At 43.7% G+C, this 144,179-nt stretch overlaps 7 protein-coding genes across 7 annotated transcripts in view; 2 read left to right on the forward strand and 5 right to left on the reverse strand.

Moving 5' to 3' along the window:
- pik3c2b (phosphatidylinositol-4-phosphate 3-kinase, catalytic subunit type 2 beta) overlaps positions 1-2,493 on the forward strand; it is a gene marked incomplete at its 5' end in the record, with an annotated part of 21,216 nt that extends 18,723 nt beyond the window's left edge. The window contains 2 exons of the mRNA XM_079218442.1: positions 200-328; positions 1,293-2,493. Of these exons, the coding sequence (XP_079074568.1) occupies positions 200-328; positions 1,293-1,484 (321 nt within the window). The 3' untranslated portion in view covers positions 1,485-2,493. The remainder of the gene's footprint in view (positions 1-199; positions 329-1,292) is intronic.
- Positions 2,494-23,022: 20,529 nt separating this feature from the next.
- On the reverse strand, positions 23,023-25,167 carry LOC306736429 (nuclear factor 7, ovary-like; the record flags this gene model as incomplete). The annotated part of the gene is made up of 1 exon (XM_079218064.1): positions 23,023-25,167. One exon carries the CDS (start codon positions 25,165-25,167, stop codon positions 24,004-24,006), a length of 1,164 nt encoding a protein of 387 aa, XP_079074190.1. The 3' UTR covers positions 23,023-24,003.
- Positions 25,168-30,470: 5,303 nt separating this feature from the next.
- LOC306736545 (E3 ubiquitin-protein ligase TRIM35-like) lies at positions 30,471-31,772 on the reverse strand (the record flags this gene model as incomplete). The annotated part of the gene is made up of 1 exon (XM_079218191.1): positions 30,471-31,772. One exon carries the CDS (start codon positions 31,770-31,772, stop codon positions 31,077-31,079), a length of 696 nt encoding a protein of 231 aa, XP_079074317.1. The 3' UTR covers positions 30,471-31,076.
- A 1,304-nt stretch (positions 31,773-33,076) lies between these two features.
- On the reverse strand, positions 33,077-43,303 carry ddx27 (DEAD (Asp-Glu-Ala-Asp) box polypeptide 27). Its single transcript, XM_079218325.1, has 21 exons — positions 43,209-43,303; positions 42,138-42,287; positions 41,976-42,035; positions 41,671-41,893; positions 41,513-41,565; positions 41,337-41,423; positions 40,283-40,388; positions 40,012-40,185; positions 39,432-39,582; positions 39,238-39,337; positions 37,780-37,921; positions 37,523-37,676; positions 37,130-37,211; positions 36,815-36,992; positions 36,604-36,710; positions 35,339-35,435; positions 35,163-35,254; positions 34,526-34,646; positions 34,268-34,358; positions 33,417-33,476; positions 33,077-33,213 (listed from the first exon to the last, which is right to left on the reverse strand). Exons 1-21 carry the CDS (start codon positions 43,290-43,292, stop codon positions 33,195-33,197), a joined length of 2,331 nt encoding a protein of 776 aa, XP_079074451.1. The 5' UTR covers positions 43,293-43,303; the 3' UTR covers positions 33,077-33,194.
- Positions 43,304-50,500: 7,197 nt separating this feature from the next.
- pltp (phospholipid transfer protein) lies at positions 50,501-57,652 on the forward strand (the record flags this gene model as incomplete). Its single annotated transcript, XM_079218192.1, has 14 exons — positions 50,501-50,624; positions 51,085-51,184; positions 51,268-51,396; positions 52,405-52,560; positions 52,802-52,865; positions 52,975-53,130; positions 53,211-53,387; positions 53,493-53,552; positions 54,834-54,998; positions 55,101-55,168; positions 57,047-57,089; positions 57,172-57,235; positions 57,370-57,446; positions 57,566-57,652. 14 exons carry the CDS (start codon positions 50,501-50,503, stop codon positions 57,650-57,652), a joined length of 1,470 nt encoding a protein of 489 aa, XP_079074318.1.
- A 1,473-nt stretch (positions 57,653-59,125) lies between these two features.
- On the reverse strand, positions 59,126-68,447 carry khk (ketohexokinase; the record flags this gene model as incomplete). The annotated part of the gene is made up of 9 exons (XM_079218333.1): positions 59,126-59,569; positions 60,224-60,381; positions 60,707-60,795; positions 60,884-61,030; positions 62,111-62,183; positions 65,029-65,163; positions 65,375-65,509; positions 66,543-66,659; positions 68,347-68,447. 9 exons carry the CDS (start codon positions 68,445-68,447, stop codon positions 59,469-59,471), a joined length of 1,056 nt encoding a protein of 351 aa, XP_079074459.1. The 3' UTR covers positions 59,126-59,468.
- Positions 68,448-71,966: 3,519 nt separating this feature from the next.
- On the reverse strand, positions 71,967-88,463 carry LOC306736547 (gamma-glutamyl hydrolase; the record flags this gene model as incomplete). Its single annotated transcript, XM_079218193.1, has 9 exons — positions 71,967-72,478; positions 73,193-73,330; positions 73,590-73,680; positions 83,804-83,910; positions 84,619-84,757; positions 85,024-85,108; positions 85,431-85,481; positions 86,895-87,009; positions 88,370-88,463. The coding sequence occupies 9 exons, from the start codon at positions 88,461-88,463 to the stop codon at positions 72,357-72,359; spliced, it is 942 nt and encodes a 313-aa protein (XP_079074319.1). The 3' UTR covers positions 71,967-72,356.
- Between the last annotated feature and the right edge of the window lie 55,716 nt (positions 88,464-144,179).

A 144,179-nucleotide genomic window follows, 5' to 3' on the forward strand; every position in this document is an offset into this window, starting at 1 on the left:
GTGTGTACTCAGACGTGTTGCTAGGTAACCGTTCTGTGACATGTCACACAGTTAAGACTCAATGGTTTTTAGCAATTAACTATTTTTTTTATTTGCCTTAAAGTGATGTTTTCTTACTCTTTTGTGTGTGTGTGTGTGTGTGTGTGTGTGTGTGTGTGTGTGTGTGTGTGTGTGTGTGTGTGTGTGTGTGTGTGCGCAGCAGCCCCTGCAGGACGGCACGGACCCCGACCCCTACGTGAAGCTCTACCTCCTCCCAGACCCGCAGAAGACCAGCAAGAGGAAGACCAAGGCGGCGCGGCGCACCTGTAACCCGACCTACAACGAGATGGTGACTACAGAGAACTAATACCACGCTGTAAAAAACGTGGGATAGAAGTCGTGTGTTTGTGTGTTTGTGTGAGGTACTTCTACATCGTCAGTGTGCTAACAGACGGGAGTATTTTACACGCCAGTTTAATCAGGGTTCTTACGGTCATGGAAAACCTGGAAAAGTCACGGAATTTTAAAATGGTTATTTCCAGGCCTGGAAATTGGTTTAAAGTCATGGAAATTTGGTAAAAAATAAAAAGTCATGGAAATTTGGTAAAAATAAAAAGTCATGGAAATTTGGTAAAAATAAAAAGTCATGGAAATTTGGTAAAAATAAAAAGTCATGGAAATTTGGTAAAAAATAAAAAGTCATGGAAATTTGGTAAAAATAAAAAGTCATGGAAATTTGGTAAAAAGTAAATGAAATTTGGTAAAAAATAAAAAGTAAATGAAATTTGGTTAAAAGTCATGGAAATTTGGTAAAAAATAAAAAGTCATGGAAATTTGGTAAAAATAAAAAGTCATGGAAATTTGGTAAAAAATAAAAAGTCATGGAAATTTGGTAAAAATAAAAAGTCATGGAAATTTGGTAAAAAGTAAATGAAATTTGGTAAAAAATAAAAAGTAAATGAAATTTGGTTAAAAGTCATGGAAATTTGGTAAAAAATAAAAAGTCATGGAAATTTGGTAAAAAATAAAACGTCATGAAATTTTTGTGAAAATAAAAAGTAAATGAAATTTGGTTGAGTCATGGAAATTTGGTAAAAATAAAAAGTCATGGAAATTTGGTAAAAATAAAAAGTCATGGAAATTTGGTAAAAATAAAAAGTAAATGAAATTTGGTAAAAATAAAAAGTAAATGAAATTTGGTAAAAAATAAAAAGTAAATGAAATTTGGTAAAAAACAAAAGTCATAGAAAGGTCATGGAAGCCCATTGGTCAGAATGTGTATGAACCCTGTGTTTTTATCCTGCGGCCCTCAGCTGGTGTACGAGCGGATCCCGCAGGGGGATCTGGACCAGAGGGTGATCCACCTGCGGGTGCTGGGCGACGGGGCGTTCTGGGAGAACACCCTGCTGGGAGAGACCTTCATCCCTCTGAAGAGGCTGGTCCCGGGTCAGCACTGGGTGGACTGGCACCAGCTGGGCGCCGCCGGCTCCGACTCCGCCCACTGAGCGGCGACGCGGAGGCGGTGGATTTAAAAAAAGGGAGAGAAGAAGAGAAGCGGTTCTCCACAGGAGGATGGAAGAAGAAGAAGAAGAAGAAAAAAGGAAAGTCCTTTCAAAGTAAAAGCCGTGTGGCTGATCCTCCCTCCGTGTGTGAGGGAGTTTAACTTCACTGACGTCGTCAGTTTAGTAAGTTTGGACTTTCTCTGAAAGTAACGATTTCATTTATTTTCGCAATCGGGTCCTTTTTAAAAACGTTGAAAATGTCTGCTGGTGTGATTCTTAAACAAAGTGCACAATGGAAGTGACTTAAAAGTTAAACTAACTCACTAGTTCTGATGCCACAAGCTTTCCGATTTAGCAGAAACGCGCCAAACCCGTTTTAACCGCCGGCGGACATCTATTGGTTTCAAAGCGGACGCCACCGGACTCTGGTGCCGCGTGCAAAAAACAAAACGCCGCACACGAGTTTCACGGCAAAATCTGACATGTTCTGTCCCGGGAAAATCGTTTTTTGAGGTTCAACTGGAGCTGCAGTCAAAACGAGGAGGAACGACCACGAACAGTCACCGTCTGAATTAATCTGGTTTGCGAGAGCTGATTTTGCCGTGATTTCAATAAAGGGATGGAAATGGAATGTCGAAACATCGTGATGCCAATCCGTAAAAAAAAAAAGTCTGGTTTCTGGTTTTTAGAAATATATGTTGCTCAGGCGGGAAAGGATGAGGAAGATTAATATAATGCAGATTACATGAAAAGATTTAGTTTCTCATTGTGTGTCAGTCCACACACACACACACACACACACACAGAGGTGCATGTTGGGAAATTGAGACGTTTATCAGCAAAAGTTACTTTAACGCCGTTTTTTGATTTGAAGCGATGATGAAATACTTGAATCATCGGCGGCCATTTTTCTCTTCCGGGACGTTTCGAGCTGCACGATTTTGGTTTGTTTTGTTTCGCAGCTTTTATCGTCCTTAAAAATTTCAACGACAATAAAGCGCACCAGGAGCTCCCGCTGGGCTTCAGCCGTAGAGAAGTGTAAACGTCGTGTCTGTACATGCAGAGCTTTAGCCTCAATGTTGCTAACAGGATATTTTTATAGTGAGGATGGTTTGGTTTTTCTATCTGAGAGATGTGTTCGCCTTCCGGCTCTTCGGTTCCACATTCCTTCATTTTTTAATCCTGTCATGTTGTACTTTCCTGAGAGAAGCAACGCTTGTTTTTCCCTTCAGATCCTCGAGGTGAATTAAGATCTTCTGTGATCTTAAGCCCCAAAACTGTCAAGTAAAACTTCCACTGGATATCTCCGATCATATTGCACACCGTTTATTTGACCTCTTTCCTTTTGAGGACACCGATCACTCGCTTTTGTTGCATCAACTTCCCGATGGAAACACGATCAGTGATGATTAAATCCCGTGAGGTCTCCCGGTAACACTCGTCCTTCTCTTTCTATGTTTGACCCTCATGCTCTCCTGTAGTTTCAAAACGGATCCAATCGGCAACGTGCTTCCAATATTGATCACGTCAAACGGCGTCTGATCCTCTGATCAAGTGGACGGCAGAATAAAATGCAGATTTCGCTTCTCAAATGTAAAGATTTTAATTTTTTTAATCATACAAAACATTTTCAAGACATTCCCTTGGAGAAACTGTGGACATTTTTCACAATTTTATCAATAACCTGCAGATTAATTATGAATGTTACAATAAATTGTCGGTGCCCTCGAAAACATTATGATTTTCATGTTTATTTTGATTGTTTTTACAAAAAAATAATGTTTAAACTCAGTTCAAGGGAAGTGGATTCAGTGTGAAGTGACTTTAATCATCTGCTCTCTCTCTCTCTTTTGGAAAAAGAGGCAGTTTTAAATATTAATATTAAAGGAGTTCAGTAAATCTGTTCTGACTGACGCGATGCGGAGAGTGATGAAGATGAAGATGAGGGTGAAGGTGCGACACTGAGAAACAGGAGCAGAATGTAAGTTCACAGTGAACTGGATCTTTAAGACTGAATGAAAATGTGACGAGGTTTTTCCACTGCAGCGTTTAGAAGCTCTTAATATTAATGTGTATTAATTTTATTCTGAACATGTTTTGTATTATTTGCACTACAAAATAAACTTGAATTGAAAAAAAAAAAAAACTGGTTTATTCTTTATTTTATTTTCAAATCTGTTACCTCATTCTCTCCCTCTCCTGCACCCTTCCTTCCTTCCTCCCCTCTACCTCCTCCAGTCTCCTTTGTCCCTTCTTCCTGCTCTTCCTCCCCTCTTTCCTCTCCTTCTTCCTCCCTTCCACTTCCTCCTCCCCCTTAATCCATTGTCCTGCTCCCTTCTTCCTCCTCCCTACCACCTCCTCCCTTCTTCTTCCTTCCTTCTTCTCGCCTCCTCCCTATCACCTCCTCCCTTCTTCTTCCTTCCTTCTTCTCGCCTCCTCCCTATCACCACCTCCCTTCTTCCACACCTTTTCTCCTTTCGTTTCTTTTATACTAGATTTAAAACACAATAGTTTACTTTCGGTAGATTTTGCTGAGTACTTAGTAGTTATACTTGTACTTGAGTATTTGTACATTGTCGTACTTACTGCTATAATCTTCATGCACTGATGAAGACCAAGAGGTTAAAAGCTCTAGAAAAGAAGAAGAAAAAATATTAAAAGCACAACTGAGATGTTCTAAAGAAAAAGCATGAACAGATTTAAATAAAAAAAATAAAAATGAACGAACAGCAGGTGGAAATGTATAAATATATTTTTCCAACTTTCTGGCTCGGCACTGTTCAAGGGGATGAATGCATGTTGTGTCACCTGCACAGGTAAATGACGAACAAAAATAAACTATATTTTCTTCCAGTTGGTTCGTGTTAAAGTAGCTTCATGGCACTTGGACCGGAGGCCCAGATAAGAGCCTTCTGGTCGGGAGGCTCAGCTGATAACAGCAGAGGACCTTGGACTCATTACGTAACCGACTGCACAAAAAACATGAGAGGTTTCCTTAAATATGAAGTGTTACCCTGCAAAGCATGTGAGAAAGATTTAGATTTAAATTGTACCTTTTGCAAAGTTCAACCTGAAACTGTTCCTTGTCTTTTTTGGCATTGAAAAGTTATGGGAAAATATATTAGCGATGTTTTGTACTAATATTTTGCATTATTTTATTAACATATATTTGGATTATTTAGCCATGCCAGACAATTTGAGGAGCGAGCGTATATCCTACATTTATTGATTACTTTTAGTTTACAAGCTAAAGACCCATTTTGAGTTTGAAATGTAAATAAAAACTCTTAAATGCTGTTCCAACAAAAAGACCACGAGAACAGTAATTAATGCATTAATTACTGTTAATGCATAATGATATGTTTGTAATCACACAATTGTCCCTTTTTATATTTTTATTTAATGCTTTTTATGTCTATTTTTTTTTATTCTGCGGTTGCCCCTGGCTTGTTAGTTTAACTGTATTTAAACGTATTTTATTATTTTAAGAATTTATAAAAAAAATATATATTTTAAAAAGCACGTCCCGCTAACCGCCACCTCAGTAACACCGCGACGCTCCCTGGCTGCGCGCGCAGCTTCTTGCATTAATAGAACGACGACTCGTTCTCGACGATCCCTTAAGTTTCTGATGAAATCTCTCACCGACACACGGAAGCGACACGGCGGTTAAACGAAGAATATCATCATTTTATTCGGGACAACCTGGACATTATTACCACCGGAAGGAGATAAAAAAAACAAAAACAATCTGAAGCCAACAAATTGTGTTTTTTTCGTATCGAATATTTCGAATTTAACGTCTACTCCTGTTGAAGCTACTCACTGAGCAAGTTAGCTTTTCCAGAGCTAGCCGCTAAGCTAGTTAGCTTCTCCCGCTAAGCTAACCCGCTAGCCGCCGTTGGTAGCCCCGTCGCTTTCTTCTAAAAGCAGATTTTAAAACGAACACAGCAAAATGTCTCTTTTATCCTCGACCGTGCTTTTTTCCGTCGCCGTCCTTACTAAGTCCTCCACCAGGAAGAAGTCCAACCACCACTCTGAGAGGGGCGCTAACGCCGCGGAGCGTGGCGGCGTCACGGACGTCATTCCTCGGGTTCACTCCCGCTGCCAGTCGGTGTAAAGAACAATGTTCCACTAAAAAAAAAACACTTGTATTATATATGGATAATAACTTGCTATGTTTGCACTTTAAGTTGAAGGGGGAACCAAAATGTTGAGAAATATGAGCAGCGATGGTTCGTCCTCCCCGGCCGGGCATGGGGTTGCCTCCCCCGGGCTCGACGGTCAGGAAAGCTCGTGGATCGGCCTGCTGTCCAGGCCCGCGATGGCATTTCTGCAACGGTATCTCCCGGGCCGACCGCGAACCCAGATCCGGTCTGATGCCGGAGCCGCGTGGATCCTCGGCGGGGGTTTAAAAACCAGCTTCGTCGACGAGGAAAGAGAGTTTTTAAGGCAGCTGGACGACATGATGCCGCTGCAGCACCCGGCTTCTCACCTGACTCACCTGCGGTGTCAGCACGACGGAGCCGCCGGGCTGCTGGAGCCAAGGGGCGGCGGCGCGTTACCGTGGCTGACCGCCGATTCTCTGCTGGAAATGGGAATTCAGACCTCAGAAGAGCTGGACTTAAATCTCTGCCAGCAAACCCAAATTGGATATCTGTCTTCTGTCAGGACTTTTTTCAGCCATGTTCTGTTGAGCTCTGTGTCATTTCAGGAAATTAAACCCACTGTGGAGCCGGTGGGAGCCGCGAAGAGGACGTGGTGGGGCAGCTTCTGGCCGGACGAGGAGAGCTCGCAGAAAGGGCCGCTGTCGGACGCGTCCTGTCTTTGTCCTCAACAACCGGCGGCAGAAACAAAAGCCCCCGAAACAACCGATCTGTTTGTCCAGAGATGGACGCTGGGAGAAAACGCTGGACCGGCTGACCTCAAAGAGAAGCCGTCCAACAATGGAGGCCTTCAAACAGTCCAGAACGCGGAGGGGTTCACCACAACGGACCGCCGGCTCGCCATCGGTGGATACCTGAGCCGTTCGGGAGCTGCCGCCGCCTGCAGTGAGGTGGCACTTCTGACCCCGGATCAGGACAATGGGTACTCCAGCCTGGAGGAGGAACACTTCCAGGTGAGCCGGCTGAGCGAGCCGAAGGCCCCGAGCGAGGAGCAGGAGGCCGGACCCGCCGTCGAGACGGAGATGGAGACCCCGGCGGAGGGAGAGTCTACAGCAGGAAAGGTAGACGAGGAAGAGGAAGAGGAGGAGGAAGAACGGGAGGCAGAGTCCGTGGAGGCTGCGGCGCTCCCCAACCCCGAGTGCCAAAACAAAGCCATCGCCTTCATCATGGGATGCCCCTGCAGCGACGACGACAGCAGCAGCCAATCAGACGGGGAGTCCAGCGACGACGATGATGATGATGATGATGCTGGCTTCGACAGCGAGGGCTTGTCCGACGAGTCCGACTCGACCGACGACGACGAAGAAGAAGACGACGACGAAGAGGACGATGAAGCCTCGGACAGCGAGGTGGACTCGGAGGCGGAGCGCCTGTGGAGCTCTCTGTGCCGCAGCGTGGACCCGTACAACCCCCGCAACTTCACCGCCCGGCTGCACACCTCCACCTCCGCGCCCCGGAGCATCCCGGCCGCCACGCCGCCGTCCTCTGCCAGCTCCACGCCGGCCTCGTCCCCCGACCTCGCCCCGCTCCCTCTTTCCTCCTCCCCGCAGTCCGGCAGCGACTTCTGGGACGACTCCACCTCGGCCAGCGAGGCGGACGAAGCGGAGAGCCTCCGCCTGCTGAGCTCCTTCAGCTGCTCCGCCGACCCGTACAGCCCCTTTAACTTCCAGGCCACGCTCAGGACTCAATGGCCCGTCGTCGAGGCGACGGGGCCCAAGACCAAAACCAAGAAGGCCTCCCAGACTCCCTCTTACCTACTACGCCCCAAACCGGCGTCTCCACCCGAGTACAGGAGGGAGGAGGCGGAGGAGCGGCTGGACAGCGGCTTCTCTGAACCCGCCGGATCCTCACAGAGGTGCAGCGTGACCAAGAAGGTCAGTTGGGCTTTTTCTTTTTGCGATAATGTTTTAATTCACAATACACATCTTACGGTCATGGAAAACCTGGAAAAGTCATGTAAATGTGTTATATTCATGTGTTCATGACGTTCATTTACGCTGAGTTTGAAATAATGAATATGCTTTTAAAAGAGACTCAAAATATAAGCAGGCATACATACAGACATCTATATAAATGTTTATTCTTTTAATCAAACTATTGTCTCATTCATTTGTGTCATTTAAGGTTTACTGTATGCTTTGTATTCTCATTGTTTGCTTAAATACTACATTTACTCACTTTGTACTGTTTACACCCAGATTTCACTAAATGTTGGTCATGGACATTTGGTTTAAAGTCTTGGAAAAGTCATGAAATCCATTTGTGTGTGTGTGTGTGTGTGTGTCTCTGTCTCATTTTACTGCAGTGACTCATGTGGTCAAACATGTTGACTGGAACTGAATCACAGACCAGTTTAGTCATCAGGACAGAGTCTGTTGATTTAATCATAATCTGATCTGTAATTCAATATTTTAATCTTTTTGCAGTTTTTTTTTTTGTTGTTGTCAGATTGAATCTTTCTAAACCCTGATCTTCTTCTCCTCTTCAGGTCCGTTTCCGTGACGACGTGGAGGAGTTCTTCGCCAGCTGCGGGGAGGAGGAGGACCGGCGGGGCCCCTGGGAGCAGCTGGCCCGGGACCGCTGCCGCTTCCTGCGCCGCTGCCAGGAGGTGGAGCAGAGCATCGCCTTCTGCCTGACGCCGCCGCACCGGCAACGCGTCTACCGCCGCCTCGGCCCCGTCCTCCACGGCCAGGACGCCTGAGGGACGGCCTGAGGGACGGCCTGAGGGACGGCCTGAGGGACGGCCTGAGGGACGGCCTGAGGGACGGCCTGAGGGACGGCCTGAGGATCATCTGTCCCCTACGTCCTGGACACCTGAGGACCACCAGGACACCTGAGGACCATATGTCCCTTATCTCCAGGACGCTTGAGGTCCATTTATCTGTCCTCTACTTCCTGGACGCCTGAGAACCATTTGTCCCCTACGTCCAGGACGCCTGAGGTCCATTTATCTGTCCCTTACGTCCTGGACGCCTAAAGGTGACCGTCTCATATCGAGGAAACGAAAAGCTGCTCTCGTCCACCAGTGAGGCGCGTTGGAGACTCGGAGGACGAGCAGACGGACTGAGAGCTGCTGGACTTCTTCTCCCAGTCTGTTTCTGCCGCTTCGTCTCTGGACTGAAACGTGAAACGGGACTCGAAGCCGCTTCGTGGCCGTCCGCTTCAGTAAACTTTAGTTGGGAAGTGGTCACCGCGTCCCCCAACCCCTTTTTATTTATTTATGGAGACGGAGAGACTTCTAAAAATATCCGCAGCTGTTCTTCGGTTACAGTTTCAGTTTCATGATTTAAATCACCGACAGAAGCAAGCGGCTGTTTTCATCAGAGACACTCGAGGAAAAGTTTCAGCAGATGATTTAACAGATTAAAAGTTATTATGTCAAAAATAATTTAACCTCTTCAGGCCTCAAGAAATCCATCAAATTAATCAAATCATTATTGATTATTTTAAACGCCATATTATTCGATAGATTAATCGATTCGGTGTTTACCGCCAAAACACCAGTGGAAAAATGTCCCCAGAGTCGTATAAACGGGAGATGTCCACCTGAAAGCACGCTGAGGCGTTTGTTAAGTTAGCCATCGTTGTTGTTGTTGTTGTTGTTGATCGAAGCTCCAGCTTCTGTCGTTGTTGACGATCTGGACTCGTTCGTCTTCACAGAACAACCGGATGAAACCCGTTCTTCATGAGGATCGTTCAGCTGTTTGTATTTTACAAGCTTCTAGTTTTATCTTTTAAAGCCAAAGATTTAGTGTGTGTGTGTGTGTGTGTGACACGGGAGGAGCAGCAGCTGAAGTGTTGGAATCCGGTCGATTTTTGCATGAATTGATCTCATTGGTAGAAAACGCTCTCGCACTAATCACTGATAACCAATGCCTAGTGTTCCGCCTCTAATCAGTGTATGAATCAATGGTGTTAAAGTTCCTTTGTGTGTGTGTGTGTGTGTGTGTGTGTGTGTGTTAATGAAATGGCTGCACGACAACTTTAAAACTGGCAAAATGATCCTTTGAGTTCAGAACTAAGACCATGAACGTTCTTAGCAGTATTGGTTTTGATATTATGACTCAAACATTTGTCTTCAATACATTTTTGGGTTTATTTTTAAAGTTCTGCCACTTTGTGGAACGCATCATGTCTTCATGGAGAACCACAACTAACGAGTATTAACGTCTTGATTTAATCATTGTTTGCGCTCTAAATTGGAGGAAAAAAATCACTTAAATAAATAAATATATATTATAATTTCCCAGTTCTCAGAAACCGGAAGCAAAGATGTATTGTTCTCCCCTCCGTGATCGTTTCGTCAACACATTCTGAAGATCAAATCTTCTTTATACTAAAACTAAGAACCGCCAGCCGTTAGAAATACATCTCCAAATATTTACAAGAATCTGAAACCGACCTTAGTAAAAAACAAAAGGTATTTACTGATGTGACGATGCGTTGACACTCAGTTTAAAGTTTACTTCTTTTTTTTTTGGCGCCGGCGGCCTGTTTACTGGTTTTACTGGTGGGGGGAACGTGAGTGTGGGTTACAACACTGCAGGTGTCAGAATACTGGAGGAGAAGCTAGCTGGTTAGCTTCTTTAAATGAGGGGAATACTTTATAAAATAAACGGAGGCTTGAGCACATTGTTTATACATCACCCTGTAGGAGACGAAGCCACGCTCATCAAACAGCGGATACATTAATATCTCTTTCCCCGTTGTTGCGCCGCCTCCTCCAGGAACAGACGCCGACATTTTATTTACATGAAAATCTTTTGAGATTGCCTTTTTTTTTTTAATTTTAAACATGTGACCTGAAACTGAAAGAAACAAATGTCTGTTTCTCGACTCCTTGTGGGTTTTGTCTCCGATGAGAAGCTCCACAGGCGACGTCTCTATCTCAGAGTCAGGAGTGAAATCGTCCTTTAAAGTGTCTGCATGTGAAGTCTCCACACGGGAACTGAGCGTCTGACGGGTATTTGGTGTTTTATCTTCTATTGTTGTGAATAATCAGATTTTAATTTAGTCTAAGAGGTGGATCAACGGGGTGAATCTTTGGTGTTATTTTAGTCAAAAGTAAAGCTTTTTATTTTTCTAATGCTTTGTTTGCTGGGTAACTCATTCTGCTTCATCGTTTCCTCACAACTGAATACGACCGATTGAATATTAAATCAATATTTAATGATCACACACTGGGTCCTTTTTTGTTTTGTTCTGTTGTTGATGCTTTTCCACGTTTTCAACGATGTTCAAGTCTGAAAAAGAGTTTTTTTAAATGTGACATTAACATCTTTAACACGGTTTACACTTAATTTTCCCTGTTTGAGTCGTCGTAGGAACCCCAAATTAATTATTTTTAGAAAGATTAAGACCTAACGCATTGAAATCTGCAACAATAAACACAATCCAGGAAAGCATTGGCATGTTATGAAGCAGATTCAGTCAAAAAAATGTGTTGGCGAAACTGAGCTGCTGAACAGGTTAAATGTGAACAGACGTCATCATGTGGTTTGCCCAGCAGGGGGAGCTGTTCACTCATCCGCCTGGGGGGCGGAGCGCTGACTGAGGACAGGTAAACGCACCGGGTTCATCATTTAACCACATTTTCAGCTTTAAAAAATTAAAACATTTCAATCATTTTGACGGTGTTTTTAATGGTTGTGACAGACATTTTGGTCCCGAGGTGTTTCACCTCCACTCCAATAATTCTATAACAAACGGACAGTCGGAGCCTTAAAGACAGAAATGTCCACATTGAAACCAACAGGTTTGTTCCCACACACCAAACTATTATATCAAGGTTTCTAAATGGGAGTTTTTACTATTTTCCAGCAGATTGGACCATGTTTCCCCTCTGGGGCTAATACATGCTATTCTCCGGGTTTCCACTAGGGGCAGTGCTGCTGTAGTATGGAGCGATTTATAAACATTCTTGAAAAACAAACAAAAGAAATCTCCCTCGCAGAAATGTAACTTAATGTTTTTTCTTTTCATTAAAACAAACATTCATTATGTAAAGAAACTCATTTAAAAGGGTTAACATTAAATTAATGTACATTTACAGTTCTGATCAGGACTGAAGTTGCTCGGTGAAAAATGAAGATAATATGATTTTTATGGCAAAATTCTTGACATTTTCAGAGCAACTTCCTGAATGTGACACACAATGTTATTGCAGAGCAAATTCTGCCGCCATAATTCATAATATCTAACATCAATAACATACACATGCCGCATGTAAATCATAAGTGATGAAAGCTCTGGAAGAAGTGCATAGAAAAAGTAGTAAGTGGCCCTTTTTGTAGATTTAACTCCTTTCGTCTCTCCTCTCCAGTTCAACGGACACTTATCTGACGTGAATAAAAACACATAAATATCTCTAATGCATCTATTATTAATAATATAAAAGCTAACGGTCCTCCTAATGTCCACAGACGGGAGCGTTGAGTTGTCTTCAGGTGTTTCAGTTCAAGTCCAACAGGAAGTTGAAGTCTCAGTCGTCCTCCACGGTCCGGTCCTCCTCCGGCTCCACGAGGCCCTGCAGGTATTTGATGTACCTGATGGCGGCCCTCAGCGTCTCCACCTTGCTGAGGCGCTTGTCGGCGCTCTGGCCCGGCAGCCGGTCCCTCAGCTTGGCGTAGCCCTGGTTCACGCACCGCACCCGCTGCCGCTCGCGCTCGTTGCGCTTCTGGATGAACGCCGGCTCGAAGGGACACTCGTAGACGCTGAAGTGTCCGCGGTGGTGGAAGGGGGCCAGGTAGGGCAGGAGCCCGGGGCCCCGCAGGGGGTCCATGAGGAGGAAGGGGACGGAGTGCTGAGAGACGCCGCAGTCCTCACGGTGACCAGCGGGGGGCGACACACTGAAGCTCAGGTAAGACGGAGAGAAGGCGGAGCTCATCATGTGACCTGTAAACGCACCGCAGACCAGTAAAGACACAGTAAAGACATGCAGACCAGTAAACACACAGTAAAGACACGCAGACCAGTAAACACACAGTAAAGACACGCAGACCAGTAAACACATAGTAAACACACACAGACCAGTAAACACACAGTAAAGACACGCAGACCAGTAAACACACAGTAAACACACACAGACCAGTAAACACACAGTAAAGACACGCAGACCAGTAAACACACAGTAAACACACACAGACCAGTAAACACACAGTAAACACACGCAGACCAGTAAACACAAAGTAAACACACAGTAAACACACACAGACCAGTAAACACACAGGGAAGACACGCAGACCAGAAAACACACACAGACCAGTAAACACACAGTAAACACACACAGACCAGTAAACACACACAGACCAGTAAACACACAGTAAAGACACACAGACCAGTAAACACACAGTAAACACACACAGACCAGTAAACACACAGTAAACACACGCAGACCAGTAAACACACAGTAAACACACGCAGACCAGTAAACACACACAGACCAGTAAACACACGCAGACCAGTAAACACACACAGACCAGTAAACACACAGTAAACACACGCAGACCAGTAAACACACACAGACCAGTAAACACACGCAGACCAGTAAACACACAGTAAACACACGCAGACCAGTAAACACACAGTAAACACACACAGACCAGTAAACACATGCAGACCAGTAAACACACAGTAAACACACGCAGACCAGTAAACACACAGTAAACACACACAGACCAGTAAACACACGCAGACCAGTAAACACACAGTAAACACACGCAGACCAGTAAACACACGCAGACCAGTAAACACACAGTAAAGACACGCAGACCAGTAAACACACAGTAAACACACGCAGACCAGTAAACACACAGTAAACACACGCAGACCAGTAAACACACAGTAAACACACACAGACCAGTAAACACATGCAGACCAGTAAACACACAGTAAACACACGCAGACCAGTAAACACACAGTAAACACACACAGACCAGTAAACACACAGTAAACACACGCAGACCAGTAAACACACAGTAAACACACGCAGACCAGTAAACACACAGTAAACACACACAGACCAGTAAACACATGCAGACCAGTAAACACACAGTAAACACACGCAGACCAGTAAACACACAGTAAACACACGCAGACCAGTAAACACACAGTAAACACACACAGACCAGTAAACACACGCAGACCAGTAAACACACAGTAAACACACGCAGACCAGTAAACACACAGTAAACACACACAGACCAGTAAACACACACAGACCAGTAAACACACAGTAAACACACGCAGACCAGTAAACACACAGTAAAGACACACAGACCAGTAAACACACAGTAAACACACACAGACCAGTAAACACACACAGACCAGTAAACACACAGTAAAGACACACAGACCAGTAAACACACAGTAAACACACACAGACCAGTAAACACACAGTAAACACACACAGACCAGTAAACACACAGTAAACACACACAGACCAGTAAACACACAGTAAACACACACAGACCAGTAAACACACAGTAAACACACACAGACCAGTAAACACACAGTAAACACACGCAGACCAGTAAACACACACAGACCAGTAAACACACACAGACCAGTAAACACACACAGACCAGTAAACACACAGTAAACACACACAGACCAGTAAACACACAGTAAACACACACAGACCAGTAAACACACAGTAAACACATGCAGACCAGTAAACACACAGTAAACACACGCAGACCAGTAAACACACACAGACCAGTAAACACACAGTAAACACACGCAGACCAGTAAACACACAGTAAACACACGCAGACCAGTAAACACACACAGACCAGTAAACACACACAGACCAGTAAACACACAGTAAACACACACAGACCAGTAAACACACAGTAAACACACACAGACCAGTAAACACACAGTAAACACATGCAGACCAGTAAACACACAGTAAACACACGCAGACCAGTAAACACACAGTAAACACATGCAGACCAGTAAACACACAGTAAACACACGCAGACCAGTAAACACACACAGACCAGTAAACACACAGTAAACACACGCAGACCAGTAAACACACAGTAAACACACGCAGACCAGTAAACACACACAGACCAGTAAACACACACAGACCAGTAAACACACAGTAAACACACACAGACCAGTAAACACACAGTAAACACATGCAGACCAGTAAACACACAGTAAACACACGCAGACCAGTAAACACATGCAGACCAGTAAACACACAGTAAACACACACAGACCAGTAAACACACAGTAAACACACGCAGACCAGTAAAAAGCCAGAAAGTGAAGAGCTGAAGTAAACGATCGTGCGTCTGATGCTAGTCTCTAATTCTGCTGCAGCAAACTGCATTTTATTTGTGAGCCCAGTTGCGGCTGCATGCTTGAGGACCGCTCACGGTTGCGGTGACTCACTTTCTCAAAAAAAACTTTTGTCGCCCGTTTTATTCTGACCGCTGACTCCTCACTCACTACTCTTCGTGGCCCCTGGCCGGTTGGGGGTCGGCGGTGCACTCAGCTGTGGCATCGCTAGCGACCCCCAACCCGGCCAGGGGTCATTAACAGTAACAGTGAAACAGTGGGGCAGAAACACGTTGGTCCACTTCCTGTTTTGGACGGTGTGTTTGGCTAACGGCTAACGGCTAACGGAACTACCAGTGCGCATGCTGCTGAGTACGTCGCTGCTACGCCGGCAGACATCTTGAGGTGAGTGGAATTTAGTTTTTTTTTGGCAAGATTGTATAAAATGTCTTCAACGTCAAGCCTGCAAACATCGCAGCTTATTTATGATTTTTAACGAAGTGTGTTTTAGGATCGGCCGTTGAGGATTTGAATGGAGGAAGCTGTCGTAGCTCGTTAGCTAACGTCCAGTTTCATTGAGTATAAACCGGCTTCACGCTGTCGGCAGACAGGAAGACGTCCGACTGGTGTTCTGATGAAGACTGTGAAATGTGGTTGAAAGCTCTGGGAAAAGCTAAGATGTGGACCTTGAGTTTGCATTATTAAAACTTTATTTATTCACAAATGAAAACAGTGGTTTACTTAAAAGTACTTATACCACAATGTAGAAATACTTCATTACAAGTAAAATTCCTGCTTTAAAAAAAAAAATTACTGCAGTAAAAGTCGATCATGCAGAATAATATGTAACAATTGATTTATAATTATTAATGTTGATTACTTTAATGGTCCAGCTGGTAAAAGTGAAGCTCATTTTAATGACTTCATACTACTGGGTATTTTAATAGTACATAATGCATCGTCATTTATTAGTTGATATATTTGTTTGTATTAACACTACAAATGTTCAAAGTAACTGGCAGATAAATACAGTGGAGTAAAAAATAAAGTACAGTATTTCCCTTTAGTGGAGTAGAAGTACAAAGTAGCAGAGAATGGAAATACAGTATACAAGATACAATAAAGTACAAGTATTGATTGTTGAATTAATTAAATATAACATTAATAATTGAGAACAGACATTAAACGGAGATTAACTGTAAACTGAACCTTATAACAAATCGACCTAATACACAAACCAGATCTACAGCTACACACCATATTATATATAAACCACAGCGTGTGTATATATATATATATATGTATATATGTATATATATATGTATGTATGTATGTATGTATGTATAAATATATGTATAAATATGAAGCATGATAAGTGTAATGAGATGCTGTGTTGTCTTTGTCTCACCTTCAGATGCTGCTGCAGTGTTTCCTCCCGTCTGAGGCAGCAGGATGAAACGCAGAAGCTTTACCTGGCTCTCCCTGAAGCCCCGCCCCTCCAGGTGTGTGACGGGACGTCGGGCGGCGGGACAGGACCGAACACGCCGCCGCGTCGTTTCTTCGCGAGGAGGAAACGGTCGATTCTTTGAGTTTGTCGAACGACGGAACATCAGGAAAGAAGAGGAAACGGAGCCCCGCTTCAGTTTATTAGGAAACGACAACACGAGCCCCCCGTTTGCGGTGTTCTGCCGGTGTTCTGTAGGTGTTCTGTAGGTGTTCTGTAGGTGTTCTGCCGGTGTTCTGTAGGTGTTCTGTAGGTGTTCTGTAGGTGTTCTGCCGGTGTTCTGCAGGTGTTCTGCCGGTGTTCTGCAGGTGTTCTGTAGGTGTTCTGTAGGTGTTCTGCCGGTGTTCTGCCGGTGTTCTGCCGGTGTTCTGTAGGTGTTCTGCAGGTGTTCTGTAGGTGTTCTGCAGGTGTTCTGTAGGTGTTCTGTAGGTGTTCTGCCGGTGTTCTGTAGGTGTTCTGTAGGTGTTCTGCCGGTGTTCTGCCGGTGTTCTGTAGGTGTTCTGCCGGTGTTCTGCCGGTGTTCTGTAGGTGTTCTGCAGGTGTTCTGCCGGTGTTCTGCCGGTGTTCTGTAGGTGTTCTGCCGGTGTTCTGCCGGTGTTCTGTAGGTGTTCTGCAGGTGTTCTGCAGGTGTTCTGTAGGTGTTCTGTAGGTGTTCTGCCGGTGTTCTGTAGGTGTTCTGCCGGTGTTCTGCAGGTGTTCTGTAGGTGTTCTGCTGCAGGCTCGAGTGTAGATCTGCTCTCTGGAGTCGTGTTTGTTGCAACAGTCGGTTGAGAAACATCAAAGAGCATCGACGGATAGAAATGAGTGTTTGCAGTTTCCTCTTCCTAAATCCCGTGTTTCCAGATGAAAGACATCAGCGACTCACACACCCTTCCTGTCAGCCTCTCATCACACAACACACACTGATGACTGTTTACACACACACACACACACACACACACACACGTGTAACCTGAGAGTTACCTGTCGTGAACTGAACAGTTCATGCACAACAGTTTCTCCTTGTGTGATTAGAGAAAAGACTTCAATCACAACTTCATACACATTTACTGAAGTTATTCACGCTCTTCTCTTATTAATACTAATATTATGGCTCGGTTCCCCTAGAAGAGCTGGAAGGCGTCGCTCAGCCTGCTGCCGGCTCGGATGAGTGCAGGATATTGAAAGGATGGATGGATGATTATGAAGTCCATAATGTCTTGACCACAATATAAAATACTGAAAAATTAAGTAACTTAAATGTTCTTCCATAGACTGCTAATACCTTCAACATTCTTTTAAAACACATGGACACGCATCAAAACACACAGATTCAGTTCAAATCATGTGAATAATTTTATATGAACATAATATGCAACAAGAAATAAACATAAAATTGGTATTCATCTGTGACTCATTTAAAAATTAGACTATTTCCCATTAATTAACACACACAACCAGGGTGTAGTTATACCCATCTCTTTCTCTCTCTCTCTCTCTCTCTCTCTCTCTCTCTCGTTCTCACACACACACACACACACACACACACACACAGAACATCTCACACACAGAACAACACACACACACAACCACACACACACACACCACACACACACAGAACAACAACACTCAGGAGATGTTGTCAGACTGTCACTCAGTCTTCTAAAGCTGAGACCAGGAAGCGTTCACATGTTCGGTCTGTTTTTAACTTTGAAAGGTGAAGTCGGAGTGACGTCATCAGTCAACACCTGCAGAATGCACACACACACACACACACACACACACACACACACACACACACACACACACACACACACACACACACACACACACACACACACACACACACACACACAAGACTGAATACTACCGTGTCCGTATGTGTGAATGTCTATCGGCCAAACTGTCAAACGAGGCTCAACAAAGTCTGCAATAATATCTGCAAGCTAACAAGCTAACTGGCTAACAAGCGCACACGCTAACTGGCTAACAAGTTAACTAGCTCACAAGCTAACTGGCTAACATGTCTGACTCTGGCACATGAACCAAGCTGTTTCCCCCTCAGTCGTAATCTCTCTGTGTGTGTGTGTGTGTGTGTGTGTGTGTGTGTGTGTGTGTGTGAGAGAGTGTGTGTGTGAGAGATAAGAGCACAGCACATGCATCAGTGTGTTCAGCATGTTTTAATGTAACATCAAAGACTAACCTGAAGCTCAACATGCAGAAACTTAAAGAATCCAACATGTTAACTTCCTGCTTGATTTATCTACTCGACTGTAAACACTAGTAGTTATAACATTCATGTTGTTGTTCCTGAGCTCTGTGTTGGCGGCTTCTGTCGCTTATTTAAATTTCTATTAGTTACAAATATGAGTTAAACATTGCCCCACGACGTGCACGAGCATTAGAGACTACTGGAGCAGAGAGGACAAGCAGGGAAAGCATATATTTGGGGCAGATATCCTATTATTTTTTTTTACGCCTTTTTTTTGTGGGTGGGGCCAAGCCCTGTTGTCCTCTATGGGCCGGCCGCCACTGGCTCCAAGTAAACTATACCAAGGAGTACCATCATACAATATTTATCATTCGATAATGAAATGTTTTTTTGCTATTCATGTTTTTTTCTTCTATTGAATGGTACATTTGACACTGAACTAGTTTGTGTTATCTAGTGTCCAACTGAGCATAAAATATCGCTGGTTTGTAAAAACTACACAGACAACAAAATAGATGTACAATGTTGTTTAAAATCTTATTCCCTTCTGCTCAAAATAAAATAAGTAAACAACTAAAAAGTTGACACTGTCAGGTCCGTTCTCCATCCATTGGATTTGGGAGTGACGCGGATATGAAAGATAGTTTATCTGTCTTTCCTTTACAAGCAGGAAAAGTATTTCTCTCTCGTTATTTGAGAAAAGTTCATATTTGTGTTCAAAACTCTGACATTCTGTCTCTTGTGTTATCATATACTGATTAATGCAAGCAAAACTACAGAGCAAAATCACACTTTCTGATTGAACCAATCTCATCTAACTGTCAGAAACAATGGATATCCGCGACCCCAAAAAAAATGTTTGCGTGCGCACACATGCCATTTTCCTTGGGGCTAAGCCCCCTTTCCTTGAATCCTAGAAACGCCCCCGAACCTGTAAGTATAATCAAGTAGTACAATTTTTGTCAGCTTAATTGTATAAACTGTATATATTGAACGCAATATATCTTTATGATTAAAGCATGGCTGAATATATCCTCTACTAACAATAAACAAATACCAATTCAAAGTTTTACACATTTATTTTTTTAAATAAGATCTCCTCCAATGAATCGCCACCTTAACGTGGTGGAGGAGTTTGAGTGGCTCAGTGATCCTGGGAGCTATGTTGTCTGGGGCATCAGCCCCTGGTAGGGTCTCCCAAGGCAAACAGGTCTCGGGGGAGAGCCCAGACTAAGAGCGGTTCAAAAAAACCCTGATGAATAGCAGCCCACGGTCTAAAGCTACCTCGCCCGGACAAGGGAAACCGGGGCACCCTCCCGGAGCCAGACCCAGGAGGGGAGCTCATCGGCGAGCGTCTGGTGGCCGGGCTTTCGCCCATGGGGCCCGGTCAGGCTCAGCCCGAAGAAACAACATGGAGCCACCCCCGCGGGACCCACCCCCGCGGGGAGAATTATCGGGGTCGGGTGCTATGCAGACCGGGCGGCGGGCCAGGCAGGAGACCTGGGCGAGCCGTTTGCTGGCGGCATAGACTAGCTCTAGGGACGTGGAACGTCACCTCGCTAGCGGGGAAAGAGCCGGAGCTGGTGGAGGAGGTGGAGCGGTACCAGCTAGATTTAGTTGGGCTCACCTCCACGCACAGCATGGGCTCTGGAACCAAGCTCCTGGAGAAGGGTTGGACTTTGTCCTTTTCTGGAGTTGCCCAGGGTGAGAGGCGCCGGGCGGGAGTGGGGATACTCACGAGCCCCCGGCTGAGCGCCGCTATGTTGGAGTTTTCCCCGGAGAACGAGAGGGTCGCCTCCCTGCGCCTACGGGTTGCAGGGAGTAAAGCTCTGACTGTTGTTTGTGCTTATGCACCGAACAGCAGTTCGGAGTATCCGGCCTTCTTGGGGTCGGTGGGAGGGGTCCTGGAAAGGGCGCCGCCTGCCGACTCCATAGTTCTCCTGGGAGACTTCAACGCTCACGTGGGCAATGACAGAGAAACCTGGCGGGGCGTGATTGGGAGGAACGGCTTGCCCGATCTGAACCCGAATGGTGTTTTGTTGTTGGACTTCTGTGCTAGCCACAGTTTGTCCATAACGAACACCATGTTCGAGCATAAGGTGGCTCATAAGTGTACCTGGTACCAGAACACCTTAGGCCGGAGATCAATGATCGACTTTGTAGTCGTATCATCTGATCTGCGGCCGTATGTCTTGGACACTCGGGTGAAGAGAGGAGCAGAGCTGTCAACTGATCACCACCTGGTGGTGAGTTGGATCAGATGGCGGGGGAGTCGGCTAGAAAGACCTGGCAAGCCCAAACGTGTAGTGAGGGTGAACTGGGAACGTCTGGCGGAGGATCCTGTCCCGGAGGTCTTCAACTCCCACCCCCGGAAGAACTTCTCACAAATCCCGAAGGAGGCTGGGGACATGGAACCCGAGTGGACCATGTTCAAAGCCTCTATTGTGGACGCGGCTGCTCGGAGCTGTGGCCGGAAGGTCATCGGTGCCTGTTGAGGCGGCAACCCGGGAACCCGGTGGTGGACACCGGGGGTGAGGGAAGCCGTCAAACTGAAGAAGGAGGCCTTTCGGGCCTGGCTGGCCCAGGGGTCTCCTGAAGCAGCTGACGGGTACCGGCAGGCCAGAAGGGCTGCAGCTGCGATGGTCGCGGATGCTAAAACTCGGGCATGGAGGAGTTCGGGAAGGCCATGGAGAAGGACTTTTGGTTGGCCTCAAGGAAGTTCTGGCAAACCATCCGACGGCTCAGGAAGGGAAAGCAGGGCCTACCCCAGGCTGTTCTCAGCAGGGGGGGAACTGCTGACCCGGACTGGGGACATCGTCGGGCGGTGGAAAGAGCACTTTGAGGAACTCCTAAACCCGGCCAACATGTCCCTCGGAGAGGGGGCAGCGCCGGAAGACTTTGGGGTGGTTTCACCCATATCCCTGGCAGAGGTCGCTAAGGTAGTCAAAAAGCTCCTTGGTGGCAAGGCGCCAGGGGTGGATGAGATCCGCCCTGAGATGCTGAAAGCGCTGGACGCTGTTGGGCTGTCTTGGTTGACACGCCTTTTCAGTGTCGCATGGGGGTCGGGAGCAGTGCCCATGGACTGGCAGACCGGGGTGGTGGTTCCCATCTTCAAGAAGGGGGACCGGAGAGTGTGCTCAAACTATCGTGGCATCACACTGCTCAGCCTCCCGGGAAAAGCTTATGCAAGGGTGCTGGAAGGGAGGCTCCGACCGCTTGTCGAACCTCAGATTCAAGACGAGCAGTGCGGATTCCGTCCCGGTCGTGAAACAGTGGACCAGCTCTTTACCCTTGCAAGACTACTGGAGGGGTCCTGGGAGTTTTTCGTGAACCGATGCGAGGACCCGGGACAGAGGATGTCGTATTTGTACAGATTGTAAAGCCCTCTGAAGATAATTAGTAATTTGTGATTTTGAGGTCGACAAAAGATCTTCACCCTGCTAGCGTGTGTCGCACAAGACGAAAAGAGGAAGACAGAAAAAGAAGACGACAACAAACTACAGAAGACAGAAGTGCTCGATTGCAACATGCAGCTACACAACTGCATTTCGTTGGGCAACCCAGTGTTGTGCAATGACAATGAATAAAACAATGTAAGTGAATCCTTGACGGTGCATACAGGTAGTAACCATGCTCACCACCTTAGTTGTTATGCTCACACATGCTAATTAGAACTAAACACAAAGTGCATCTGAGGCCGATGACGACGTCATTGCTTTTGCAGGCATTTGGGCATCTCATCTCAAAACACACAAGAGCAGTTGTTTCACCTGTAGTTTCTCCGCCAAAGTTCTTCTCTCAAACGGGTCTCCGAGGAGAGATTTGGTCGAGTTCGGGTTGAGTCTTCTTGCAAGAGTAGCGCTCGTGCTGGGATGTTCCATTGTCATGTCGTTAAAATGGTGTTGCAGACGAGAACACAAGAGACGAGAACGAGAGACGGACCGTGGGGCGCCTCCGTGGATGTTTTTTAGGGCGCTGATTGGATAAATTGTACGTCACTCATTTATATCTTTAATCAGTGATGGGCTAAACTGCATATTAGACCCTGCAACAGCGGCAGGATGGCAGTGACGGGCTGAACATCAGTGACAGCTGATTGGCTTTCGCGACTCAGCGCCATGCAAATTTTTCACCAGAGTTTGAAAAAAATTCAAACACGCTATTCGTGGTGCGTCAAACGCGTCATTTGAACCTCGTCGGAGTTGGAAATGCATGCAAGTGTGTGTAGTAAGTGGGGCTAGCTAAAGTTGTTATGCTAACAACATGTATTTCTCTCACTGTTTCAGAGAAAGCTCCTGGATGGATCACAGCTAACAACTCCTTGTCCTTGGTCATAGTCGCCACAGCACTTAAAAGAATAAACTTCATCATTCTCAAAATTCTGACCCTTTGCTTTTTTATTAACAACATTGACTTGTACTTTTACTTTCAATACTTAAGTACAGTAAATATCAGATATTTTAAGACTTTTACTCAAGTAGTATTCAAATAGGTGACTTTCACTTTTACTGGATTCATTTTCCAGTAAAGTATCTTTACTTTTACTCAAGTATGGCTTTTGGGTACTTTATACACCACTGCTAATACCCACTAATAGACAATAACACCCACTAATATACACTCATACCCACTAACAGACAATAATACACAATAATATATACACTATTACCCACTAACAGAGAATAATACACAATAATATACACTAATACCCACTAACAGACAATAATACACAATGATATACACTAGCATACACTAACACACAGTAACGAACACTTTAACACACACTAGCACAGGCTAACACACACACTTATACACACACAGTAACACTTGCTAATACACACTAAACACTCTAATATGCACACAAACACACACAGGGGCCCTTTAACAAGTTATTGATTAGTACATAATACATGTTTCATAATCGTCCGCTGCAGCTCCATTTAAAGATTGTTTTTTATAAACGCAGGACTCTCATTTCCCAGTGTGTACATCCTCCATTCCATTCCTCGCCTCCTTTCCTCACGCCTTGGAGGAGAGTCGGAGCAACCGGCATTAAACAAATGAAATGTCTTTTTCAGGAACGAGGTCAGAACGCTACACAAACGGTAACAAAAAGAACAGTTACATGTAGAGTCCCTTCATGATGAGATCGTTCCTGTTGTGTTTAACGCCTCTTTTCTTTGTTTACGGACGTCAACAAGTCTTCCTCAAAGGAAGGTTTTTACTTGTAGAAAGGTTGACAAAAGAAATGAAAAGCAGGTTGTTGAACTAATTGAAAACCAAAATAAAATAAAACCAAACTAAGCGGAAGTAAATTAAATGAATCTTTTCAGTAATGAGACGAATACAGCTGAACTTTTCTCTTCTTCTCTAACTGTTCTGTTCCACCGACACACAGACCTTCAGTTGTGATATCTTCAGATTCTTAAAAGTGTCAAAAAATGGAAACATCCTCTCAGTGAAAGTGTGTGTGAAGGTGTGTATGTGTGTGTTAGTATCAGGATCAGAGAACGACAGCTTTCCTCTGTTCCAGTCCAGATTCACTCTGATCCTCTGAGGCTTTTTCTGCACGACGAGAGCAGTGGATAGAGTTGATGGTGACCATGATGAGTAATTATCTACAAAGAACTCTATTATCCATAATCCGGACTCTATGTATCCCTTCCTCTGGACAGACTCTGCTAACACACCAAGTAACCAGACTACACTGTCTCCTACCTCGACATCCCAGCTGTGAGTCCCAGAGTTAAATCCCTCAGAGCCCAGAACAGACCGGAAATAGTCAAACCTCTCTGGATTATCAGGAAGCTTCTGTTTCTCTCCTCGTGTCACACTGGTCAGATCTTCAGACAGGATGAGTCTTGGATGAACAGTGTTTGGGTCCAGAACCACAGGAGTGTAGGAGACCAGGTCCTTCATCTTGGTCCAGATGTTGAAGGTCAGGTTGCCCAGGTGTTTGGCCTCGTCTATCAGAGCTCCTGAGAGCAGCTGTGGATCCTCCAGCAGGGGGCGCTGCTGGACTCGTTCCACTGCAGCCTTGTAGTTGTTGAGGAATGAGACGTCTTCAGCTCTCAGCTCGTCCTCTGTGGCTCTGACTGTGTCTGAAAGAGCTGCTATCTCTCTGCTCAGAGCCTCCATCTTCTCCTTCATCATCTGACTCTTCTGCTCCTCTTCCTCCCTCAGTGCAGCCATCCTGGCCTCCTCTTCCTCCTCCAGAAACTGGTGAAGCTTCTTAAACTGATCCTGAATCTGCCTCTCTGTGCGTCGGGCCTGGACCTTCATGTATTTTGCTGTTTGATCAGACTTCACTTTAACTTGTTTAAAGACCTTTAACTTCTCCTTTAAGGACTTCAGAGTTTTCTGAAGCTTCTTCTTGAGTTGTGGAGCAGCTTCATCGATGGGTCTGAATCTGTGGTCAGTGTGTTTCTCTGAGTCTCTGCAGATGTGACACACTGGCTGCTGATGGTCCAGACAGAAGAGTCTCAGTTTCTCAGAGTGCAGACTGCAGAGATCCTCCTCTGATCTGGAAGCCATGTTGTCTCTGAGTGAAGCTGAAACACAGAAAGTACATGAGTCATGGCTCCCTCCTCCTCTATAGCTTCACTGTGTTGAGTCAAACTCACATTCAGGGTGTGGAGTGTCAGCAGGTTGAAGCAGCAGTGTTGTAGTGTTCCTCTTTTCTCTCCTGCAGCTGAACTCACTCAGAGGAAGTTGTTAGTTTGGTCTGAAGGTGAATCTGATCGTCTCTCTTTCAGTCTGTGTGTCTCTTTAGTGAAGAAGAAGCACAAACTGTTTGTCTTAGGTGAGTCAGGTGAGGGGCGGAGCTTTGTGACTCCTCCTCTGCTAAACGCTTCACCTGGAACACAGAGGTGTGTTTCATTCCACAAACACCTCCACAGCTCACCGGTTAACAGGTTTTACCTCATTTCATCTGCAGGAGGAACGTTTTCACCTTCATCTTCACATTGTTATTAATTATTAATTAATTTTTATTTGTTCATTGATCACTTTACCCATTGTAACGTATCTGCTTTACCCCGTGAGTCTCGGGCGGCACAAAGGCAACTCGCTTCGGATTTGCGGGTTCGTAATATCTTTTATTATTATGATCAGCTGTGTGGTCTCGGCTGTCCCGGCTACGTCGCCTCTGCTCACCGCTCTCTCCATTTCCTCAGTCCCTAATCCTGTTTATATCGGGGAGAGACACAAACACAGATTGCCCCAGGCTGAGGTTACACCGAATACCTGTTCCCCTGAACCACACCCTCGCTCAGTTCCCTCTGCAGCTGAGCGCAACCCCGCCCCGCTGCCACATACCTCCACTGCTAGACTTAGGCCAGGGAGCCTTCGGGCCTTTCTTGTTGTTTTTGCCTTACAAACTGCTTTCTGCTGTGATTCGGCAAGGAGAAGGGTGGAGGAATCTGCTTCTACTCCAACAACGGCTGGTGTAACGATGTTACAGTGATTCTACAGCACTGCTTGCCGGACCTGGAATCCCACATCATCCACTGCAAACCCTTCTACTCCCCACGTGAGTTTGCTTCATTCATCCTGGTCAGTGTTTACATGGCGCCGCAGGGCAGGAGGCACCGTGGACACTCGCCGAACAGATACGGTGTGTGGAGCGGACCTACCCGGACTCTTTAGTTATTGTCCTTGGGGACTTTAACAAAGGAGACCTCAGCCATGAACTCCCTAAATACAGGCAGTGTATTAAATGCCCTAGTAGAGAGAAGAGCATTCTGGACTACTGCTACACCACAATCAGTGGGCTTATCACGCCGCCCCTCGTGCTGCACTGGGAAACTCTGACCACGTCATGGTCCATCTGATTCCCTCATACAGGCAGAAACTAAAGCTCTGCAAACCTGTGGTGAGGAAGTTCAAGAAGTGGACCAGTGAAGCTATGGAGGATCTCCGGGCGTGCTTGGACTGTACAGACTGGGATGTCTTCAGGACTGCTACGAACAGTCTGGATGAGTTCACAGAGGCTGTAACTTCCTACATCAGCTTCTGTGAGGACAGCTGTGTTCCAACCAGCTCCAGGGTTACAACAACGACAAACCCTGGTTCACAGCGGAACTCAGAAAGCTACTGCTGCAAAAGGATCAGGCATTTAGGAGTAGGGACAAGGACTTGCACACAAAATATGTTTATAGGTTTAGCAAGGCGGTGAGAGATGCTAAATGACTGTACAGAGTCACTTGCTGGGAAACTGCAACATCAGCTCTCAGCAAGTGACTCTGTTTGGAGAGGTCTCAGACAGATTATCAACTACAAGCCTAAAACCCCCCACTCTATGAATGACATTTAAAGACAATGGAGCAGTCCTGACGCCATCCGCTGCAGCTCCATCAACCAGCCACAGACCATCACCCCCCCTTCCCCCAGCCCATCAGGGCCTCACGCCTCAATGACTACAAGCCCTTTCGCCCTGACCTCTGTGGTCATGAAGTCCTTTGAGCGCCTGGTCCTGTCCAACCTCAAAACCATCACTGACCCTCCCCTGCACCCCCTGCAGTTTGCCTACAGGGCCAACAGGTCTTTAGACGATGCTGTCAACATGGCCCTCCACTACATCCTCCAGCATCTGGACTCCCCAGGAACCTTCCGTATACCAACAGCTGCACCTCCAGTCGCCAGTCCGCCAAGCTCCTGAAGTTCGCGGATGACACCACCCTCAGTGGACTCATCTCTGGTGGGGACGAGTCCGTCTACAGGTGGGAGACTGACCACCTGGAGACCTGGTGCAGCCAGAACAACCTGGAGCTTAACGCTCTGAAGACAGTGGAGATGGTTGTGGACTACAGGAAGAACGTAGCCCCATCCGCCCCTCTCATCCTGTGTGACTCCCCGTTAACGCTGTGGAGTCCTTCCGCTTCCTGGGCTCCATCATTTCCCAGGACTTCAAGTGGGAGCTGAACATCAGCTCCATCACTAAGAATGCCCCGCAGAAGATGTTCTTCCTGAGGCAGCTGAAGAAATTCAACCTGCCAAAGACAATAATGGTGCAATTCATTGTTGAGTCCATTCTCTCCTCCTCCATCTCCGTGTGGTACGCTGCAGCCACTGCCAAGGACAAGGGCAGGCTGCAGCGCATCATGCGCTCTGCTGAGAGGGTGATTGGCTGCAATCTGCCATCCCTCCAGGATTTGTTCACTTCAAGGACTCTGAACCGGGCGAGAAAGATTGTCGCCGACCCCTCTCACCCTGGACACAACTTGTTTGAGTCCCTCCTCTCTGGCAGGAGGTTGAGCTCCATCAGGACCAAGACCTCCCGCCACACAAACAGTTTTTTCTCATCACCAGTTGGGTTCATCAACAGACCCCACTGACTGACTCTGACTCTGTCACCCAGAGACAATTTCCTACCGTTCACTCCCCTGCACATCCCTCCACACCTCATTTTAATACACTTGCCACTTTATTTTACACTTGTCACTTTCACATAATCACTTAATTCCGTGCACTTTATTTTATTTTAACTTCAATTTTTATATTCCGTAGTTCTAATTGTAAATGCTCAGTAGACCCAATTGTAAATATTCCTGCTCCCTTTTATTGCACTCTGTTGTATGTTTATCGTTAAATGTTTATTGTTAAATGTCATGCACCTTCCGCCAGGACAAATTCCTTGTACGTGTAAACATACTTGGCAATTAAATGGTTTCTGATTCTGATTTCTGATACCACAGAGTAATCCAGGCATTAGTATCTTTTTAATGCGGTGCAGCCACTGGAGCGGGGCGTGGTCCGACCATAGAGTGAAAGAGCGTCCCAGGAGGTAGTAGCGCAGGCAGTCGACCGCCCACCGGATGGCCAGGCACTCCTTCTCCACCGTGCTGTGTCTGTCCTCTCGGCTAGCCTACGACTGATGTAGAGGACAGGGCGGTCAACCCCCTTCACCTGCTGGGACAAAACGGCCCCCAGCCCTCTGTTCGAAGCATCAGTCTGCAGAGTGAAGGGATGAGAGAAGTTAGGTGTGTGAAGGAGTGTTTCCCCACAGAGAGTCTGTTTTACCTCCACATACGCCAACTGGCACTGCTCTGTCCACTGGACCGGATCTGAGGCACCTTTCCGGGTCAGGTCAGTCAAGGGCCTGGTCAGATCCGCGAAGCTCGGGATGAACCGCCTGTTATAACCCGTCCCCCTTCAGAGTCCCGTTCCCCTTCAGGGTCCCGTTCCCCTTCAGGGTCCCGGTCCCCTTCAGAGTCCCGTTCCCCTTCAGAGTCCTGGTCCCGTTCCCCGCCAGAGCACGGCTCTGATGGCCGTCCTCCGGCCCGCCCCCCGGACTGCTTCAGCCCGCCCTCTGTCTGCGTCTGCTGGACTCCAGGTCCCTCCTCCGTCTCCCCTCCACCCACCCTAGGGGACTAAGTTAATTCATTTATTTTTTTGGTCGTCTGGAATCCGCCCTTGAGGGGTGTTACTGTAAGACCCTGTTGGTTATTTGTGTATGTGTGTCTCCTGATTGTTTCATTCCCTGCACCTGCCCTCAGCCACTCCTATGTGTGTCCCCTGATTGTTGATGTCCTTCACCTGTGTTTCCCTCTCATATATATACTCCCCCGCTTTCCCTTGTCCCCTGCCAGACAGTCTTTGTTCATGTGTTGTGTCCCATGTTGTACGTCACCTTTATTGAGCCCTGGATACAAGTTCCTAGTTTTGTTTTGACTTATGACTTGAAGTAAAGTAAAGTATGTTTTGGATTTTTCCCCTCGAACGTGCCTCCTGTCATTCTCCTCTGCGCCTGAGTCTCTGCTCACCACACCCGTTCCTGACAATTATTGTGACACTGTCATCTTCATGATATATTATTATATATTACAGCTGTGGGCTGTCAGGGCCTGCTAAGCCTTCTCTGCTGGCCCAAACAGAATCACAAAGTTATAGCTATTTTATAATTTAATCGTTTTTCACAAATACATTATGTATTATAATTATTTTTCCCTATTAGCTTATTTTCTCATTGCACAGCTCCTGTCTTCCTCTGTTTCCAGCCTGCAGCGCTGCTTCCAGTGCAGCTTGTTTTAAGGAGAGCTGTTATCCAATCAGATTTCACCTCCTATTCTATGTCTCTATGGCAGTGTTCAACGTTTTCTACAATAAAAAGTTGTATTTAATGATGAACCAGCCACGCCGCTGTTGCTGCTGCCCGCGTAGGGGGTCGAGCCGGGGCTAGTCCCGCTACCTTCGGTGGTTGTCGGGGAGCTAACCTGCTGCAGCTAACACTGACAACACTTTTTTTATTTTTGTACTGAATTTTCAGTGTTGTTTACTTGAGCTCAAATAGTGCAGGGCAGCAGCAGCGGCTACTCGTGCCACGGCAACTCTCACCCCGCCACGGTGCCACCCCGCTTGGTTCTCCGCCGGAGAGGCTAGCGCTGTAGAGGTGGTGGCAGGGGTTCCCTCGCCGTCAGCCTGTTTTGCATTTCACCTTCTCGGCTGAGCGTGGTAGCGAAATGTACGGTATTCGTTCCTTCTGATCGTGGCTCGTGCTCTTGAGTGTGCAGTGTTTTAGTGCCGTAGTTTTGTTGGATTCTTTTGTCATGTTTTGTTAGAAGTAAATGTGACTGGTTGTTGATGTGGACTACATGCATTGTCCATTAATGACGCAGCATCCCGTCATGCATGTATTTATGTAGACGATAGCAGACGGCACAGAAGGCCCAGGTAGAAAATGCATGGCCCGCCATTGATTGAACGCAATATATCTTCATGATTAAAGCATACCTGAATATATCCTCTACTAACAATATACAAATACCAATTCAAAGTTTTACGTGTTTATTTTTTTAAAGATGTGTACAATTCAAAGACAGACAAAAGAAATATACATACTTCAATAAACAAATGTGTCATCATTTTACACTGTAATATAATGAAGTTTATGTTTCTCTATGAATGACTTAAGTGAAACATGTCTACTCTATCATGTTGTTTACTCTTTTAAGGTTGACAATAGAAATGAAAAGCAAATTGTTGAATTGATTAAAAAAAATTAAAAATAAGTGGAAGTCAATTAAACAGATGTTTTCAGTAATAAAACAGCAGGAGGATGAGTACAGCTGAACAGTTAAATTCAGTGACTTTTCTTTTCTTCTCTAACTGTTCTGTTCCACCGACACACAGACCTTCACTGGTGATATCTTCAGTGGTGAAATCTTCAGATTAAAATCAGTGTCAATGTATGGAAACATCTTCTCAGTGAAAGTGTGTGTGAAGGTGTGTATGTGTGTGTTAGTATCAGGATCAGAGAACGACAGCTTTCCTCTGTTCCAGTCCAGATTCACTCTGATCCTCTGAGGATTCTTCTGCAGGACGAGATAAGTGCGTGGATCTGATAGTGACTCTGTTTCGTTTTCATATTCATAGAACCGTATTTTCCATAATTCAGACTCAAAGTCTCCCTTCCTCTGGACAGACTCTGCTAACACACCCAGTGATCAGTATGCACTGTCTCCTACCTCGACATCCCAGCTGTGAGTCCCAGAGTTAAATCCCTCAGAGCCCAGAGCAGAACAGGAATGATGTAACCTCTCTGGATTATCAGGAAGCTTCTGCCTCTTTCCTCCTCTCACACTGGTCAGGTCTTCAGACAGGATGAGTTCTGGACCAGCAGTGTTTGGGTCCAGAACCACAGGAGTGTAGGAGACCAGGTCCTTCATCTTGTTCCAGATGTTGAAGGTCAGGTTGCCCAGGTGTTTGGCCTCGTCTATCAGAGCTCCTGAGAGCAGCTGTGGATCCTCCAGCAGGGGGCGCTGCTGGACTCGTTCCACTGCAGCCTTGTAGTTGTTGAGGAATGAGACGTCTTCAGCTCTCAGCTCGTCCTCTGTGGCTCTGACTGTGTCTGAAAGAGCTGCTATCTCTCTGCTCAGAGCCTCCATCTTCTCCTTCATCATCTGACTCTTCTGCTCCTCTTCCTCCCTCAGTGCAGCCATCCTGGCCTCCTCTTCCTCCTCTAGAAACTGGTGAAGCTTCTTAAACTGATCCTGAATCTGCCTCTCTGTGCGTCGGGCCTGGACCTTCATGTGTTCTGCTGTTTGATCAGACTTCACTTTAACTTGTTCAAAGACCTTTAACTTCTCCTTTAAGGGCTCCAGAGCTTCCTGAAGCTTCTTCCTGAGTTGTGGAGCAGCCATGTTGTCTCTGCGTGAAGCTGAAACAGAAAGTACATGAGTCATGGCTCCCTCCTCCTCTATAGCTTCACTGTGTTGAGTCAAACTCACATTCAGGGTGTGGAGTGTCAGCAGGTTGAAGCAGCAGTGTTGTAGTGTTCCTCTTTTCTCTCCTGCAGCTGAACTCACTCAGAGGAAGTTGTTAGTTTGGTCTGAAGGTGAATCTGATCGTCTCTCTTTCAGTCTGTGTGTCTCTTTAGTGAAGAAGAAGCACAAACTGTTTGTCTCAGGTGAGTCAGGTGAGGGGCGGAGCTTCGTGACTCCTCCTCTGCTAAACGCTTCACCTGGAACACAGAGGTGTGTTTCATTGCAAAGTCCAAAAGAACACCGACCAAACCTCTAGAGATTACTGATTAACATTTCATCTGAATCAGTACATTTTAATCTTCATGGAGCTCATAAACTATTAAAGTGTTGCAGGAGTTTGAGGTCAAAGATGATTTGGCAATTTGCCTTCAATAAAAAAGGAGTGTAACGCAATAATGTCGAGCAAAGATCACACAAAACCAGATGAGATTAAAGAATTGTTGCACTGGAATCACAGCTGATCAGTTGTCGCTTCAACAGCTGAGGAGTTTGTGTCTGTAAACATGATCCGTGTAACGGAGCTGCTTTCTGGTCCGGACAGTTTTTAGCGAACATTCCAATAAAAATGCACTTCAAATATTGATAAATGATCATATAATGTTCTCACTACTACTTATATTACGACATCACTGTCAGAGTGGAGATGTTTTCTCTGTCGTCTGTTACCCGTTAAACAAACTGCATTTAGTATTGATACACACTGTGTGGTATTTATACACACTGTGTGGTATTTATACTGTGTTCTATGTCTTGCTTCCAGGATGGATTTCTACCGGCTGAATGAGTCTTATTTATTAATTATTTACGTCAGTTAATTTTTTTATTCTTATTGTGACAGCATTGTAAAATAACCCACAATATGATGATGGTTTCTCTTCAACACTTGAATGTTTCAGGTTAAACTTAAATTAAATAACTCATGAAACCGACAGTCAGGAAGGATCCGCCTCACGTGACTGAAAGAACGATGCATGTTGTAAAAAGTGTTTTAACCAGACGGTGAATCAGAAAACAGATGTAATATATAACTTGACTTTAATCTGTGATCGTCTCTGGTATGAAACTCCAGCGATCAGTCCGTGTCAGTGTTGTGCTCGGTGTAGTTTTATAACACTCAATGGCTGAAGGAGGAGAAACTGCTGCTGGATTTACTGACAACTACAGACGAGTTTTCTTTAATACAGATTGATACTTTATTTAAAACTTCTTTAATGAACAAAACTGGAAGAGATTTACACAAAGACGATGTTGAAAATTCATGGGGCAGAAAACTGCTTCTCAAGGCGGCCATCTTGGATCTCACTTCTTCTTCTTGAACCTGACGGACAGAACAGAGAGGAAAACATTTTTAATCTGTTTCCAATCGACATGGGACCGCAGATGAATAATAATATTCCCTCTCGGCCCAGAGGCTCTACATTGAAAACACGGGTTGTTTACAGGTTTTTTAATTAGTAACTCAGTTACACAGACGTCTCTTTTACAGTATTGCTCTGTGAGGGGAAGTTTTCTAAAACTCACCTGGAGCCGCCAGGGCGCTTCCTGTCTAAACCGAGACGCTTCCTGTCTTCGAAGGACGGTCTGCAAGCGGAAAAAGACAGGTGAGACAGGTGTAGAGAGGTGAGACAGGTGTAGAGAGAGGTGGAGACAGGTGTAGAGAGAGGTGGAGACAGGTGGAGAGAGAGGTGTAGAGAGAGGTGAGACAGGTGTAGAGAGAGGTGGAGACAGGTGGAGAGACAGGTGTAGAGAGAGGTGAGACAGGTGCAGAGAGAGGTGGAGACAGGTGTTGAGAGAGGTGGAGACAGGTGGAGAGAGAGGTGGAGACAGGTGTAGAGAGAGGTGGAGACAGGTGTAGAGAGAGGTGGAGACAGGTGTAGAGACAGGTGTAGAGAGAGGTGAGACAGGTGTAGAGAGAGGTGGAGACAGGTGTAGAGACAGGTGTAGAGACAGGTGTAGAGACAGGTGTAGAGACAGGTGAAGAGAGGTGAGACAGGTGTAGAGACAGGTGTAGAGAGGTGTAGAGACAGGTGAAGAGAGGTGAGACAGGTGTAGAGACAGGTGAGACAGGTGTAGACACAGGTGAGACAGGTGTAGAGACAGGTGTAGAGACAGGTGAGACAGTTGTAGAGACAGGTGTAGAGAGGTGAGACAGGTGTAGAGAGGTGAGACAGGTGTAGACACAGGTGTAGAGAGAGGTGAGACAGGTGGAGAGAGGTGAGACAGGTGGACAGACAGGCGGATACGTATCGAGTATGCGTCATCATGAGTGGCGTAACAGAAACCAAAATGGCGACGGCCAATATGACCCATTCCAGGCTTCAAAACAACAGACGGGTGTACAGACAGACGGGTGTACAGACAGACAGACTCACCCAGCTCTGTACTGCTTCAGAGCCTTGCTGCTGGTGTTGGTCAGCTCTTTGTCAAACACAGACTTCTTTCCTTCTCCTTTTTGAACGGCTGCTGCAGAGACAGTTCAGTTTAGTACGTCTGACAGGAAGGAGCTAGTGAGTGAGTGAGTGAGTGAGTGAGTGAGTAAGTGTGTATATATATATATATATATATATGTATTTTAAAGTACTGTCGTAGTACATCTGTGTAATTTATAGTACTGGTGTCGTATATCTGACCTTTAATTGGCATCTCTTCCTCTGCCATCGCCCTCGCCCTCTTGGGGCGCCGCTCTCTCTTCGCCGCTCGCTCAGCGAACATCTGAGCCTTCAAGATCTCAAACTGGGCGCGTTCCTCCGACTAGAGGCAACAGAGACCAGCAACGTAGCAGCAGAGCTCAGTTCAGTGAACACTTTTTAGAATCGACTAATTAACGTGGAAAAAAGGTAACGTCACGTTTCATCATGTGCTGCATTGAGGTGAAATGGGAAAGAATGACACTACCGTCTGTGTATTTATTATAGTATCACACGCCAATATTAACTTCAGTATATAAAGTTTAGAATATATATTGTTACACAGAGGGACATTTTAGAAATGTTCTAAAAAGTTCATGTCCAGAAATTATAAACATAAATTGAGATGCCTCACTTTAAGACAAAGACTTGAAATAAAAAGGGTGAACCGGCCCTTTAAAAAAAGAAAATAAAGACTCAACTCTATTCTGATGGAGCTTCTATAAGCTACATTCCTTTAATGTTGAATAAAACCACTCAAACACTTTCTTTACTTTCTGCTCTCATATAATTATATTACATTTAATTTAGCTAATTAACATCAGTTTCTCAAATGCTATAATATGCGTCGTTAGCTTACCGTTAGCTCTTTCTTCTTGCCGGCGTTCACAAACTTTTCCCTCTTCTTCTTCCCTCTCAGAGCGAGATCGAAGTCCTGCAGAGCCTTGGACACTGAGGGAGACGGTTAAACACGTTAAAGCTGTGGAGGTTCTGCGTCGGGTCGGTCTGCTGCAGAACCTTGTGCATCAGTCTCACCGCGGTTCTGTTTCCTCTCCTGCTGCGTCTGGAACCAGACTCTCTGGGATTGGATGGAGGCGGCGGTTCCCTGGAGGCGCTTCTGAGCCACACTCAACTACAACAAACAAGACGTGAGGATGAGGAAAACGACACAGACGTCATAAAAAGGAGAAATATTTGGTGATAATCACTTATGTTATTATATTTATGTTGTTAAAAACGATTGTTTTACAGCTCATACACACAAATACAGGAGAAACGTTTTAAAGGCCGAGAGTCAAAAAGGAAATTTTAATCCAAATGTGTGAACAAATGTGGCCACAAAAATAAAAACAATATATTATTATAATAATAATTTGGCTGTTTTGTTTTTGGAAAGGTGACAAAAAGACACAACCCCCAAAAGAGACGAGGAGGTACTGAACTTAAGAACATGGACACAACACCACAACAACACCATAACACAACAACAACATAACAACAACAACATAACACAACAACACAACAACACCATAACAACAACACCATAACACAACAACACCATAACACAACAACACAACAACACCATAACACAACAACACCATAACACAACAACACCATAACACAACAACACCATAACACAACAACATCATAACACAACAACACCTGTGTGAAGTGAAAAGAACCAAAAGACAATTACACTTCAACTAAAGTTTCCTGATTGCGACATCCCGAGCAGTGTGCAGGTGTACATGTGTGCAGGTGTGTTGTGTAGGTGTACATGTGTGCAGGTCTACAGGTGTGCATGTGTGCATGTGTGCATGTGTGCATGTGTACAGGTGTGCATGTGTACAGGTGTGCATGTGCGCAATTGTACACGTGTGAAGGTGTGCATGTGTACATGTGTGCAGGTGTGTTGTGTAGGTGTACATGTGTGCAGGTCTACAGGTGTGCATGTGTGCAGGTGTGCATGTGTGCATGTGTACAGGTGTGCATGTGTACAGGTGTGCATGTGCGCAATTGTACATGTGTGAAGGTGTGTAGGTGTACATGTATACACATGTGTACAAGTGTGCAGGTGTACATGTGTGCAGGTGTACGCACAGGTGTACATGTGTGCAGGTGTACATGTGTGCATGTGTACAGGTGTGCATGTGCGCAGGTGTGCATGTGCGCAGGTGTGCATGTGAGCAATTGTACACGTGTGAAGGTGTGCAAGTGTACATGTGTGCAGGTGTACATGTGTGCAGGTGTACATGTGTGCAGGTGTACATGTGTGCAGGTGTACATGTGTGCAGGTGTACCTTGGCCTCAGACGCAGCCATCTCCCTCTCCTCCCTCTCCAGCCTCATCACAGCTTCCACGTCCTTCTCCAGTTTAGTGATCAGATCTCTGAACTTCAGGATGACGTCTGGGCGAGAGACACAGACACACACACAGAGAGAGAGAGTTTCATCACGACTCACCTGGACCCCAAACCCCCGACAGCACCCGTCTCTCTAAAAGGTGCTGTACCTGGCGGCAGGACTCGAGCCTTCACGCTGTTCCTGGCCGACTTCACCACCTCCTTCAGCGTCCTCCTCTCAGACTCCCCGACCAGAGACACCGAGCGGCCCGAGCGGCCGGCTCTCGCCGTGCGGCCGACGCGGTGAACGTAGTGCTTCACCGTGGACGGCATGGTGAAGTTGATCACCTGGGGACAGAAAGGTCGTCGGGTTCAACTCTGACTCCGTTTTCCTTTGGTTCCCAACTTCCCAACGTTTCCATAAAAGTAGAGCGGTGAGTATTTTGGCGTCTTGTCTCCCGTATCGACCTTTAGAAGAGACTCACCGTTTTGACGCCGTCGATGTCCAAACCTCTGGCGGCGACGTCCGTCGCCACCAAGATGTCGATCTGATCGTCTTTGAAGCGCCTGAAGGCAACAAGAGAAGTTTAAATACGTTCATCATGATCAGGTAGTCAGCTTGTATGTGTGTACTCAAGGTTCTCCAGGCTCTGGTTCTCTGTTTAATCAAGGTTCTCAGGTTGGGTTCTGCGAGTGTGTTCAACCATATTTCTCCAGTCTGGTTCTGTGTGACTGTACCTGAGGTTCTCCAGTCTCTGGTTCTGTGTGTACCTGAGGTTCTCCAGTCTCTGGTTCTGTGTGACTGTACCTGAGGTTCTCCAGTCTCTGGTTCTGTGTGTACCTGAGGTTCTCCAGTCTCTGGTTCTGTGTGACTGTACCTGAGGTTCTCCAGTCTCTGGTTCTGGCTCAGTTCTCCGTGCAGTTCTCCGACCTTCAGCCCCATGAGCCCCAGCAGGATGTGCAGCCTGTGCGCTTGTTTCCTCGTCTGCGTGAAACACATCACGTGATCCTGGAACGTCCGCGTGAGCAGCGCTAACGACACAGACAACGGTTAGTACCGCAGTACACGTAGTACTACATTGTTAGTACTAGTACTACGCTAGTGCTAGGAGTACTGCAGCGTTACAGTACCTACCAGAAACCACGGCCTCTCGGTCGCCTTCTCTGTTTTGTCGGATTCTGACAAACTCCTGGCGCAGAAATGGAGCAACGTCAGTGTTGCTGTTCACGAAGATCCTGATTGGCTCCTTCAACGAGACCGCTGCCAGGTCCTTCACCTGGAGACACGTCACATGACACAGTAAAACACCTGGAGACACGTCACATGACACAGTAAAACACCTGGAGACACGTCACATGACAGTAAACCACCTGGAGACACACGTCACATGACACAAACACCTGGAGACCCGTCACATGACACAGTAAACCACCTGGAGAGACACGTCACATGACACAAACACCTGGAGACACGTCACATGACAGTAAACCACCTGGAGACACACGTCACATGACACAGTAAACCACCTGGAGAGACACGTCACATGACACAAACACCTGGAGACACGTCACATGACAGTAAAACACCTGGAGACACGTCACATGACAGTAAAACACCTGGAGACACACGTCACATGACACAGTAAACCACCTGGAGACACACGTCACATGACACAGTAAACCACCTGGAGACACACGTCACATGACACAAACACCTGGAGACACACGTCACATGACACAAACACCTGGAGACACGTCACATGACACTGTAAAACACCTGGAGACACGTCACATGACACTGTAAAACACCTGGAGACACGTCACATGACACAGTAAACCACCTGGAGACACACGTCACATGACACTGTAAAACACGTCACATGACACTGTAAAACACGTCACATGACACTGTAAAACACCTGGAGACACGTCACATGACAAAGACCTGGAGACATGTCACATGACACTGAAACACCTGGAGACACGACACATGACACCGAAAACACCTGGAGACACGTCACATGACACAAAGACCTGGAGACACGTCACATGACACTGAAACACCTGCAGACACGTCACATGACACAAAGACCTGGAGACACGTCACATGACACTGAAACACCTGCAGACACGTCACATGACACAAAGACCTGGAGACACGTCACGAAACTGAAACACCTGGAGACACGTCACATGACACAAAGACATGTCACATGACACATCGAAAACACGTCACATGACAATGAAACACCTGGAGACACGTCACATGACACACAAACACGGAGACACGTCACATGACACACAAACACGGAGACACTAAAACACCTGGAGACACTTCACATGACACTGAAACACCTGGAGCCAGATGTCACATGACACACAAACACGTCACATGACACAATGAAACACATGTCACATGACACAGGTCACATGACACACATGACATACTGAAACACAGGTCACACGTCACATGAACCACAGGTCACATGACACACTGAACCACAGGTCACATGACACATCACACACTGGAACACATGACACACTGAACCACAGGTCACATGACACACTGAACCACAGGTCACATGACACACACCTCCTCGGTCATCGTGGCGGAGAACAACATGGTCTGTCTGTTGTAGGAACACAAGCGGATGACCTCCTTCATCTGCTCCTCAAAGTACTCGTCCAGCATCCTGAGGGGAACACAGACCACACGGAACCAAACAGGTGAGTCTTTGTTTCCCGCCTGCGCTCATTGGGAGGTGCGTGCGGCGCCTCGGCGTTTACCTGTCGGCCTCGTCCAGGATCAGGATCTCGATGTGAGTCAGCTCGAAGCTCGGCGTGTTGTGGAGATGATCGATCAGTCGGCCAGGCGTGGCGATCAGGATGTCTGGGCCCATCCTCAAGGCCGCCTCCTGGGACTTCAGGTCCAGCCCACCTGGACACACGAGACCGGTCACACACACACACACACACACACACACACACACACACACACACACACACACACACACACACACACACACACACACACACACACACACAGACCACTGGGTTCATGACTTTTTACCAAATATCCATGACTTTTAATGAAATATCCATGACTTTCATGATTGTTAAGCAGATTTCCACGACTTTTTACCAAATATCCACGACTTTTTTACGTCATGAACACATGAATATAACACATTTACATGACTATTTTTTTTTTCAAGGACTTTTCCAGGCCTGGAAATAACCATTTTAAAATTCCATGACTTTTCCAGGTTTTCCATGACCCTAAGAACTCTGTGTGGACCGGAGTCAGACTGAGTCCAGCATGTTTTAAGACGTTTTTCACCAAACAAATAAAGTAAACAGTCATTACCGACGGCCAGGCAGGTGGTGATGGAGGTGAACTGGGCGAGCTGACGGGCCACGGAGTGAACCTGGATCCCCAGCTCTCTGGTGGGAACCAGAATCAAGACCCGGGTCACCTGGGACGTCCTGGGCTTATAAACCAAGCGCTCCAGCACCGGCAGCATGAAGGCCGCCGTCTTTCCTGAAGAGAGGAGAGGAGTGATGTCATTAATCCATCGGGCTGCAGTGGTATTTAAGGGTCCCAGTGTGATGCGGTGGTCCCAGTAGATCGGCGGTACCTGTCCCAGTAGCAGCGCAGGCGCACAGGTCTTTTCCCAGCAGGCCGATGGGAACGCAGGCCTTCTGGATGGGAGTCGGCAGCTTGTAGCCCAGAGCTGTGATGGCCTGCAGGGACACAAGAGGACTTCAGGTGGAGCGCAGTGAAGCTACATGCTAACGTAGCATGGAGGACCACCAGAGGAAGGGTAGTGTTCCCCCTACTGACCAGCAGGGGGAGACAGAAAGAGCGAGACGGGGAGAAGAGAGACGGGGAGAGAGACAGACGGAGAGAGAAAGAGGGAGACACAGACAGACAGAGCATGAGAGAGACAGCGATGGAGAGAGAGACGGGGAGAGAGACAGAGAGCGAGAGAGACAGATGGAGAGACAGACAGAGAAAGAGAGACCAAGAGAAAGACAGACAGGGACAAACAGACAGAGACGGAGAGAGAGACAAAGAAGGACAGACAGAGAGAGAGAGCAAGACAGAGAGAAAGAGAGACAGACAGAGAGAGAGAGAGAGACAGAGAGAGAGAGAGAGACAGAAAGAGAGAGACAGACAGAGAGAGAGAGACAGAGAGAGAGAGAGAGAGAGAGAGACAGAAAGAGAGACATACAGAGAGAGACAGAGAGAGAGAGAGAGACAGAGAGAGAGAGAGAGAGAGAGAGAGACAGAGAGACAGAGAGAGCGAGAGAGAGAGAGAGAGAGAGCGAGACAGAGAGAGAGACAGAGACAGAGAGAGAGAGAGACAGAGAGAGAGAGAGAGAGAGACAGAGACAGAGAGAGACAGAGACAGACAGAGAGAGAGAGAGACAGAGAGAGAGAGAGACAGAGAGAGAGAGAGAGAGAGAGAGAGAGAGACAGACAGACAGACAGACAGACAGACAGACAGACAGACAGACAGAGAGAGAGAGAGAGAGAGAGAGATAGACAGACAGACAGACAGAGAGAGAGAGAGAGAGACAGAGAGAGAGAGAGACAGAGAGAGAGAGAGAGAGAGACAGACAGCATCTTTCACAACAACCCCCTGGACGTTAGTAAATATCCAACATGGCTCCCGGCCGCTCCGTTACCTTCAGGATCGGTCGGGACAGGTTCATGTTGTCGAAGGTCAGCTGGTCGTCGTAGTTTGACGCGTCGTCGAAGAACGACTGCGGAGCCTGAGGACACAACACGGCTGTTACCACGGTGACCAAATAATAAAAACACGTCTCATGACCCGCCGACGTCCGCGGCTCCTCTTCCTCACCTCGTCCACCAGGTTCTTCCTCTTGCCCCGGCGCTCTTTGAGTCTCAGGGTGTCTGCGAGGCGACAGGAAGTCAGTCCACAATAAATAACACTTTTACACAAATAAAAGCATCAGCTTCCTGTCAGAATTAAAAAATAAAAGCTTCTGCTGGACTCACCTGATTTGGTCAGAACCTCCTCATCACCCGAATCGAACTCATCTTCCCCCTCCTCATCGTCATCGTCGTCATCATCATCATCATCATCATCACCTCCATCAGCCTCTCCTGGAACAGGCTTAACATCATCCGCACCCTCATCTTCCTCCTCCTCTTCCTTCTCTACCTTCTCCTGGTTCTTCTCTGAAGAACCTTCAGCTGCATCAACCTCAGTCATTTTCTCCTGCAGATGAAAACAAACTCCACCGTAAACACAGGAAGTGGAACCTGACCAGGCAGGAAGTAGAACCATATGGTGGACTCACCTCCGCTTTCCTCTTCTTCCTGATTTTGTCTATTTTCTGGTCCAGAGTGGTTGCGGTTCTCTGCAAATAAAGAACACAATTACAAAACACTGTTGGAGAACACTAGAGGACCTAAACACTGTTGGAGAATGAATAACTATGATCTGTTCTGCTGGGTTCTACCTTGTTCTTGAGCTGCTTCATGACGTCCTCCATGGCCCAGTCCTCTCCCCGTACCGGAGCGTCTCTCTCTGAGAACTCAAAGTCGGCGTTGAAGTCTTTCACACCGCGACTCCCGAGCTTCTTCTTCCGGTTCAGGACGATCGGCTGGTCCTGAAACACACCATGAACACACATGGAGGTTAATCAGGGTTTATACACATTCTTACCAGTGGGTTTCATGACTTTAAACCAAATGTCCATTACAAACATTTAGTGAAATCTGGGTGTAAACAGTAAAAAGTGAGTAAATGTAGTATTTAAACTAACAATGAGAACACAAAGCATACAGTAAACCTTAAATGACTCAAATGAATGAGACAATAGTTTGATTAAAAGAATAAACATTTATATAGATGCCTGTATGTATGCCTGCTTATATTTTGAGTCTTTCTTTTAAAAGCATATTAATGATTTTAACGACATAAACACATGAATATAACACATTTACATGACTTTTACAAAACAATTGGGATTTTATTTTTTTCAAGGACTTTTCCAGAACTGGAAATAACCATTTTAACATTCCATGACCGTAAGAACCCTAAAAATAATACAATATACTGAACTTCAAATAAATGTGTACTTTGTTGTTATTGATCCCCTCAGACTGACACTGATAATTATGTTATTTTATACTTTAGAAAATTATTGATTTAACATTATAAACATCTCAAGTGTATGTTTATGATCCTTTAATTTGATTTAGCTCACGTTCCTAAATGTACAGGTAACATGTCTCAACAGAAGATATATATATATATATATATATATCTATATATATATATATCTATATATATATATATCTATATATATATATATATATATATATATATATATCTATATATATATATATATAGACAGAGACAGAGACAGAACCTGACTGAAGTGTCTCCTGGCTAGTTTAAAACTACATTTACAACATAAGTATATATTAAAAGCCTCCTGGATCAAACGGCGGTTAATCTGCTGTCTTCCAGCCGGACTCTGGTTCCCCCCGAGCCGCCTGGCCGCGTCGCTCCCCGGGACACTCACCTCCGGCTCGGACTCCGTGTCGAGCTCCTCGGGACTCTCGTCCTCGTCCTGCATCGTCCCGATCAGACCCAGCTGCTCCAACATGGCGGACGGTGGGCCGGTTCTTCACGGACTCCGTAGAAGTTCTGTTCTGTTTTTAGTTGCTAAGTTCTCTGTCGTTTTCGCTCCACAAACACAGACACACACACATACACACGTGTGTTGACGGAAGCAGGATATGAGAACGGTGTGTTTCCGGTTCACGGGCGTCATTTTCTTCTTCTACGTTTTAATTGGCGGTTGTCAAACAGCTTGCAGGCGCATTACCGCCACCTACTGACCTGGAGGAGGACCTACACTCTGATATGCTGAGAAAACAACCGCCACAATACAACAAGACATGATCAAATAAAATAAAACAAATAAATACAAAATAGTCTTATTGATTCTAAATACGCTGGAAAGTACTTGCAACACAATCAATGATTAATAAAAAAGGAGCATTTACAGTACGCATTCCAATGGCGTGTCCCTGTTTCTACCCACAATGGGGGTATTTATTTACTATGTATTTATTGTTATATATTGTTTTTTTCTCATACTCCCATGTGTATTTATACTTGTAACCCAGTCTGGTGCAGCTGTCCAGCGTGTTGTGCTTTACGTGTTTGTTTTGTTTCCTCTTGTTTGTTGTACCTTGCACCTTCTCTGCGTAGTCTGAATGTTTGCTTCACTCCCACTGAATGTTGCACTGTCCAATGCAAACATCAGCAATGAGAGGAAAATTACAGAGTTTATTACAGTTTAATCAAACGCTTTCCATAACGAAGCGTTCTTTCACTTGGTCAAGTTTGTAATATGAATTAAAGAGTTTAGCTTTCCACATTGTGAGGCATCCCGCTGCACACAGTTTTTCTGCAATGCGTAAACCGATAAGCCAGTGTGTGTGTGTGTGTGTGGGGGGGAGGGGGGACGTGTGTGTGTGGGCGTGTGTTACTCATGTTGTGGGTACATAAAACCCACATTTTGAGGAGTGTTTAAGGATGTTTCAATAACCAATTTAGTCTGACGGCAAACAGCTGGTTCAAACACACACACACACACACACGCACACACACACACACACGCACACACACACACACACACACACACACACACACGCACACACACACACGTGATTCTGAGGCTGACTCTTAAACACCAGCTTTCCTGGAAAGTGGATTCTCCTTCACAGACACAAAATGAGGTCATCAAACAGGAAGTAAAAAACATCTGAAATGTTTACGGTGATTACAGTTTCATGATAGTTCAAGTTATGAAAACACGGCTCGTTTATTAATCATATATGTGGTTTCTAAAGGCCTGTGACTCCTGATTGAACTTTCCTGGCCATACACTTGTATCTGTAGGCCTCAGAACATACGGAACCTTGTTCTTCTCAGGAACACGATACACAATGTGTTCATCAATCTGTTCCTTCTTTGCAAAGAATAAATGTCACTGTTGAATGATTTTACGACCGGTGTCGAGTACATTTTTCTATCAGTGACCTTCAGATTAATATGGTGACCTCAGTCAAATGTGTAAATAATTAAAGGCTGAACTAAATGTCACCATAAAGGCTGAAAATGTCCCTCTGACACACTTACATGATGCTCTTTGAAACTCAACGACGCTCTGAAATACGCTCTGTCTCCCACAGAGGAGGGGGAGGATGAGGAGGAGGAAGAGGAGGAGTCAGTCCCTTGGGATAAAACTCTGCTCAGAGAGGAAGAGAGCCAGTCCATGTGAACGGAGACAGAAGAACAAGAACCAGAACCAACAAGCTCCTCCTCCATCTGCTGATCCGTGAGTTTCATCATTCAGACATTCAGAGTTCAACTGTTACTGAAACCAGACAGAGAGAGAGAGAGAGAGACAGAGAGAGACAGAGAGAGAGACAGAGAGACAGAGAGAGACAGAGAGAGAGAGAGAGACAGAGAGAGACAGACAGAGAGAGAGAGAGACAGAGACAGAGATAAAGAGACAGACAGACAGAGAGAGACAGACAGAGACAGACAGACAGACATTTAGCCTCTCATCATGGACAGGTGAGCACTAAAGTAAACTAAACGACAGCGTTCCGTTTCTACTGTCAGGATGTTATAATGCTGTTGTGTGTAGATGGTTGTGTGTATGTGGTTGTGTGTAGATGGTTGTGTGTATGTGGTTGTGTGTAGATGGTTGTGTGTAGATGGTTGTGTGTATGTGGTTGTGTGTAGATGGTTGTGTGTAGATGGTTGTGTGTATGTGGTTGTGTGTAGATGGTTGTGTGTAGATGGTTGTGTGTATGTGGTTGTGTGTATATGGTTGTGTGTAGGTGGTTGTGTGTATATGGTTGTGTGTAGGTGGTTGTGTGTATGTGGTTGTGTGTAGATGGTTGTGTGTAAATGGTTGTGTGTAGATGGTTGTGTGTAGGTGGTTGTGTGTATGTGGTTGTGTGTAGATGGTTGTGTGTATGTGGTTGTGTGTATGTGGTTGTGTGTAGATGGTTGTGTGTAGGTGGTTGTGTGTATGTGGTTGTGTGTAGATGGTTGTGTGTAAATGGTTGTGTGTAGATGGTTGTGTGTAGATGGTTGTGTGTAGGTGGTTGTGTGTAGGTGGTTGTGTGTATGTGGTTGTGTGTAGATGGTTGTGTGTAGGTGGTTGTGTGTATGTGGTTGTGTGTAGGTGGTTGTGTGTAGGTGGTTGTGTGTATGTGGTTGTGTGTAGATGGTTGTGTGCAGACCGGCTTACATCCCGTAACCCTCGGCTGCATTTTATCAGCTCAGTGTGGAATTTGACTTTCATCGGGAAAAAAAAATGGAGGAGGTCAAAAATGTGATTGGCGATCTGATGGATGCTGCCGCGGTCACACAAGTTATGTTGTTATTCATTCATTATGGCTGCTTGCTTTGTGCTTTTACTATGCACCGTTTTTATATGTGTAGGTTTAACTGCTGTATATGTTACATGTAGATATTGTGTTATTGTGTGTTGTCAACACATTGTAAATGTTGGATTTAAAGGTGCTATCGATAACACTGACAACATTCAGCCACTAGATGCTGCACTCGTCCTCCCTGTTCGATTGCATTCACACACACACTGTTTATAAGAAGTGGGCGGAGTTGTCATGACATCACCCGTTGGTTTGTGGACTGATGTTTTGAAGCCTCGAGTTTGACGATTTCGCCGTCGCTATGTTGTTCTTTTCGCAAACGATAAACGTAAGTTCCCATATTTTTAATGTGGAGGAGTGACGTGGAGCCGCTGTTTATGTCTATGGTAGAGAGACCTGTCAATCACCTTGTAGCCCCGCCCTAAAGCATATAGACTTTTATACAACCAGAGGAGTCGCCCCATGATGGCCAGGAGAGAGAATGCAGCTTTAACACATGAAGCATAGACTTCTATACAACCAGTGGAGTCGCCCCCTGATGGCCAGGAGAGAGAATGCAGCTTTAACACATGAAGCATATACTTCTATACAACCAGTGGAGTCGCCCCCTGATGGCCAGGAGAGAGAATGCAGCTTTAACACATGAAGCATAGACTTCTACGAGTTCCCAGTCAGAAATTACAACTGGATCAACGCCTCGGAAAATTGGACTTTGTCTTTGCAGATGTATTTTTGAATAGCTCCCCATGAAAATAATGCTGAATTATCTGCCAGCAGCTGCTGTTTGCAGTGTAAACATGGACAGCCAACTATCACCGGATTACTTTGATGCAAGGAAACTTAACACGATGATTCTCAGTCATCTGCAGAGGCTATTTCCAATGATTTCTGAGTGCATATATGGACATTTATTCTGGATATAAAGACATCCTCTGGAGGTCACGCTGAATCACATCAACATAGATGTCAAGTGTGAGTTCAGTCTTTACTGAGTTATGAGTTATGAAGAAGAGAAGAAGAAGTGCGCCCCCCAGTGGAGGCTGCATGTTGAATCAAAGAGTTTTTAATCAGGTTAGTTATGTTGTCATAACAGCTTGAGGGCCTGCCACTTATCTTTAAGTGTTTTCACATTGTGATACTTCATGACCGATTACTGTGTAGGAAGAAGTGCTCAGGTGATTAGCTGAGGTAAAAGTATCACACTGTATAAAGACTGAAGTCTTATATTTAAAATGTCACTGCTGTAAAAGCACACAAGTATTATCTGTCACAACATTACTGTTGTATAGCACCAGTTTACTGTTGTATAGCAGTACTTTACTGTTGTATAGCAGTACTTTACTGTTGTATAGGAGTACTTTACTGTTGTATAGCAGTACTTTACTGTTGTATAGCAGTACTTTACTGTTGTATAGGAGTACTTTACTGTTGTATAGGAGTACTTTACTGTTGTATAGGAGTACTTTACTATTGTATAGCAGTACTTTACTATTGTATAGCAGTACTTTACTGTTGTATAGGAGTACTTTACTGTTGTATAGCAGTACTTTACTGTTGTATAGGAGTACTTTACTATTGTATAGCAGTACTTTACTGTTGTATAGGAGTACTTTACTGTTGTATAGCAGTACTTTACTATTGTATAGCAGTACTTTACTGTTGTATAGGAGTACTTTACTGTTGTATAGCAGTACTTTACTGTTGTATAGGAGTACTTTACTGTTGTATAGCAGTACTTTACTGTTGTATAGGAGTACTTTAGTGTTGTACAACAATAATTGAGTCTACTATAATAGTACTTAATTGTTGTATGGCAGTAATTTAGTTTTGTTTACCAGAGCTTTAGTGTTTTATAACAGGACTTTAGTGTTTTATAACAGTACTTTAGTCTAGTATAATAGTATTTAAGTGTAACATAGCAGTATTTTACTGTTGTATAGCTTTACTATATTGTTGTCTAAGGTGGAGCTGATTTAAAGTACGTCATGAAGTTACTAAGTTGGAGTCACTATTATTTATTATATATTTGCTATTTAAAGTATGAGGTCAGAGGTCAGAGGTCTGTCTTTGAACTGAAGCCTTTTTAATTAAAAGTTAGCTGTTAGCAGTTAGCGGTTGGCCAGATGTCCAGATGTGAATGAGGCAGCAGCTGGATGGTGATTGGCTGTCGGCACTGAGCTGTATTTAAACACACAGATTACAGACTGACTGTGTGTGTGTGGTCCTGTATGTATATATTTGTGAGGACTTTCTGTTCTTCAAAGGCAGTTTGAAGCTTAAGACCAGATAATGAATGTGTGTGTGTGTGTGTGTGTGTGTGTGTGTGTCCCTTTTCAGACACGTCATCTGTAATATTTCCAACTTCATCTTCGTGTCATTCAGACAGACCTTTACTTCACATTAAAGTGTGGCAACACATAGGAAGACACGGCAGTTTTCTCTCTCTAAAAACATACTTTACAGTCGGAGCTTTAATAAAGTTAAATTAATCCATTTAAACAATTTCACATGAGTTTCATTGTTTTTGCTTGTTCCTGTTTTACAACATCCAACACATTAACATCTCACTGACGGCGACCGGAAGCAGCAGCAGGGTTGCAGTAAGATATAAACTAAGATTAAACCAGGCTTAACTTTTGCTGCAACTCTGTCATCCTGCATGACACTAAATCGGCCAATCGGGCGCGTGCACGCTCTCCTTCCTGGTTAATGACTTTGTAACATGAACGCTGCGTTTCTGCTGTTTACATTATGATCGTTGAGATGAAATATTTCCCACTGTGATTACTCTCCAGAGCCTCAGGGTGTTATGCTTTACGGAGCTCTGTGCAGAGCTTTGGTGTCATTTAAACTCATGGTTGTATTACTTAAACCGTACGAACCGGATCTGATTTCATTTCATTCACCTGTTGACATATTGAAATGCTATTTAATGTGAAAACTTCCACACTAACTCCGGGTGTTTTCCGTCATAGACGGCATCGAAGAAGTGGACATAGTCGTTGTGATGTCACCCATCAGTTTGTGGACTGCCTTTTTGAAGCATAGAGTTCGGCAGTTCGGTCGTCGCCATCGTGTTTATTTGAAACCAGGGAACCGAAGTAAATATATTTAAACTGCGACGGAGTGGCGTGGAGAAACCGTACACAGCTCTGGTATTGGTAGCAACCTGTCAATCACAGTAAGCCCCGCCCTAAAGCATCCCCTGCTTTGTGGTCTGTTTGACTCTAAATGACCATAATTTACTAAATGAACATCATGCTGTATTGAAGAAGACTTGAAACTAGAGATTGAGACATAAACTCATAAATCAAGAGAGAAGTAGAGTCATTAATATTGGCTTCTATACAACAAGAGGAGTCACCTCCTGGTGGTCAGGAGAGAGAATGCAGCTTTAACACATGAAGCATAGACTTCTATACAACCAGAGAAGTTTCCCCTGGTGGTCAGGAGAGATAATGCAGCTTTAACACATGAAGCATAGACTTCTATACAACCAGAGAAGTTTCCCCCTGGTGGTCAGGAGAGATAATGCAGCTTTAACACATGAAGCATAGACTTATACAACCAGAGTAGTCGCCCCCTGGTGGTCAGAAGAGATAATGCAGCTTTAACACATGAAGCATATACTTCTAAACAACCAGAGGAGTTTCCCCTGGTGGTCAGGAGAGAGAATGCAGCTTTAACACATGAAGCATATACTTCTAAACAACCAGAGGAGTTGCCCCCTGGTGGTCAGGAGAGATAATGCAGCTTTAACACATGAAGCATAGGCTTCTAAACAACCACAGGAGTCACCCCCTGGTGGTCACGGGAGATTATGCAGCTTTAACACATGAAGCATAGACTTCTGTACAACCAGAGGAGTCGCCAACATTAAAATAAATTAATACAAATTAAAAAACACTATTAAAATCAGAGTGAGAGATGTACGGATGAGTTTAAATAGAAAGTAAACAGAGTTCTCAATCACTGAGCTTCTCTTCCTGTTTGACTGTTTATACTACATCGGTTCAGTTTGTTTTACAGAGAGAGAAAGTGGGTCCGGAGGGTCTGGAGGAGAAAAGAGAAAGAGATGAGGGGGAGGAGTGTTGTGAAACTGAGGTAACTCCAGTTCAAGTTGAGCGGTGTTGATATGGACAGCACAGTCTTAGAATGTGTTCAGCTGTGAGTTGTGGAGCAACAGGAGGAACAAACCCCCTCAGATCTGCTCATTGTGACCTCGGACCTCATTTCACTGTTGCAGCTTCTTTTCGACACTGGAGGACAGTTTGTCTTTGGACATTTTGTTTTTGGACATTTTGTCTGTGGACAGTTTGACCTAGAACCTAGAAACAGAATCCAGCAATGTGATCCATGATTTTAATCTTCTTCTTCTGTGTTTCAGGTTGAGATGTCTCGCCTCACGATGACTTCCTGTCTGTTGTCCCTCCTCCTCCCTTTGGTGTTCTCCATCATGGCCGCCGCCCAACCCGCCGGCTGCAAAATCCGAATCACTGACAAAGGACTCGAAATGCGTAAGGTTTCCTTAGCCTCCATTATTCACCTGCATCCTGTTAATATGTGGACCGTATGCAACATCTGTACTATAGATAACATTTGCACATATTGTCATATGTTCTTTGTTTATATTGTGTTGTTGTATTGTATTTTTATATATATTATATTTGTACTTAGAGTCAAGACCACAGTCCTGCAGGGGGCAACAATTGTAGAAATATGTTGAGTATGTGACAAATAGAAACTTGAAATTGAAAAGATTTAAAACCCATATTTAAACTAGTACAAATATAAAACTGTAATCTGGATTAGAACTATAATTCAGATTCAATTATAATCCAGATATAAATACTGATAAAACAGATTAAACCTGTGGACACATGAAGCGGTTCTTCTCTCGTTCTCTTGTACTTCTGCTGAGTGTAGTACTCAAAGTATGTCTTATGGTTCAAGTACTTTTGTGTTTTGTGTTTTCAGTGAAGTTTGAGACTCAGAAGTTCGTTGAAGAAGAGATCAGTAACATTTCGATGCCAGAGATGCAGGGCAAAGAAGGACGCTTCCAATACACCATCACTAAGTACAGGCATTACGCGGTATTTAAAGAAATACTTTGATTCTGAATACTCGACGCGTAGTGATATCTTCTCTTTCTCTCGTCAGCGTGAAGATAACCGAGTTGAATCTGACTCACGCTGAACTGCAGTTCATCCCTGACGTCGGGTTGTTGTTCGACGTCCAGAACTCATCGATCTCGCTGAGTTTCTACAGACGGATCCTCTACTGGTTCTTGTTAGTCCTGCTCCAGAAACCTGACTCCACACTAACACTTCTGTGACTGCATCCATCCATTCATGCATCCATCCATCCATCTATCCATCCATCCATACATCCATGCATCCGTGCGTCCATGCGTCCATCCATCAATCAATCCATCCATCCATGCATCCATCCATCAATCCGTCCATGCGTCCATCCATCAATCCATCCATCCTTCCTTCCTTCCATCTATCCATCCATTCATTCATCATCCATCCATCCATCACATGCATCCGTCCATCAATCCGTCCATCTGTCCATGCGTCCATCCATCCATCTATTCATCCAGCCATGCATCCATGCCTCCATCCATCAATCCATCCATGCGTCCATGCGTCCATCCATCAATCCATCCATCCATTCTTTCACCCACCCATCCATTCATCCATCCATCCATCCATCCATCCGTCCATCCATCCACCCATGCATCCATGCATCCATCAATCCACCCATCCATCCATTCATCCATCTCCATTCACCTCTAGAACACACTGTCAGTATCACTCTAATGTTTCTTTTACAGCACATATTATCATGTATTGTTGAGTATTTCGTTTCTAATTTATTTGGTACAACCCTCCAACAAATGTGACACTAAAAACCAGTCAATACCTCGAACAACGATGTCATAGGTCAGGGCCTTCACAAGGCCAAATTCTGGAGCTTTTGTGTAAATTTACATGATTTCGCCACAACACATGAAGCTGTTATTGCTTGGCTTTACATATACACTACTCCTATTGAGGTTGGGGGTCATAGCGCCACCTACTGACAACAGGAAGTCAGCCTCATGTGACAAAGACGAGCAGATTTACATGACATTTACATGACATTTACATTCGGTGGTCTCAGCGTGACAGCCTGTAATCAGTGCGTGTTCTTCAGCGCCACATAGTGGAGACAGGAAGTGGTGCACTGCATCAAGGTCATCTCATTGTTTACGTGGTAGTATGATCTCAGTGAAGTGTTTCTGTATGTCAGTTACGACACAGGGAACATCAACGCGGCGGCTGAAGGAGTGAACATCAACACGGCTCTGAATCTGATCAGGGACGATGAAGGACGACTGAAGATCAATAACATCACCTGTGATGCCAAAATCGCCAAAATGAAGGCAAAGTTCACCGGAACGCTCGGGTAAAGCACACTGATCAATAATGATTACTGTTAATACGACTGATGTAGTGATCAATAAGGATTACTGTTGATAAGACTGATCAGTAACCAATAACAATTAGGAATTGCTGATCAATAATCAATTACCAATAATGTCTTATCACGATCAATCATTGCTGATCAATTCTCACTCTTCACCTCGTTGTCATGTGACTACAGAATCGGCCAATCAACGACTGTCTGCCCATTTTTATTCTTTCAGGAAAGTTTACGGCTTCCTGTCCAGCTTTCTGACAACGGGCATGCGCTTCCTCCTGAACCAAAAGGTCTGTCACCTGTCTGTCTCTCACCTGTCTCTCTCTCTGACATGTCTGTCCACCTCTGACCTGTCTCTCTCTCTCTGATCTGTCTGTCTCTGACCTGTCTGTCCCTCAGATCTGTCCCGCTCTGAATCACGCCGCTCTGGTTCACGTGAACTCGTTGTTGGAGACGATCCCCGTGAGGACGGAGGTCGATTACTATATCGGTATTGATTACTCTCTGATCGACGACCCGGTGGTGACGTCCAGGAGCCTCGACATGCACTTCAGGGTGAGACTCTTCCTCTCGGGTTCCTCTCCTCGTCTTCGTGTAACCCGACGGGAACACTAACGTGTGCGTGGTGTGTGTAGGGGATGTTCTACAACCTGGCCGATCCCAACGACACGCTGGTGAACTACGCCGTGGACCCGGTCATCAGAGAGTACGACCGCATGGTGTACCTCGCCTTGTCCGAGTACTTCTTCGACAGCGGGATGTATTCCTACTACAAAGCAGGAGTCTTCCAGATGCACATCGTCAACGAGAAGGTGAAACCCACCACAGGCCTCCAAAACCCCTCAAACGTTCTACTTGTCCCCAAAACCCCAGACCTGAAACCCGAAACCTTCTGTTTGTGTCGTCTCGCCCTTCAGATGTCCCAAGAGATGGAGAGCCTGTTGAGGACCACCTACTTTGGAACCCTCGTGATGATGGTGAGCAGAAACACCCCCGAACCACAGTGGAGGCACAGTAAAGACTCAATAGAGGCACAGTAAAGACTCAATAGAGACACAGTAGAGATAAATTAGAAATGCAGTGGAGACACATTGTAGAAATACAGTAGAAATGCAGAAAAGACACAATAGAGACACAGTTGATACACAGTGGAGAGACATTATAAATGTAGTGGAGACACAGTAAAGACTCAATAGAGACAAAGTAAAGACTCAATAGAGACACCGTAGAGATGCATTAGAAATGCAGTGCAGTAAAGACTCAATAGATACACAATAGAGATAAATTAGAAATGCAATGAAGACACAGTAGAGACTCAATAGATGCACAGTTAAGACTCAATAGAGACACAGTAGAGATGCATTAGAAATGCAGTGGAGACACATTAAAGACACAATATAGACACAATAGAGACACAGTAGAGTTGAATTAGAAAGGCAGTGGAGACACAGTAAAGACTCAATAAAGACCCAGTAAAGACTCAATAGAGACACAGTAGAGATGCATTAGAAATGCAGTGGAGACAACGTAAAGATTCAATAGAGACACAGTAGAGATACATTAGAAATGTAGTAGAGACACATTGTAGAAATGCAGAAAATACACAATAGAGACACAGTGGAGAGACATTAGAAATGTAGTAGAGACATAGGGACTCAATTGAGAGACAGTAGATACACGGTAGAAACAGAATAAACATAGTAAATGCAGAGTAAAAACACAGTAGAAGCAAAGTAGATACACAGTAGATACACAGTAGAAATAGTAGAAACACAGTAGATATATAGTAGAAACAGGAGAGAAACAGGAGAAACACAGTAGAAACACAGTAGAAACACAGTACATACATAGTATAAACAGTAGAGAAACAGTAGAAACACAGCAGATACATAGTAGAAACAAAAGAGAAACACAGTAGAAACAGTAGAAACACATTAGAAATAGAAACATAGTAGATACGCAGTAGATAGTACATAGTAGAAACAGTAGAGACATAGTAGAAACACAGTATATACATATTAGGAACAGTAGAGCCATAGTAGAAACAGTAGAGACATAGTAGAAACACAGTAGAGGTGTGTTAGCAGGAGGAATGTAAATCGACTGGATGCAGATTTGTAATGTGTTCTGTTGACTCGACAGTTCTGTGCAGGTGTTCTCATTATTTTGTCCACACCTGTATTGAGGAATCTACCTGAACCTGTAGACACGTGCAGTTCTGTGTACTTTCCTTCATGTTCTCCCCGTGTTCTCGGTAGAACCCGGCGCTGGTGGACAAGCCGTTCTCGCTGAAGATCGCCGTCAACTCGCCGCCGAAAACCACCATCAAGACGTCCGGGGCGACGGTCGTCATGACAGCCACCGTTTTGGTGATGGTGCTGCCTCCAGGCCAGCCTCCGATCCAGCTCAGCAGCATGACCATGGTACACACACACACACACACACGCACACGCACACACACCTGCTGATCAAAACATCCAACAGCTGTTTCTACTCCACTGTTTCATGTTTCTGTTCTCCTGCAGGAAACAAAGTTTAATGCCAAGTTTTCAATGAAGGGAAAACGTCTGGCCATTCATGCTGACCTCCGCAGGTACACACACACACACACACACACACACACACACACACACACACACACACACACACACACACACACACACACACACACACACACGAAGAAGTGACTAGGAAGGCGTGACTAGGAAGGCGTGTCTAGGAAACCATGGCTAGGAAGAAGTGACTAGGAAAACGTGGCTAAGAAGAAGTGACTAGGAAGGTGTAACTAGGAAGGTGTAACTAGGAAGGCGTGACTAGGAATGAGTGACTAGGAAGGTGTAACTAGGACGACGTGACTAGGAAGGCACGACTAGGAATGAGTGACTAGGAAGGCGTGTCTAGGAAAGCATGGCTAGGAAGAAGTGACTAGGAAAGCATGGCTAGGAAGAAGTGACTAGGAAAACGTGGTTAGGAAGAAGTGACTAGGAAGAAGTGACTAGGAGGCGTGGCTAGGAAGGCGTGACTAGGAAGGTATGACTAGGAATGAGTGACTAGGAAGGCACGACTAGGAATGAGTGACTAGGAAGGTGTAACTAGGAAGGTGTAACTAGGAAGGCGTGACTAGGAAGGCATGACTAGGAAGGTGTAACTAGGAAGAAGTGACTAGGAAGACATGACTAGGAAGGCGTAACTAGGAAGAAGTGACTAGGAGGCGTGGCTAGGAAGGCGTGACTAGGAAGGCATGACTAGGAAGCGTAACCAGGAAGGCGTGACTAAGAATGTGTAACTAGGAAGAAGTCACTAGGAAGGCGTGACTAGGAGGCGTGGCTAGGAATGTGTAACTAGGAAGAAGTGACTAGGAGGCGTGGCTAGGAAGGCGTGGATAGGAAGGCGTGACTAGGAAGGTGTAACTAGGAAGAAGTGACTAGGAAGGCGTGGCTTGAAAGAAGTGACTAGGAAGGTGTAACTAGGAAGAAGTGACTAGGAAGGCGTGGCTAGGAAGGTGTAACTAGGAAGAAGTGACTAGGAAGCGTGGCTAGGAAGGCGTGGATAGGAAGAAGTGACTAGGAAGGAGTGAATAGGAATGTGTAACTAGGAAGAAGTGACTAGGAAGGCGTGACTAGGAGGTGTGGCTAGGAATGTGTAACTAGGAAGAAGTGACTAGGAGGCGTGGCTAGGAATGTGTAACCAGGAAGAAGTGACTAGGAGGCGTGGCTAGGAAGGCGTGACTAGGAAGGCGGAACCAGGAAGAAGTGACTAGGAGGCGTGGCTAGGAAGGCGTGACTAGGAAGGCGTAACCAGGAAGAAGTGACTAGGAGGCGTGGCTAGGAAGGCATGACTAGGAAGGCGTAACCAGGAAGAAGTGACTAAGAGGCGTGGCTAGCAAGGCGTGGCTAGGAATGTGTAAATAGGAAGAAGTGACTAGGAGGCGTGGCTAGGAAGGCGTGACTAGGAAGGCGTAACCAGGAAGAAGTGACTAGGAGGCGTGGCTAGGAAGGCATGACTAGGAAGGCGTAACCAGGAAGAAGTGACTAGGAGGCGTGGCTAGCAAGGCGTGGCTAGGAATGTGTAAATAGGAAGAAGTGACTAGGAGGCGTGACTAGGAAGGCGTAGCCAGGAAGAAGTGACTAGGAGGCGTGGCTAGGAAGGCGTGACTAGGAAGTCGTAACCAGGAAGAAGTGACTAGGCGGCGTGGCTAGGAAGGCGTGGATAGGAAGGCGTGTTTGTCAGGCTTTTCTTCTTCTTTTATGAGCGTCTAAAAACACCCGAAAAAAAACCTCGCCGCAAGAGGAGCTCGTTTACTTTCTCCTCAGTGAGAGAGTTACGGTTGTTGTACAGAATCCCTTAAAATGTTTCCTTAGTTCCGTAAAAACGCTGAAATTGGACCTTTTTGTGCTTTAAAGCCACAGCCTCTCTGTGGTTTCATGACCTCCAAATGACCACAGACTGAAACAGAGTTGTCTTCTTTCAGGTTTAAAATATTCTCCAATCAATCGGCACTGGAATCTCTGGCAGTAAGTTTGTTTATCTGCTACGAGTCACAAGTCACAACTTTAGTGTTGAGTCAGTAAAAAGTAACAGTCGTCTGCCTGTCAGTTGATTCCTCTGCAGGCTCCTCTAAAGACGATGCTGCAGATGTCTGTGGTTCCTTTAATCAACAGTAAGAATCTGATTCATCAAATATGAAACGTTAACAGTAACACACTGTGACACTGACTGTGTGTGTGTGTGTGTGTGTGTGTGTGTGTGTGTGTGTGTGTGTGTGTGTGTGTGTGTGTGTGTGTGTGTGTTCAGACTGGACAAAGAGAGGCGTTCGGATCCCTCTGGCTGACGGGATGGATTTCATAGAGGAAGTAGTTGAATATCACAATGTAAGTCTGTTTGATAAACATCTTTATTGCCTTCGCCCTCTCTTGTACCGTGTTGTCGTTGCATTTCCTCACTCGCTGCTGCCCCCTGGTGTTGACCGCCGTTGTGTTCATCTCTGCAGGGCTTCATCTTGATCGGAGCGAATCTTCACTTCAGCAAAGGACTGAGAGAAATGATCCAAGGGAGCAACCAGACAGAAACCAACTAAACATATACATGTATATATAATAAAGTGGGAATATATGTATAACACAGTGTTTACAGAGAGAGACATTGATGTATATGAGACATGCATATACATATATTTGTATATTATATGCATAATACATATGTATATTATATATATATACATACATATATGTGTATATATGTACAGTATGTAATATATGTATGCATAAAAACATATATAATATACAAATATAAAGATATCTATATACTGCACATATATGTATATTATATATATATATACATATATGTATACACACACACACACACACACACACATTTAAATCAAGCGCCCCTTGTTTGCATCCATGTTTCTTGCTAGCAGTCCTCCTCTGCTTCTTGTGCATTGCTATCTTTAACCACCGGTAGACCAGGGAAACCAGCAGCGGTGGAAGAAGTATTTTGATCCTTTACTGAAGTAAAAGTCCTACAATACCACATTGTGAAAATACTTAATACATGTCAAAGTCCCGCATTTAAAACCTTACTCGTAAAAGTAATAATTGTCAGCAAAATGTACTTAATACTAAAAGTATTCATGGGGTGGTAAAATGTTCCCAGTCTGTGTTTTTCTATTATATATGTTGTTTCTGGATTAACAGTACTGCTGTATTAATGTATACGTGTATTTCTGTAAATGTTTTAAACTCCTTTATACGCTGTTGACTCGTTTAATCTGCAGCAATGCATCATACTCTATAAGATAATATGTTTGTGTCGTCCTTGACCTGTGAGCAAAGGCATAGGTGTACATTGTCTGGGGTTCCTCCCCGAGAACGATCAGACTAATTTCTGAAACAATAAAAGGTGAAAAAAAACTATCAGTACAACATATTGTGGCTCTCAGCTCACAGTTGAAATGCCGCTCTCTATTGTTTGTATTAACAAAGCCAAATAAAAACTTAAAATGTACTAATTATTTACTAAATGAACATCATGCTGTATTGAAGAAGACTTGAAACTAGAGATTGAGACATAAACTCATGTTTACAATGTTTACTGAGGGAATACATCAAGAGAAGTAGAGTCATTTATATAGACTTCTATACAACCAGAGGAGTCACCCCCTGGTGGTCAGGGGAGAGAATGCAGCTTTAACACATGAAGCACATACTTCTATACAACCAGAGGAGTCGCCCCCTGATGCACCTGCTGCATCATACTTAATTAATGGTAACAGTTAATTAACGTTCAACTATTGAACTACTATACTACTATTAGCAGCTTGTTAGGTTTATGTAACATCAGCTGAAGATCAATTATCAAAGAGTAACGTATCATCTCACCCCTTATATTTTCTATTTATAAGATTATTAATATGTTCTATATCAGTTTAGTGTTGGTGCCGCTGTTGCCAAGACTTCTTGGGTGAAACTCTCTCATAAGCAGTAATGCAAGCACATATGTCCAAGGCTTTTATTTTGAAAGGTAAGAACAAAAGGATTGTGGCTGTAATACGTTTCAATTGACAATCCTATTTGTTATTTTATTAGTTTTTACAAGTATGACCACAGGTTAAGCGCCATCCTCTTTCTTTCTGCCGCAAACCCAGCCTTCATAAAAGCGATAATGATAGGGAACAAAGTAAACGCATACGGCGTCATTAATCTATAGCCGTTACATTGTGCAATCAAAATTCACTTCATAATCATAAGTTCGAGCAAAAGACTATTGCCACTTTAATTAGTTAACAAATAGTTAATGATAAATTGTAAACATGCAGCTCCGACACTTGATGCAAAGCTTTCATTTTCAAACTGATAATTAAATAGAATTTATTGCTGTTTTAAACTCTTCAGTCAGTTGCCAAAGTGTTCGGCGATGCCGTCATAACCGTGGAACCCACACTTCCTGCCGGCGACTCTGCAGCCGAAGGTCAGTGCGTCCTTCAAACCTCCACCTATGGGTTGAACATGTATTTATTCATTTAAAGTGAAAGACCTGCAGACAGAATCTGATGTGAGAGCAGTGAAGACTGAAGAAACTACGTCAGCAGGAAATCTGCTGAAAATTTACGAAAACATCGCTAATCTTTCAAAATAAAAGCCATGTTAGTGTCCTTTTTCATCCAGAGACAGATAGGATTTGGTATCTGTTTATAAAAAATAAATATATAAAACTTTTTTTTCTAAACTGATTCTGTGTGCCGTCCTCTGTCTCTCCATCGTTGGACGATTTAATGTCTCACCATTGGACAGTGTCATGTCTCACCATTGGACAATGTCATGTCTCACCATTGGACAGTGTCATGTCTCCCAGTTGGACAGTGTCATGTCTCATAGTATAATGTCTCACTATTGGACAGTGTCATGTCTCATCATTGGACAGTGTCATGTCTCACCGTTGGACAGTGTCATGTCTCATAGTATAATGTCTCACTATTGGACAGTGTCATGTCTCATCATTGGACAATGTCATGTCTCATAGTATAATGTCTCACTATTGGACAGTGTCATGTCTCATCATTGGACAGTGTCATGTCTCACAGTATAATGTCTCATCATTGGACAGTGTCATGTCTCACAGTGTCATGTCTCACAGTGTAACGTCTCACCGTTGGACAGTGTGTAGATGACGGCAGAGTTGAAAGTGTCTCCGGCTCCGAGAGTATCGACCAGAGTTTCAGGAGGAAACGCATCGGAATGAACGACCAAACCGTCTGGACCCAAAGCGTCTGCTCCTTTTTCTGCCCAGGCACAAACCAGGACAGCCCTGAGGGAGAGACAGGCAGGTGAGAGAGAAAGAGAGAGAGAGACAGGTCTAAGAGACTGCCCTGAGAGACAACTGACAAACCAGACAGACTGGATGCAGGAAGAGCGCCAATTCTACATGGTGGTCAACTTGTGTAAGTACAACTTCCAGGTCAGTCACATTACATCATCGTGCACAAAATACTTTTTCCTGTTGCCTTCCACTGGGAAAGAGACCCAGTTACTGATGTCCTAGGAGTTTTAAACAGTGTTTTTGAGGCCCACTTAGCTTTTTAAAGGGCTGTTTGCTGCAAAGCCTGTCCTGTTGATTACTAATGTCCGCTCACCCCGGTTTGACCCGACCGTAGAGTCCTTTCAGAGCGGCTTCGGTCGTCAGGAAGCCGAAGTGCCGGGCCACGTCTTTACTGACAAACACCTGAAATGACAAGAGCACCTGAAGACACTCGAACAGCCGCTCAGGTGGAAGTAACCAGCGCGAGAAGCCTCCTCTTAAAGACCCGCACCACGTCACCGTGAGGAAACAGCTGATACAGCGGTTCTCTGGTCTTCTCCACCTCCACGGAGACGGTGATCCTCTGCGGCGGCGGCAGAGAGCTGTTGTACGTCTCCACCTGCTGGACCATCTTCACCTGCTCCTCAGCATTCCGGCCCTGCAACAGTAAAACACTGGAATGCTGTAATATTCTGTTTGTTCTGTGAAGGAGGGAAGCTACATTTGACCTTGTGTGTCAGGTTTGTGTCAGGTTTGGTGTAGCCCAGTTAGTCTGGTTTAATCAGATTAGTCTGCTTTAGTCATGTTAGTCTGGTTTAGTCAGATTAGGGTGGCTACTCTGGTTTTGTCAGATTATTCTTGCTTAGTCTCGGTTATCCAGTTTATTCAGATTAGATTTGTTTAATCAGATAAGTCTGGTTTAGTTATATTAGTTTGGTTTAGTCAGGCTAGTCTGTCAGTTTCAGTCTCAGACCCGAACTGCTGCTCACCTCCAAGTGGATCCACAGACTCAGATTAAGTCTGGTTTAGTTATATTAGTCTGGTTTAGTTATATTAGTTTGGTTTAGTTATATTAGTCTGGTTTGGTCAGGCTAGTCTGGTTTAGTCATATTAGTCTGGTTAATTATATTAGTCTGGTTTAGTTATATTAGTCTGGTTTAGTATATTAGTCTGGTTTAGTATATTAACCTGGTTTAGTTATATTAGTCAGGGTAGTCTTGTTTACTCAGATTAGTCTGGTTGAGTTTGTTAGTCTGGTTTAGTTATAATAGTCTGGTTTAGTTATATTAGTCAGGTTTAGTCAGGATAGTCTTGTTTACTCAGATGAGTCTGGTTTAGTTTGTTAGTCTGGTTTAGTTTATTAGTCTGGTTTAGTTTATTAGTCAGGTTTAGTCAGGATAGTCTTGTTTACTCAGATTAGTCTGGTTTAGTTTGTTAGTCTGGTTTAGTATGTTAGTCTGGTTTAGTTGTATTAGTCTGGTTTAGTTATATTAGTCTGGTTTAGTATGTTAGTCTGGTTTAGTTGTATTAGTCTGGTTTAGTTATATTAGTCTGGTTTAGTATGTTAGTCTGGTTTAGTTGTATTAGTCTGGTTTAGTTGTATTAGTCTGGTTTAGTATGTTAGTCTGGTTTAGTTGTATTAGTCTGGTTTAGTTGTATTAGTCTGGTTTAGTTGTATTAGTCTGGTTTAGTCAGGCTAGTCTGTCAGTTTCAGTCTCAGACCCGAACTGCTGCTCACCTCCAAGTGGATCCACTTGAATTTACGGAGATCGACTTTGGAGAAATCCTCCGCTGTGACATCAGGAAGGTTCCTGACGGACAACAAGGTCAGAGGTCACGTTCCCCATGAAGATGATCCAGAAACACCTTCATCACTCACAAGTTATAAAGAGTCTCCCAGGCTGATGACATCACTATGACATCATCGGACCAGAGAAGACTTATCAGTAAAATGGTCGATACAAAAATCAATTACATCAATGGAAAGTACTACTGTGTTTTGTGGAGACAAAATATATATAAATAAATCTGTAAAACAATTTCAGCAATTACAACTTTTTAAAGATCTCTGTCAGGACTTTGGGGTGAAGACATTTTACAATTTGGAATGAATTTATTGTGAATTTTGAGTCACGTTTCTGGACGTGAAAATGTTGTTATGATCATCCTACATGATGATAAATGACTCTTCTCTCTAAAGTCCAACAGTCACCATGAAACATGTGATTTTATTTACATTCACAGACTTAACATGTGAAGAGTTCACTTCCAAAGTCATCAAAAGACAAACAAAAATAAAGTCTTCCATTATCTACAGAGTTTTTAATGATTTCTATTTTGCCTTTAATGAAGGCGGTAACTGAAGTTTTTTTTTTGGGTATATTTATTAAATCCGATTTGATTATTTTGGAAGGAAACTCCTCACAGACAGCAGATTAAAAACCTGTTTGATTTCTGAACATATTTCAGGGTGAACAAGGTCGTTCTGAACATCAGAGATATGAAATTAATGAAGTGAATTAAAACACAATTAAAACCTGCAGAGACTCAAACTGACGAGTTTGTAAAGAAGCTCAGTGAGAAGAACGCGGAAACGCACATTTAAAGGAACAGTGGACTGTCAGTGTATATATATATATATATATATATACATACACACACTAAGGCATGAGACCCGACTAAGTTTGAATGTGTATAAGACTGTTAAACTTTCCTTCTGGGTCAGACCTCCTAACCATTTGTGGTGAAAGAGCTCTGCCCATTCAATTGAATTATTCCAAGTATCTGTTTAATGAATGTTTAAAGACATTTAAGTGTTTCACATCACATTAAAAGGTTGATTTTCACCACAGATGGGAAATCTCTTTTATATTTAAGACTTTTCGTTGACTTGCAGCTCCTCCTGTAGCATCCTTGCATCCGCGATTGTATTGTTTTACTAATGTTCAATCAAAGAACAAACAAATGAAACATAAATAAGGTCAGGTGACCTCCGCTCAATTAGGACCTCGACTTCTCGCTCTGCAGTGGGTCATTAGACCAGGACCAGGACCAGGACCAGGACCAGGACCAGGACCAGGACCGGGTGGTCATGCTTCCTTCAGGCGGGTCAACCAGCGTTCACAAATCACCTCAGCGCATGCGGCGGCAGATTGGCGGGGCTTATACCAGGAAGGCGGAGCTTCAGATTATGAGGGGGCGTGTCCTAACCGAGTGACGACCAAAAAGGGCCAGACTCACCTGAATCGCTAATGTCTATGCTTTTAAATCTTCATGTACACGAGGATATTACAAATGTACAACTTAAACAATGAGTAGAAACAAAAAAACTGCACTCACGTAGCTCACAATCACGTGACTAGCATTAAAGTTAGTCACGTGACTAGCATTAAAGTTAGTCACGTGACTAGCATTAAAGTTAGTCACGTGACTAGCATTAAAGTTAGTCACGTGACTAGCATTAAAGTTAGTCACGTGACTAGCATTAAAGTTAGTCACGTGACTAGCATTAAAGTTAGTCACGTGACTAGCATTAAAGTTAGTCACGTGACTAGCATTAAGGTTAGTCACGTGACTGGCATTTAAGTTAGTCACGTGACTAGCATTAAGGTTAGTCACGTGACTAGCATTTAAGTTAGTCACGTGACTAGCATTAAAGTTAGTCACGTGACTAGCATTAAAGTTAGTCACGTGACTAGCATTAAAGTTAGTCACGTGACTAGCATTAAGGTTAGTCACGTGACTGGCATTTAAGTTAGTCACGTGACTAGCATTTAAGTTAGTCACGTGACTAGCATTTAAGTTAGTCACGTGACTAGCATTTAAGTTAGTCACGTGACTAGCATTTAAGTTAGTCACGTGACTGGCATTTAAGTTAGTCACGTGACTAGCATTAAGGTTAGTCACGTGACTAGCATTAAAGTTAGTCACATGACTAGCATTTAAGTTAGTCACGTGACTAGCATTAAAGTTAGTCACGTGACTAGCATTTAAGTTAGTCACGTGACTAGCATTAAAGTTAGTCACGTGACTAGCATTAAGGTTAGTCACGTGACTGGCATTAAGGTTAGTCACGTGACTGGCATTTAAGTTAGACACGTGACTGGCATTTAAGTTAGTCACGTGACTGGCATTAAGGTTAGTCACGTGACTAGCATTTAAGTTAGTCATGTGACTGGCATTTAAGTTAGTCACGTGACTGGCATTTAAGTTAGTCACGTGACTGGCATTTAAGTTAGTCACATGACTGGCATTTAAGTTAGTCACATGACTGGCATTTAAGTTAGTCACGTGACTGGCATTTAAGTTAGTCACGTGACTGGCATTTAAGTTAGTCACGTGACTGGCATTTAAGTTAGTCACGTGACTGGCATTTAAGTTAGTCACGTGACTGGCATTTAAGTTAGTCACGTGACTAGCATTAAGGTTAGTCACGTGACTTAAACTAACCTTATATAGGCTGTAAACCAGCTGCTATGAGTAAACGCTGTAATCTGTTCTCTAAAATGTGTATATTTGTCATTGAGGTGTTGAAGGTAACGATGGACGCTGCTGCTGATCGATTGATTGATTGATTGGTTGATGCAATCCGACTGATCGGAGTGGCGATTGATTGGAGGTATTCAGTGAACGCTGCCGGGCGTCGGGGCGTCTTACGTGTCGTAGAGCACGACGGTTCGAGATCCGCTGGACGGACAAACAACGCAACAGGCAGACGGAGTTTCACCGTCCATCTGCCAAACCACCGCGGAGACGTCGACCGCACGCCGCGAGAAGTCGGCCATGATGAAACTGACAGACACAGAGAGACAGGAAACTGCTTCATATCAACTCTGGCCTCCAAAATAAAACCACGGACGGGCAGAAAACTGTCTCCTCATTGGTGGGACGGCGACGACGATGATGATGTTCCTGAAATAAATACAGTTAGTGACACACACACACACACACACACACACACACACACACACACACACACACACACACACACACACACACACACCTGTTCATGTGCAGGATGGTGCGGCTTCCTGTGCTGATGTTGCTGACGACCACCGAGGCTGGAAGGACACACTGAGCGTGCTCAGACACCAGAGACACATCGATATGGAACTTCTGAAAATCCTCCAAAATAAAACTACAGACAGGAAACTGTTTCACCATCTTCTCTGTCCTTCACAATAAAACTACAGACAGGAAACTGTTTCACCATCTCCTCTGTCCTTCACAATAAAACTACAGACAGGAAACTGTTTCACCATCTCCTCTGTCCTTCACAATAAAACTACAGACAGGAAACTCTTTTGTGTCTTAACCCTTAACTGAGGATCTCTGTGGACAAACGAGAGGTGGAAACAAAGAGAGAGAAAGAAGACAAGGAAAGAGGAAGGAGACAAGGAAAAATTTAGAGAAAAGGATGCAATGAAACAAAAAGAAAGAGTGGAGGAGACGAGGAAACAAGAAGAAAGAGAGGGGACGAGGAAACAAGAAGAAAGAGAGGAGGCGAGAAAACAAGAAGAAAGAGAAGAGATGAGGAAACAAGGAGGCAGAGAGGAGACAAAGGAACAAGTAGGAAGGAGACATGGAAACAAGAAGAAAGAGAGGAGACGATGAAACAAGTAAGGAGACAGGGAAACAAGAAGAAAGAGAGGAGACGAGGAAACAAGGAGGCAGAGAGGAGACAAATACACGTAGGAAGGAGACGAGGAAACAACAAGAAAGAGAGGAGACGAGGAAACAAGAAGAAATACGTGGAAATGAGGAGAGAGAAAGAAGACGAGGAAACAAGAAGGAAGAAAGGAGACAAAGAAACAAGGAGGCAGAGAGGAGACAAAGAAACAAGCAGGAAGGAGACGATGAAACAACAAGAAAGAGAGGAGACGAGGAAACAAGAACAGATGAAACGTGGAAATGAGGAGAGAGAAAGGAGACGAGGAAACGAGGACCTGTGGAGTTTCTGAAGTCTGGAGGAGACTTCAGCCATGTTATTGGTGGACGTATTGATCACTACTCACTCGGCCATGCTATTGGTGGACGTATTGATCACTACTCACTCGGCCATGTTATTGGTGGACGTATTGATCACTACTCACTCGGCCATGTTATTGGTGGACGTATTGATCACTACTCACTCGGCCATGTTATTGGTGGACGTATTGATCACTACTCACTCGGCCACGGGTCCAGCAGACAGCGAGCCCATGAAGGCGCTCGGCGCTCCGAGCAGCGACAGCACCGTGCAGGAGTTAGACGCGTTTCCTCCTCGCTGCCAACGCTGCGACAAACACCTGCAGAGAGTGATGACATCATCACAGAGAGTGATGACATCACCGCATAGAATGATGACATCACCGCAGAGAGTGATGGCATCACCGCATCAACGATCAATATCACCGAAGAAACGGGGGAAGGTTCTCCGTGTGGAGACTATACGTGGCGTTTTATTTCCAAAAAGCCGATATCGAGAATCAATATCAAAGAACATTAATCCGCAGAGGTGCATGCTGGGATATGATACCATTCCTAGAGGATAACAGTTTTGAATATTTTTTTTCGGGCTCAAATCAACATCAGGATTTCAACCCGGAAAAAAAATATTGGAAACTGTAAAAAAAAAAAAAAAGAGAGTGAAAGTTGCAAATATAAAATCTGTTACTGAAAACTGAAAAAAAAATTTATTTTCCAAAGTTCAACAATAAAAGTTGATTTTTCAGGTTCAAATATTTTTTTCAAATGAACAAAACACATGACCTGGATTTAGCTCCATACTACGCGGCGACGTTCGTGATCAATGCGATCAATTGGTACAAAAATCTGTTCAAGCTCTGCTCTCATGTCTGTGTAGATTCACCTTCAGAATAAAATGTCACACGTCATGGATTTCCCTTCAAAATAAAATCCAAACACTGTTCCTAGGAACGTAGTAGTGGGAACGGTTCTGCAGGAGAACAAATAAACGGTTCAACGGTCAGTGAATAGTTGGATTCTGTAAACGGCTAGTGAAGGAACTGTCTGTAAATTATTGATCGGTGAGTAAACGTTTGACCCTCAGTAAACCGTGACACGGTCAGTGAATAGTTGATTTCTGTAAACCGTTCTCACAGGTTTTATTTGAAAGACTACGGACGTTCATCTCTGTCATCATAACGATATTCTACAATGTGTAGCACATCATATGGAAGCCCGTTTCCGCAACATTTAAAAAAAAAGTCATGGTTCTAAGATAATAAAGTCGAAATTATGAGATAAAAAGTCCTAATTAACTAATACTTTTCTCCTTCCTGTTATCTGCGTTGTCTCTTCAACCCCTCGCCGGTCTAACCATGCAAACCACATGCAAGCGTAACTGTTGACGATTTAGCTCAACAAATAATAGCATTGCTATTAATGTAGCGGTTGCATGTGTTTCTCAAAGGAGGTTATGACTTTTTATCTCATAATTATGACTTTTTTTGTACGGGAACGGGCTTCCATACATACACCCATAAACACGACTGTTAATGCTCATTGTGTTACAGTGAATCACTACACACAAGGGTTAGTGTGTCTTTTGACGACATTATCACGAAAAGTTATCCATCTTCATTATGAAAACATCACTTATTGACTGCTGATATAAAAATAGCAGAACTAGCGTTCTGGGTGGGAATTGAACCACTGACTTTGAACTTTAACTGTCCTCTGAACTACCACTAAGCCACGGAGAAAAGTACAAATTACTACCCTTCATATTAAAAAATCAATCACAATAATACAACCTGAACTTCAGCACATTACATATGCAATATAGCAACCTTGCAATATGAAATAGTTCTACAATATATTCTAACACCAGCTGCCTTTCCTTTAGACCCACTGGAATCAAACACGTGACTTGAATGATGATTGTTAGGGATCTGTTTACTTCACCCTGAGCTCTGATTGGTTAGTGGTCGGTGGGTCTGTGTGTGTGCGCGTGCACGTGCGCGTGCTAACCTGCTGTCCGTGTCTTCTTCCGGGTATTTGTCGACCACGTTGATGATGTCCAGACACACCAGACCCACGCACAGAATCTTCTTCTTCTTCTGCTCCTCCATGTCGAGTCGCACTAAACTCCCGGTTCAAAGTGCGCGCGCGCGTGTGTGCGTGCGTGTGCTTGTGCGTGTGACACTCACGCAGCTGCAGGCTGGACTTTGACACACACACACACACACACACACACACACACACACACACACACACACACACACACACACACAAACACTCACACAAACACACACACACACATAGAACGTCCCCTTTCAAAAACCGCGTGTTATGACGCGACGGCAGGCGGATGTTAGTGACGTCAGTGTGCAGCGGTGAAACTACAAAGAAGATCGTCTTGATACTTCGTCCGTGTTGTTACAGTGTTGCGTCATAGCGACATAAACAACCCGGTTCATAGTATTTTACTTCATTAACGAGGTTGGAATAAAATATAAGAAGGGATATGAAAGTGAAACCAAGGGATAGTCACAGAGTACAGAGCTATAAACTGTGTTATTGTTCAGGTTACACTGAATTAAACACGTTCTCACATCATAATGTCTCTTTCCCTTCTTTGTTGTTGTGGTTTATAATGCAGATTATAATCCCATCATGAAAATATACAGAAAACAGTCCATGAAACACCTGGAAGTGTCGACTTGATCGTGTTTTAAAATTGTAATGTGACCAAATAGTTGATTCATAGGATGATAATCAGAAAGATTTTGATTTCATCAAAGGGTGTCAAATATCTCTATTGTTGGAATTAAGTTATACATATAAAATAGACATAAATGTAAGAATGTGTGATTCATTTTTGTTTTTTAACGGGATTGTTTATAAAGATATTTGTGAGGGTTACAAGTGTGAATGAAATATATGTTTTCTCTGTACTTATCTTGATAACAAGGTAGGATGGGAATATATCATCATTATGCTTCTGCCTCAGCCTTTTCAGTCATATTGTATACTAGATTGCATACTTTACTCACTGCATTCTGTGTGCAGACTGAATAAAACACTACTTTATGTTAAAAGAGAGGAGGTCTACGGATATAAACGCTTCAAAATATAAAACATCCTAAAAATGTTGAAACAAGCTATTGTTTGATCCCGGTTAGACTTCAGGGTTGGGGGAAATAAAACATTTCCTCCTCAGTGTTATTTATATGGTCTCTCCTGTGTCTCAAAATATAACTCAAAATAATATTATTACTGGAAGCTATTGGATGAGAAACGGCGCACTTTTACAAATAATTAGCTTCATTTTTCTTAAATGTTAAATACATTTTTTCACAATACAGATCTCAAGGAAATCAGTTCCTCAATTTAGGCATGGATGGGAATTGAACCCATGATCTTTGGTTTACGAGACCAACGCCTTACCACTTGGCCACCACGCCGCCCTGTGTATGTGTGCGTGTGTTAGACACAGAGCAAGTGGGCCGCTGCATGCGTGACAGAGCTCCGCCCTTTACATGACGTCATCGGAGAGAAGCAGGAAACAGTTCCTGTTCAGTTCTCAGTGAGAAGAGACACGCGGTAAGATTGACCTTCTTTACAAAGCCGAGACAGCTGCGGACAGTTACAGGAGGGAGTACTACAAGTACTACTAGTACTACAGTGTAAAGTACTACAGTACTACAAGTACTTGTAGTAGTCTCACAAAAGTGTTTGTTACTGTGTGTTTTCTTTTCAGCCTGTGGTTTTATTTTGAAGGGACTTTTTTATCCAGCGGAGTGTCGTTATTTCGCGGCTCTGGTTTCAACTTGTTGTGCACTTGTCCTCCATGTATTCAGCAGCGTGTGCAGGTTGGGTCAAACCATCCTAATATGGGGAGACTCCGGGTTTTTAGGATAATTTAATTAAACTGAATATAAAATGCACAACTGATGGCGCTGCCTGCATGACAGGAACAAACTCTGGGGTCGTGAGGAGAATTGAGTGCTGCTTCATTTTCTGTAAAGCACAATGTTTTTCAGTATTTACTGATGAGGTAATGATAAGAAAAGTTAATTTTGTATATATCAATCCTTTTGAATTGCACTTTATTTTGAATTAGTAGAAAGTTGACATTAACTCCTCCAAGTAAAGTGTTGGTCATAGATTCAGTGAGTGTGTATTCTCAGTTAAGGTGAGGTCATTTCAGTCTTTTTGAAACTACTTCTAGTTGTTGGACTTGTTTGTGCATGAAAGCTGTTGAGTCTGTTTAAAAATGGCTGAAGATTCTGAATAGTTATGTATGTTGTAATACCTCGTGTCCTGAAGATGCACTTTTGTTTTTTTTAATTAAAATGCAGCTAATTGAGTGTAAAAGGGAATAGTTCCCTCTCTAGCATCGCCACCAGCTGCTCGTTTTGGTTCATCATTAAACTTGTTTTTGTGTTAGCATACATGTTCTCTACTATCTCAGGTTCAAACTGCACCATCTTTTCATTAAATACATTGGAGCAGTTGAGAATGTTCCTCGATTTGGGTCTATGCTAGTGTATATTATTTTTGTATTATTGTCTGTTAGTGGGTATGAGTGTGTATGTCTGTTAGTGGTTATTAGTAGGTATTATTGTCTGTTGGTGTATATTATTGTGTTTTATTGACCGTTAGTGGGTATTAGTGTGTGTTAGTTTGTGTATTGGTGTGTCACAGTGTGTTGTGTGTGTTGTGTGTGTTTGTATAACTGTTGAAAAGACAAATATGGTCAATTTTATGGTATTTTTTACAATTTCTTTTTATGATGAAATCTTGTCCCAAAAGCAATTAAAAAACCTGTAAACAACCCTTATTAATAATAATAATAATAATAATACTTTCATTTTATATAGCGCTTTTCAAAATGCTCAAAGTCGCTTTACAGAGACAAACAAAACAAAACATAGAAAGACAATGGAGCAAACAAAACAAACAAACAGAAAAAAAAGAAAATGTTTACAATGTCAAGTCTCTCGGTTCCATATCGATTGGAAACACATTAAAAATGGTTTCCTCCGTTCTGTATGTCGGGTTCAAGAAGAAGTGAGACCCAAGATGGCCGCCTTGAAAAGCAGTTTTCTGCTCCATGAATTTTCCACGTAGTCTCTGTGTAAATCTCTTCCAGTTTTGTTCATTTAAGAAAATTTAAATAAAGTATCAATCTGCATTGAAAGAAAACGCGTCTGTAGTTGCTGCTAGTGGTGTTCAAGAGTGGGGTCCGTGAAAATGTCAGTACGGTGCGCCATAACATGTATAATATATAATAATAGATCATGAAGATAACTGTATGCCACTGTGGCGGTGGGGCGTGGTTAGGCTCAGCTGCAGAGGGGACGGAGTGGAGGAGTGGCTCAGGGAACGATGCTGGAAGGAAGTGAAATTAACCTCAGCTGCAACGGATGTTTTGAGTGTGTATCTCCCCAATATGTACCCTATATTCACGCTGGGGCAGATGCTGGGGTCCATTAACACATATTTGTTTCTATTCATGTTGAGCCCCATGTGGTTGATTCTAGGAGACGGATGTAATTTAAAAGTGTCAAACACCAACAGAGGAATCCAGTAAACCATTTAAAAAATGCAGGGATGTTTTTATTGGTATTTTAAACATGTGCCACAATGAAAAGGATGATTTGACAATTAGCTATTGGACATTTTATTGTATTTTTTAAAAAAGAGAAGTGTTCATCACAATTTTCATATTTAGTTTAAATTAATTCAATAATTGGACCTAAATAACTGGAGGTAGAATACCGTTCCTACTGTCACTGCTAAAAAAACAAATCATGACATTTTAAGGTGATTTGGATAAACAGTATCATATCATCAACATATGACATAATTGTTCTTGTATTGTCTCTTTTTCATGTTTTACTTTGCATTTTATATTACTGTGCAAATCAACAAAAGCTCAGCTGTTAATTGTTCACTTGATGTTTGATTTAAACCATTAAAGACGACTTCTGACTGGACCGATTACCGGTGAGCTTTGTCTTTGCGACGGTCCGTCAATCGAAGTAATAGTTCTGCACAAAGATGGCGCGACCCCTTTTGAAGATGGGAGAAAAGTTATAGATGAGCGCTTGCTCCTCCTCCATGGGGCTGGAGAAATGGTGCTGGCTCTTCATGGCTGGAGGGGAGAAAGAGAGGGGAAAAGGGAGTTAAGAAATTTACAGCTGCTATTTCCTTCGTAACAAAACCACACTGTTTGAGAATTAAATGAGATCTAAGCATTCAAAGTCTTTCCAGACAATCCTTCTGATTGGCAATTAGTTTTGACATTTTTACATCTCGTCTGCGACCAGCTTTGGATTCGTTCAAGGATACGTGCTTGAAAACAAGATGGTACATCTAAACTGGTTATTCCTCATAAAGAATTTCTAGTTAATAAGTTGCTCATAGTACAATAGTCATCTTTTGTAGGATCACTCAGAGTTGACTTCTGTGTCATTTAAGTTCAAGAACAATTCAAGAGTTATAGCGGTTTAGAATTAACAGAAAATAAAATGTATTTTTACAATTAACACTTAAAATGATGAAGGCAGTAAATGATAATGCAGAAGAAAATGTTAACCATGGTGTTTCATTTTTACCTCTTTAAGATTTCATTCAACCTTTTTTTTGTCAAAATGAAAAGGAGAAAATAAATTAAAATAGAACTCGACAAAGAGTAGTCTAGGATTTTTCTTAACACATAGATCAGATCTTTGTGTCTCACAGCCTTATTTCCATCACATTTCCATGAATCAGTGATCTAGTCTTTTGGATATAATCTGCTATGAAATAAAGAGTAACAACCTGATAAGCTGGGGTGATAAAAGCATATAGAGACACCACATGCTACCTTCAGAGACAAAGAAGCTGCCCGTGTAGAAGCAGGCTCTGACAGCAGCGGTGGAGTGAACCATGCCCGGCTTATCTATCCACTCAAAGGAGCTTTTCTCTGGATGCCACTGCACTGCATAAAATGGGTAGCGGTAGGCTGAGGAGAACCAGAAACATTGTCAGCAGACGATCATTACAATCATCAATACCCCTATTTCATCATCTCTATTTCCAAATGTCGTCTGAATCGGAATAATCAGCATCACTCTCATTATTATCTGAAACACCAGTTCAATTATGAGGTGATGGTGCCATCTAGCTGAAATAACAATGTGCACTAATCTTTGATTGTCTCATGAACAACATAAAATAATACAAAGCGATTAAACTGCAAAGTAGTCAGGGAGTAATGGTACCTTCCATGGTGGAGATGAACTCTTTCTTCCCATCATTGTTGGTGGACAGGACCTTGTAAAACCTCTTCAGCTTGGCATTTCGGCTAAAGTTCTGTTGGTTCAATGGCAGAGATTTTAGGTTTTGACTTGTATTAATATAGTTTTCAAAGCTCTGAAGTGGCTTTGCTTCTTCTGCATGGAAGATAAATAAAAGAAATACTCCACAACTCGTTGAAAGTGCACTCTTACATGAGACATGTACAATATGAAGTTGTCCGTCTAGTATCAGAATTAGTATGAATCTTTTGCTCCTCATTTCAAAGGTATGGATGAGGATTAAACCCATGATATCATCTCTATTATCAATTTGAGATCACAAGGAGATGAGTAAACTCCTTAAAAGGCATGGGGGTTGCTACTATGGTATTTGGATTTCAAAACCAATGCTCTAGCACTTGGCCAGATAGCCTGTAGATATGCTTACAGGGCATTATTTTTCGTAGGCATTGCCACGAATGTTGGAGGAGACCAGCCTGAACTGAGCCACAATCAATCAAAACCTTGTTTCTGATGTCACATACAGGATCCCTTACAGCAAGCTCCTTTTAAACGAGACATGGATAGAGGTAGAACCCATAAGACCAAGACTTGGTCAACACACCTTCTTATTTTTTAATTTATTAAGTTATTAAGTGAACAAGATGCATCATACAGCATTTTAACTGAAAAGCAGTGATGGTGGAATTCACTTATTCACTCAAATAAATCCACTATATGTTTCAACTGAAAAGTCGTGTGTTAACAAAGAACCATGTTCAAAGACCTCATTGTATCAAGCACTTAATAAGGCATGGATGGAGTTTGAACCCATGATCTTTGGTTTACAAGACCAACACCTTACCACTTGGCCACCACACCTTTGATCAAAGAACCCTACAGTCAAAAAACAGTGGGTTTTGATGTCAGTGAAAACAGATCACTGTGGAGCACCTTGAACATGGACACTCAACAGGACTCTAATGCCGTGTTCACACCGGACGCGACGCGAATTTGCGGCGCCGCGTCCACCGCGAAAGTTTACTCGCGCGAGTAGAAAGAGGGTGTTCACACCAAACGCGAATTCGCGGCGCGACCAAAGGGGCGTGGCTTAGCTCTGTTGCTTGCCTCTGTGAGAGACAAGCGACGAAGCTTTCATTTCCGCTATCGACCATGGAATAAATAACCACTAGTTCTGCTTTATATTTGTTGTGGAAGTCCCAAACATGTCGGAACATGAAACGCCCTCGTATTTGGGTTCATAACATCATCCGTAGCCGCACACAGCTCGGTGAATTTCACCGACTCCTCCAGGAACAGCGTCTAGCGTATCTCCGTAAAACGATACCGATTATGCCATCCACCATGGAAATAACCACCAGTTCTGCTTTATACTTTTTGTGTAAACTCCACATATGTCGGATCATCAAACTCCATGGTGTCTGGGTTCATAATATTATCCGTAGTCCCACAACAGCGTCTCAATGAAGCCGCTACCAGCGCTGGTTCAGGCGGAGCAGCAGCAGATTCATTCAGAAACGGGGAGAGGCGGTGGTGACGGGCAGAGCTTCTCAACGCTGATTCTCAACGCTGATTGGCTGCCGCAACTTTGCGCCCCGCGATTTCTCCGCCAGAGTTGAGATAATTCAACTCACGCGAATTCGCGCCGCGTCCTTCGCTTTGTTCGCCCCAGGTCAAACGTTCTGTTTGCGCCGCCTCCAACGCATCTATCTCGCCGCCAATTCGCAAATTCGCGCCGCAGCGCATCTGTGGATTGACTTTACATGAAAACTGGTCGTGCCGCAAATTCGCGTCGAGTCCGGTGTGAACACGGCATAAGGTGTGTCAAGTACACAAGGGCCCAATCCCAATGCCCTAACTCATGGACTCAGACTTTCAGGCGCATTCCCTTCAAAGTCCGCGAGGACTTAGGGCTGTCCCTATCGGCTTGCTCCAGATGAACTGCGCCTGGAAAGTTGACGAGCAGGCGGCAACAGCAGGGGGCGTTTACAAAAAAATGCGATCAAGTAGGACAGTTTTTACCGCCTTCGATGAATAAACCGGAAGTCAAAGAAACAGTTACTTCCTGTTCTGTCCTTATATTTCTATAACTCATTCATCTGACCGTTCCTATCTGCTTTCAAGGTATGGCTGGGATTCAAACCCATAATCTGTACCGCATCTGCCCACATCCACCCAAACCACAATGAGCACCATGAGTGATGCTGCTGTCAGTTGAATAAGAATCACAGTTTGGATAGATGATACTTTCAGGAATCTTTTCTCTTTTAGTAATTTTTGAGCAGGATTTCTATAAAGGAAGTCCCAATTTAAGTGTTAAAAACAACAAAGAAATGATGTCCTTCTTTTCTGATTGACACATTTATATTACAAAAAAGCTACCAACCTTGTTCTACTATTTGCTGTATTTCTTCACTCTCACACTTGGTCCAATCTCTACCTTAGGCTTGTTTTAAAGCTGTAGTAGGTGGGAGTAAATTCAAGTACCGATGAGGATGCTATGTAATATTTCTAAAGCTAATTTATCTGGTGCTTCTTGTCTTCTTTTGAGGTATAGTTGGGATTCAAACCCATGATGCTTGATTTGCTAGACCAATAACTTCCCACTTTACCAGATTTCCATACATTTATAGTCAGAGCTGGAATTTGTTACGTTATCTATCAAACAACATACATGATAAAGGATTCAACTGAAAAGTTTTCTGATATGTTCAAGATCAAAGACTTCAAAGTGTCAAGCACCTCATTAGGCATGGATGGGGGTCAAACCCATGATCTTTGGTTTACGAGACCAACACCTTACCACTTGGCCACCACGGCTTTGATCTAACACCCCTACAGTCGAAAATCAATGGGTTTTGATGTCAGTAAAAACAGATCGCTGTTGGGCACCTTGAACATGGACACTCAACAGGACTCTTTGGTGTGTCAAGTACACAAGGGCCCAATCCCAATGCCCTAAGTCATGGACTCAGACTTTAAGGCGCATTCCCTTCAAAGTCCGGGAGGACTTAGGGCTGTCCCTATCGGCTTGCTCCAGAAGAACTGCGCCTGGAAAGTGGACGAGAGCAGTCGGCAACAGCAGGGGGCGTTGACAAAAAATTTGGTCAAGTCGGACAGTTTTCTGCCGCCTTCGATAAATAGACAGGATGTCAAAGAAAAAGTGACTTCCTGTTCTGTCCTTATATTTCTAGTTCCTGTCTTCTTTCAAGGTATGGCTGGGATTCAAACCCATGATCTGTATGGGATCTGCCGACATCCACCCGAACCACATTGAGCACCATGAGTGATGCTGCTGTCGGTTGAATAAGAGTCACAGTTTGGATAGGGAATATTTTTAGGAATCTTTGCTCTTTTAGTAATTCTCTAGCTGGATTTCCATAAAGGAAGTCCCAATTTAAGATTTAAAAATGACAACAACAAATAAATGATTTCCGTCTTTTCTGATTAACAATTGACATATTTATATTACAAAAAAAAGCTATAAACTTTGTTCTATTATCTGCTGCATTTCTTCACTCTCACACTTGGTACAATCTCTAAATCTCTACCATAGTAGAATGGAGATTTTACTGTCAACCTGAGGCTTGTTTTAAAGCTATTGTATGTGGTAATAAATTCAAGTACCGATAAGGATGCTACGTAATATTTCGATAACTAATTTATCTGGCAGTTCTGGTCTTCTTTTGAGGTATGGTTGGGATTCAAACCAATGATGCTTGATTTGCTAGACCAATAGCTTCCCAATTTACCAGACTTCCATACATTTGTAGTTAGAGCTGGAATTTGTTACGTTATCTATCAAACAACATACATCATAAAGCATTCAACTGAAAAGCAGTCTTTGATACATCAAATACTTCCATGTATCAAGCACCTCATAAGGCATGGATGGGGGTTGAACCCATGATCTTTGGTTTACGAGACCAACGCCTTACCACTTGGCCACCATGCCTTTGATCTGACATCCCTACTGTTGAACAATAGTGGGTTTTGATGTCAGTAAATACAGATCGCTGTTGGGCACCTTGAACATGGACACTCAACAAGACTCTTAAGTGTGTCACGTACACAAGGGCCCAATCCCAATGGCCTAAGTCATGGGCTCAGACTTTCAGGCGCATTCCCTTCAAAGTCCGCGAGGACTTAGGGCTGTCCCTATCGGCTTGCTCCAGATGAACTGCGCCTGGAAAGTGGACAAGAGCAAGGGGCAACAACAGGGGGTGCTGACAAAGAAATGTGATCAAGTCGGACAGTTTTTAGCCGCCTTCAATGAATAAACAGGAAGTCAAAGAAACAGTTACTTCCTGTTCTGTCCTTATATTTCTATAACTCATTCATCTAACAGTTCCTGCCTGCTTTTAAGGTGAGGCTTGGATTCAAACCCATGAGGTTTGGTTTGCAAAAACCCCAACACCTTCACACTTGTGCAGTCACATAACATGTTTTGGTGTCATCAAGGTGTCGAGAACCTCACTGCTTAATGTGTTTAGTGTCATTTGTATGGGATCCGCCCAGATCCACCCGAACCACATTGATCACCATGAGTGATGCTGCTGTCAGTTGAATAAGACTCACTGTTTGGATAGGTGTTAGTTTTAGGAATCTTTGCTCTTTTAGTAATTTTCTAGCAGGATTTCCATAAAGGAAGTCCCAATTTAAGTGTTAAAAAAAATGACAAATATATATTTTCCTTCTTTTCTGATTAACAATTGTCACATTTATTTTTCAAAAAAGCTACTAACCTTGTTCTATTACCTTCTGTATTTCTTCACTCTCACACTTGGCCCAATCTCTAAATGTGTTGACCATTGTAGAAGGGAGGTTTTACTGTTAACTTGAGGCTTGTTTTAAAGCTATAGTTGGTGGGAGTAAATTCAAGTACAGATGAGGATGCTATGTAATGTTTCTAAAGCTAATTTATCTGGCAGTTCTTGGCTTCTTTTGAGGTATGGTTGGGATTCAAACCCAAGATGCTTGATTTGAAAGACCAACAACTTCCCACTTTACCAGACTTCCATACATTTATAGTTAGAGCTGGAATTTGTTACGTTATCTATCAAAAAACATAAATCATAAAGCGTTCAACTGAAAAGTAGTCTTTGATACATCAAATACTTCCATGTATCAAGCACCTCATAAGGCATGGATGGGGGTTGAACCCATGATCTTTGGTTTACGAGACCAACGCCTTACCACTTGGCCACCACGCCTTTGATCTGACATCCCTACTGTTGAAAAATAGTGGGTTTTGATGTCAGTAAAAACAGATCGCTGTTGGGCACTTTGAACATGGACACTCAACAGGACTCTTAGGTGTGTCACGTACACAAGGGCCCAATCCCAATGCCCTAACTCATGGACTCAGACTTTCAGGCGCATTCCCTTCAAAGTCCGCGAGGACTTAGGGCTGTCCCTATCGGCTTGCTCCAGATGAACTGCGCCTGGAAAGTTGACGAGCAGGCGGCAACAGCAGGGGGCGTTTACAAAAAAATGCGATCAAGTAGGACAGTTTTTACCGCCTTCGATAAATAAACAGGAAGTCAAAGAAACAGTTACTTCCCGTTCTGTCCTTATATTTCTATAACTCATTCATCTGACCGTTCCTATCTGCTTTCAAGGTATGGCTGGGATTCAAACCCATGATCTGTACCGCATCTGCCCACATCCACCCGAACCACATTGAGCACCATGAGTGATGCTGCTGTCAGTTGAATAAGAATCACAGTTTGGACAGATGATACTTTCAGGAATCTTTGCTCTTTTAGTCATTTTTGAGCAGGATTTCTATAAAGGAAGTCCCAATTTAAGTGTTAACAACAAAGAAATGATGTCCTTCTTTTCTGATTGACACATTTATATTACAAAAAAGCTACCAACCTTGTTCTACTATTTGCTGTATTTCTTCACTCTCACACTTGGTCCAATCTCTACCTGAGGCTTGTTTTAAAGCTGTAGTAGGTGGGAGTAAATTCAAGTACCGATAAGGATGCTACGTAATATTTCGATAACTAATTTATCTGGCAGTTCTTGTCTTCTTTTGAGGTATGGTTGGGATTCAAACCCATGATGCTTGATTTGCTAGACCAATAGCTTCCCACTTTACCAGATTTCCATACATTTGTAGTTAGAGCTGGAATTTGTTACGTTATCTATCAAACAACATACATCATAAAGCATTCAACTGAAAAGTAGTCTTTGATACATCAAATACTTCCATGTATCAAGCACCTCATAAGGCATGGATGGGGGTTGAACCCATGATCTTTGGTTTACGAGACCAACGCCATACATCTGACATCCCTACTGTTGAAAAACAATGGGTTTTGATGTCAGTAAAAACAGATCGCTGTTGAGCACCTTGAACATGGACACTCAACAGGACTCTTAGGTGTGTCACGTACACAAGGGCCCAATCCCAATGCCCTAAGTCATGGACTCAGACTTTCATGCGCATTCCCTTCAAAGTTCGCGAGGACTTAGGGCTGTCCCTATCGGCTTGCTCAAGGTGAACTGCGCCTGGAAAGTGGACAAGAGCAAGGGGCAACAACAGGGGGCGCTGACAAAGAAATGTGATCAAGTCGGACAGTTTTTAGCCGCCTTCGATGAATAAATAGAAAGTCAAAGAAACAGTTACTTCCTGTTCTGTCCTTATATGTCTATAACTCATTCATCTGACAGTTCCTGCCTGCTTTTAAGGTGAGGCTTGGATTCAAACCCATGATCTTTGGTTTGCAAAAACACCAATACATTCACACTTGTGCAGTCACATAACATGTTTTGGTGTCATCAAGGTGTCGAGAACCTCACTGCTCAGTGTGTTTAGTGTCATTTGTATGGGATCCGCCCACATCCACCCGAACCACATTGATCACCATGAGTGATGCTGCTGTCAGTTGAATAAGAGTCACAGTTTGGATAGAAGATACTTTTAGGAATCTTTGCTCTTTTAGTAATTTTCTAGCAGGATTTCCGTAAAGGAAGTCCCAATTTAAGTGTTAAAAATAAAAACAACAAATATATAACTTCTTCTTTTCTGATTAACAATTGACACATTTAGATTTCAAAAAAGATACAAACCTTGCTTTATGATCTTCTGTATTTCTTCACTTTCACACTTGGCCCAATCTCTAAATGTGTTAACCATTGTAGAAGGGAGGTTTTACTGTTAACTTGAGGCTTGTTTAAAAGCTATAGTTGGTGGGAGTAAGCTCAAGTAACGATGAGGATGCTATGTAATATTTCGATAACTAATTTATCTTGCAGTTCTTGGCTTCTTTTGAGGTATGGTTGGGATTCAAACACATGATGCTTGATTTGAAAGACCAACAACTTCCCACTTTACCAGACTTCCATTCATTTGTAGTCAGAGCTGGAATTTGCTACGTCATCTATCAAACAACATGCATCATAAAGCATTCAAGTGAAAAGTAGTCCATTGACAAATAACCATTTACTGATATGTTCAAGATCAAAGACGTCGATGTATCAAGCGCCTCATAAGGCATGGATGGGGGTTGAACCCATGATCTTTGGTTTACGAGACCAACACCTTACCACTTGGCCACCACGCCTTTGATCTGACATCCCTACTGTTGAAAAATAGTGGGTTTTGATGTCAGTAAATACAGATCGCTGTTGGGCACCTTGAACATGGACACTCAACAAGACTCTTAAGTGTGTCACGTACACAAGGGCCCAATCCCAATGGCCTAAGTCATGGGCTCAGACTTTCAGGCGCATTCCCTTCAAAGTCCGCGAGGATTTAGGGCTGTCCCTATCGGCTTGCTCCAGATGAACTGCGCCTGGAAAGTTGACGAGCAGGCGGCAACAGCAGGGGGCGTTTACAAAAAAATGCGATCAAGTAGGACAGTTTTTACCGCCTTCGATGAATAAACAGGAAGTCAAAGAAACAGTTACTTCCCGTTCTGTCCTTATATTTCTATAACTCATTCATCTGACCGTTCCTATCTGCTTTCAAGGTATGGCTGGGATTCAAACCCATGATCTGTATCGCATCTGCCCACATCCACCCGAACCACATTGAGCACCATGAGTGATGCTGCTGTCAGTTAAATAAGAGTCACAGTTTGGATAGATGATACTTTAAGGAATCTTTGCTCTTTTAGTAATTTTCTAGTAGGATTTCCATAAAGGAAGTCCCAATTTATGTGTTAAAAATAAAAACAACAAATATATAATTTCCTTCTTTTCTGATTAGAAATTGACACATTTATATTTCAAGAAAGCTACCAACCTTGCTTTATGATCTTCTGTATTTCTTCACTCTCACACTTGGCCACACCTCTAAATATGTTGACCATTGTAGAAAGGAGATTTTACTGTTAACCTGAAGCTTGTTTTAAAGCTATAGTAGTTGGGAGTAAATTCAAGTACTGATGAGGATGCTATGTAATATTTCAATAGGTAATTCATCTGGCAGTTATTGTCTTCTTTTGAGGTATGGTTGGGATTCAAACCCATAATGCTTGATTTGCTAGAATAACTTCCCACTTTACCAGACTTCCAGCCATTTGTAGTCAGAGCTGGAATTTGTTACGTTATCTAGCAAACAACATGCATCATAAAGCATTCAACTGAAAAGTAGTCTGTTGACAAAGATTTGGCCAAAGACTTCGATGTATCAATCACATTGTAAGGCATGGATGGGGGTTGAACCCATAATCTTTGGTTTACGAGACCAACACCTTACCACTTGGCCACCACGCCTTTGATCTGACATCCCTACTAAGTCGGACAGTTTTCTGCCGCCTTCGATAAATAGACAGGATGTCAAAGAAAAAGTGACTTTCTCTTCTGTCCTTATATTTCTAGTTCCCGTCTGCTTTCAAGGTATGGCTGGGATTCAAACCCATGATCTGTATGGGATCTGCCGACATCCACCCGTACCACATTGAGCACCATGAGTGATGCTGCTGTCGGTTGAATAAGAGTCACAGTTTGGATAGGGAATACTTTCAGGAATCTTTGCTCTTTTAGTAATTTTCTAGCAGGATTTCCATAAAGGAAGTCCCAATTTAAGTGTTAAAAATGACAACAACAAAGAAATAATGTTCTTTGTTTCTGATTAACAATTGACACATTTATATTACAAAAAAGCTACCAACCTTGTTCTATTATCTTCTGCATTTCTTCACTCTCACACTTGGCCCAATCTCTAAATGTGTCTTTAAATCTCGACCATTGTACAATGGATATTTTACTCTTAACCTGAGGCTTGTTTTAAAGCTAATTTATGTGGGAATAAATTCAAGTACCGATGAGGATGCTACGTAATATTTCGATAACTAATTTATCTGGCAGTTCTGGTCTTCTTTTGAGGTATAGTTGGGATTCAAACCCATGATGCTTGATTTGCTAGAACAATAGGTTCCCACTTTACCAGACTTCCATACATTTGTAGTTAGAGCTGGAATTTGTTACGTTATCTATCAAACAACATACATCATTCAACTGAAAAGTAGTCTTTGATAATTCGATGTATCACACACCTCATAAGGCACGGATGGGGGTTGAACCCATGATCTTTGGTTTATGAGACCAATGCCTTAGCACTTGGCCACCACGCCTTTGATCAAAGAAGTCTACAGTCAAAAAACAGTGGGTTTTGATGTCAGTAAAAACATATCGCTGTTGAGCATCTTGAACATGGAAACTTAAGAGGACTCGGTGTGTCAAGTACACCAGCTTATGGTTTTAAGGTGAGGCTGTGATTCAAACCCATTACATTAGGTTTGCAAAAACACCAACACCGTCACGCTTGTGCAGTCATAGAGGATCCAACTTGACTCACAATTTAACAAGATGAAAACCCATCACGTGTTGTCTAATCTCTGCTGTCCAAAAACAATTATCTTTGACATTGCCTGGAGCAAAATCCCTCATTTGCAAAAAGTAAACGCGTTTTAGCTGATGGATCAGTTCTGGATGTGTTTATTGGAAGAAGAAAAAAGATGGTTATGTTGTGGTAATTTTCAAACTTTGGATATCACTTTGTGATTATTGTGTGTAAAGTACAGAGTTATAGGATGACGCAGCCTCGGATGCTATTTGATGTTACGACTTGTCTTGACACCTGGTACCTTAAAAAAGAAGAAAGAGACGAAGACGTGGGCATAAACAAGAAGGGAAATGAAAGGAGGGGAGCAGAAGAATACCTGCATAGACAGACTCCAACTGTGGAAGTTGGAGGTGATGTTTTCCTCGGTCAGAGACTGCAGCAGATCCTTGGGGAAACTTCGGAAGAGGCGGCTGGACTGGGCCGCTAAAGAGGACGGACACCGGGTTGTGGCGAGGCAGGAGGTCCGGGGGGAAGCAGATCACACAACACAGGAAGAGGGTAAGCCACGGTAAATGATAGTGAGAAAGAGTTGCTCAATACAGCCTTCCTGTTGGAAGTCATCTGACAGCAGAGTCAGCGGTACGGACCGGCCTCACATGGTTAAAGGGTAAAGGGGAGCGATGTTCAGGCTCATTTGCATGGGATCCGCCCAAATCTAACGTCACTGAACACCGTGAGTTCCTCAAACTCCATTCTTTTTATTTTTAAACCTTTTTTGATACCGCATAGGCTGATATGGTGGGACATATGCATTAAGGAAACGTAGATGTTGTTGTCTGTGTCTTTGATGTCATGCAAGTACTGGACTTAATAAACGTCTAAAAGTTGAAATTGCAGATAATCGTGGTTGGATGTTGTGTAATGGACGTATACTTGTTAAATACATCTCACAGAAAGACATCCTCTCCCATTGAAAGCATACTGTAAAATGTGAGTGAAACATTTATTTAATCTCTCTAAACTTTGCTTGACGGGAATAAAAATCAAGCAGAAATAGACAAGAAAAAGAGGAAAAGCGGAGACGTCCCGGACGTCTGAAAAGAAAGACGAGGGAACAGCCGAAGGAAAAGGGGGTCGCTGAAGAATAAGAGATAAGAAACAGGGCCGAGGACGTGGACAAGAGACGAGTACCTGGGGTCAGGGTGAGGGGCAGAGCCACAGCCAGGGTGTCGGTGAGGGTGAGCAGGTCCTTGTTGGCCGTGAGGACAGACAGCTGCTGGAGGCCCTGACAGGTTCCCCAGAGAGGGAAGTAGTCCCCGGCGTCGTTAGCCTGCAGAGGGCGATAGAGTGAGGAATGAGGATCCATCAGCGAGGAAGGAGCACCTTTGATCAGAGTGCAGCTGAGGCCCAATGTGGCATCAACGGCTTGAAGGAGACAAATCTTCCAGCTCTGTTTGCACTTTGGCGTGCGAGCGCCGAGTATCAACGTTTATACTCTCTGCATTTGTTCTCCGCAAATGCCAGAGGGCGAACAAACAAAATGTACGAAGATGAACGGCAGTCAGTTGAACAAGTCAGATATTTTCTACATCTTACCTTCAGAGCCAGGTCGTAAAAGATCTTAGCAGCTCGACTGAACTGCGACGTTTGAAGATCGATATCTCCTCCCGGCAGCAGCAACCTGAGGAGAACACACGGCGTCTACGTTCAGGAAATCATGCACATGGCAGCAACTAACAGAGTGAAGCCAGAGACCATAGATGTGTCCTTTATGTATACGTTGACTTGTACAGCCACTCGCCAAATGATTGGGACTCGACTGATGTGCATTCGCAGCTTTGAACAATATTCTGCTGTAAAATGCACAACAACATTTTATTGCTCTTTTGATCTTATTCTTAAACTTATTACTGCATGAAGCCTTTGGCCAGAGGACAAATAGAGACTGCTAAACCTACCAAGACACACCGTTGCAATGACAAGCAGAGAACTGGTTTACTCACCCGTTTATTGAGTAGAAGGTCTTTGCGTATTCTTTTTCTGTGCGATTGATTCTGGTGACAGAAAAAAGGCACAAAAAGAGAATTAAAACGAGGACAAGTAAAAGGACAAGTCAAGTCACAGTTTACATCCACGTCGGTCCAAACCGCCAATTCCTTTCCTTGTTTTTATCGTTTTAGACGTTTGTGTTAAATTGTCCGAACTTGGATGGGGATTCTGGAGTTATGGACACATTTTTGTGAGGATCCAGTGACCTTGACCTTTTACCTTTTACCAGCAAAATTGTAATCACCTCATCCGCAGCTCCAGATGGACATCTGTGCCAAACTTGGAGAAAATTCCATTCCCCTCATGAGAAGACATACTCACCAATGAGGAGCCAAAATTGTTGGACATTTGGACAAGTTTTACAGTATTTGTTCACAATCTTGGACACTCAGACGGCCTTCACTGTAGGAACCCACTGCATTCTGGGGCCTCTAGAAGGTGTCGAATATCACAAGTTACATGGGCGAGATAATCTGCACTGCGTCTTCCAGTTTTAGGCTCTTTTACAGACAACGGGTGGTTTGTAGAAAACTAACAGGAAAAGCTTCATCTCGTCCACCAGCAGAAGTGGGAACTAGTTCATCATCCACCAAGCAAAGAGACGCTAAAACACTCTGTGGAGAAGACCTTTCACATTAGTTTAGTTTAGCTTTAAGTTTATTTTGCACAATTTTAAAAGATACACAAACATAACAGAGATAAATCATATCAGAGTGCAGAAAGAGACAGAAAACCGACTGGGCTGATTTGAGGCCTCCGCCTATATAATATTAAAATGTTATAGAGAACACCCAATGATTATACATTAGATATGGCTACTACTGTAGCCTTTGTTTCGTCATTGTATCACAATATATACAAGGATGTGGGAAGTTTATCAAATTATTTATCTAATGACCAAATATCTAAAATGACATAACATTAATGAATACATTGTTTCAAGCATGAGATTAAAAAAAAGCCTTCAAATGGAGTTAGTCAGACTTAATGTTTAGCTTTTTCTTCTTATTCACTGAGAACTCACCTTCTTGGTAATCTGAGCCTTTCTACTATTGCTGAGAACCAAATGTTTTTTTGTAGTTTTGTCATGTTTTGTCGAAGGAAATGGCTCATTACAGGAGACACAAAGGGAAGACTATGTGCTGGATTACATCAGAATGCAAAGTGTTTGAGCCCAGAACCCCCGAGGTGACTTATTGTGAAGCAGCCACAGAGAATGCATTGTATGTGTCTTTGGGGGGGGTGGATGTAATCAGTTAAAAAAACAAGTGTGTTTGCTGGAAGGTTGAATTGTTCCGCAATAATTTATCAATCAAGGACCTAAAAGTTGCCCCAAAGTCTGCTATTACAGCTGAATCCAGTCTGAATGTTCCTCCAGACAGACGTGAGAGAGAGGTCACATCTGAATGTCATCATACCTGATCGGTACAACCCTCGCTCCGGCGCCCTCCAGGTATTTAATGTAGGAGGCGGCGATGTATGACGAGCCACGAGCAAACCGGTCTTCTGGAAGATTTTCCTGCGCCAACACACCTTTAGGAATAGGAGACGTAAAACAACACACTAAGTGTCCTCGATAACCTTTAAAAAAAAAAAACTATCTCCACATGGATGGATTACTGAACAGGCCGAGCACAGGGGCCCAAAGTGCCAGGGGCCTCCCAGGCCTTCACCTCCAACGCAAAGCCACTGCAAAGAGTCACAAATAAACGACAAGGAGACATAAAACATCAACAAAAAAAGAGACACAAAACATCAAGTCGACAAAATGTCTTAAAAGAGACATACAACAACTACAAGGAGACGCAAAGGGACTGCAAAGAGACACAAATAGACTACAAAGAAAGAAAGTTGACACAATGTCTTCAAAGAGAAAAAATAACTACAAAGAGTAACAAATAAACTACAAAGAGAAACAAATAAACTACAAAGAGAAACAAATGAACTATAAAGAGAAACAAATAAACTACAAAGAGAAACAAATGAACTATAAAGAGAAACAAATAAACTACAAAGAGAAACAAATAAACTACAAAGAGAAACAAATAAACTACAAAGAGAAACAAATGAACTATAAAGAGAAACAAATAAACTACAAAGAGAAACAAATAATCTACAAAGAGAAACAAATAATCTACAAAGAGAAACAAAAGAGAAACAAATACACTGAAATGAACATAATTGTCCTAAATACACTGAAAGTTATATATGAATAATGCCTCATTTTCATATTCAAACATATCTATTCATTTCATTATTATACCCCACTCTAGTGTCTCTCCTTAATATCTACTGCTTCTTCAGTGTTTGTATACGTTAATACACTGATTCTATCAGGAAGGTCCCACTTCTTTTGCTACAACAGAAAACAAATAAAGGTCAGAATGGTTTTATTTTAACCTCTGCAGACTAAACAGGCCACCTTAGTGACATATTGTTATCAGTTTATACGTGTAACTGTGTGATTATGAATGCTGTAATGCACACTGTGTAGTACCATACAGCAGACATTTGCATATGTCACCCTATTATTATTATTATTATTACTATGAGACAAACACAAAGACAAATAAAGCATGTACAAGTGTGATAAATACTTCCGGTCACATATTTAGAACACAATATAAAATACAGATGCGTGTGCACTTTTATTAAAGGGCGATATTAACGACACCATTCAGAGGGAACAGGTATATGATGCAGGTGTCATTTAACATTGTGCAACATATAAACACAAGCAGCTCGAAGGATTGGCTGATTTTTGTATATCATGATTTTATAATAACCTTCAAACACACACATACACACACACACACACACACACACACTATCTCTCTCATCTTTTCTCGAACATTCTGGACCAGAGCTGAATGTACCCGGGGCTGAATCTTACCGATGACCGGTCGCGCATTGAGCGGCTGGCTTCTCTCCGCCGCGCACAGGCACGCGCTCAGCAGCGCGCACAGCGCGGCAGTCGGCCGATACATCCCAAAAAAAACACCGGAGGGGGGATTTTAAAAAGAAAAAATAAACCCACTGGAGACGAGGGATGCAGGAGGCCGGGTTTGCTCGTTGAGGATGAAAACTGAGAATATATATTTTTTTGTCTATTATTAAAAAAAGACAAAATTCAAAAGGCACAAAATGTGCAATGACCAGAGCGAAGGTGATCTTCTCCTCCTCGGATCTCTTGCCTTTTTACTTCCTGAAGAGGAGCATCAAGTCGGTCACACGTGGGACTCGCTGGAGAAGCTTCCTGTAGAAATAGATCCGCTAGACGCGCACGTGGCGCCGCGCAGGTAGAACGGAGCAGCTGCACCTGACGAAGAAGGGGAGGAAGAGGGGAGAAGGATGAGGCGCGGAGAGCAAAGATAGTCCTCGTTTCTTTCTTTTTTTTGGTTCTCTTGTTAAAGGTGCTGACATCGTGACGTCTCTGCACAGGCTCCGCCCACATGAAACACATCTGGCGCCATGTCTGACACCCCTGAGTCACATGACACACCTTGAGAAGGTAGATCATCTGCTGAAAGCTGCTTTATGATTATGAAACAGGTGATGGGTTAATGTTAGCCCGACCTGAAAAGTAAAAAAAAAAAAGAATCAAATACATCATGATTATGTAGATTCAGGAGATATGCTGGAGCATTGAAGGTTGCTACGTCAAACAATTTGTGTGCATGCAAAGCACTTTATGAAAAGTAGGAACATGTGATATGACAGTAAAGGCAACTACTAATATGCCACATCAGCGCACTGCAATGTACCCTCCCTAAGGTCACAGGTGGTGTCTGGCGGACAAGCATAACATATACACACATGAACTTATGCATTCATATGCACGTATACTTGTCTCGAAAAGGACATTTATACTCGTCTAGATGAGATCATTCTTGCTAAAAACACGCATTGCTGGAGTTGTTGTGCACAATGTTTTTAATCCTGCATACTGAATATTTAAGACTATTTTCTATGATGATGTAATCTCTACAGTCCATTCTTGCACTCTCACACACAGACACACACCATGCTGCTGTACTGTGAATGTACACTTGACCCCTCTGGTTGTATAGAAGTCTATGCTTCATGTGGTAGCCCTTTAAGCCCTAACCCTAATAACCCTAACCCCTAATCCTATTTATTGTTTGAGTTGTGTTTAGAGGTTGTACATCGGGATTATATATTATTGTAGCCCTGATTTTTATGTTTATTTTGATATCTAACATGTTTGTTTTTTTTGGGGGGGGGAGGGGATTTACACCATGATTTTTTCTTGATTTTCCTGATATAATTTTTTTTTCCCCGATTGGGAGACCCTAGGGCTTAACAGGTTTTAAAGCTGCATTCTCTCTCCTGACCACCAGTTGGTGACTCCTCTGGTTGTATAGAAGAGACGTATAGATGAATATAGCTGTTAGCGAGGCTGTGCATCTTGAGGTACTCTTTACCTCCAGAGTGAGCGTCATGGTTCAAAAAGCCATTCAGTTGCAAAATATGAACTCACAGCCGAGCACACTCTTCTCATTCGGTGTCATTGGACTGCAGCTTATCTCAGAGCTGCAGCTGCTGTGAGTAGAAACAATCCAAAGCGCTTTTTTTCTCATTTATTCAGTAACAAAATTTTGCAACATGGCATGCATCTACGTGAGCTTTCTCTTTGTGCCCACCCTGCATCTGGGCTGCAAACATTTCTCCGTAAACTTCAGAACTTCTGCTGACCTGCACACGTGTTGTGTGTTGTGTCCTTCCACTGTAAACGACATGTTGTGTGGCCTGACTTGTTCTTGTTCTCCTCTCATTGCAGACCAATGTTTCCATGTTGGTTTCGTAACAGAGGAGAGAGAGAGAGAGAGAGAGAGAGAGAGAGAGTAGACGAGGCCGACCGAGTATGACATAATGTGTTTGCAGCGCACACTGCAGTGAGGATAAGGTGTCTTTGTGTGGTTGTTAATTCGATGGAGTCAGCAGTTTGTAATGCAGGTATACTGCCCACGGATCAGTGACTTGAGTTGCAGCACATTGCAGAGGGACAACTAGCGCTACACCTCTGCAGAAGAGCCACAAGAGGGCGCCCTCCTCCATGAAAACAGTCCTCCAAGTTTGATCGCTTCCCTTTCTGCGTCCCACGTCCCCATTAGTCACTGTTAAGTCTAACGGATCTTTTGCACCGTATGGCGGATCAGAGTCGCGGATCGGCTCAGCAAAAAAGAAAAAAGAGGGCGCAAAAATGACTCTAAGATACCGATACTAACAGCCGATCACTGATGATCCATATGAACAGATATAGATCCCTTTGGTGTTTGATTACAGCAGCCGGTCTACGAGGATCCAGACACTTTTGTTTTTTAACATGTTTTCGTCAGTTAACATAAAAACACACAAGTCAAATGATTAAAGGAAATAAAACATAATATTTTAATGGGTTAAAACACATTTTGTCATTTATAGTTTTCGTTATGAGCTGCTTAGAGGTTTTGTAAACAGCTCATAATTCATCTCTAATATCTATTCATGTTCATCTTCAACTGTATTTATTCAAGTTTCTCGCCAACGCTCCATTTGACGAGATTACATGTGACCACATCATGATAACGTCATCATTTACCTTCGCCCAGCACTCATTTTCTCTGAGCAGAGCCTGAACGCGTCATAATGTAAGGGAATGGAACCTCCGTTGGTTCTCCGTTAGCCGTGCTGCTAACGTAACTAGCTCTCCTCCTGTTGGTTCTCCTCCTGTATGGTCCATTTAGAGTCAAATAATAGACCATAAAGCGGGATCAAACAAATCAGTTTGTCATCAGCTGCTTTCCAAGGTCAAGAACGAACCGCCACACTCAACGTAACGGTTGTTGAGTTAACAAACACGCGATGACGACCTCTGAGCTGAGCTCTCGACCTGCTGCTCATCACATGTAACACCTGAGAAAGAGAGGAAACACTTTCAAGGACGACCACAATACTCGGTACTGCGTGTGTTTGCATCCCGCCTGTGTCGCACCGAGGTTCACCTCTACGTTACGGGAGGCGAGGGCGACGGTGGAGCTACGGGAGGGGATTTATTTGTATTTTGTATTCTACCGAGGATGTGGGCACGCAGTTCTGCTTTTGAATGCTAAATGGGACGAAAAGGTTAAAGTGTCAATAATTAAAGATCAAGTATGTGTGCTGTGAAAAGGGATGAAAACCACAGAAGAAGAATATTCACAAAAGCACCCGGACGATGAATACGTGTTGGACAGGAGAACATTTCCTGATGTGTTTATAGAAAACCTATTTTTAGGCCCTTTCTTCGGAAATTCTATATACCCAAACTAAAAAGGGTGTATCTCTGCAACCACTAGGGCTATTTTAATAATGTTGGTTATAATAAAAGGTACACATGTGAGATTTAGTTCAGATGTGTAAATATCAGTCTATATGTTACTGGTTAAGAGTAAATGAAGATGACACACAGAAAACAATGAAAAGGTTTCAGGTCCGCCTATAAAAAAATCACTTTCAGGATGATTATTTCTTTGAAATGATGCAACTGTAAGGTCCAACTCTAACCCAAATCATAGCTCAATATGTGAACATTCTCTAACCCAAATCATAACTCAATATGTGAACATTCTCTAACCCAAATCATAGCTCAATATGTGAACATTCTCTAACCCAAATCATAGCTCAATATGTGAACATTCTCTAACCCAAATCATAGCTCAATATGTGAACATTCTCTAACCCAAATCATAACTCAATATGTGAACATTCTCTAACCCAAATCATAGCTCAATATGTGAACATTCTCTAACCCAAATCATAACTCAATATGTGAACATTCTCTAACCCAAATCATAGCTCAATATGTGAACATTCTCTAACCCAAATCATAACTCAATATGTGAACATTCTCTAACCCAAATCATAACTCAATATGTGAACATTCTCTAACCCAAATCATAGCTCAATATGTGAACATTCTCTAACCCAAATCATAACTCAATATGTGAACATTCTCTAACCCAAATCATAACTCAATATGTGAACATTCTCTAACCCAAACCATAACTCAATATGTGAACATTCTCTAACCCAAATCATAACTCAATATGTGAACATTCTCTCTGCAAAGGTTGACTTTGATTAAATGAAGCAGAACAAAGTTAGAGAGGGTTTAGAACAGAGAACATTCAGGCGAGGACTCCAAATTTGCATTGGGGCACATTTGATTTTTTTCATGTACCAAACCATATATTTCACTTGTATATTACTTATGGTGTTCAATACATTGACATACAGCAGTTTTGGTCTTTTTTTTATGAAACAAGCTATGATTTATAGTTTTATGAAACAATTGCTCAGTCAGGATTGGTTTTTAAAAGGTTAAGAGCCTAAGGACCAGCTGACCTGTCAATCATAACCTGCATATCCTTTTTCAAATCTGTGTTGTTACAACTTTAGATTTCTGAATAACAACAGCAGAAATATTCCTAGTGTGCAGTATATATATATATATATATATATATATATATATATATATATTAAAAGAGCGCATTGGCTGTAAGTGACCCGTAGCTGAAAATAAAACACCCACAATCCTTTGCGTACGATGCGTTACATGACATAATCCTTTCCCATCTGAACGTGAATTGATACTTTTTGTTTCGACCAAACCGGAGTTGGTGATTAATGGAAACAGAAGAAAGAGCTAACTGGCTTTTGATTTAGTTTCCGTCGAGCTTGAATGAAGTGGCTTTCAAAATGGAGTCTGGTGTCTCAGATGAGAGCTCATTGATGGCATGTTTTGTAATTTTAATTGTAAAAATACCTGTTGATTTAATTGATTTCTTCTACATGTTTTGAATCTGTGTGCTGAAAAATCAATATTTCTACTAGATCAAATGTTCTAAATAAAGCAAATGCAGGAAAAGCCTTAAAGTCCCATAAGACCCATAAAGTACAGACGCTCATGCACTCATGCATCCAGCTGGGACAAACTTCTTCCTCACAACACAAACTGTGAACCCTTGCTCATATATCCGCTGTGCAAAGGATTGTGGGTCAGAATTACCAGAACAGCGTGCTGGTGTGCGACCAGTTAACAGGCTGGAATGTTTTGTTCTCATTCTACATTTAACATATATATACATATAAAATCTTGTTTCCGACATACGATATATGAATATTGGAACGATCGAGGGAGGAAACATTCTGGATGTCTTGAACATTCATAACAGATTTCCACTAGAATTAAAAGACAGACAAAAACTTTAGTGGGTTTCAACTTTGGCCGCATGGAATCAGCTGCTGCTGTTATTAAGTGTTAATGCATCCATAACCTGCATCCATAACCTGCATCCATAACCTGCATCCATAACCTGCATCCATAACCTGCATCCATAACCTGCATCCATAACCTGAAATGCACACATGACTAAATATTGATCAAAACGCACAAAGTTATTCACCTGGATGCTGGAATTGACATGTGTTGTCTTGAAAAGCAAAAAAAAACAACAACAACTTTTGAAGTGAAAATGATCTGAAGAGAGAAAGAGAGAGAGAGAGAGAGAGAGAGAGAGAGAGAGAGAGAGAGGATGACACAGTAAATTAAGGACAATAAAGTGCAGACAATTAGAGGAGAGATGGAGGGACAAGGGGGGACAGAAAGAGAGAGAGAAAGAAAGAGAATGAAAGAGAGAGAGAGAGAAAGATAGGGAGAGAGAGAGAGAGAGGGGTGACTGGACTCTCTTAGCAGAGAGAGAGAGTACGAGGGGGAGAGTAAGAGAGAGAGAGAGAGAGAGTAAGAGAGAGAGAGGTTACTGGACTCTCTTAGCAGAGAGAGAGAGAGAGGGAGAGAGAGAGAGAGAGGGAGAGAGTAAGAGAGAGAGAGAGAGAGAGGGAGGGAGAGAGAGAGAGAGAGAGAGAGGGAGGGAGGGAGAGAGAGAGAGAGAGGGAGGGAGGGAGAGAGAGAGAGAGAGAGGATGACACAGTAAATTAAGGACAATAAAGTGCAGACAATTAGAGGAGAGATGGAGGGACAAGGGGGGACAGAAAGAGAGAGAGAAAGAAAGAGAATGAGAGAGAGAGAGAGAATGAAAGAGAGAGAGGGAGAATGAAATATAGAGTGAGAGAGAGAATGAAATAGAGAGAGAGAGAGAGAGAAAGATAGGGAGAGAGAGAGACAGAGAGGGGTGACTGGACTCTCTTAGCAGAGAGAGAGAGTACGAGGGGGAGAGTAAGAGAGAGAGAGAGAGAGAGAGAGAGTAAGAGAGAGAGAGAGGGAGGGAGAGAGAGAGGTTGCTGGACTCTCTTAGCAGAGAGAGAGAGGGAGAGAGAGAGGTTGCTGGACTCTCTTAGCAGAGAGAGAGAGGGAGAGAGAGAGGTTGCTGGACTCTCTTAGCAGAGAGAGGGAGGGAGAGAGAGAGGTTGCTGGACTCTCTTAGCAGAGAGAGAGAGGGAGAGAGAGAGAGGGAGAGAGTAAGAGAGAGAGAGAGAGAGTAAGAGAGAGAGAGGGAGGGAGAGAGACCATTGGTGCCGCAGCGGGACCGACTGTCACACGGACTGCCAGCGGGTCGAAAGGAGAGAGGAGAGAGGAAAGAGGAAAGAGGAGAGAGGAGAGAGGAGAGAGGAGCGTTACTGCCGCTCATCTACAGACCGGGAGGAAGAAGAGGAGAAGAAAGAGAAGAAGTATAAGCGGGGGGTGGGCTGGGGGGCTGGATTGTTATGTTTCTCCTGCGTACCATCACCTAAACCCGGACAGGATCTACTACCCTCAGCACCATCTTCATCATCATCACCCTCCTCATCTCTCTCTCCTCCTCATCCTCCGCTCCCTCATGAACATGCCGGGTTGGCGGAGGAACCTCACTTTCTGCCTGCAGCGGATGCACGAGGAAGGTAAGGAGGCAAAACAAATGGGCGTGCACGCGCGCGTGTTTGGCGCTAACACGTGCGCGCGCGCGGGGGGTTTCTAGCTGCTTACATGTGTGCAGTTTGTTGTCTGGAGACACTTTGCATCTTTCCGGTTTCTGCCTCATGAGTTGAGAGTGTTCCGGACCGCTGGAGGTGTGCGCGCGACTCCTTTGCGCATGGGTTCTGTGAGCTGATTGAGAAGCACCTGCAGCTGCTGTAATTGATTGTGCGCGGGCGCGCGCGCGTGTGTGTGTGTGTGTGTGTGTGTGTGTGTGTGTGTGTGTGTGCAGTGGTCTGTTCTATCCGCGCGCTGTGGTGCGCACACGTGTCACCGCCGGTTTGTTCCGCCGTTTCAGCGGAGATATGCGCGAGGCTACTGATGCTGGCAGGTCAGGGTACGTGTGCGTGTGCGTGTGTGTGTGCGTGTGTGTGTGTACGTGCGCGTGTGTGTGTGTTGGTGAAAGAGAGCGAGGGGGAAGCTGCGTGTTGGTCCTGCGGCATGAATACAGGAGGAGGCAGACAGTGATGCTGTTGGTCAGCTACACTGTGCACGCGCGTATGTGGATGCGAGAAAGTGTCGCGCGTGAAACAGACCGGTGGTGACAATGGTTCGAGAGAGAGAGAGAGAGAGAGAGAGAGAGAGAGAGAGAGAGAGAGAGAGAGAGATCTTATCCCAGACTCCTCTCTGAAGGGTCACGTGAGCAGAAGATCACAGCAAAAATAAGTTGCTTTCTGTCTGAATTATTACTTGTTTCTATTTAATGAGAAATAATCCTTAAATTATATTTATATTAAATATTTGTAAAGTAATGTTCAGAGAAGTATTCACTGTTAAAAGTGCACGTGAATCAGGTCTAATAATCAATAATACGAAAAATCCATGTGAAGATAAGATTTTAGGGATATTTGTTTTATTATATATTCCATGCAGCAACAAACACAAATACAACAACAATATATAAAATACAATACGAGTTAACAATTTATTAATGATGTTATCGGAAGATATAAGAGACGATAAGGTGTGAAGTATCATCACAGAATGTGCTGAACATATTAAAAAAGTACTTTTCCACACAGTTGCTTGTATTATTTAGTATTTATTCTCTATCTTCCATGTTGCATTTGAGTAAAATGGACGTGAGTGCAGAGCAGTCGTCTCGTTGTGGAGCAGCTGGTCCCTCAAAGGTCAGACGGTGAGTCTGGGCCCTCGCTGCAGCAGCAGGGCGTCGTTATTGGAGGCGGTCACCTGCAGGCGGCATCGCGCTGGTTCACCTCAACGAAAAGCTAGCGATTTAGATTTTGAATTATTACAGAAAATAATTGCAAATCGGCAAAAAAACAAGCAAGTTCTTCACAAGTGAACAGCACCTTTAAGGTCTTTGAAGCGTGAATGCAGTCAGCAGAAGTACAAATCTAACGACGGTGCTGTAAGGGACCTGTCAATCACCTTGTAGCCCCGCCCCTAAAGCGTCCCCTGCTTTATGGTCTGTTTGACTCTAAATGACCATAATTTACTAAATGGACATCATGTATTGAGAGAGAATGCAGTTTTAACACATGAAGCATAGACTTCTATACAACCACAGGAGTCGCCCCCTGGTGGACATTAGAGAGAATGAAGTTTTAACACATGAAGCATAGACTTCTATACAACCACAGGAGTCACCCCCTGGTGGACATTAGAGAGAATGCACGTTTTAAAACATGAAGCACAGACTTCTATACAACCAGAGGAGTCGCCCCCTGGTGGTCAGTAGAGAGAATGCAGCTTTAACACATGAAGCATAGCCTTCTATACAACCAGAGGAATCGCCCCCTGGTGGTTAGTAGAGAGAATGCAGCTTTAACACATGAAGCATATACTTCTATACAGCCAGAGGAGTCGCTCCCTGGTGGCCAGTAGAGAGAATGCAGCTTTAACACATGAAGCATAGACTTCTATACAACCAGAGGAGTCGCCCCCTGGTGGCCAGTAGAGAGAATGCAGCTTTAACACATGAAGCATATACTTCTATACAATCAGAGGAGTCACCCCCTGGTGGCCAGTAGAGAGAATGCAGCTTTAACACATGAAGCATAGACTTCTATACAACCAGAGGAGTCGCCCCCTGGTGGCCAGTAGAGAGAATGCAGCTTTAACACATGAAGCATAGACTTCTATACAACCAGAGGAGTCGCCCCCTGGTGGCCAGTAGAGAGAATGCACGTTTTAAGACGCTTCAGCATCAGCCTCACTCGTCAGAATCAGAGGGTTGCCGCCCTAAAACCAACCGACCTCTTCGCAATCAAAAGCAGTGAATTATTACCCGCTTTATACACAACAACAACAACAACAACAACAACAACAGGACGTTCTGATGTGTAGTACGACTTTGCACATTGTGTGTTCTTCTATTTTGCGACTGGTTCCAATGAAGGGGAATCTTAATGTCAACAGTTGGTGGCGACGCCTCCGGGCACGAAGCCAGGTTCATAAAGACATGTTTTTCTTTCCCCTGAGCTTAATGTGGGAGGACTGGCCTGCAAAGAGCTCCCACCTCAACCCCATGTCCAAAGCCTTTAGGATGAGGAGCGGAGGCTCTTATAGCAGCTGCTTAATCAATTTGGAACGAGAGGCATAACAATCCCATCCAGATTGGCACTGATTGGTTGTGTACACACACACAGTGTATAAAACAATGGACTGTAGCCATATTGGTGTCAGTGTGTTAATGTGGCATTAAATGAGGTGGAAACTTGCCTTGTTGTGTGAACGGCAGAAGCTGTTGCTTTTACTGAAACCATGAAGTGATTCATTTCCTATCAGACCTTATAGGATTCCCTTATTTCCAATATCCCATTCATTAATAAACACGGCTCTAAAACCATTGCAACTACTCTTAACATGCTTGGTGGATCAAGTTACATTAGTTTGCTCCTCAGACGGAGGCAAATATTAAAATAATTATCTCACTTGACCACCAGGGGGTGACTCCTCTGGTTGTATAGAAGTCTATGCTTCATGTGTTAAAGCTGCATTCTCTCTCCTGCCCACAAGGGGGCGACTCCTCTGGTTGTATAGAAGTCTATGCGTCATGTGTTAAAGCTGCATTCTCTCTCCTGACCACAAGGGGGCGACTCTTCTGGTTGTATAGAAGTATATGCTTCATGTGTTAAAGCTGCATTCTCTCTCCTGACCACCAGGGGGCGACTCCTCTGGTTGTATAGAAGTCTATGCTTCATGTGTTAAAGCTGCATTCTCTCTCCTGACCACCAGGGGGCGACTCCTCTGGTTGTATAGAAGTATATGCTCCATGTGTTAAAGCTGCATTCTCTCTCCTGGCCACCAGGGGGCGACTCCTCTGGTTGTATAGAAGTATATGCTCCATGTGTTAAAGCTGCATTCTCTCTACTGACCACCAGGGGGTGACTCCTCTGGTTGTATAGAAGTCTATATAAATGACTCTACTTCTCTTGATGTATTCCCTCAGTAAACATTGTAAACATGAGTTTATGTCTCAATCTCTAGTTTCAAGTCTTCTTCAATACAGCATGATGTTCATTTAGTAAATTATGGTCATTTAGAGTCAAACAGACCATAAAGCAGGGGACGCTTTAGGGCGGGGCTTACTTTGATTGACAGGTCGCTTCCACGGCGTTGTCCGGTCTGGGAGTTGTTCTCGTTTTCGTCTTATAACTTTAACCCTTTCACAGTTAATGAATGATAAAGAACAACAAACAAGATGGCGACGGCCAAAATGCCTCAATTGTACTTTTGGTCTTCCTTATACTCTCAACATTATATTATAGTTTCTTAGTATCATATCTGTTGTTATAACTTATATGATCTGTTTCAGTTTTTGCCGTTGTATTCTGTATCACCAATAAAACAAATCAATATAATATTGATTTATTCCATCACGGTTACCAGCAGACCTTGTGCCCTCTGACCCCGGGAGGATGATCGAAACTCCACCACTTGTTTACTTTCTCTGTCTGTGTGCATGAGGTGGTGCATGGAGAAGTGAGAATAGATAGTTTGAGATGAGTGTGTGTGTGTGTGTGTGTGTGTGTGTGTGTGTGTGTGTGTGTGTGTGTGTGTGTGTGTGTGTGTGTGTGTGTATAAAGCGTAACAGGTATTTGCTGAAGGTGAGTGTGTGTGAAACAGAGAGAGAGATCGACGGGGCAAGAATGTTTGTTCATGATGTGTGTGAGAGGGCGAGAGAAAGAGAGAGAGAGAGAGAGGACTGTGTGGTGTGTGAGTGAGAGACGATGATAACGGCCTTGTGGACCCACAAAAGGAAATGTTCTGTCTTTTTCTGCCTTGTCTATTTATTTTTTTAGAAACTTATCCATAATAAATCAAAAGACTCCTCTTTTAAATACCACTTTTAGCGCTTAATCCAGTGGTTCTCAAACTTTTTTTGTCACGCCCCACTTTGGAGGAAGAAAAATGTTCACGCCCCAACAACATCTCTGTGAGATTTCTGCTGTTTTTGTTTTGGCTAGACGCCAAGAATCGTCTCTTGGCCGCCGCGAAAGTGCAAGCCTAACCTGTAAACGGCGTAACGTAAACATTTCCCCACCCCTCACGGCTCACCTGTAATACCTCTGCACCCCACTAGAGGGTCGCGCCCCACAGTTTGAGAACCACTGGCTTAATCTGAGCTGATGGGAAATCATAAACAATAACAGGAACAATCTTCTCGCTGATGGACGTTTCTGTTCATGCTGATCAGAATGAAAGTGAGACGGTTAAAAGTTGCCTGTCGTGACTTTAAGCACCTCGGGGCTGCTCAGTTCATTTATTATTCATTAGAGGAGTTTATTGTGTATCAGTGGTATTGCATCAACTAGCAGTCTGTCTAAAAACTTGTTAATAAAATCACTTTTTAAATAAACTATTTTTTGCATTCCAGCATAACTAGCTCATTGTAGTATTTGCACGAAAATAATTCCTCACATTAAACAAATTAAGCTTGTGACAGTCATTTTGGGGCCTTCTCAGGTGGAGCACACGCACACAGGGGGTTTTGTGAAGCTTTTTCTACGTGTCGAAACCCAAACAGCGTTGTAGGTCATGGAAAATTGTGGTTTTGTAAAAGTCCGGCCAGCGTAACGACGTTCAGAATCACGTGCGACGGGAAAAACTACGTTTTTGTCTCGATAAATAAGCGTGTGTCGATATTTCCTCTATGACGCATCACTAATAAATTGTCACACAGCAGCGCTCTGCTTCTCTCTGAAATCCCATTTTTGCTTTTTCATAAATGGGACATTTTTTCCCCGGAGTGCAGTTAGTGACAGTGTGGGCTCCGTGGTAACGCAGCCCTGACAGTTGGATGGAGTCAGCAGCTGGGGGCGGGGCTTAGCCAAGGGTCAGTTCTTTTTACGTTGATTTTATTTTTAACTAACGGACCATATGTCCGTGTAGACTTGCCGCAGGCCTTTAATAATATATTTTCACAGGAGATGACGGGAGAGACGACAAACCTCCTGATTGTCCCGTTAACCTCCACGGTTCTGCCAAATAGAAGAAAAGAAAAAGGTAGATGGTTGGAAAGATAACAAAAAAACGTTGATAGAACCGGCACTTTTTTTTTCTGCATACATCATCGCCTTGCATTGTGTGTGCGGTTAAAAGGACATGACCACTGTGTAATGCATTTATAAGTAGCCTCGCCGCCGCTGGCTGTGTAACCGCTGTTTGATCAAAACGTCATTTCCCCTGTTGAAGGACAGATTATGGATAAGCAAGCCTGTCAGTGTGTGTGTGTGTCTGTGTGTGTGTGTGTGTGCGTGTGCGTGTGTGTGTGTGTGTGTGTGTGTGTGTGTGCGTGTGTGTGTGTGTGTGTGTGTGTGTGTGTGTGTGTGTGCGTGCGTGCGTGTGTGTGTGTGTGTGTGTGTGTCAGAGATAGAAAAGAGAGAATGTTGGTGCAGGCAAAACTCATCTGACATGCAGACGATGTGGGGAAATTTAAGGGTACAAATAATAATGGCCTCCGTGATTTGCATGAAAGACGGAAGGGGGAGGGATGGGAGGGAAAGAGCATGAGAGAGGACAAAAAGACAAATGAAAAGAGACCTGAGAGGGAAAACCATAAGAGGGGAAACAGATAAAAACAGAGGAGAGTGTGAAGGAGAAAGATAGAAGTCCCGGTTCCTCGTCGTTATCAGCAGAAGGAGGAGATCCCATTAATCAGGAGACGAGAAGATCAAATAATACGGCGGTTAGCGAGAACAAGCATGCGATCGTGCGTGTGTGTGTGTGTGTGTGTGTGTGTGTGTGTGTGTGTGTGTGTGTGTGTGTGTGTGTGTGTGTGTGTGTGTGTGTGTGTGTGTGTGTAATATACTGTGTGTGATTTAGCTCCAAATCCCCAAAAAACTCTTTTAATAAGGCTTAGTTGTGTTATCGCTGATGGACGGGGAGGAGGCGTGAGGAGACAGGGAGAGGAGGACGAGGTCAGAGGAGGAGACAGGAGAGGAGGAAGGATGAAGAAGAGGAGTTACGCTGAAGGTGCCACTGGCAACATTTGACATCAGTGCACCGTTGGTGTTTATTTCTAGGCATTAGTGTAACTATTCAATGAGACTATTCGTGAGACAATAAGCCACCAGCAGGCAGCTGTGGCTCAGGAGGGTTGAGCGGTTTGGTGACTAATTGTAAAACAGCAGTGATATGTTGTTTATCCGAGCCGGAAAAAACCCCCAAAACTGCTGTATTTGGATGTATTGAACACCATAAGTAATATACAAGTGAAATATATGGTTTGGTACACTGCAAAAAAGGAATTTCAAGAAAGTAAAAAAAGCCTTGTATCAAGAAAATAAGTCATATTTGCCCAAAAAAAGAATATTAATCTTGTCCAGCATGTTTTGATTAGAAAAAATATCTAATTTTAGGAAAGTATGCCTTACTTTTCTTGATTTTTGGCTTATTTTAAGAAATCTTGTCAAGCAAAAAAATCTGCCAATGGAGTAAGTTTTTTTTATTTTGATATAGGATGATTTGATTGAATATAAGAATGTTTTGCTTCTTTCTAGAAGGGCTGTTTTTGCAGTGTACATGACAAAATTCAAATGTCACAAATGTGCGCAAATGCAAATGTTGGAGTCCTCACCTGAATGTTCTCTGTTCTAAACCCTCTCTAACTTTGTTCTGCTTCACTTTATCAAAGTCAACCTTTGCAGAGAGAATGTTCACATATTGAGTTATGATTTGGGTTAGAGAATGTTCACATATTGAGCTATGATTTGGGTTAGAGAATGTTCACATATTGTGTTATGATTTGGGTTAGAGAATGTTCACATATTGAGCTATGATTTGGGTTAGAGAATGTTCACATATTGAGCTATGATTTGGGTTAGAGAATGTTCACATATTGTGTTATGATTTGGGTTAGAGAATGTTCACATATTGAGTTATGATTTGGGTTAGAGAATGTTCACATATTGAGTTATGATTTGGGTTAGAGAATGTTCACATATTGAGCTATGATTTGGGTTAGAGAATGTTCACATATTGAGTTATGATTTGGGTTAGAGAATGTTCACATATTGAGCTATGATTTGGGTTAGAGAATGTTCACATATTGAGCTCTGATTTGGGTTAGAGAATGTTCACATATTGAGCTATGATTTGGGTTAGTGAATGTTCACATATTGAGCTATGATTTGGGTTAGAGAATGTTCACATATTGAGCTGTGATTTGGGTTAGAGAATGTTCACATATTGAGCTGTGATTTGGGTTAGAGAATGTTCACATATTGAGCTGTGATTTGGGTTAGAGAATGTTCACATATTGAGCTATGATTTGGGTTAGAGAATGTTCACATATTGATTTATGATTTGGGTTAGAGTTGGACCTTACAGCTGCATCATTTCAAAGAAATAATCATCCTGAAAGGTTTTTTTTTATGGGCGGACCTGAAACCTTTTTTCATTTTTTTCTGTGTCATCTTCATTTACTCTGAACCAGTAACACATCGACTGATATTTACACATCTAAACACAATCTCACATGTTTACCTTTTATCATAACACCAACATTATTCAAATAGCTCTAGTGGTTGCAGAGATACACCCTTTTTAGTTTGGGGATGACATTTTCGAGCAGAGGCCTAAAAATAGGTTGTTTTCTAAACAATCCAGCCAGACCGCCTCCCCTAAATATTGTTGTGTATTATTGAGAAAGGCCGGTTGTCTCTCACGACCTCCAGAGGAAACTTGTCAAGATAATTTAAACATGGGTTTAGTGTTGCAACGCTCGACAGCCCAAAGAGACGAGGGCTCAAATGGATGCAACCTGATAGCATCTTTCATTAGCCCCTCGCTGCCGTCTCAATCCCCGTTAAAGGTGGAGTCAGCGACTCCGGAGAAAGATCGTCGGTACTTGAACTCAACGCCGACACAAACGCCTCCCTCACTGTAAACAAGTTCACATTACAATATCATTAAAGCTTCTAAAACTGGGTTGCACCTACAATAATCCTTTTAATCTGAGATTAGTACTAATCAGCGTTTAGCAAAACTAGGGTTTAAAAATGAGTGAATCCATATTTAAAATGGAGCTACAGTTAAAACTAATCTCCGTTTAGTAAATCCAATTTTAGACCAAAATGAAATGGAGTTTAATCAATATGGAGTTGCTCGCTTACTCAAATTAAAATAAATGAAATACATTTGCGTGCCCATTAAACAAGATTGCCCAACGTTACACATGATGGCTCGGCGGAGAAGCTCTGATTTCTCCTTCTTGGGGGGAAAAAACGTAATTAATGGAGCCGTATTACCCAATAATCATAAAGCTGGGTTGAGTTTCTACGTGAACTTTCTTCGAGGGAAAGTTTATCACTGTCATTTTTCTCAATGCAGCTCAATTCAAAGTTACGCTGCAACATCACCATTTCCCCCAAAAGTAAAGCGGTCGATTTCACGGAGCTCCTGCTCTGTGTGGGTTTACGGTATTGATCCGTATTGTGAGGGTTAAGAGGAACAAGCGTGTAACTGACGGGACATATCTTAGTGTCAAATATCACACAATGCAGTGCATTATGGGTCCTAATCTTATTTGTAGTCGGTGTATCTGTAAATTGTAATCGCGTTAATGTGTCTTGTTTTTGGTGTGGACCCTGGAAGAAAAGCCCATACCTCGGCATTTTTCTGATGAGAAAAAAAATGCCCTTACTAAATTAGCAGTGGCAAACTGTGTGTGTGTGTGTGTGTGTGTGTGTGTGTGTGTGTGTGTGTGTGTGTGTGTGTGTGTGAAGGCATGTAGCCGTAGGTTAGCAGTGGGCGAGAGCGGTAACGCTGCTTCAGTCATAATAGGATCTGACGGTGACTCATCCACAGCAAAAACAACACAGGCGCTCCTCTTCTCTTCCTCCTCTTCTCTTCCTCCTCTTCTCTTCTCTTCCTCCTCTTCTCTTCCTCCTCTTCTCTTCCTCCTCTTCTCTTCTCTTCCTCCTCATCTCCGCTTCCTTGTCGCCGTCTCATCTCAGTCTCCCGTCTCATATTTCTCTCTCCTCTAAATCCTTTATTTTCTCTCTCCGTCTTCCCTCCTTCACCGTCTCCTTCTTAACTCTTCACCTCCGGTGGCTTTACTTTTTCCCTCCTTCTCTCTCGCATTGCCCGTCTTCTTCTTCCCGTCTCCTCTCTCCTTCCCACATTTTTGCAGCCTTCCTCGTGTGCTATTTTCCTCTCGTTTTTATTAGTGGATCACTGTATTTTTTATTCTTCTCTATTTTTCTCCTCCTTTTTAGTTTTTTTTCTGTCTTCGTTGTCTTTGTCTCTCTCATGCAATTGGCTAAAAGTTCCAGGCTAAGAGTCATCCTCTGACTCGCCCACACTAACGTCTCCCTGCTTACGGTGTATCTGACAAAAGAGTCCCCCTTAAAGGAAAAGTTATACAGCCCTATCACGTGCGGCATCCATCTTGTTTTACACATCCCATGCATACCTGAAACACTTCTAAATGATAAAAAACTGTGACTTTTTTCTATGTTACTAATACACATTTCATAATATCCCTTTTTCATTTCTATATCCTTCTTAAGTATTGTAATTTACATATAGACATCCTTTATTTACAAGTGTAAGTCATAATAAACTACTACAATTCTACAATATATATATATATATATATATATATATATATATATAAAGTATATAAATATATATAATAATATAAAGTATATAAATATATATAAAGACTCCCAACGACGTCCCTGCTGCTGCTTTTCACAAAGCGTTTCACGAGCCCCGTCTCTGATTGGTTCGACTCGCTGTTCTCCTCTGGACTCGTTTGGGGTTGATTCAGAGGTCGGGGACCATCACAGTTTATCTGACCCCAGACACAAGCGCCAGCTGACCGCCGTCCTTTAAGCACAAATACATGGAGACGGGTCAATCGGCTGCTCTGTTTTTATATCTTACTGTGTAACAAACACACACCTGCATCGTTTTACCAGTCAGACTTGTTAGACATTCAAGGCCGAACCGCTGCAGATTGTTTTCCACCTCGCAGACCCTCTCACACACACACACACACACACACACACACACACACACACACACACACACACACACACACACACACACACACACACACACACACACACACGCAGCCCTGAACCGACCCGCCTCCCCGTCTCTCCGCCTCGCTCTTGATTAAAGTCTGTTGCTCTGGTCCCGGCTCGATTGGTTTACCGAGCTGCAGAAAGAGCAACTGCAATTTTGTCGGTTTCATATCGTCGACGTCTCACCGACGGGGTGGTCTCGTCAAGTTTTTTCTTCTTTCTTTATAAACCAGCATTTTGCAGAGGTATGTGGTTTCCTTAAACAGAGATTAGCTCCATCCCCGTGGACGGGAAAGTTATGAGCCACAGAATGATTTATTTTCAGTCAGTGCGTGACCCAGAAGGCAGATTTCTTTAAATGCGGTGTAAAGGATTGTTCCTCATCCAGGGGCCAAGTTTTATTGTCCCCCTGCATTTGTTTTTGCAGATATGTCAAGTCTTTTGATGTAGACTGAAGCCTGCAGAAGTCCCTCATTTCCTGTTTCACCAAGGTTATCAATCTATCAATCTCACAACCTCCTGTCCTCTGCTTTTGTCTGAGAGAATGCAGCTTTTACACATGAAGCATAGACTTCTATACAACCAGAGGAGTCACCCCCTGGTGGTCAGGAGAGAGAATGCAGCTTCAACACATGAAGCATATACTTCTATACAACCAGAGGAGTCTCCCCCTGGTGGTCAGGAGAGAGAATGCAGCTGTAACAAACAAAGCATAGACTTCTATACAACCAGTAGAGTCATCCCCTGGTGGTCAGGAGAGAGAATGCAGCTTTAACACATGAAGCATATTCTTCTATACAATCAGAGGAGTCATCTGCTGGTGGTCAATAGAGAGAATGCAGCTTCAACACATGAAGCGTATACTTCTATACAACCAGAGTAGTCGCCCCCTGGTGGTCAGGAGAGATAATGCAGCTTTAACACATGAAGCATAGACTTCTATTCAATCTGACTTCTCTTTGCAACCACAGGAGTCTAAGTCTAAGTTTGCATTGTCTTCACTCTGCAGAATCGGAGGTTGCTACCTGGGTTGAACAAACTTGTACCTTTCTTCTGTTGATCAAAATGCATGTCAAGGTGTGAACAGGTAAACTAGATAAACAGAGTCATAGTAAGTAAGTAAACCTTGTAGCAGCAGTTTTTAGTAAAAGCCAAACTTTGTTCATGCCTATTTTTAGAACTTGATTTTGTAAATATAAATGCCTGGACTGAAGAGAGTGGTGTCACGTGACAAAGGTTCTTGATCAGATTCAAACCCTTCAAACTACTTGGAGGTAACATGATTACAGGGCACACCTGCAAGGCCACCCGGCAGCCTCTATTAATCAAAATCCCAGTGTCATAGTTGCTCTACCTCAGCCCCATCTTTCTCTCTTTCATTTTCTTTGGGGCGCTTTAACACAGACAAACTCCATATCTCAATCTTTCTATTCCTACTGAATATGAATGACACACACCCAACGCCCTTGGTCCGCATCGCCGTCCCTTTTGCACAAAACCCACGCATTCAATCTACTGCTCCGGCACCTCATATATATCGGTGTGCTTTTCAGGCTATCTGCATCTCTGCTGTCATTATCTGCTCGCAGAGGCAATCATTCGCCCTGGACCGGGAGCTTCATCTGCGCTCCTGTTCGTCCTCACCGTGTCCTACATTTAAATTGCTACATGCCCTTGCTACACACTTCTGTACGTCAACATTAGAGCGTTTTTGGACCCAAAAGGTTCCGGGGACTCCCTGAGAGGAACTGTCCACCTGGGAGCTGCTCTGTGAACTACATACCGCCAAGGTACTGTTATTGTGTTTGCTTTCGCAGCGCCGCTAAGAACACTGAAGGGACGCATGCTAAGCGACAACACTGGCACACATCCCCAGCTGGCGAGTTTGCTACGTTCGCTACAAGCTTTTAAAAAGTGATATACGAATAACTAATAAACTCTGTTATGTGCCACAGTCGCATAAACACAAGCAAAAAACGTTCACGGAAAGTACCTGTTGCGATGTCTGTTCAAATGGGAATTATTCAGCTCCGTCGATGTGCTTTGCGCTACTTGTTTAGCCTCCATGCCACTGGGTTAGTTCATTTGCTACTGGGTTAGCCTTCATTCATGCTACTGGGTTAGTTAATTTGCTACTGGGTTAGCCTTCGTGCTACTGGGTTAGTTCATTTGCTACTGGGTTAGCCTTCATGCTACTTGGTAAGCCTTCGTACTACTGGGTTAGCCTTTGTACTACTGGGTTTGCTTCCGTGCTATTGGCTTAGTTCATTTGCTACTGGGTTAGCCTTCATGCTAAGTCTTCATGCTACTGGGTTAGCCTTTGTGCTAAATGGTTCACAGAGCAGCGGCTCTCACTCGTTCTTTAGCCCAGTGGGTGTGTGCTCATGATTTACTTCTGGACTTGTGTTTCTGTTGTTTACGTGGGTAACATGTTTTTAAAAACGGTGGTTGCCCGTGCTGGATTGGCTGGTGTTCTTTTCTATAGGAGGTTTAAATATGTCCCACTCTGTCATACTTCCTCTTATAAACCCATCCACTGTCCTCGTTACAGCAAGATCCATGGTTACCGAATTATAGATGCAAAGCATCTCTAATGCATCCTGTTTGACGACTTACTCACCGTAAAGTGATTGAAGGCTGCGGATTTAATGATGGTGAGGATGATTTATCAAAGTATTGATGGCTGCAGATTTTAAAGATGGTGATGGCGGGACGTGGATGATAAAGGCCCGGAAGACAGACAGAGACTAAATAGAAATACTTCAGGGAAAAGGATTATTATTTTTTGTCCATCACTGAACAAAATAGTTCTTTACTCTCGACTCTCTCTTTGGCGTCTGCCTTCTGGCCGTCGCTTATTAGGAAAGATCGGCCTTCTTGACATTTGGCAACCAATCCGATGACAACTTCTGACCATCCTAACATTCATTAATTCGAGATCTGAGACGGGATGAGGACTCTGACCACTGGCGTCAAAGTTGCGTGCGCTACATGCTAATCCACTAATTCAACCTCTACACACTTATTTTTGTTTACCGCTGTATTAGCCTTGCCCCGCCCTAAACATACTAAATATACATACTCTGCTTCATGGTCTATTTGACTCTAAATGGACCATAAATGAACATCATGCTACAATCAAACTTCTTTTTGCAACCAGAGGAGTCGCCCCCTGATGGCCATCAGAGAGAACGTACGTTTTCAGCATTGGCTTCACTTCAGAACCGGAGGAGGATGCCGCCAAGAACAAATGAGTAATATGTGAACATGATATCCAGGAGACAGGGTTGGCTAGCTATCCCACCTGTTGGTCTGAACCTTCTCTCTATTCCCCATCATTATCTTTTATATCCACTGTGAAGTGTCGACATTGTCTCAACTGTAAAACCAACATGAGACAGACAGCCAGTCAAAGATGCGTGTAACTCTATACTTAGGCATTAACCATTGACTTTTAGCCTTCATGGTTTGGTCTGAAAACCAACCAATGGCACAGTTTTGTCACAGAGATGTTTGGTAAATGAGACTGTGAACCTATTTATTGCTACGTATCCACTCTGCTGCGATACCCTCTCCATTACGCTCCAAAACCGTGCTGCAAGTTCCACTGCATGAGCCAGAGCTCAGCGATATCTCAGCGGATGAGAGCGTTGAGTGGGTGCGTGGCAGCGATGGTGGGGTAAAGGTGGGGGCGAGCAGAGTGCCGGGGAGCGATGAGGGAGAAGGAATGAGCTTGAGATTGAGCGAGTAAAAAAAGAACGAAAGTCGTAAGGGAACAAGTGCGAAAGTCGTGAGGGAGTGTAAGAGTGTGAGATGGAAAAGGGTAAAAAAAGGAAAAGATAATTGAATTTTAAAATGCCCTTTTTATCGATCCACTTGCAGAATGATACAGCCACATTTTGATGCGGCAAAATTACATCAGCCTCCTTCTCCCCCCTGATAAAGACAAGAAAACAACATCTTTAAAAACTATGAAATAATAAACAGGGCAGAAGGAGAGAAATATATCAAAAGCAAGGGACACATCAGCAGCTCTAGGCAAAGGGCCAATGAACAGGGAATTTATCCCCAAATCTCCAGTGGAGCTGCTGGTTGCCGTCAGTGTTATTTCAATGGGTAGCTTCCTGTCGTGGACACTTGATTTGAACTGTTATTGCATCAGCTGGCGCCAAATAAAGTGTTTTTGTCTATCCCCTTCTAACGTTTCGACGACAGAATACATAATTTCGTTCACATTTCAACAATCTGACATTCACGTCCACTTCACAAAAGCAGCTGGCCAGGTGTGTGGAGGCGTCAGTAAGCCGGGCTCACAGCGGTTCTCAACGTTCTGAAACAAAAGGCCCACTTTTGAATGTTAAAACAACAACAACCTCCACAAATAAATGGGGCAAACAGACGAACGGGGCTGCAAATATGTGTCGAAGAGAAATATTCTGCTCACCCATCACTGCTTGCTATTATGAATCAAAATCTAATGGACCGTAAAAGTCGCTCCTACCTCCGGTCAGTGTCCCTGCTGTAGCAAGCTAGGAGCAGCGCTAGCTAGCTCTGCTGCTAGCTAGCTCTGCTGCTACCGGCCGCTGCTGCTGCTACCGGCCGCTGCTGCTGCTACTGCCCACGTCCCCTCTGCCCAAGTCGGGTATCGAGCCTGGTCCCGCTCCCTTTGGTGGTTTTCGGGGAGCTAGCGGAAGTTAGCAGGGAAGAAACGGAGCGCTAGCAGGAGACCCAGCTGGCTACAGCGGGGAGCTAACGGGAACACTGACCGAAGGTAGTAGCGGCTCGCAACCCGACTTTTACGGTATTTAGGATCCATATTTCCTCGCCACATGCGTGAAGTTTTTACTGGTGCTGGGCTCGTCCCCCACATCATGTTTTCTTTTCAAAATTGATCCATTTCACTGCATCCGAGGGAATGTTAGCTCGCTAAAAGAGGATTGCGTGAATAGCTCCACGGCCCACTAGATGGCTCTCTGAGGCCCACTGGTTGAGAAAAGCTGCTCTGGCACTCGAACAAACGACCAGGGAAAAAGTTTGTGTTGTTACCGGATACAGCATTCCTAGTGAAAGTCGAGGAAACGATATTTTTAGGCCAAGGTGGCATCTTTAGATAAGATAAGATAATCCTTTATTAGTCCCGCAGTGGGGAAATTGCAGGATTACAGCAGCAGTGCACACAAGAGACACACAGTGAATAAAAAAATAAGTTATATAAATAAACAGTAAAAACAGTAATACACAGTAAAGAAGAATACACTAGAAATATTAAATATACAGACAGAATAAAATAAAAGTATATTAAACAAGTATTTAAATGTATTTATATTGCGCCAGATGAACGTAATTAAAGTGGCCAAAGTGATTAAAGTGTTATAGGTATTTTGATGTCTACTGTGAGCTCAGCTTGTTATGCAGCCTGACAGCAGCGGGAAGGAAGGACTTTTGGTACCTCTCCCTCAGACACTTGAAGTTGTTGTTGTATGCCGTTTAGCTAATATGTAAAATTATCTTTAAAGCCTGGCACCCTTCAAACATACAACCATGTTTAATTAAATGATTATTGCCTCTCGACGCTAAGCCATCAATGTTTTTAGACTGTTTAACCCTTTGGCTGAGCTCAATGTTACCAACATACAACAAGCTCCACTGAAGTCTGTAATTGTTGTCACATTGCAAACCAGAGAGGTACCCTCTTGTCCTGCAATAGTGAAGGTCCAATAAAGGAACACAGCAAGGCTGCGAAGCGGAGCTCAGTAAACCATGTCGGGATGTCTCCGAAAAGCTCCTGAAGAAGAATTACGTCGGCCTGTTTCCACCAGATAAAGACGAAAAAAGCCACAAATTCCACGAGGAGAGACGAAGGGAGGGAAACAACTCTGAAACTGACACAGTTTCAATCCAACTGTCGAGCTTTCTAAATGTCACAACAATAAAATGCGACTCAGGTGAGGTCGAGGAGAATAAATCAACTGCCCGACGGTTGGAAAACGTGCATCCACAAGACAGATGAGAGGCCTCTGGAGAATGCATTACAGCTGGGAACGAGGCGTTTGCGTTCAGATGATAGATGTCGAAATTCATAATTTGATTTGAGGAGAAAACACATTTCCAAGTTGTGGTTCTGATGTCTCAACTAATGGCCAAACAAACCACAGTGGAGACAGATACCTTGCAGACAATATTTGGCACAAATAAATTGAACTATTCATCAAATGCATATTACTATCACCACATTCTTTATTTCAAGGACGGTTGCTTATTTGTTTTATTTCAACACAAAAAACTGCTTTTTCCTCGAGTGAAACTCATCTTTCTTGTTGAATAAATCATGTGTGTGTGTGTGTGTGTGTGTGTGTGTGTGTGTGTGTGTGTGTGTGTGCGCGCACTTCTTAGGGGGCTTTCAATAACCCATTCAGGAGGGATTTCAAGGGTTTCATGTAGATCGCATCCGGGGGGTTCTACCAAGATTCCTCTTATAGACTAAGGGTTTCATCTAGAACCCACAAAGGGGGTTCTACCAAGAATCATTTTATATTACAAGGTTTTCATCTAGAACCCACCCATGGGGTTCTACCAAGAACCCTCTTATATTCCAAGGGTTTAATCTAGAACCCACCTTTGGGGTTCTGGGCCTAACTCTTTTTTTTCCAACGAATGGTTCTTCATGAATAAATGGTTCCGTAGAACCCCAGCCCTTCAGGAAGAACTCGTGTGGAACCCTTATTCTAAAGAGTGTTGAGTGTTGATACGGTTCAGTCTGTGGAGCTCACAGTCTCCAGACACGTGGATTAGCTTTTTCTATCCTTAAATGTCCTGAAACTGCATTGAAACCTCAAAGTAGGACTCTCATTTTATACTGTGTGTGTGTGTGTGTGTGTGCGTGTGTGTGTGTGTGTGTGTGTGTGTGTGTGTGTGCGACAGATGCTCTCATTGGATGACAGTGTGAGACGAGAGTGTGAATGTGTGTGTCTGTCGCTCTGTGATTACATGTGTGTGTGTGTGTGTGTGTGTGTGTGTGTGTGTGTGTGTGTGTGTGTGTGTGTGTGTGTGTGTGGCCCCTTCTGCGCTGCAGATTTAGCTGGCTGACCTACAGACAGACAGGGCAGCTCCACAGAGAGTTATGCCTTATGGCCTTTTCTGCAACGCGTGTGTGTGCGTGTGTGTGTACGTTGTTATGTGCGCGTGTATGTGTGAGAACCTGTGTTTATTTATGACAGAATGTGTGTGTGTGTGTGTGTGTGTGTGTGTGTGTGTGTGTTGGTGAATGCACAGTCCATGCACGTGACTTTGTTGTGTGTGACATTTTTGTTAGTGTCGGTTAGTGAGTGTTTTATGTCTGCTCTTTGTGTGTTTATGTGTGTGTGTGTGTGTGTGTGTGTGTGTGTGTGTGTGTGTGTGTGTGTATTGTGTATTTCCCACTCTGTGCTCACTCTGTGCTTCTTTATCTACTCACAAACCAAACATGAATTGTGTGTCTGTGGCTCCGTAGCGCTGCACACGGTTCAATCGTGTGTTTCAGATCAAGCCGTTTTCACACAAACAAAAATGCTTTTTTTCTTTTTTCACAGGTACCTCGCTTTGTTAAACAAAATGCTTTGTGCAGGCTTTTATTTCGGATTATCTGGCATTTGGCATTTGACACGTACCACATTTCCTCCTTTGGCTTCTCTTGCACAAATGCCCATCGACAAGCCCAGTCAGTACTGGAGACACTTGTACTGGTATTTCAACCGTGAGTAGTGCGTAGAGATATCGTAGCGACCTGTCAATCACCTTGTAGCCCCGCCCTAAATCGTCCCCTGCTTTATGGTCTGTTTGACTCTAAATGACCATAATTTACTAAATGAACATCATGCTGTATTGAAGAAGACTTGAAACTAGAGATTGAGACATAAACTCATGTTTACAATGTTTACTGAGGGAATACATCAAGAGAAGTAGAGTAATTTATATATACTTCTATACAACCAGAGGAGTCGCCCCCTGATGGTCAGGAGAGAATGCAGCTTTAACACATGAAGCATAGACTTCTATACAACCAGCGGAGTCAGGAGAGAGAATGCAGCTTTAACACATGATGTATATACTTCTATACAACCAGAGGAGTCGCCCCCTGGTGGTCACGAGAGAAAATGCAGTTTTAACACATGAAGCTTAGACTTCTATACAACCAGAGGAGTCACCCCCTGGTGGTCAGGAGAGATAATGTAGTTTTAACACATGACGCATAGACTTCTATACAACCAGAGGAGTCGCCCCATGGTGGTCAGGAGAGAGAATGCAGTTTTAACACATGACGCATAGACTTCTATACAACCAGAGGAGTCTCCCCCTGGTGGTCAGGAGAGATAATGCAGCTTTAACACATGAAGCATGTACTTCTATACAACCAGAGGAGTCGCCCCCTGGTGCGAAGTAGATCAGATGGACGTTCTCGAGACATACCGGGGACAATACACACCGACAGATCCCTCGTTTTATCGTTCGATACATTATAAGAAACAAAAAGACGTTAGCATGAAGACGTCACACACTTTGGACTCAAACTACTCATGAATCGGTTCGTCAACAGCAGGTTGAGCAGAAGAGCTCAATTTCAGTGAGTTTGTTTAATGGAACGTCTATTAAAAGGAAGTCTCCATTGTAGACGCTGGCTGTTGTTGGGTTGGCTTAACTGCTTATGCAGATTTCAGGCAGTTCCTTAATTAGGTTTCAGTTAATTGCACACCCACATGCGGCTTATAAGTCAATTATAGGCTAAACTGAACGTGGGCTGTGAAAAGCAGTAACACTTCAGCAACCCTCCCAGCGTGTCTCTCCTCGACTCTCGCAGGCTGCCAAACTAATAATTTCCATGGTGTTGGATGTGAAATGGGGCTTGTGTGTGTGTGTGTGTGTGTGTGTGTGTGTGTGTGTGTGTGTGTGTGTGTGTGTGTGTGTGTGTGTGTGTGTTGTTTCTTGGCCAATCCACATCGCAACATTTGCAAAACATGATTGCTAGTTTTATTGTATGGGGTTGTTGGATCTGTGACATTTAATAAGAGCCCGATAACGATGCAACCAACTGAAGATGAGATGCGAGAATAAAAACTGTTGCCACCCTGTTAAATGCGACATGTGGCATGTTTTTATCACACAGTACGATTGCCAAATAAACAACGCCGGCTCGGGTGAGATGACTGGAAGTCTGTCTCGTCAGTGTTTTACCAAATGAGGCCGACACTTTGCATCTGCTTTTTATCCCTTTTCACCGTCCGTCGTCACTAAACTGTTTTCTCAAAGAGTAAAACACTGATTTCCAACCTGAAGAGGGCAATTAAATCTCATGGTGTGTGCCTTTTATTGTTTTTTTTTTAATATATCACAGTCACACACATGATGTACATCTTGATCCATGTAAGAATTGATGAAATGAGTGGATTTCTTGCTTTTGGCTGATCCAGTTAATCAAATACTTGGGTTTTCATTACATTAATGCAGAATTTCTGTAAATCCAATTATAGTCATCAGAATAGCCTGACAGCACAAGATCGATCTCAAACAAAAAGCTTTTCTCCTCACGTCAGCAACACATGTTCACATCCGCATGCAGTTCTTTCCAAAATAAACTTCCGTCTTCAAAGGAAACATATTAGTTAGGTTTCGGCAACAGAACTACCTCGTTAGGCCGAGGAGAAGATCGTCTTTTGGGTTCAAATAACTACCAAAGTACTCAAGGGTTCTGGTTACACACCGGGATCGAACAACGGCCTCCTGGCTGGAAGATCGGCGCTTGTTCGACATTGTTTTGTCCGATTTTGCGTTTGAATCGGACCAGATGACGCAATGCAAGAAAAGTTAAGAACGACTATATATTCCCGCTGGTGGTCTTTTGCTTCTGTGGATCCTACAGAGGCATCGGTGGTGAACTGAGACTGTTTTAATAACAATAAGTGGAGAGAAAGTCACCAGAGAGAAAGATGAGAGAAAACCTCAACGGCAACACAGGGAAGATGAATGCAGCGTGAATCGGAGATTGTCCCACGCAATCAACCCGTGTGTGATCCACGTGATCGTGAACCAGGAAGTACGAAGACCACAGGAAGTCAACGTGGATTTATTTGTTACGTAACCTTTTTAACTTAAGTACCGTAAAAGTCGGGTTACATGCCGCTACTACCTTCGGTCAGTGCCCCCGTTTGCTCCCCGCTGTAGCCAGCTGGCGCTCATGCTAGTTCCCCGCTAACTTCCTCTAGCTCTCCGCTAACTTCCTCTAGCTCTCCGCTAACCTCCGCTAGCGCTCCGCTAGCTCCCCGACAACCACCGAAGGTAGCGGAACCAGCACCGGCTCGACACCCGACTTGGGCAGAGGGGACGTGGGCAGTAGCAGCAGCAGCGGGGAGCTAGCAGCAGGAGCGGGGAGCTAGCAGCAGGAGCATGGAGCTAGTAGCAGGAGTGGGGAGCTAGCAGCAGGAGCATGGAGCTAGCAACAGGAGTGGGGAGCTAGCAGCAGGAGCATGGAGCTAGTAGCAGGAGTGGGGAGCTAGCAGCAGGAGCATGGAGCTAGCAGCAGGAGTGGGGAGCTAGCAGCAGGAGCATGGAGCTAGTAGCAGGAGTGGGGAGCTAGCAGCAGGAACATGGAGCTAGCAGCAGGACTGGGGAGCTAGCAGCAGGAGCATGGAGCTAGTAGCAGGAATGGGGAGCTAGCAGCAGGAACATGGAGCTAGTAGCAGGAGCGGGGAGCTAGCAGCAGGAGCGGGGAGCTAGCTAGCGCTGCTCCTAGCGGAGCAGCTTGTCACTCAACTTTTACGGTAGTTATTTTATGACCCAAACCACGACCCTTTCCTGAAACCTAACTAAGTCTTTTTGTGGTTTCCTGTAAAGACGGAAGTTTACTTTTAAAAGACGAGCGTAAATTGACACGTCCTGCTGGACTTTCTCAGGAAAAAGCAAGAAAAAAAAAAAACAGGAGTAACTTTATCGTGCGATAACAGAACAAGCTCTTCACATTATGCCGGACACATGGAGGGAAGTAACAAGCGTCCGTCCTGGAGCCGAGCACGTCCTGCAGCTTTAAGAAGCTTCCCCTCCGCTTTGATTTCCAAGGGACGTCGGCTTTCGAGGTGTCGGCAGCTGAACTCCACGCGGCCTCCGGATGCCTTTACTCTCTTTAGGTGTCGGCGTGCGTGTCTTATCTGCTTCAGGCCTGATATTATCTCACAGCTGTAGTTGTTATTCTGCACTATTTGGTGTATGATTTACAAGACGAAGAGTCTTTCTTCCTCCCCTGCAGGCAGCCGGCTGGATTTTTATCTAAAATGGAGAAGAAGAAAAAAAGCTAATTCACTGAGTATCTCACCATCTCACTTCCAGGCGATTGACTTTATTTATATATCGGATGTCAGAGAACAGAGACGGGTTAGCATCAGGGGATAATCTGGCCATGACAGAAGTTAAGCTGTTTGTTTGTTTGTTTGTTTGTTTGTTTGTGATGAAGTCCTGACCCGAATGTTTCCAACTATGTTCGACCTTTGATGGGATCCGCTGCACCTTTAGGATGGATGGTTTTCTTCATCTAAGTGTGTCCATTGAAAATATCAGTTGTTTACGTGTATTATTATAATTATTTTACATTAGATAGTTTGTATATAGAATGATGAATGGTGAAGAAAAGTCAATAAAATGAACCGTAAACATATCCATCAAATTCTAGTTAAAGTTAATAAATCAATACATAGCATATGTTTGAAAATGAGTAGAGGCAGAATTTATTACAGTATAATTTATATAATGAATACATTTTTTTTAACACATATACACATGAAAAATCATCTTGATATACCCCCCCTCCCACCCCAAAAAAACAACAATATCACTTTTTCGACGCGTGTAATGTAGTTCACCTCCATCATGGCGGCCATGTTTTTATTCTTTTCGGTTGTCTGTTTGTTTGTTCGTCAGCAGGAAGTCTACTCAGGTGAAGGTGGTTTCAAGGTTTCAGGTTTTTCATTGTTAAAATTATGCAAATCCCACACATGCCCCTGATCGCCTGATCCGAAACATTCACATTAACCCGCTGAGCAACAATGAGGTTAAACCCCGAGGCTCCAGTGGGCCGACCGATCCCGCTAACGCTTTGACTCACAGACATTATGGAATATTTTCTACTTTTTCTTTTAATTCAACAATTAACGTTTAAGCAAAAAGACAGTTTTGGCAGATTCTTCATAGTTTACAGGTAAACACTGATCCATCTGGTTCGTTCTACACTGATCTCTGATCTTCACTCTCCGCCCACGCACTCGTTGTAACGCTGGCTAGCTAACGGTGTGACGCTCGGCTGTGTCTACGATATGGAATCAAACAGGAAGAACAACGCGGAGCAGACCGGCGCTCACACATCCTCCAGCTGATGGGTTGTGTGTTGTGATGATTTTCTGTGTGTGTGTGTGTGTGTGTGTGTGTGTGTGTGTGTGTGTAGCTGCCTGTCGTCACCCCGTCAGCTCTTCTCTCCACACCGCTCATCTTTCTCTGACAGATCATTTCTCTGTTTTATCCGCTGGCTTCAGCGCTTAAAGGAGAGAAAATCCAAAATCTCAGCCGTCATATTCAATCTATAAAGGACAATAAATCATAGACTATAGATGTATAGTCGACGTGACGTCGCCCGTTAGTTTGAGGACTTTTGCTTTTGCCTTCTTGGTTTACGGACGCTGTTTTTTTTGCAAACCGATAAACAGAAGTTACCATATCTGGAATGTAAAGGAAGTGACCTAGAGACGCCGTATATGTCTCTGTTAGAGGCCTGTCAATCACCTTGTAGCCACGCCCCTAAAGCGTCCCCTGCTTTATGGTCTGTTTGACTCTAAATAACCATAATTTACTAAATGAACATCATGCTGTATTGAAGAAGACTTGAAACTAGAGATTGAGACATAAACTCATGTTTACAATGTTTACTGAGAGAATACATCAAGAGAAGTAGAGTCATTTATATAGACTTCTATATCAGTGTTTTTCAATCTTTTTTGAGCCGCGGCACATTTTCTACAATAAAAAAATCCCGCGGCACACCAACAACCCACAAAATTACAAAATGTCACATTGTAGCATAATACAGCAAATACAGTAAGGTTAGGTAATTATTGCGCTACCTACTGGCGTGGAAGAGTATTCAGTGTTTCCCCTGGTTTACAGCTTTAGGGGGACATACTACATCGAGGTACCTCACAGTACTACAAAGTAATACTTCACAGTACTAGTGACTCCATCTGTGCTTTTATAAATAATAGAATAAAGAACATTGCAATCACTTTCAATTAAACCAGATTGCTCCATCAGACAAAACAAATTTGTTATCACTTTGTTAGAAAAATGAAAATAAAGTTATATCCGTGCAAAAAATAGCTATTATTTAGTAACTATTAAAAATCTTATTGTGGAAAACAACAAGCTATTTTTTTGCAAAACAGAATGAGTGCAGATGTGTGAGTATCAGGTTGTATCAGTATTAGTGGCTGCATGAGCTGCTTTCCTCTACAACTCTTTTTAAAACAAGGTTGTAGATTTGATACGGCCGCTCTCAATGCATGCTCCATGTTGAGAGACGCAACAGCAGGAAAGACGACCTCATGGAGGGAGATCTCATAAAGATCGGTTTTTGGCGTAATGACAAGAATCGGCGAGTCGCAAGTGTAACCTATTAACGGCATACAGTGAACATTTAAAAATCAGCATTTCCTCTTGCATACCACCTGTAATAAATACCGCCCCAGTTTTATAAATACTGACTTAAAGGAAACATAGTGTTCATTTAAAACTTATTTGCGGCAGCTAGATAATATTTTTTTTTTTTGGACCAATTAAGTGAAATTGGAGATTTTCTCACGGCACACCTGACTATCTCTCACGGCACACTGGTGTGTCGCGGCACAGTGGTTGACAATCACTGTTCTATACAACCAGAGGAGTCACCCCCTGGTGGTCAGGAGGGAGAATGCAGCTTTAACACATGAAACATAGACTTCTATACAACCAGAGGAGTCACCCCCTGGTGGTCAGGAGAGAGAATGCAGCTTTAACACATGAAACATAGACTTCTATACAACCAGAGGAGTCACCCCCTGGTGGTCAGGAGGGAGAATGCAGCTTTAACACATGAAACATAGACTTCTATACAACCAGAGGAGTCACCCCCTGGTGGTCAGGAGAGAGAATGCAGCTTTAACACATGACGCATATACTTCTATACAACCAGAGGAGTCACCCCCTAGTGGTCAGGAGAGAGAATGCAGCTTTAACACATGACGCATATACTTCTATACAACCAGAGGAGTCACCCCCTGGTGGTCAGGAGAGAGAATGCAGCTTTAACACATGAAGCATAGACTTCTATACAACCAGAGGAGTCACCCCCTGGTGGTCAGGAGAGAGAATGCAGGTTTTAAATACTCCACATACTATAAAATAATTTCTCAGTTGGTCCCACAAACTATTTCACACCTTGAAACATAATTTAAATCGAGTATATAGTAGAGAGTGTTTGTCAGTGTTTGACAAGATGATTTTATCGGGTTAATGAATTAACTAATTAATTCATTATCTCCAACTTTTTCATCAGAGCCAATCTCGAAGACGCATCGCAAACACACTGAAACACTGCTGTCAGCAGGTGAGTTATTTTTGGTGTTGGTTTATTTTAAACATGATTATATTTAAATTTAAATAGATAGATAAGACACGGGATCAAAAACATCTTCCCTCTCGAAATTATATATATTGAATATATTTAAATTATATATTTATATAATGACCTCAATCAGATTATCGCTATTGCTAATAAGCAAACATTTAAGAGATTTTAAATATCACATGTGTCATAACAATAATAACAATAGTAATACTCGTAATTTTTACAAAACAGTCATGTGTCTGCACGACATCTGCACACTGACGCACAATGGTGTCATCTTGCACTGTGGTGCTGCGAGAGCGTCAGACACCCGGAATCCTAATCCACTTAGATTTTATAATTGAACACGTATCCAAACCCACTGACAGTAATTTCTCCTGGCCCGCTGGATCGCTTTGGTTTCACCGACACTGAGACATCAGACTGCTGTCAACCCTTGTAGTGTGTGTGTGTGTGTGTGTGTGTGTGTGAGTGTGTGTGTGAGAGAGAAAGGCTGAGCAGACAGTGAAGTGGAGGACGGTGTCTCTTTCTGTGTTCGTAACTGCCTCTATTTGCTTGTTCATGTGTGAGTGAGTGTTCATTTATGCCAGTGGGCAGGCTTTGTGTGTGTGTGTGTGTGTGTGTGTGTGTGTGTGTGTGTGTGTGTGTGTGTGTGTGTGTGTGTGTGTGTGTGTGTGCTCCAGTTCAACTCTCTGTCTGCCGCCCCAGCAGCAGCTTACCTGTCCACTCGAGCATAGCTAGACTCACAAAGTTGGAATATAATGCCAATTATATTTGGCCGACGCCGCTCATGTCACATTAAAGAAGCGCTGAGATAAGAACCGATGGTGGAGACGGAGGAAGAGACGGGATTGTCTGCTAATTGCAGGACATGATGGAGAGACAAAGACATACAATGAATAGAGGAAAGAGGAAATGGACAAAATGACTGTGGACGTCTTTTTGTTGTTGGGTTTTGTTTGTTGTTTCTATGAATAAGGACGTTGCATCTTGTCTGGTCTCATCCAGCGTTTCAAGCTCCGGAAAAATGATGTGCCGGAATTATTTCTTATGTTATCTACGTAATCATGAATGAGGAAGTAGTCGGTCGTAGTCATCGTGACGTCACTCGTCACTTACGCTAAGGCAATCAATTTATTGTGTTACAAGTTTTCATAAATGTTGTGTTTAAATATGTACGTGAGATATTATCTTATTAAATACTTGCACAATTTAGACATTTCCAGTATTTATAAATATTAATGTTGGATTTTGTGAGAGTCAACGGTTTTTAATGAGAGCATTTTGGATAACTCTTTTTAATAAAAAAAACAAAGAAAATCTAAATTTTCTTCATAGTAAAACGTATAACTTCAAAATGTCAAGATATTTGTATTGTCATAATAACAGATGACAATGAAAAGCTTATTTTGCTAGATCCTCTTTACACACAGAATTACAATAAACTTAAGATAACAAAACAAAAACAAAACATAGCTATAAATGCTAATAGTATAAGAAAATATATACAATAAGGCACAACAATATGACAACAGTTTCACTGAGTGTATAAAGTGTATATTGTGTAATGTTATCGATAAATCAGACTCTAATACGTCTCTCTACAAATGTTCAGAATGCAGAATGAAACTGGGATGCCTGTTTCAATCATGTAATTCGTATTAAAACAACATTTCTAACCCAAGCAATTATTGTGATTATTATTATCATCAGTGGGATCTAAAACCACAGGATTTCTACTTGTTTAGTAATCATCTCTTAGCTACAGATACACGTGAAGCTCTCGGCCTCAGAGCCTCAGCACCTCGCTCTCTTCTCCTCGTCTGATTTCACGCCTCCTCTTTGAGGCGCTTCTTCAGCCGTGTGTTTGCTGTTTGCTACTCCTTCCTGCACGGCGAGCATTTACTTCCCTTTCTTCTCTCCTCTCTTGTCTCTTCCCAAGTGCAAATCTAATCAAACAAAACAACCTAAAACTTTGCCAGGAATGTGACTCACACACAAAATCTCACGTTCCACCGTTCTGTAGTTTACGATTTGAATCCAGAGTCTGTGTTTGTGTTTTTATTGATATCTCTTAGTTTGAGACCCGGTGGTTTGTGGGCCGATGTTTTGAAGCCTCGAGATCAGCGGTTTGGTTGTCGCCATCTTAGATTACGGCCGGCGCCATCTTGGCTTTTTTTTTGCAACCAGTGGAAGTGGCACAGAGACGCCGTATGTGCCTCTGGTAGAGACCTGTCAATCACCCTGTAGCCCCGCCCTAAAGCATGTTCTGCTTTATGGTCTATTTACCTCTAAATGGGCCATAATTTACTGAAAATACTTTAATCTGTACTGTTGATTAGTGTTTGTCAGTGTTCTATGATTATTTTAGAGGCTTTTTCATCTAAACCTCACTGGAAAAAAAAGTGACGTTTTGGTCTTAAATACCGTAAAGGTGTAGCAAGCTAGGAGCAGCACTAGCTCACGCTGCTGCTAGCTCGCGCTGCTGCTAGCTCGCGCTGCTGCTAGCTCGCGCTGCTGCTAGCTCGCGCTGCTGCTAGCTCGCGCTGCTGCTGCTACTGTCCGCGTCCCCTCTGTCCAAGTCGGGTGTCGAGTCGGGGCTGGTCCCGCTACCTTCGGAGCGCTAGCGAAAGTTAGCGGAGAGCTAGCGGGGGAACTAGCATGAGCGCCAGCTGGCTACAGCGGGGAGCAAACGGGGACACTGACTGAAGGTAGTAGCGGCGTGTAACACAACCTTTGCGGTATTAAAGATTATATTAGCGATATATCACCTCCATCCAAACAACTCATATCAGCCCAGTGTTTCAAACAGTCAGGATTCTGGGTAATACCAGGCCTATTCATCCTGTGGACAATGATGCAACTTATCCCAGAAGAAAAGAAGGAGCTATTCCTGTCTATCGGCCTCTCTCTCTCCATTCAAGACACCTTATCTGAAGCTCGACAACGAGAGCGCTGTGAACACAGAACAACGGGCTTCATGTTCTGCAGCCCTGTCTCTGTCTGGAAACTCTTTCTGATGAGTTTCATCCTGTGTGGAGGACGAAGGAAAAAAGACAAAGGCAGCGGATTGAAATCATCTTCCTTCATTTATGTATTTACTCACGGGGAGCTCGGGGAGTTTAGTTTCGCTTTTGGAGAGATTCTATGAAACGTCTTGTACAATTGTATGTACTGATTGGCCGGTTGTTGTGTTTAAATGTAGTGTTGTTGGTCTTTTACGACGCCTTATAGCCCATTCACAAAAACTGTGGGAAAATAATACATTTTATTTCGGGACATTACGATTTTTGTTTTTGTTTACTCATAAGTGGTCTTTTTAATATGTAATGCTTTGTCACTTGGTCAGTTGCATTTATTTGCATTGCATTTAATTTGCGTGTCCACCACAAACAATGTTTTCGTCATTATCAACAACAACAACAACAACAACAACAACAAACCCCATCCATTTTGTCTCCATGTACACGATTACATTTTGTGACTGTTTCCCGACCTTCCTCATAACTGGACTGGCTCATTAATGAAATCATACATGGATATCATCTTTCTATAAAGTGCACCTGTAGATATGGCAAGTTGTGAGCTGGATTTTACTCTTCAGAATTCTCTCCTTTCACATTTGTCTTCTTCCCAAAATGTTTTCTCGTACTTCATGTTAAATATTGTCGTATTCTCGTTGGTCAGTTGCTGAAATAAAATGGCGACAAAGATACAGAAAAGGACAATAAGAAGAGAAGTTTGTTACAGAAACTACAGGGAAGCTCTGTAAAGATTTATAAAGTGTGTGTGTGTGTGTGTGTGTGTGTGTGTGTGTGTGTGTGTGTGTGTGTGTGTGTGTGTGCAGTACCATGCCATTACGATATCTGCGTCATGGGGTGATTTCCGATGAAACAACCTCAATTATCATTAAATTCCCCTGCTGCCATTTTTCAGACAAGTGAGGGAGAGCTTTCAGGTGTGTGTGTGTGTGTGTGTGTGTGTGTGTGTGTGTGTGTGTGTGTGTGTGTGTGTGTGTGTGTGTGTGTGTGTGTGCCTTTGATGGTCCTCTTTCAGAGAAGAAGTCGATAAGAAGTGATTTTTTTTTACCCCCAACCTGCCTTTCATCTTTTCTCTCTTCTGCTCCCCCCTTCTCTCATTCCTCTCTCCCTCCGTCAGAACCAGTCAATAAACTCTCAACACACTCAAATGATTTCCATCTCTTCCTCGTTCTCTCTACATTTTTGCTTTCCATCCCGACTTTTATTCTGCTATTATGTTTTTTTTTTATACACATCTTTTCAAATGTTTCTTCTGGAATTTGAACACATTATCATTCACAACTTGTCAAACACGGCTGATCGGCTGTTAGAGAAGAATAAACAGGAAGTCATTGAAATAGTTACTTCCTGTTAGATCCGCTGCTTAAAGTTTGCAGACTTCTGATCTACACACGTATCCGGCATTTTATTCTATACTTCGTTCTTTTTATGTAACTTTGTAATTGCTGCTTGTTTCGAAATTTGCTTCACAAATAACCTTTACTGTTTTTATTTTCCAACCACACAGGATATATTTACCTTTTAGACAAATAGCCAACAATCTTAAGTTGATTGTTACCAATTGCACAGAAAATGAAGATTTCCCACAAAACGTGGTGTCAGCGCTTTGATCCGGCGGCAGCCAGGCGTTTCCCACCGTGCCGCCTCGATTTCGTGAGGTCATCGATGTCGGGATCGAGTCGGACACGAACCCGACCGCACATGCGTTGATGGATTCTGCGCACGTGACTCACACTCACACTCACGGGACTTACGGGACAAACTAAATCAACTTTTACTTTCACTTTCACGTGAACGTCTAACATCGGCCTCGTGGTTGAAAGTCCAAAATCTCAAAAAGCCCAACAAAAAAAACATGCATCTCACCACTTGACTACGGCATTTATAAATCCACATTACTTTGACACCTCTGTCACCCACTAAATCTTCTTCAATTAGCCGTTTCTTTGTGTTCTCTCAGCCTCCGTCAGGCATCGCGCGGCGTTGCAGTAAAGGCTTTGCGCTCCGTGATTAATGTGCTTTTAAAAGAGCCACAGAAACAGTTCCTGGGTGTCCCTGGCTTCTTTTCAGGTGGCTTTATTTCGGTAATGAGGTTGATATTGACGACGCAGGTTCCGCTGGTGCTGCAGTAAAGGAATGCGGAGCTAACGGGAATCTGCGCGAGCACAAGAAGGACTCACAAACGCACAACTGGACAGACGCGAGCACTTTGCTGCACAAACTTCAGACACACGGACCACATGGGGGAAAGATACGACCGGGCGCATTATCTTCAGCCGACTGTACTCAATCGTGAACGCGCACACACCCGGAACATTGACTCACGGTGTTGTGTTGTCATCGCGCCGCCGCGCTCTTCGTCGTGCCGCCATGTTGCATCACGTGCAGTCGGGGTGACAAAGAGCAAGCTGGAAGAAAGATGTCTCAGAATGAAAGTACCAATTGGAGATATTATATTTTTATGCTTGGATAGAAAAAAGAAGAAGAAGAAGAGTGTTCAAGACTGTTTGTGTGTGTTTGTTTGTTTGTGTGTGTGTGTGTGTGTGAGTGTGTGTTTGTCCTGAATAGCAGTGGACAGCAGCCATCAGCAGCAGCAGCGCGCAGATTCCAGTGGCAGCCATGCATGAGTACACAGCTGCAGGAAGGACACACACACACACACACACACACACACACACACACACACACACACACACACACACACACACACATAGTGATGCATACAGATGACTTGTATTTGCAAAATCACACACGCGAACATACTCAGGCCCGCACACTCTTTTTTGCCTCTATATTTTAATCTGTTATGACATTAACAAACAACTATCATGACAGAGGCTGAACATGGAACGGGAGAGAGAGAGAAAGAGAGAGAGAGAGAGGGAGAGAGAGAGAGAGAGAGAGAGAGAGGATGGAAAGTAAAAGATAACCACTATATAATGCCACGAAAGATATGTCACACATACTCTCAACATGATGAACACAGAAGAGAGATGTGGTGCAGAGACGTAAATACGTGATAAGAAAAAGGAGAGATTGAATATTAGAGACGAAGGTATGGAAGGATGGAGAGATGAAATAAGTTTCCGGTAAATTGAACAGCAGGGAATATTTGGAAGCAATAAATGTTAAAGCTGCATTCTCTCTCCTGACCACCAGGGGGCGACTCCTCTGGTTGTATAGAAGTCTATGCTTCATGTGTTGAAGCTGCATTCTCTCTCCTGACCACCAGGGGGTGACTCCTCTGGTTGTATAGAAGTATATGCTTCATGTGTTAAAGCTGCATTCTCTCTCCTGACCACCAGGCGGCGACTCCTCTGGTTGTATAGAAGTCTATGCTTCATGTGTTGAAGCTGCATTCTCTCTCCTGACCACCAGGGGGTGACTCCTCTGGTTGTATAGAAGTATATGCTTCATGTGTTAAAGCTGCATTCTCTCTCCTGACCACCAGGCGGCGACTCCTCTGGTTGTATAGAAGTCTACATATAGAAGGACATATTCAAACTGTACACTTTATTGTGAAAGAACACGGAGGCAGAGTCTTTATTATTCCTTTGAAAAAAGGCAGCACAGACCTGATCCAGTTCTTCTGTTCTTACCTTTCACAATAAAAGCCCCAGACGTCCACACTGTGTAACTGTTTACCAGAAGCAACTCATATTCCCTCAGAGCATTTCACTGAAAGGAAACTCAATATAATATCTTCCAGTAGCTTAGAATACACAGACAGGCAGACAGACAGGCAGACAGGCAGACAGACGCTGCTCTGAGTCAATACGATCCTGGCCGTTCAGGCTGGTCTCATCCGGCCTGATCCGTACCTTTGAAAAACAAAGATCCGTCGATATCCCACAACATTATTTTGTATGTTGGAAGTAAAAAGCCCACTCAGGGCCGGCAGGAAGTGGATGTGGATCCAACATAAAGTGACCTTTCCTCCAGAAGACCGCTGTAAACAGCACTCTCATAGCTATTTTTCACTCAAACGACGATTGTTAAGTATTGCGCAATCTTTTCCTCAACCTAACTGAGTTGTTTCCTTTGGAGACGTTGGGAACGTGTTGCTGGCTTACGTAGGCAAACACACACAAGTAGAGGAGTAACTCTTCATGACATATCACTATGTTATACGAGGAGACGTTGGGTAGTTGATCCTTCATCTGAAGCTTTGAAAAAAAAAGATGCTGCAACTGTCGCAAATTCAACGTCTTTATGTGAAATATTATTTTTCCCGCGTTCCTGGTGTGTAATTAAAGGGACAGGTGCAGAGCTTCTCAAGATTAAAACCCCTACTGAAGAGGATGAACTCTGGAAATATTAAAGGCCCAGTGTGTAAGATTTAGCGCCATCTTGTGGTGTGTTGCACATTGCAACCAACTAAATGTTACTCTTATTACTACTCTGCTTTACTTGACTGAATGTAAAGGAGAAGGGCAAGAAGAAGACCTGCTCCCTCAGAGGATATAGATGGAAATGAAAAAACACTGCGATTCTTCGTTTCAGGTGATTTACACACAATTAAAACGTAGTTAAGGTGATTGTATTCCATTGCTGCCAATGAATGCCCCTAAATGTTACACACTGTTCCTTTAAGGGAGCTTCATTTTCTGCCTTCCTCTGGTTTCTGTATTTTTGGGCTCATTGAACGTCGGGCTGGTTGAGACGATGCACATTACACACTTCCTGTTGCTCAGCAGAGAGACTACCTGTTGGCCAACAGAGAGACTTCCTGTTGGCCAACAGAGAGACTTCCTGTTGGCCAACAGGGAGACTTCCTGTTGGACCACAGAGAGACTTCCTGTTGGCCAGCAGGGAGAGACTTCCTGTTGGCCAACAGAGAGAGACTTCCTGTTGGCCAACAGAGAGAGACTTCCTGTTGGCCAACAGAGAGACTTCCTGTTGGCCAGCAGGGAGACTTCCTGTTGGACCACAGAGAGACTTCCTGTTGGCCAGCAGGGAGACTTCCTGTTGGACCACAGAGAGACTTCCTGTTGGCCAGCAGGGAGACTTCCTGTTGGCCAGCAGGGAGACTTCCTGTTGGACAACAGAGAGACTTCCTGTTGGCCAGCAGGGAGACTTCCTGTTGGACAACAGAGAGACTTCCTATTGGCCAGCAAGTAGACTTCCTGTTGGCCAGCTGAGAGACTTCCTGTTGGCCAGCAAGGAGACTTCCTGTTGGCCAGCTGAGAGACTTCCTGTTGGCCAGCAAGGAGACTTCCTGTTGGACAAAAGAGAGACTTCCTGTTACTTCCTGTTGGCCAGCAAGGAGACTTCCTGTTGGACAACAGAGAGACTTCCTGTTACTTCCTGTTGGCCAGCAAGGAGACTTCCTGTTGGACAACAGAGAGACTTCCTGTTGGCCAGCAGGGAGACTTCCTGTTGGACAACAGAGAGACTTCCTGTTGGCCAGCAGGGAGACTTCCTGTTGGCCAACAGAGAGACTTCCTGTTGGCCAGCAGGGAGACTTCCTGTTGGCCAGCAAGGAGACTTCCTGTTGGACAACAGAGAGACTTCCTGTTGGCCAGCAAGTAGACTTCCTGTTGGCCAGCTGAGAGACTTCCTGTTGGCCAGCAAGGAGACTTCCTGTTGGCCAGCTGAGAGACTTCCTGTTGGCCAGCAAGGAGACTTCCTGTTGGCCAAAAGAGAGACTTCCTGTTACTTCCTGTTGGCCAGCAAGGAGACTTCCTGTTGGACAACAGAGAGACTTCCTGTTACTTCCTGTTGGCCAGCAAGGAGACTTCCTGTTGGACAACAGAGAGACTTCCTGTTACTTCCTGTTGGCCAGCAAGGAGACTTCCTGTTGGACAACAGAGAGACTTCCTGTTAGCCAGCTGAGAGACTTCCTGTTACTTCCTGTTGGCCAGCAAGGAGACTTCCTGTTAGCCAGCTGAGAGACTTCCTGTTGGCCAGCAAGGAGACTTCCTGTTGGCCAGCAAGGAGACTTCCTGTTGGCCAGCAAGTAGACTTCCTGTTGGCCAGCAAGGAGACTTCCTGTTACTTCCTGTTACTTCCTGTTGTTCAGCAGAGATACTTCCTGTTGGCCAGCTGAGAGACTTCAAAAGTTCAGGGAGAATTTAAAGTTCATTTGACCTCTACTTCACTGGTACACAGATAGACGATGATAAAGTCTCTCTGATCATCATCTAATCGCTCAAGGGCTCACACAGAAAGTCATTCCTAGTATTATCAATTAAACGATAATCATTCATCGTTTTAGAGCCACTCGTGCCTCTTTGAAATGATTGAGATTTGTTTATCCAAAGCCCTCAGATTGCGGTGTAGTGGAGCAAACACTCTGAAAATAAATTGCACCATCATGTCCAATAAAGTGCATTTTTCAGGAGTCAGCAGGAAGTCGGCCGGACGGTGGCTTTGTGCTTAGACTCCATGGCCTCACGTCGGTACATCACACTTTTTATTCAGGATAACAACATGATCGCCAACCTCGGGACAAAATGCTTTATTAGAGATTTATTTAGTGTGACATTTTATTGCATTTTGACAGGGTTTGACATTATGTGGCACTAGCAGTGAGAGACATTATCAGCTTTCACAACACACACACACACACACACACACACACACACACAGGATCTAACCGCCCTTATCTTGTTATTGCTGATGGGCTTGTACTTCCTTGTTTTTTATCTTTCTGTTTTTTTTATTTTGTTTATCTGTATTTGTTGTTCCCTGATCTCCGTAAAGCACTTTCTGACAAACGTGTTTGATAAAAGCACTTCGGGGGTAAGTCGGGCTCGTCTCGCAGGAGAGAACAAGGGAGAAGGAGAGAGAGATAGAGGGAGGGAATGAGGGAAGGAGGGAGGCGGATCAACAGGAGGACAACTGATAGAAGACATTCCATGAGGCCCAATGGGGAGATCGGAGTGGAGACTCAAGAAAGAGCAACAAGTGAAGGAGTGACTCGTCTTTTTCTCTCTTCTTTATCTCGCCGTGACTCCTGGAGTTCCTGCCGGTTCCCTCCAGCTGTCCTCACAGCATCGCTCGTGACCCGGTCGACTGGGATGTGTTGACCGTCAGGCTGACTCTGCTCTGTAGCCGGACTCCACAAAGACAACAACTATCTTGTTTGTTATCCACGAACGAGGAAGAGTGAGGATCACCAGCGGACATTGGAAATGGACACGCGTTGAAGGACATTGGTAGGAAAATGCAAAACTAAAACGAGGGCGTGAACATTTAAACCAGGGGTGTCATTTTAGTGAAGGGGCCACATGCTGCCCATTTTGATCTCAAGTGGGCCAGACCAGTGAAATCACAGCATATTAACGCATACATAACCGCAATATTTCTCTATGTTTATATCATTGGTGAAGGTTTTTGGACGATAAACCCTATTTTAAGGTCTTTCTACAATAAACTAGAAGCATAAAGACCAAACATTCAGACATCAGCCCACTGACAAATGCTGCTGATGCTCATATCCACTGGATGTGGAAACGGTAATTGTTGACCATATGATCTTAATGCGGCGATGACATCATAGTGGGATGTCATGAGAACCTTTTGTAAGTTGACTCCAACATTCTGTAAAAGAAAATGTTGTTACTTTTTGTTTATGGGAACTTTTCTGCAAATTACAGAATAGCTCAGTAGCAAAAACACCTTTCTTTTTCGACTTTGCATATTGCTCATTTACAATTACATAAAATGTATTTGCATAAAGCCTCCTGGAAGTGTGAGAGAGAGATGGATGCACACAAAGAAGTGACGTGGAGGACGCCTCATCAACTTTAATGGCAAGAGAGAGAGGCAACCTTCATGCTCCCTCACACACACACACACACACACACACACACACACACACACACACACACACACACACACAGCTAATTAAGAACCAATGATCGGCCCGCTTTGTCCTCGCTAATGCATATTTCTTTATTGCCCGTCCTCTCCCCATCACACGCCTGGACAGATTTAGCATCACTTTACCGCCGACCGCTCCGACCCGTACGCTGTGATTAAAGTACAAAAATAAGGTTCTTCTTCTTCTTCTTCTTCTTCTTGTTTTTGTTTAAAAAAAAAAAATTGCATACCTAAATATCGGTATGCAAATAGATCAAATATATTTCTGAGATTGTTGTCCATGTTAGTCACTATATATTCCAGCAGTAGTTATCAACCGGAGGCGTCCTTCTCTGCTCATTGTTGAACTGCGTTCCTCATAAGCTCTTCCTGGGACACTTCAGTCCAGACAGTTTGCCAATATCTGCCACGTCGTCCAACACTGTCCTCAGAGAACCAGTGTGTGTTCTCACAGAGAAGCTGGTTTCCTGTCTGCGTCGTCGCTGAGATGTGACGTCAGGGGTTTGAACCCTCGACCACAGCCTGAGAGGCTCTTTCTTGTCTCTCCTCTCATTGAGACTCTGTTATTTGAAACTAAATGTTAAAAGTTTTTGGTGAATTGCTTCCATCTCAGTTTGTGTACTGTACAGTGTACTTTAAAGGGGGCTAAAAGAATGCATTCATGCCACTATTTGAGCCTTATTGTTATATTTGATGTTCAGACTGTGATTTATTATTATTCAAATCGTACGTGCGTGTGGGGAGTAACACTTTTTTTTGTGTTGGATTTCCAGACCTACCCTGAAGGCACATTAACACCAATGAATCATTTCATTAACACCAATGAATCATCTGGAGGATTCAGGTGTTTCTTTTAGTATAAAATTGTCCCTTCTGGGCCTCTGTCTCCGGTCCATATGTTTCATCCTCTGCTCCGTGTTGGAGTGAGATGAAGCCGTTAGCATATCGAGTCGTTAGCATATCGAGTCGTTAGCTCACGACTCTGTCCTCATGGTGATCATTGGTCATCAACACTTTATTTATTTCTGTGGTGACATTTTATTTCACTCATCTAGACATAATGTTTTCTGACTAGTGTTGGTCCTAAATAACCATCAGCTGTTATTCTCAGAGGTTCAACTTCACGTCCACAGAGGAAACCTGTTGCAGAATCTTGATCTGAGAAATGCAAAAAAAAATCAGAAACATATTTTCACACGAGAATTCCAAAAATGCAGTAAAAATATATATATTTTTTACATAAAACAAGAATTACGTTAAACAAATTACATAAAGGAACAACATTAAAAAATGTGAAAAAAAAGAAAAATAATTCAAAATTAAACACCAACTATATGAACAATCAGACAAGGACATAAAACATACAAGAAAACAGACATAAATTAGACATAAATCATCATCCTCCATATTAAACCTACTATAACAGGTAAATATGAATGGATGTTGTGCACTTAGTTGCAACCTCTCATTCTTACCAGCGTTTCCCACTCGCCGAATGTTCGAATGCCACCCCATATTATATCAGTCACAACCATTAAATCATAATGCATGCGGTGGACCCGCCCCTCAGGGTCGCTTGTATTGCAGCTCAGTGATTGGCAGCTGCAGCAGAGACTCCTGCTCTGGTTGCCGGTTCGCCTTCTGCCGTCAGAACTAAAAGGAGGCGGAGAAGCAAATGTGAAAAGAAAGTTCCCCCAGTTGTGTATTTTTTCTTTCTGCTAATTTGACAGAAGAAAATATTGACTTTATTCCAAAGATACACAAACAAATCAGCCGCGGTGGAGCCGTTCCTCACGATGCATAATGCAGTGGGAGCTCGCTGTCACTCAAAATGAACCCCGTCAACCTCTGTAATTGTTTTGGTCTGCATCCAAGTGTGTGTGTGTGTGTGTGTGTGTGTGTGTGTGAAGGTGAGGAACTCTGCATGGTTCTGAGACCTCGGCTCAAACAAGCACAGACTCTGAGATATGAAACACCAGCGGGGATGAGACCGGCAGCAATGAGATCTTTTTCTTTCATGGGCGGAATACTTCTTTTGTTCGGGTAAAAGGATTTTAATTCATGACATTTATTTCAAACTATATGTTTGGGACTCTGCAACGCCGAAGCATGAGGCAACACGTGGAGCCACGACAAATATATATTGTTCAAATACTATAAGCTCATATTCATGCACCACTTCCTGCTGCCACATGAGAATGTAAACAGTTATTTTGGTTTTGACTTATGTTTCAGTTTTATTCGTTTCTGTTTCATCGTATTGCCATTTCAATGTGAATGTGCACGTTGGTAACGTCCAATTCATATTTAAGGTTCATTAGCTAATTGGATGCTGATGCCGCCGAAGACCGTCTGAGAAGCTGTCATTGGAAACATTTTGGAAAAGGGCAGGAACTACAAAAACAACGTAATTGGCAGGTGATTGGATGAATCATCTGTCAATCAAACTCCTCCCGACGCGAGTCGGGAGAAGAGCGACAGATTCTTCGCGCCAACTTCTTCGGCAGCCGCCGTTGTTGTTGAGAGCGATCGGCCGCCTCTCCGTGGCGTCTCACACACACACACATAAGCCCCGCCCCCTCGCTCTGATTGGTCCGTGCTCCGGACACAAACGCATCACTCGAGGCCTGAGGAGATTTATCTTTTCCCCGTGTGACATGTGATTCCGGCGTCTAATTGTGATATCGAGAAAATGCAGCTTCCGTGAGAGGTGAAGGGGACCGTGATACTAATTAGTGTATTAGTGAAAATTAAATATAATACTTTTCATGCATTGGTGTCTCAGTTAAAAACATAATCTGGTCGACTGATGATCTCCTGAAACTGTTCGTCAAGGGGAAACATTCTGCACCTTTTTATGTGGATGTCCAGTCAGTGATGATGGTAAATGTAGTCAATTGAAGCAATGCATTCTTCAGTTTGTGTGATTTTGACGCGTCGCCGAGCCCGCAGAGCCTACATGTACCAGGATGCATTGCGCTTGAGCTTCTGTCCAACGTCGCCTTTCACTCAACAGCCGGGAAACGAGACACGAGAAACTTCTGTTGGTCTTTCATCAAACTGCAAACTCTGCAACTCATGCTCTCTCTCTCTCTCTCTCTCTCTCTCTCTCTCTCTCTCTCTCTCTCTCTCTCTCTCACACACACACACTGCAGCACTGGCTCTCTAAATGAGCTCCCCTTCTCTTTCAACAGCCAGCCAGTTTGCTCTCGGCGGCTCAGGTTTTGGACGCTTCCCGGACGGCCGCATTACCTCCCTCTCTCCGCTACGTTTCCTCGGTCGTACACTCCGGCTCAATTAAATGCGGCTCAGTGTCCCAGACGGCCAAAACACTGTGAAATGCATCCGCGCTGATAACATCCTCTGCACAGTCCAGTGTTTGAGTGGAGAACGCCTCCCGGCTCGTCTCAGAGGCCGAGAGGCGACATCCAACCTGAAACAGCAGCGATCTACGTCACTGTCGCGCCAAAGTTCGCTCTCGCTGGTTGAATTAGTGCTAATAGACTTTAGTGTGCATCCTCTTCACTGAAATAAATACTTTACCAACCTCCGATCTGAAAATTGCTTTATAGCTGCATTCTCTCTCCTGACCACCAGGGGGAGACTCCTCTGGTTGTATAGAAGTCTATGCTTCATGTGTTAAAGCTGCATTCTCTCTACTGACCACCAGGGGGTGACTCCTCTGGTTGTATAGAAGTCTATGCTTCATGTGTTAAAGCTGCATTCTCTCTCCTGACCATCAGGGGGCGACTCCTCTGGTTGTATAGAAGTCTATGTTTCATGTGTTAAAGCTGCATTCTCTCTCCTGAACACCAGGGGGTGACTCCTCTGGTTGTATAGAAGTACATGCTTCATGTGTTAAAGCTGCATTATCTCTCCTGACCACCAGGGGGTGACTCCTATAGACTATACAACCAGAGGAGTCACCACCCTCTCTCTCTCGCTTTTCGGTGTGACTTTCTTTTATTGTTTCTTCACCAGTTTTATGCATTTTACATAACAATTTGTTGCAGAAAACAAAATGTTGCAATACCATTTTTTTCTTTATTGTGCAGCCCTAAACACACACACACACACGCACACACACACAATAGCATGAACATACACAGATATGCAAACCATGTGCACACAACATAAAGGCATAAACACACATGCTGAATGTCAAATTGCACAAATATGTCACAACAATACAAACTTCACTACAGGCTAAAACACGCACACACACACACACACACACACACACACAGTTAGTTGATTGGCATTGGCCGCGGCATCGCTCACAACCGCCGCCGTCTCATTAGCATAACGCAGAGCGCCGATGCTCCGGCCCCTCGCTCGGCTCCGGGTGATTGACAGCGGCTCGTGTTCAGCCAGACGCTGAAATGTGACTCGGCTTTGACGGGAATCAAAAGGAGCCGCCGGCCCCGACGTCTCCGAGGGCCACAGAGCTCCACTCAATTTCACCTTTTGCTCGGATGCAATTTTTTTGGGGGGGGGGCTGACATTTCTGAACGCGTCAGTTTGACGGATGACTTGTGAGCCGACGCTCTGAGGTCCTCACATCCGGACCTCTGCAGAGGAAACAGTTCATGATCATTGCCTATAAAGTAAAGCACCTTTTACCATTTGTAGATTCCCCAAGTGACCAACGTCTTTCTTCACAAAACACGACACATTAGGAATATCGAGAAAGCGACAGAACGAAGGAATGCGACAAAAAAATCATTTGCGGAGCATTTGGAGGTCTCCTCATTTACACACCTGTGTGCATCTGGCCACTCGCTGGGAAATGCATGCACGAGCGTCGCATTGCCAATTTGGGTAATTAACGGAAATTGGTAAACTCAGATCCAACCTCTGTCAAAACCACTTTCATATTGTCTGAACTGGAGGACTGATGGAGCTTTTTTAATATCTTTTGGTTACAGCAATGGTTCTCAAACTGTGGGGCGTGACCCTCTAGTGGGGCGCGGAGGTATTACAGGTATTACAGGTTACGCTTGCGCAACAACCAAGATTTTTGACGTTTTGCCAAAACAAAAATGTCAGAAAAGCCTATCTCACGGAGATGGGCTTTTTGTTGGGTTGGTGGGGCGTGAACATGTTTCTTCCTCCAAAGTGGGGCGTGACAAAACAAGTTTTAGAACCACTAAAGACACAAAAAGATCAGTTTGAAGTACTTTTCCTCTTGTGTTTAAGTACTATATACTCCTTGTAGACTTGTGGGCGGGGCCAGAGAACAACATCTCTGTCAAGGGTTGCAACAACACTCCCAATTGGTCGAATACGTCGACCACATGTCAGACGTATTTATACTTCAAAGAGAGGACGTTGTGTAAAAAGTATTTTGTTTTAAACCTCAGCATCACAACAGTCCGGTTTCTGTTGTTTGAAGATTAAGAACGACGTTCCCATTTGGGCCGCTGACATTCCCAATGACTGCTGTGTCGTAGATAACACGATTTTCTAAATGAAAAACTGCAGGAATTAGTAAAGCACATGTTTTCTCTGCCACACAACAAAAGGAGACATTGTTCCCTCGTTAGTGATGAGCTGGAATCCCATTTCATCTGCTTCCTCCTGCCTGACTCCCCTCTGTCTGAGTAACATGGGGGAAAGAAAAGAAAACAATAATCCTATAAATTGAGAAAACCTAAATTGACTGAAGCGGTGTGAAAGTGCGTTTATATATTTATTTCTGAGCGTTACATCACTTCTCGGAGACCCGCGGGCGGCTCGATTAGCATAATAATTAACCGGCGCTGTAATGCAGTTTGTTCCTATCGCTGCACGCGGACGCCGGTTTTGAAGTTTCACTCCTCCACACGCAGAAGCCTCCGTCCAGGAAATTACCCTGCATTTAGACAATGGGAGTGAATTAACAGGGAGCTAATTTCTCCCAGACTGTGTGTGTGTGTGTGTGTGTGTGTGTGTGTGTGTGTGTGTGTGTGTGTGTGACTGGTTATCAGCAGTGAGACTTCTCACTTTCTCATTACATGCAGTGATTTACTCCGACAGACGCAGAGAGAGAGAGAGAGGGCGAGAGAGAGAGAGAGAGAGGGCGAGAGAGAGAGAGAGAAGGGAGAGGAAGAGGAGGAGGAGTAGATTGGGAAAACTTTCATTATGAAATTGAGAATGAGGATCCAATCAGACCTCATTTAAAAACTAATGTTACTCTTCTCTCTCTCTCTCTCTCTCTCTCTCTCTCTCTCTCTCCCCGTCCCTCTCTCTCTCTGCTTGGATTGACATGATTCGTATTGAACCGCTATGAGAGCATAATGATGTCCTCAGTAACAAATTGATTAGCATTTAAATAGCTGGCAGAGCAGTGGAGAGTTGGAGCGCTGGGGTCAAAGGTCAGAGTGAGTTACATGTCATCAAGAGAACTGAGCCGAGTTCTGACAGTTTGGGGGGTTTGTTTGTTCTGACTCTTCCCGGCCTGTTTGGTTCCCTAAACCCAACTGTTTTGTTCCCTAAACCCAACTGTTTTGTTCCCTAAACCCAACTGTTTGGTTCCCTAAACCCAACTGTTTGTGGGTTTTTTTTAACCTGACTAACTGTAGTTGTGTTGCCAAAACCTAACTTTTGGGGTTTTGTTGCCTAAACCCAACTGTTGCTTGTTTTGTTGCCTAAACCCAACTGGTCATGGTTTGTTGTCTAAACCCAACTGTTGATTGTTTTATTGCCAAAACCTAACTTTCAGAGTTTGGTTGCCTAAACCCAACTGTTGATTGTTTTGTTGCCTTAACCCAACTGTTGATTGTTTTGTTGCCTAAACCCAACTGTTGATTGTTTTGTTGCCTTAACCCAACTGTTGCTTGTTTTATTGCCAAAACCTAACTTACGGGGTTTGGTTGCCTAAACCCAACCGTTCATCGTTTTGTTGCCTAAACCCAACTGTTGTTTGTTTTGTTGCCTAAACCCAACCGTTGTTTGTTTTGTTGCCTAAACCCAAATCTCAATGGTTTTGTTGCCTAAACCCAACTGGTCATGTTTTGTTGCCTAAACCCAACTGGTCATGTTTTGTTGCCTAAACCCAACTGTTACTTCTTTTGTTGCCTAAACCCAACTGGTCATGGTTTGTTGTCTAAACCCAACTGTTGATTGTTTTATTGCCAAAACCTAACTTTCAGAGTTTGGTTGCCTTAACCCAACTGTTGATTGTTTTGTTGCCTTAACCCAACTGTTGATTGTTTTGTTGCCTTAACCCAACTGTTGATTGTTTTGTTGCCTTAACCCAACTGTTGATTGTTTTATTGCCTTAACCCAACTGTTGATTGTTTTGTTGCCTAAACCCAACTGTTGATTGTTTTGTTGCCTTAACCCAATTGTTGATTGTTTTGTTGCCTAAACCCAACTGTTGCTTGTTTTATTGCCAAAACCTAACTTTCGGGGTTTGGTTGCTTAAACCCAACCGTTCATCGTTTTGTTGCCTAAACCCAACCGTTGTTTGTTTTGTTGCCTAAACCCAACTGATCATGGTTTGTTGCCTAAACCCAACTGATCATGGTTTGTTGCCTAAACCCAACTGGTCATGGTTTGTTGCCTAAACCCGACTCTTTGTAGTTGTGTTGAGGCCCACCGTGATGTTCTTCCTGAACTTGACCACGTTGTTTGTTGCTTTAACCAAACTTGTGTTTCTAACAAAATGTCGTCCCTGAAAAAAAAACGTCCTGTCGAGTGACAAAAAAAAACAACACCTGACAATTCGTGTCCCTGTACACGAAACCAACAGAGTGCATTTCACGACTGTTTCCAGAGCTGCCTGTGAGACCGTGTTGTGTTCCTCATAAAATAAAACACTATCAGTGATGAAGAAGAGGTGATACTTGTCCGGTGTACTTGAAGATCAGACATCCTTCCACTAGAAAGGGAGCGTCGTCTCACTGCGATGTTCAAAGTTCAAAGATAAACACAATTAATTGTTTGTCGTTCGACAGGGGAACAAATGACGGTTGCAAATGTAAATTTCCAGAGGGCCAAAATGAATTATCTAATTATAGCACTGAGGTAAATCCACCACCTTTACTACATTATTAGTTTGGCTTTTCGTAGTTTTTGTTAGTTGTTGGGTTTCGTCCCGTTCTCGTTACTCAGCCTTCGCCTGGTCGTGAAAACTCTGCTCAGAATACAAAGAAGCAGCGACACACACACACACACACACACACACACACACACACACACACACACACACACACACACACACACACACACCTGCTGCGTGTGAGTGCTCGTGCATGGGTTACTTGAAGCAGAGCAAATACCGCTCCTCTAATAGCAGTAATCTGGCACAGCGCCGCTCTGCATCGATAGCCACCGCGCTATTATTCTGAAAAACTCCAAGGGAGGAAGGCGACGAAGTGGGAGAAGAGATGAGGTTTGCAGACAAAATGAGCCGTCATTTGGCCGACTCGATGTCTTCTCGCTTCGTCTTCCTCGTCGATGCGGCCGTGAGTCGATTTCATTGATCACCAGTTTCGCTTCCTCACACACATTCTGACGCTCAGGCTCTTTTCAGCCTCGGTCACGTTCACACATTGCAGCACTACGGGATGAAATATGTGTCACGAGACGCTGGATTTCAATCAGATATGAAATTGAATACTACTTTAACACTCGTATCAAAAAAATGAATTTAAATGCATGATTTCCATTTGTATTTCTGAACAGCATTAATTGCATTAGAATATCTTGAAATTGAATATATTAAGTTGGAACTGAATTTCAATAAGCTGGCAGCACCGCTGGGTCAGGTGTGTGTAAGAGGTGGACGTCGACGTCACACATTATTATCGGGACCGCCCAACGCGACTCTGCACTCCATTGCTTCTCCTTCATTTAAATTGTGAATGTGGAAGCAAATACCGAGAGTTTAATGTTCAAAGAGGAACAGAGATACGTTTCTTATCCCGTTCAGTTCCAAATTTGAAGAAGTTATTGTCCATATTGGATGAGCCGGACCACCCTTTCCACCGCCTACTGCAGGCACAGCGGAGCGCTTTCTCCAAGCGCCGCTGTCACAAGGACCGATACAGGAAAATATTCATATATATATGAATATATTGATCCAGGAGAACATTCCTGCCAACTACAATAAGACTTTATAATAAATCATCTCTGGCCAGATCCTCCATCAATTGATTCAACATCAACATCAATAACCCATGCACCGCTTTTGTTGTTTAGTTAGTCACTGTATAAACTTTATATGCACTTCATATACACTGCATATATTTTGAATTTGTGCACTTTCTTTATTATTTAAAGTTCTTAAATTGAAGACGCTCTGATATTTTATTGTATTGTGTATACATAGAGCATTTTTCATATTTAATATTTTCATGTATCCTATCTATCTATAAATCTATCTATCTATCTATCTATCTATCTATACATTGTATAACTATAGCTATTCAGATGCGGTTTTAATTTTCAATGCAATTATTACATTTAAACAATATAAAGTCAGATGATTTACACAATTTTTTTTACACGACAGACGATTTTTGATCATATCAGAGGAGGTTGGGACCGCACTAAGATCTTTGTGACACCACAGAATGTTAATGTAATCTTTCCTGCTTCCTCCTCTCCTCTCCCGTATCCTGCTCGTCGTGACTTAGTGTTTTACAGCGGACCACGGGAGCGCTCGCTCTTCTGATAACAATTAAATCGGTTCCAAAGAGTCAGCAGAAGTGTTTCCTCCGTCAACGCACATTTCCCTCCTGCTGATGTGAGCACTCTGCTGTGTGTGAGCGGATGTGATCGTCTGTAACTCTGTGTGTTTCCCTGTGTCTCTGAGTGTCAATCCACAATACAACTGTGTGTGTGTGTGTGTGTGTGTGTGTGTGTGTGTGTGTGTGTGTGTGTGTGTGTGCGTGTGTGTGTGTGTAAGGTAGCCAAGCAGCTGAGGAAGATGGCAGCCTGTCTGTCTCTGTTAGCATCTTCACTTTGTCACGGCTGCCCTGGCTTAGAGCCTACAGCTCGGACACACACACACACACACACACACACACACACACACACACACACACACACACACTCCAGCACACGCTGAAATGCATTTGTACACTCCCATGCTCAATATAAGGTCTTGATGTAAGGTCATTTTTGGGAGAAATTATATTGTCTTACATTAATTTCCCCCACAATTAATTGCATATTGGTCGCGATCGAGATTTGGTTGTATAGAAGTATATGCTTCATGTGTTAAAGCTGTATTCTCTCTCCTGACCACCAGGGGGCGACTCCTCTGGTTGTATAGAAGTCTATACTTCATGTGTCAAAGCTGCATTCTCGCTCCTGACCACCAGGGAGAGACTCCTCAGGTTGTATAAAAGTATATGGTTGTATGTATATATATATATATATATATATATATATATATATATATATATATATATATATGCTAAAGTAGAGCTGGATGCAAAGAGTGTGTCGGAAACTTGGCCCAAGGGGTAAAACAGAAAACGCTTGATGTGTTTTGACGTTTGATGTTGCTCACGCTCGTCTTCATCTGCTCGGCCCGCTGTGGTAGTTGTCACGCATTGAGGGTTTGTCGTCATTAACTCGGCTGCAGGAAGATGTAGCTGCTCCACAATGGAGATTGATGGTTGGACGGTGGACAGCTTTAAGACGTCAGGCAGATTTGTGTCCGCTGTCGCTCGCCGGCTGGAGGTGAGCCGTCTCTTCCTTTTACCTGCTGGCTCCACAACACCATGAACACGTGCTTCTCAGTTTATTGGCACCTGCTATGTGGAATTTTAGTGGCTTTTGATTCTCTCACTGAAAACGATTTCCAACTCTGACATTCAGATTCAGCTCCAAAGGATGTGATCATGTGGTCTGGAATTGTTTAAAAAGCAGGGATTAGCCTCAGCAAAGCCTCGGTCTGGCTCTGACGGTTGACTGCAGCATTTTGGTGAAAAGCAGATGGAAACGGGCAGCGGCATCAAATGGTCCACCGTGACCTGAACTGGAACCAGTTCAGTCCACCCACACAGGTTCACTGGATCAAAGGGGAACCTGCGTTTATGAGTCACAAAGTCACACCAACACATCAAAACACCAACTAACGTCCATGGTGTTCCTCTGTTTGCATGAAAGATACTGTGAGGAACTATCAACTGGTCCTGAACCAGTCTCAGTGTAGTCCTGGTCCTCTATAGACCTCAGAGTAGTCCTGGTCCTCTATAGACCTCAGTGGAGTCCTGGTCCTCTATAGACCTCAGAGTAGTCCTGGTCCTCTATAGACCTCAGTGGAGTCCTGGTCCTCTATAGACCTCAGTGGAGTCCTGGTCCTCTATAGACCTCAGTGTAGTCCTGGTCCTCTATAGACCTCAGTCTAGTCCTGGTCCTCTATAGACCTCAGTGTAGTCCTGGTCCTCTATAGTCTCAGTGTAGTCCTGGTCCTCTAAAGACCTCAGTGTAGTCCTGGTCCTCTATAGTCTCAGTGTAGTCCTGGTCCTCTATAAACCTCAGTCTAGTCCTGGTCCTCTATAGACCTCAGTCTAGTCCTGGTCCTCTATAGTCTCAGTGTAGTCCTGGTCCTCTATAGACCTCAGTGTAGTCCTGGTCCTCTATAGACCTCAGTCTAGTCCTGGTCCTCTATAGACCTCAGTCTAGTCCTGGTCCTCTATAGTCTCAGTGTAGTCCTGGTCCTCTATAAACCTCAGTCTAGTCCTGGTCCTCTATAGACCTCAGTCTAGTCCTGGTCCTCTATAGTCTCAGTGTAGTCCTGGTCCTCTATAGACCTCAGTGTAGTCCTGGTCCTCTATAGACCTCAGTCTAGTCCTGGTCCTCTATAAACCTCAGTCTAGTCCTGGTCCTCTATAGACCTCAGTCTAGTCCTGGTCCTCTATAGACCTCAGTCTAGTCCTGGTCCTCTATAGACCTCAGTGTAGTCCTGGTCCTCTATAGTCTCAGTGTAGTCCTGGTCCTCTATAAACCTCAGTCTAGTCCTGGTCCTCTATAGACCTCAGTCTAGTCCTGGTCCTCTATAGTCTCAGTGTAGTCCTGGTCCTCTATAGACCTCAGTCTAGTCCTGGTCCTCTATAGACCTCAGTCTAGTCCTGGTCCTCTATAGACCTCAGTCTAGTCCTGGTCCTCTATAGTCTCAGTGTAGTCCTGGTCCTCGATAGACCTCAGTGTAGTCCTGGTCCTCTATAGACCTCAGTGTAGTCCTGGTCCTCTATAGACCTCAGTGTAGTCCTGGTCCTCTATAGACCTCAGTGTAGTCCTGGTCCTCTATAGTCTCAGTGGAGTCCTGGTCCTCTATAGACCTCAGAGTAGTCCTGGTCCTCTATAGACCTCAGTGGAGTCCTGGTCCTCTATAGACCTCAGAGTAGTCCTGGTCCTCTATAGACCTCAGTGGAGTCCTGGTCCTCTATAGACCTCAGTGGAGTCCTGGTCCTCTATAGACCTCAGTGTAGTCCTGGTCCTCTATAGACCTCAGTCTAGTCCTGGTCCTCTATAGACCTCAGTGTAGTCCTGGTCCTCTATAGTCTCAGTGTAGTCCTGGTCCTCTAAAGACCTCAGTGTAGTCCTGGTCCTCTATAGTCTCAGTGTAGTCCTGGTCCTCTATAAACCTCAGTCTAGTCCTGGTCCTCTATAGTCTCAGTGTAGTCCTGGTCCTCTATAGACCTCAGTGTAGTCCTGGTCCTCTATAGACCTCAGTCTAGTCCTGGTCCTCTATAGACCTCAGTCTAGTC

Source organism: Taurulus bubalis (assembly GCF_910589615.1).
Source record: "Taurulus bubalis genome assembly, chromosome: 5".
NCBI lineage: Eukaryota > Metazoa > Chordata > Actinopteri > Perciformes > Cottidae > Taurulus > Taurulus bubalis.

Excerpts from the sequence above, each read along its gene's own strand:
- ddx27 (XM_079218325.1), bottom strand. The coding sequence starts at position 43,292 with ATGTTGGAGCAGCTGGGTCTGATCGGGACGATGCAGGACGAGGACGAG. Across the intron at positions 35,436-36,603 it reads TGGCTGCGTCTGAGGCCAAG|TTGAGTGTGGCTCAGAAGCG; the intron begins GTACACCTGCAC and ends TGTTTGTTGTAG. Across the intron at positions 35,255-35,338 it reads GGAGAGGAAACAGAACCGCG|TGTCCAAGGCTCTGCAGGAC; the intron begins GTGAGACTGATG and ends CGTCTCCCTCAG.